The 127,388-nt window shown below is 37.1% G+C and overlaps 1 protein-coding gene across 3 annotated transcripts; it reads right to left on the bottom strand.

The window, feature by feature from the left end:
* Positions 1 to 8,946: 8,946 nt before the first annotated feature.
* Positions 8,947 to 100,497, bottom strand: SCAF8 (SR-related CTD associated factor 8). 3 transcript variants are annotated; one of them, XM_039358229.1, is made up of 21 exons: positions 100,287 to 100,497; positions 85,427 to 85,510; positions 84,921 to 84,965; positions 80,401 to 80,562; positions 76,551 to 76,707; positions 74,329 to 74,459; positions 71,212 to 71,388; positions 68,918 to 69,000; positions 68,156 to 68,270; positions 67,515 to 67,646; positions 67,070 to 67,182; positions 66,757 to 66,950; positions 63,613 to 63,713; positions 63,126 to 63,239; positions 60,455 to 60,611; positions 58,477 to 58,607; positions 57,386 to 57,530; positions 56,871 to 56,924; positions 54,624 to 54,836; positions 52,241 to 53,882; positions 8,947 to 11,237 (listed from the first exon to the last, which is right to left on the bottom strand). In XM_039358229.1, the coding sequence occupies exons 1-20, from the start codon at positions 100,314 to 100,316 to the stop codon at positions 52,255 to 52,257; spliced, it is 3,966 nt and encodes a 1,321-aa protein (XP_039214163.1). In that variant the 5' UTR covers positions 100,317 to 100,497; the 3' UTR covers positions 8,947 to 11,237; positions 52,241 to 52,254. The 3 variants fall into 3 exon arrangements, with proteins under 3 accessions (XP_039214163.1, XP_039214164.1, XP_039214165.1); XM_039358230.1 differs by lacking the exon at positions 8,947 to 11,237 and adding an exon at positions 32,781 to 34,417; XM_039358231.1 differs by lacking the exon at positions 8,947 to 11,237 and having other exon boundaries at positions 51,610 to 53,882; positions 68,918 to 68,997.
* Positions 100,498 to 127,388: the final 26,891 nt, after the last annotated feature.

The raw sequence follows: 127,388 nt of genomic DNA, 5'->3' as shown, positions 1-127,388 counted from the left end.
CACCTGGCAAAATGTATGTGCAAGAATTTTGATGCAAAAGGCAATTAGCCTCTTTAAAAAGTCAAGTGTCCATTGGCTCATTGGAACCTTTATAAAAGCAACTACTGATAGAAATTAATGATACAGCAGTCACTATCAGGGAAGGGAGGGAAATTTGCTGCTACGATAGTACAAACTATACAGAAGTAACATTAGTAGAATTCTCTTAAAAGCATGAAATTATTTATTCCCAAATTCAGCTGCACCCAGGCATTCATATATGGTGGAGAATACTGAAATCCACCAATTTAGGAGTCAGAAACCGGGAAAGGACTTGCTATTTCATGGAAGCTCTTGTCCTTGATTCTAGCTGTCATTTCTAATCCCTGGAGTCCTCTGAATCATGGCAGCTATGGTTTTGTGAGCTGTCCAGGTTAAGGCATATAAATTGGGCATCTATAAAAGTTTTTTAAACTCATTAAATAGATAAATAAATCCTTAATTGACCATACTAACATGAGGACAAGGGATATGAAAACAGAAAAAGGAAATATTGCACCAAATGCAAGGTAAGTGGTTCTATTAATTGGCAAAGTTTTGAGGTCTGGGCAATGTGGTTTCACCCACACTTCTTGTATAATGAGCTGAATGGATTCATTTTAATAGGTGATATTCTGTTTTTGGAGAACTTGTGTATTCTGTTGGCTGGATTTTTGACATGGATTTTTGACCCAAAGTCTTACCATCATGGCATTGCTGGTCTTAGGTTTCCACCTATTTAGTTTAAAGAAGGAAAGATATGGTCCTTTCATTTCCTTGTTTTTCTTCCTTCTGTCTTGAAAAATATAGTTTTTCTGCACAGTTGGAAGGCTGAGAGTTTATCCTAGATAGCAGCAGGTGTTTCTCTCCTAGGGCTTAGAGGAAAAAAAATATCTGCTGCGAATTCTGCATGGCTTCAGGAAGGGCATCTGGCTAGTAAATGCTCAGCTCCATCTACTTTACTCTGAATTAAGGGACTACAGGGTCATAAAAAGGGATTTTATTGATTAATATTATTCATGGTACTATTAGTTAAAGTGTGTGTTTGTGTATCTTTGTGTGTGTGTGTGTGTGTCTTTGAGTCTGTCTTGACTCCTGACGACTGCCTGGACAAGTCCCCACAGTTCTTTTGGCAAGATTTCAGAAGTGGTTTCCTCTTGCCTGCTTCCCAGAGTTGAGAGGCTGGCCAAAGTCACCTAGCTGGTACTCATGGTCTCCCCATTTCCAGTCCAGTGCCTTAAGCATCTCACAAAACTGGCTGTCATTAGTTAAAGTAGCATCTATTAAATTATTTTTATATATCATAATATAGGTTTGGGGGTTGATGAACAATCTGAAACCTCATGAAAGCTTTGATGGGCTTAAGAGTTTCGAGACCCCTGGTCTAGAATGAGATATGTATTCAGGTTACTTTCCTACCCTGGATTCAGTTATCTCTTGACTGACTATTGTCTTGGTAGACTCTTCTTCCTGTCCCTCAGGGTCATCCTCTCTTCCTTTCTTCCCTCTACATCATCTTCCCTATCAGACTCAGTCTCCTCTTCCACGTTTCCAGAGACATTTGAGTCATGGGAATGACTGCACATGTGCTACCCCTTTAATAAACTTAGTCACCTTACAGCAGGGGTGTCAAACTGCTGGCCCCAGGGCTGGATGCATCATAGCAAAACCGCGCCCACCCCATTGCCGGCAATGGCAAAAAAGTCATAGTACGTCATGACATTTCACGTAACGTTGCAACTTTGACACCCCTGCCTTAGAGCAAGCTGTAGGAAACTGCTGGAGTGCCAGCAATAAACAATTCACACTAAGTCACGAAGATCAGGAATTGATCCTGGTTTCTTCCAATTTTTCTGGCAATCTCCCATGACCAGCACCAGCTATGCTATAGGCTATTGCAGTACCTTGGGGTGAGACAAGATTGGAACATTGTTTTCCTAAATCTATACTTTTATACAATCTTGCAATAATGGGCAGATCCATCGCTATCTTTGATATTGCCTGGATACCATACATCCTTTTACATCTGGAAGTAGACTTGCACTACAATATTAATTGTGTGGTTTTTAACCTCACAGTTAAATATTTTATTTGGGGGGGGAAGCAATATCTCAATGGTTATTCATGATAGCAATTACAAGAGATGATCTGAAAGATTTGTGCATATATTGACGTATCCGAGAGAAAAAGGGTTGGCAGCTGTACGGTACGAGTGAGCAGGAAGTAGAAAATGTCAGCTGTTGAATTAATTTGTACAGCCAAGAAGACAATGGTATGAACTGTGCTGTTATGGAATTTATGAAATTCTCTATCTGGATCAGACAGGAGAAAAAAAATAATTTGACTGATGGGGAAGGAGCAGCCATTTCTTTCTTGATGATGATTATTATTTTTCTGGTTTCTGCCATCATGGAGGTATTTGTCATACCCTCTATGTAAAGTTTTGGATCACATTGCCTTTCTCACCTACATCTCCTCGAATTTAGATATACTCTTACAAGGAAAGGGAGGTAAAACAAGCAGGACAGCTGAAAGGGAATCAGCTTTATTTCAAACCATATAATAACACTGGTAATAATTTGTGAGATTCTGAAATTAGACTCAGTGTGGGGGATCACTGACATCTTCCTATCTCAGTGATGGCGAACCTTTTAGAGACCAAGTGCCCAAACCGCAACCCAAAACCCACTTATTTATTGCAAAGTGCCAGGGCTGTATCAGCATTGTGGTTCCCTCAAGGAGGGCGGTGTGTGTGGCCCACTGGGTGGCGTGGCCAGGGTGGTCACAGCAGACTGGGTGGGTGTGGCCAAGTAGGCGTGGCCACCTCGATACTCTAACACAGGGGTAGTCAACCTTGGCTCTTTTATGACTCATGGACTTCAACTCCCAGAATTCCTGAGCCAGAACAGCTGGCTCAGGAATTCTGGGTGTTGAAGTCCATGAATCATAAAAGAGCCAAGGTTGACTACCCCTGCTCTAACATCTCTACTCGAGCTTGCTAGCTGGCCATTTTGCCTGCTTTGTGCTGGATGGGGCTGCTGCTCTGGGCGGTGGCAGCCTAATGGACCTGCGCGAGCTGCTAGTGGCCACGGTGCGCGTGCCCACAGAGAGGGCTCTGAGTGCCGCCTTTGGCACGGGTGCCATAGGTTCGCCACCACTGTCCTATCTTATCAGTCAAGCAGGGTGAAATGGTACTTCACTTTGCTCCATTAGATACAATCCAACAAGGAGAACATATGGCCCCGTATCTTGCTACAACAATCCTGACTTTCTAGCCCTTGATCTATGAAATGTGGGTTTGAATAAATATTGGATATTGTGACGTACTCTGCACAGGTTCTTTCTCTGTGGGTCATATAGCCACAGCCATAGGCACAATGAGATCCAAAGTAGCACATGTGCAGAACGGTATCCTTGTTCAATCACCAATATTTGAATAGAGGGGAAAAAATGGATGTTTAAACTCTTATGGCCATCTTCCCAGAAATAACCAGAGGTGGAGTTCTATGCAAGAAAATAAGCTCAAAGGAGGATAGATAGCCTTATGATGCAGATTGTATCCCTCATGGCACTCAGTATGTTTATGCATGAATAGCTTCCAGCAATACTTTGGAAAAGGAGACTCAACTAATCCATAAAATTCAAAATATGCTCGCCAAACTAAAAAAAAAAAGCCCTGGAACCCCTGTTTTAAACTACCTTTGCATGCAGAGGTAGTTTAAAACAGGGGTTCCAAAGCTTTTTTTTGCATGCAGAGGATTTGGATGTTCAAACAACATTGTGATTATTTGCCATTCTATGTCAATAGGGAATACCTATCTCAGTGATGGCGAACCTTTTAGAGACCGGGTGCCCAAACCGCAACCCAAAACCCACTTATTTATCGCAAAGTGCCAGGGCCGCATCAGCATTGTGGTGCTCTCAGGGGGGGCATGGGGGTGTGGCCCCCTGGGTGGGCATGGCCCACTGGGTAGGCATGGCTGCGGTTGTCACGGCAAACTGGATGGGTGTGGCTGGGGTGGGCATGGCTGCCTCGATGTTGCTCAGGGGGAGGAAGCCTGTGGGGGCTGGGCAGGGTTGGGGGAGATCCAGGGGGTCTCTGGTGGGTGCAGCAGTGGGCAGGAGGCCCAGCATAGATGGGGGGAGGCACTCAATCCTAGCTGGGACTGGGGGGCCATGGCGCCAATGAGATTCGGCTTTCCCTGCTCGGGGTGGCCTTTGGCTTGCTGGGTGTGGGCGTGTTCTACCACCTCTACTCAAGCTTGCTAGCTGGCCGCCTTGCCTCCTTTGTGCCTGGTGGGGCTGCCACTCTGGGCAGCGGTGATGGCCTAATGGACTTGCACAAGCTGCTGGCAGAGTTGGCGTGCGTGCCCACCAAAAGGGCTCTGAGTGCTGCCTCTGGCACGCGTGCCATAGGTTCACCACCACTGACCTAGAAAATCTACTCACTTCTTAGTTAATAAATTTAAACATCAACTTTATGCTAAATTCAAAACTCTTCCAAAGTATAGACAATCCTTCTTTTAGAATCCTCTCTGGAGATTCAAGTGGTTTGATTAGAACTATTACTTGGTTTTGAAAGGTTGGCCAAGTGTTCCTTAAAAGGAAGCTCTCTTCATTCTAGTTTTTCAACAAGCAAATTGAAAACAAAGCTGCCAAGTGAACTGTAATCATTCAAACTTTCACAGTGAAACATCTCCTGAGCTTTAGAATATCAGGAAAGCAGCAGGAATAAGCAATCTATGTGGGTAGTTTTTTTTTTTTAATTTCTTCTATCAGAATTGTTTAAAACAATGTGCTTCATATGCACATAACACATAACCGATGTGTGAAATAGGCAAGATAATATTGTAAGGTTAGAAGAGAGCACCCTCTTATGCTAACATAAAGAATCACAAGCCTATAAATGGATCATCTACTAAATGCAACACAGAGAAAAGTTTAGCCAAATTTATCAGATCAATAGGTGCTAACATGGACCTTTTTACCTTTAAGTCGGGGGTCCCCAACCCCCGGCCTGTGGACCAGCACCCGTCGGCAGCATGCCAGCAAGTGGGCCGCTCAAATAAGCAAAGCTCCATCCTCGGGATGCAGGCAGTATTCAAAACCACAGCCCCTCTGGGACATGATTTACAATTGGGGTGGCACACTTTCTTATGGTATGGGAAAAACAGAGTCCATAAGTATTTTCAAAATCTCTTTATAAGAAATGCCTTGTTAACAGTATGGGGAAAAATTAAAGCTAAAATATATCTAAAAATTCCAGGGGGGTCATCAACGATGAAGGCATTTGTACATCCGATCTTGGTAGACTTTGAAAAAATATGGGCATATAGAGATATTCTAAATACTGATGGGAATTTAAAATCTAAACAAGAACTGGAAAATCAGGGAATCAACTTGTCATAGTGGGCACATTTACAGATACAAAATAAATATGAAAAAGATGTAAAAATGTATGGATTTTATAAGGATCAAACTGTGTTTGATAAAATTTTGTTAACCTCCGATGAGAAATTAATTAAGAAAATGTATAATTTTTTGTTAATTTTGGAAATGGAAAGCGAACAAGTGAAAGAAACGATAAGATGGGCGAAAAATTTTGGCTATAATATAGAACTAGAAAAATGGCAAATGAGAAACTACAAACTAGCAATGTCAACTTCAAAGAAAGAAAACTTGTATAAAATGTTTTATAGATGGCACCTGCCACCAGCAAGATTAGTAAAAATGTTTAAAAATATGTCAGATAGATGTTGGAAATGTAAACATAATATAGGCACATACTACCACATTTGGTGGACATGTGGCAAGGTTAAGGCTTATTGGAGAAAGATACATACGTGGTTAGAAAAAATATTGGGTGAACAAGTTGATTTTAAAACTGAACTTTTTTTACTAGGTATAATGCCTGAAAAGATTAATAAGCAGAGTCTATATTTAATCTTACACATCACCACAGCAGCGAGAATAATTTTCGCACAATACTGGAAGAATGAAGGATTGCCATCAGAAAAAGAAATATTCAGGAAAATATTGGAATGTGCAGAGATGGACAGATTAACTATGAGACTGACACAGACTACTATCAAATTTGGGATTTATTTTATTGTTGGTTAGAGGAAAGAATGAAGGATTAGGAATTGAATGTGTATTAGCATAGCTAATCCCAGATAACTCGTTGATTGGAAAAATTAACATATGTTTATGAAAAAAACCCCAATAAAATCTTTATATATATATATAAAAAAACCCACAGCCCTCTGGTCTGCAGAAAAACCTTTCTCCATGACACTGGTCCCTGGTGCCCAAAAGGTTGGGGACCTCTGCTTTAAGTGACAAAAAGTGGGGTTAAATAGACTAGAAAGGACCCAGCAGGATTTCTAATGCAATTTACTTTACGCTGTAAGTATTACAAAAGCACATCAGAAATCTGGGAGTGCTTTTTTTTTTCCTTCTGAAAGCCCTAGCTGTAATCTGAAGCCTCACTGTGTCTGTGGATATAAAAATGTTAGCTATTCAAATTAACTGGCTGTCTTCATTCAAATCAAGTTGAACTAATGCCAGATTCCTTTTAAAAAAAAAAACCTGCCAAAGAACCCTTCATCCATCAATCATCTTATTTGAATGTGAATGTAATATTGTTCTAATGGTGTAAGTAGGGAATCGGCTTATCTAATTCAGCTGATATTATGTATGAAGCCTTGCATCCGGCTGTCTGAAATCCCTAGAGAGCAATGCATTTGAAGGCTAGTCTTTGAAACTTCAGAAAGAGAAGAAAGGAGGGTAAACCTTGTAAATATTCATATGCTATTCACAAAGATAGAAATGCCGAGAAGTGAAGATTTTTGAATCAAAACCTTCGAACTCATATCCTTATCAGAATACTGTTCTTCAAGCTATGGAGGCTATTTTGCAGCTCCAGCCAAACAGCAGGACCTTAAAGGAACAGGCATGGCAAAAAGTGGCACAAATACTTCAGGCAGCACAGAAATAAACAAACAAACAAATAGACATCAAGTCTATGAATCACACAACGAGTACAATAATGCCATTGAAGTTTCATTCATTAGGCATCCACTTAAAGACTTTTGATGGATCGATGCCATTGGCTGGATGAAATTTTCTGGTGACAGAGCAGTCCAATACTTCCAGATGCTCTGCTATCAAAGGACCAGCGGTACAAAATAGGAAGAATAGTTCCAAATGGAAAGAAATCCCTTATATCGCTCATAATAGGAAGTGTGTTATAACTGAGCTGATCTAAAAGTTTCATGGATTTCAGGTATAGCAGAAGGCTAAGAGAATCTCAGATTTCTTTCTTACTCCAGTCAGGCCTTCAGTTAAGAATGGAGTTTCAGACACTGGTAAATTAGAGACTCTTCCAGCGCCATACCTTTCTTCGGGATTCAGGGATTTGGCCTTAATCCAGACTTGATTGTTACCTATACTGTAATCCTAGTAGCATACTTCCACAATTCTTGGCTTCCCTAGTCTTTTAAATGTGTGAATATGGAATATGGAATTTTACAGGTAACCCTCAATTTAGGACCACAGTTGAGGCTAACATTTCTGTTGCTAAGTGAGACAATTGTTAAGTGAATTTTACACCATTTTACAATCATTTTTGCCACAGGTGATAAGTGAATCAATGCAGTTGTTAGTAATACGGTTGTTAAGTGAATCTGGCTTCCTTACTGACTTTGTGTCAGAGCCCCGCAAATGTATTTGTCTTTAATCCTTCCCTTCTTCCCTGTTTAATCCTTCCCTTCTTCCCTGATTTTGCCTATGTATTATTGGGGCTTGCCATATTGTTAGGAGAGGGTATTTGCATTGGAACTATTATTTGCTTTGCTCTGCTCGGTATGAGATTCTCTCCCTCTGGGAGAGAAGAATGCGACCTGAAAACATCTTCCTTATCTCCAGATAACGGCAGCCTAGGACCGTTGGGAAACAAAACCGAGAGACCTTGAGAAGCTCACTGAATCTCTAGCTTCTCATAACACGGTGGCACCTGTGGATTGGCTGAATTTCAAGCGGACAGTTGGACATTGGAGGGAATGTGCATTGCCTTTTTTATATAATCTTTTACACGCCAAATCTCAGATCTTGCTTTGCTTTCTTGCCGTCATTAACTCTCAATAAAAGTTTTCCTTTTGAGACAATGCCTGTTTCAAGAGTTCTGCTATCTTGGGCGATCTAGTTGAGGTCCTTACACTTTGCTTATCAGAAGATCACAAAAGGTGATCACATGACCCTGGGATACTGCAACTTTTATAAATATGAGTCAGTTGCCAAGTGCCTGATTTTGATCACAAGATCCTGGGGATGCTGCAATAGTCATAAGTGTGAAAAACAATCATGAGTCACTTTTTCAGTGCCATTGTAACTTTGAACAGTCACTAAATGAACTGTTGTAAGTCAAGGACTACCTTTATTCAGTGTTGATGTTCAATTTTACCTCAATCACAGATGGCAAATTGCAGGGCTGTTGGCTAACCAAACTTATAAAACATTTTTATTTCAATTTTTAAAAAACTTTTCACGTAATAGTCAGTGTGAATAGGTTCTATTTGAAGAAAATTTTGTCCATTGCTGATAGTCTTAGAATTTTACTAAAGATGTCAATAACTGCCAAATACTGTTTAAGAAACACTGCTGTACATGACGCAGGTTAGGATTCCACTATTTTAACAGTGAAAGGGTAACAGATGCAGTATTTTCTATGAGGAAATCTGGGGTTCTATCCCATTTTTATGCCATATTACAGGGAACCTATAGTCTCTTTGTGAGTGAGACAATTTTTATGCCACACTTGAATTATTCTATGTGGACAACTTGTCAATGGACAAATAAAGGAAAAAATAATTGAGAATAATTACTAGGAATAGCTTGTTCTTGAAATATCATCAGACTCTTCAGACTGAAGAATGTAAACTTATTTAATTTTCTTTTGTTAATGCTCTATTCAGCCACAAAGAAGTATTCATCAGATGGAGAATATTATAACTGCATAACTATACAAGCATAACTTGGCAAATTCAAATTACACTTAAGAAATGCCTTGTGTTAAATAACATGAACACAATTAGAAATCATATCCTAGAACATAACACCTCCTGGTGTATAAAATCAGGGACACATTTGTAATGATTTCCTCAGCAAAAACATTATTCATGTATTCTCTTCTCCTAAGAATAGAGATTCATTGCTCCAAACATTTCTTCAGGAATGTCTCATAGGAGTCTGTTGAACTCTGTTGATCCTTTTTTTTTCTTTACTAGATCAAAACAGCTTAATTGACCATTTAAGGAAAAATGCAGGCCTCAATATCGTAATACCAATATTAAAATCAATTCAACTGTGACTATTTTTTTAAAAAATGTAGTTGATTCTAATAAAGCCTTTGTCCCATTACAGATCACAGAGACAGTTTGTAGGAGCATACTGTAGTTGTGTTTGAAAGCTCACATTTTTTTTGATCGTGATAAAACTAATTTAGAAGTTAGATAAAGATGCACATGACTCAAGAGCCATAAATAAAGGAAACAGAGCAGTAGAAGTATCAGAGGAACAGCACTATGGGTAGTGGTGGGAGCTAGAACGTGGGCATGTGCAATCCGCTCTTCAAAAGGACATCTTTGATATTGGCAATACAGTTGTGTACTAATTTCTACATTTAAAAAAAATAAAAATTCAATAGAAAGTTGATTTTCACTGTGTTCATTGTTATGTTGTTGCTTATTATTATTGTAATGGCAAGGTACCTAAATGAATAGGTTTTATGCAATGCTCCCCAAGTTGCTGCCTCAAAATCTGCTAGAATTACAATTCCCTGCTAGCATCATGAATATCCACGGAAGCTGGGGATTTTGTGGTTCCCATCCCAACAAATGGAAATAGCATCAGATCAGAGAGGGTTAGTGTTAAGGTATTATCATGGTACAGTGAGGAGGTCAAACTGTATGATTTATACTGTTGCCAGATGAAGAAAATAGGACTCTGCATCTAATTTTTTTTTTATTGTTACACAAGTCCAAAGCTCTGGTCACCATGCAAGTACAGCATAAGGAGAATGGTTTTGCTGAAGTTCTGATTCCACGAGATCATAAGCTACAATATTTTGTATAACTGTCCCATTACTTCTTGGAGTAAACAAACTTAGAGAGACAGCGCGTGGTGCATAAGAATGCTGTTGTTTTTTCCTTTCTACAGCTGATCAGTAAACCAAGTCTAAATGTTTGAACCTGAAATGTACATAAAGCTTTGAGCTTACTGAGGGTCATTGTTTTTAAGTGTGAATAAATACACTCTTGTCCACCGAGTGCCTTTTAAAATGAATTCATTATAACTTTTCATTTCATCATCAATCACTTCTATTTGGACCTTACTTTTTCAATGTTAACAAAAAGCCAAAAAGTTGATTCAGGACAAATATTGGCTTTGTGATTTAAATTTCATTATTCTTCTAAAATCCTGAAGACTGTGGGATTCAAGAACCTAAAAAGGCTCAAGTCTTCTCTGGTTGTCTCCACCCTTCTTCAAGATTTTCTGTGTAACAGATTAAGTGCTTATGGACCAATATACTCAAAGATTGTAGAACATGTTAGTTTGACATTGACCACTTGCTGAATGTCTCGAACCAAAGGCGTATCCTTAATGCAAGATCTATACAGTGACTGCCCATGTAGTGTTACAGCAAATGGAACTTCTTAGGGACACATTTCAAAATGTCTAATCCAAAAGCAAAACCACTAAGTATTTTTCTTGCAACCTGTCCTTTGATTAATAACATTAGAAGATATGGGCTTTAGTTATAATTTACAGTCCAGTGTTATCTTCTGATCCTGCAGAAGAGCCTTTCTCTCTACTGGATGCAAAAACTTTCATTTGAACAAATAATCCTCAAAAACATAGGAAAAAAAGAGTATTGTTTTTTTAAAAAAAACTCATGGAGTTTATTGCTTTCAATTTATAAAATTAAGCCTGCTCCAGACAGGTAATACTGGTAGATATGTTTGCAATCTCTATTTTTTAAAGAATCAGAATATGTGTTTTGACACACACTGCCTCCTCAGTATGTAAGGCCAGGTTCCTTCCTTCTAATACTTCATAACCAAGATGCGATGTGGTGCCCATTAGAACACTGAAGTACTTCTCATTTAAGTCTGCCGAGCCCAGCATACGGTAAGTTGCCACAACCTCCTTCATCATATTGCCTGTTGACAAAAGGAATAATTACTAGTCGACACAGGACATGTGGTTTGACAATTCCCAAATACAGAGACACTAACATTCGAAGAAAATTTTAGAGTACCTTTGAATTCACATTCAACATTCTTTCAGCGTGTTCCTAGAAAACCATGAACTTTAATGACTTATCATAACTTTCCCACGCTAAACTGAATAATTACTCTGCTTTTCTTGACAAAATTACTTTTGATATTAAAATGCTGATTTTCAGCTACTTGCTTCACCTGATACTCAGATATTGTATTCATTCATTACAGGTTGTCCTCGACACCCAATTAAGCCCAACATTTCTGTTGCTAAGGATCGCCGGTGGAGTTACACGTGGCATTCCAATCCTTCGAATCATGATTGTTTAATAACCCGGAGTCTATACCAGATCGCTTTTTTGTCAAACTCCTCGCTGTTCCCGGGGAGACCCTCAATTCATGTAACTCATGTAACTTGTAACTCCACTGGCGATCCTGCAACTAACTTCACTAATGACATTTCCCGATTGAGCTGTTATTGCCTTGGGAATGTAGGAGAACAACGGGGAGATGAGAAGCCTGTTCGCTATAATCTTAGAGCTTCCACACGCTCCTACAGACATTTGAGAGGAACGACTCCCTGTAGGAATGCACAAGGAGATGCAAGTCACGACCGTAAGGATTCCGCCTCTCTCCTTTTAAGGAAGATTGCATACCCTCAAGTAATGAGCGAATACACAAACAACAGTGAAGGGATAGCCCCCTCGGGAGAAGGGGTCAACAATCAATTTGTGGGCGCCATGAATTCTGGAGAGGGTGTCAAAATCACCCCCATTGAAGAGAAAATAGAAAGGGGAGTTAGTAAAGTGATACGAAGGATCGGGAAACAGGATGATATAAACACAATGGAATCTTGGGCTACAGAGACAAACAATGAGGATATAGTTTTGAAAGAGGATCGTAAACAGAGAAACAGGGAGAGGAGAAGAGAAATAGGGAGTACTAAGAAGGAGGATGAGGAGAATAAACAAAATAAACAACATAAACACAGACAGTGCACATCTAATTACGTGGAATTAAGGAGTCCCCCCGACTTACAGTCATGCAAAGAAGGGAGGAAGAGCTGCGGTACCAGCACAAGTAAGGAAAGTGAGGAAATTACAGCTTGCAACACAGAAACTACGATCAAAACGCAGGTGGATTGGCTGGGACCCATGACGAGGTCAAGAAGCCGGGCGCAAAGAACGCCACATTTATAAATAGCTTCTCCCATCGACTGGAGGCTACCCTGATGATGCTGGCAGATGCCAGCGAAAGCTTGGTTTTATTCTGGTTTTATTAAAACTTTTTATAGTTTTATAACTTCCTGGTGTTCGTATATTTTATTGTTTAATATGAGTTTACCCAGGAATCACCGTTTTGCTTTTAATATTCTTAATATATACATAAAATCTGCAGTCTGACCCATTTAAATATCCTTATTTGAGAAAACAGCCCTTAAATATTGATCCAGCACATTAAGGCTCAATGAATCAATAAAAATCTGCTTGTCAGACCAATGCAATCATGGAGAAACTTGTAAATCAGAGTTAGTTATTTCTGATGCACTAAAGCCCTACAGTTGAAATATCAGAAGTTACAGCACGATAAATTTAACATAGCAAACTGGAATATAGGGAAAACCATTTATAACCAAATTTCCTAGATTTCTTTTCAAATTGGCGAGGTGCTCAAATGTCCATTCAAAGAATGAAAAATTAAAGTAAACTTGTTGCAATAATAATAATAATAATAGTAGTAGTAAAGTTGTAAGGGACCTTGGAGGTCATCTAGTCCAACCCCCTGCTCGGGCAGGAAACCCTACACCATTTCGGACAAGTGGCTGTCCAGTCTCTTCTTAAAAACTTCCAGTGTTGGAGCATTTACTGCTTCTGGAGGCAAGCTGTTCCACTGATTAATTGTTCTCACTGTCAGTAAGTTTCTCCTTAGTTCTAGGTTGCTTCTTCTGAGTTTCCGTTGCTTCTTGTCCTGCCTTCAGGTGCTTTGGAAAATAGCTTAATTCCCTCTTCTTTATGGCAGCCCCTGATATATTGGAATACTGCTATCATGTCCCCCCTTGTCCTTCTCTTCGTTAAACTAGACATACCCAATTCTAGCAACCGTTCCTTATATGTTTTATCCTCCAGTCCCCTAATCATCTTTGTTGCTCTTCTCTGTACTCTTTCTAGAGTCTCAACATCTTTTTTACACACTCACTACAAATTATATATATGCAAATGTGATAAATGCTGAATGCATTTATTTGAAGTTGCATGTACAAAACACAAGACAGCTCATGATTACAAGATTTCCCTTAATGCAGAACAACATAAGAATAATTATCTATTTTAAACCTAGAGCACTGCTTCCTAGCCCTCTTCTTTCTACCTCAAATATTTCAAAGTGCATAACAATGTGTAACTTTGAAGATACTAAGGTGGATTTAAACTGCAAGAATAATCCTATACCCATATGTCATTTACTTAGGAAAGTTGTACTTTGATTCTCTGAACAGTCTTTTCATCAAATGCACTGGCAAAAAACATGATGGAATCTGCCTGAGCATTACAATTTGGTGTACACTGGCTATAGAAGTGGCAATACAAATAGAGGAGTCTTATTGCTTGGACTAATCAGAGGAACAGTAGTAACAGCATCACCATCAGAGCAAGGTAGCATGGGATTTATAGTTAGTGTTGAAACAGAGGAGAGGGGGGAAATCTCTGAGCAAAGACAGCTAAGGATGAAATAAGTAGCCCTTCTGTTATCTGTATCTGTTTAAAGGCCTACAGAAGAATGTTTACACATAAATCAAACAATGAAGTCAGTAAGACTGGAGGCATAATGGCTTTATGCAGATAATCAACACAGATGTCATGAAAAGATTATTTTCAACATTTATGCATACATTCCACATTCATTCTCAACATTTCCCCAGCAGATGACAAGTAAAAACCGCTGTAGCACTGTTTTATGTGAAACAGCTCACTGACAATTTCTGGCTATTTCATACTAAATAAATTGATTTTCAGAATGTTGCTCATCACATAAATTGGATCTACAAACTTTTGGGATGGTGGATAGCTTCAATTCTGAGCATGAATGATGGGTGCTATAATTGCTACAAGGGGCTCCTCATTTAAAAATATCTGCTTTGGTGGCACAAAAACAGAACTAATTAACTTATGGAATGTTGAGAGAACCAAGAAGAAGCATCACATGTTTGTCACTGGTTTTGGAATTCCCATAGTAAATCTACTTCTGAAGATGAAATTAAAATTTGTATCTTTCCGAAATTATCAAGCTGCTATTGTTCAGGCAACAAAGCATTCTAACTCAATAAATATTACAGAATCATGAGTATTGTAGGTTTCTTCCTGAAACACATTCACAATTAAGGGGTCCTTGATGCTCTTTCAGCTCGGTTGTTTTCTTGCAGGCGTTTCATTACCCAAACTATGTAACATCATCAATGCATTGATGATGTTACCTAGTTTGGGTAATGAAACCTCTGCAAGAAAACAACCAAACTTAAAGAGCACCAAGGACCCCAGATTTCAACCTTGAGCTATTCTCTTTTATTGGTACATTCACAATTCTCTAAGTCAGTGATTGTCAACCTGTGGGTCGGGACCCCTTTTGGGGTCGAACGACCATTTCACTGGGGTCGCCAAACAATGCAGTCCGCCATTTTTTCCCCTTTTCCTTAGCTGTGCTACTCCCTTTTATTCTATTGGCTTTTGAAAGCCAATAGAATAGACTCTCTTGAATAGAGTCTAATTCTATTGGCTTTCAAAAGCCAATAGGAATTGTCCAGGCTGTCTCTGCCCGCTGAGCCCGCCAACAGTCCCATTCTGCAAACGGTGCTGCACCAATTGAGTAGTCCTCGACTTACGACCGGTTGAGTAGTCCTCGACTTACGACCGGTTGGGGGGTCGCAGCATTAAAAATGTTGAGAACCACTGCTCTAAGTAGCTGTGAACATTAGTTGGCTCAGACATCACCAAGTAATGGATTTCAGGGAAGCATGCTGGTAGTAATAAATAATAAATCTTTACAAAAGGACATTATTTGCATGTTGAAAGTCTACAGTTCTATCTAGGGGACTGTCTGTTAAGAAGGCATTAAAGAGGAGAAATAACCAAAGGATTCCTGTTAGCCAGATGGCTGGGCAAGATGGACCAACTGGCTTGCTTGGTACAAAAGGAACACAGCAAGAAATCAGTCACATTTCTTGTTATCAGAGGGACTCTAAAATGTCACATCTTAAACCACATCATTGTTTAAACCAGACTGTGGATATGTTCCAAGAAGAGGTATTTTTTTTTCAGTCAGTTGCATCCCTAGTTCAACTCTAGGTAATTAAACTATGCTGTCAGCATAAGCAAAAGAGGCTCTGTTAAATTTAATTATACTGATGGGCATAAGCAAAAGAAACCCTATACTGCCAGAAATCAGAGTATCTGGTAGGCAAGAGAAGACCTTCCTCTGTGTGGTTCCTAGGCTATGGAATGGAATGCTCTCTTATTCATTTTCCCCTTGATTTTTTTGTAGAAATTGACTGGGTAGTGTGTTGCCAGCCTCTTCTTGTTTTCATTACATTGTTTCAATATTCATGGGGTTGGGGTTTTTTTTTTGGGCACATTTAGTAAAGTTCAAGTTTTTAACTTGCATCAATGCTTATTCTTGTCTGTTCTTATGTAATGAGCCAATAAATGCTTTTCCTCTTCAAGAGTTTGACTTGAAGTAAACCTTTGCCTCTAATTCTGCAGGGCAGGTATAGTCTATTGATATTACTATGGGGATGTAATGCATAAGGAATAGTCATTAGCTTTCTTGTTCTTTGGTCCAAATTGTTCAGTTCTGTTTGCGTCCAGTTAATAATTCCAGCAGTGTATCATACCACAGGAATGGCCCAGGTATTGATGGCTTTCATGGTGTTTCCAGCATTTAATTTTGTCTTTACCGATTTTCTAACTCTTTGAACATATTCTTTACTAATCACAATTTTTATCTTGTCAATGCTTGATGATATTCAACGGTAGAATATGCACTGGATCATTATTTTCTAAAAGTCATATATTTTTATTGACACCAGCTATTTCCAAACACTTGATGATCCAACTATGTGGCTAATCAAACTTTTTATAATTAATCCAGACCATATATAAATTGTTTTTTCACCTTTTGCAATTTTCCAAAACCATTTTATCAATCAGAAGTTGATCTTTTCCTTTTATTTCCTTTCTGTTCCACTAAAGGATATTATAATCTTCTTAAATTATTTTAGATATTTCTGTGAGCAATTTAAATATGTAACACAAGAAAGTTATTGGCCTATAGTTTCCTGGTGTTATCCCTTTCGCTGGGACATTTTGAATCAAATAGGTTTAGCCAGTGATTAATGATTGCCGATGTCTTCTTTATACAGTATAATACTTCATTAGACTGTTTAGCTATAATTGGATGTAAGTTCTCAGATATTTGAGCCAAAAGTCATGCAAGGGATCATTTCCAGATGTCCAGTATTTAAACCTTTTCACTTCCTTTTTAACCATTTTTGCTATTCTTATTAGTACTTCCAATTGATTTTTATTAAATCCATCCTCAAATTCTTTTATCCAGAATTTTTATCATAGTCTTTCTGAATTTCCAATAAATCTTCCAAAACTAAATTGTTTCCTTTTTGCTCGATTTTCCATTTTTAGAATTTCTATGGCCATTTATACTTTGATAGAATTGTCTCTGATGTGATTGAAATAGCTGGTTTTGTTTAAATTGGAGCATTTATGCCTCATATTGTTCAATTTTTCTCACTATTGCTGCTTTTTGTTACTCTACCATTTTCAAAGCTTCTTCAATTTTTTTGATACTAACTGGGGGGGCATCAGTTCATAGGTTAAACAGAACAAAATAACAAAGTTGAAAGGGACCTTGGAGGTCATCTAGTCCAACCTCCTGATCAAGTTGGAATCCCTATTATCATTTCAGACAAATGGCTGTCCAATCTCTTCTTAAAAACTTCCAATGTTGGAGCACCCACAACCTCTGGAGGCAAGTCGTTCCACTGGTTAATTATTTTCACTGTCCAAAAATTTCTCCTTAGTTCTAAGTTGCCTTTCTTTTTGATTAATATCCATCTATTGTTTCTTGTCCTGCCTTCAGGTAAATAGGTTGCCCCCCTCTTCTTTGTGGCAGCCCCTTAGATATTGGAAGACTGCTAGCATGTCACTTCTAGTCCTTCTTTTCATTAAATTAGATATACCCAATTCCTGCAACCGTTCTTCATATGTTTTAGCTTCCAGTCCCCTTTTCTCTGTACTCTTTCTAGAATTTCAACATCTTTTTTATAGTGTGGTGAACAAAACTGGATGCAATATTCCAAGTGTAGTCTTACTAAGGCATTACCAAGGTTGTTTCAGTGCTGATCTGTAGAGGCTCTATTACTATTGCTTCTTCTAAGTTATCATTTCTATAGCTCATATCAGTTTTTTAATTTATAATATGCAACGTATCTGAGTTTCTTCCTCTGTTCTACTATTGTTTTGGGGCCTTCCATTTTCACAATTTTTCTGATTTTGTTTCCAGTTCTGCAACCTTTTATTTTTATTTCTAGTAATCGATCTCCTTTGGTCTGCCAATCATTTTTCAGTGGTATTTGAGTCTCGTAATTCTTTTCTAATGTTCAAAAGTCATTTTAAGTATTGCTGCTTTGTTGATTTCGATTTATAGCCTTGCCTATGGTTGTTGTTCCTCCATTAATTCCACAGGGCTAAGCCTTGGTTGCCCTTTCATATTTCCTGCATCTCATTGCCTACTTGTTGACAAATGTCCAGGAACTCTAATAGCTGACATGGTCCATGATGATACAGGTGGCAACAAGATTTTTTTTTCTATTTTCTCACCATATTAAATGAGTTGAGGATACACTTAGCCTAGCTCTTCTGCTAAGACCTGAAGGGATAATTTTTATTGTTATTATGATTCATTGCATAGTTTGCTGGATGTTTAGATTGGCTTTGGCATTTTTATCCACTTATCCAGTCCTTCTGAATCTGGGATAGGCAGATGTTGTTTGCTGGCATTAAAGGCATTGTCACAAGATGATGATGATGATAATGATGATTCTGCAACATCATTAGCTCAAAACACTTAAGGAGTTCCAAATGATATGCTAGTTATGATGTTTACTGGAAAAAATATAATTTCCTAGAATTATTGTAGCAATAACAATATTTAATATTGCTATGAATAATTAACAATAATAATATTTGTATGTTTGTCCCCAAAGCTGAATACAAGGTTACATCTTGAACAAAATGGTTCAAAAATAATGGCCAGATATTAACTGGTACCTATAATTTCAGCTATTCTCTCACAATTTTCCAGTACTGAAAATTTATTACTGACTTCTAGATCCAGTTCAATGTGCCCAGACATTTCATTTAGTGATGCTCAGAAGTTAAGCTGATAGTAATGAGGACTGTGTAAACTTTGAAAATTTTTGAATTTTTGGAATATTGTTTGGGAACTTGAAAAACTGCAGTGCTTCTACAGATATGGTCTAAAGCAGGGGTAGGCAACCTTGGCTCTTTTATGAGGCATGGACTTCAACTCCCAGAATTCCTGAGCCAGCATGGCTCAACTTGGAAACTTCTCCCTTTCCCCTCAGCATGGCTGGTTCAGGAATTCTGGGAGTTGAAATCCACCAGTCATAAAAGTGCCAAGGTTGCCTAACCCTGTCCTAAAGCTTCCTGTTTTAAGTGGTGAGCCTCTTAGCTCAGGGGTAGGCAACCTTGCTCTTTTATGAGGCGTGGACTTCAACTCCCAGAATTCCTGAGCCAGCATGGCTCCTCTTGGAAACCTCTCCCTTTCCCCTCAGAATGGCTGGCTCAGGAATTCTGGGAGTTGAAGTCCACGAGTCATAAAAAAGCCAAGGTTGCCTACCCCTGATCTAAAGTATTGTTAGTCCACCCTTCCCCTACCCCCCAAAAAATCTCAATTTGCCATGAAATAAATTAAAACTGACACATCTACAGTAAATGGTATCCACCAAGTTTTGTTCAATAAAGCATAGAGCAGACAATTTGCTTTTGATGTCTGACTTAGTCTTATAAATAATAAAACATATGAAAATGGCATGGACATAATTGCTACTCTTAGAAATTAAAAGACTATATTGGATTGTAGTGATCGCTCAAGCAAGTTATTTATTGTATTTCGTATCATGGGTATCTTTGGTTTCATAATCAGTCAGTCTATTTGAAGGGAGAAAAATACTTAGGCACTTTGTGCCATTGTGTGCAGCACAGTGAACAAGAGAAAGAAAAGTGGAGAGTAACTGCTGGAGAGTAAGCAAAGGAAGAGGTAATAGCCAAGCATGGTAAAGATAAAGGTAACAATCTCCACATAGCTTCATGTTCCTGGTGAAATCAGACAATAAAGGCATTCTGGAGCAAAACTTAATGCCCAGTGTTAGAAAGCTTTACCTTAGTCACAGGTCATAGATCCTCCACTAAGATAATGACCCAAAACATACGTCTAAGAAAACTCAAGAATAGTTCAAAGGTAAACACTGGAATGTTTTGAAGTGGCTTTCTATGAGTCCTGATCTGAATCCAATAGAACTATGGAATCTATGGAAATAGCTGAAAATCATAGTTGACAGAAGGAACCCATCAAACTTAAGAGAACTGGAGCAGTTTGCTCAAGACGACTGTGACAAATTGCCAGTTGAGAAATACAGAAGTCTGAACTTGATTGCAGTTATTACATCAAAAGAGTGTGCTACAAAATATTAGGTTAGGAGTACCAAACATTACGTGCATGCCATTTTCAGTTAGTATTCATAACAATATGCTAAGTCATAGAGGTGGTCCTTGTTTAACAACCACTCGTTCAGCAACTGTTTGACTTTACAAAGGCACTGAACAAGTGGTAGCTATGTCCAATCCTCATACCTATGGCCGTTGCAGCATCCCTGTAGTCACATAATCACAGTCCAGTTGCTCAGTGCCTGGCTGGCAGTTATAATACTGCAGTGTCCTCCAATCATGTGACTGTAATTTGTGACAACATCCTGACAACATCCAAAAAACAAAGTCAATGGGGAAGCTGGCAGGAAGTTGGGATCATGCAAAGTCCTTGCTTAATGGCCCATGTAATCCTCATTTAACAATTGCAACTGAGACATGAATTTTTTAACATACAACTGCACTGTTTAATGACAAAGTTTCCTGTCCCAATTAGCAACATTAAGCAAGGACTATATGGACATCAAAGGGAAAATCATCCTATTCTAAATATGAATTCAAGTAGGATACCATTGGAATTCTATGTTAAAAGACCTTTCAATATATAGCAACTGTTTGTTGGTTCTTAGACAAAGTTTAAGAACAAGATAGTTAGCCTAACTATGGCTCATTGGACAAAGGTTCTTACTTAAAAATAAATTTTAAATGAAGTAAATATGCACAAGTCTACAATCTGTATTTCATAAAAGTGAAATAAATTCCAAATAACTGGGTACTGGGAACAATTTCTGAATGATGTCATCAATATAAAAACCCATAACATACTAATGTCACTGAACTTCTGTATCCTGTGTTGGGAGCAGAATTTTTCAAGAGTAAAGTTGAAATCGTATTCATACATACCGGTAGTAAAAAAAAATATTAACTTTCATTAAGTTCCATTAAGACAACACAATGTTTATATGATTTATTTATTTTATGTATGATCTATCTTACAGTTCTTTTACAGAATTCAATAATACATTTTCAATTAATGAAAACTGAAGTAGATGAGTTATTGATGCAATATCCAATTTTTTAGAATATACACAGACAAAAAAAACTCCGGAGAGGATGCCTTTTAAATTCTACTCTATTGTATCACAAAAGCAATAAATCTCATTTAGACTAATTATAGCTTTTTTTTAACCTCATAACAGGTTTAGGACTAAGTTTCTGCCCCTACTGACTGTATTTGAAAATTAAAATCAGACTAAATGTAATGATATTTCATAGCACATAAATGGAACAAAAATATGCTATTAGGCCAGCCTGGAACTCTAAAGCTGCTAATTTAAATCTTATATGTTAATTGCATAATAATAATTCCTCCTAGAAGACCACCTGGGTAATTTTTTCACCTCTCATTTTATCAATTTTCACCTCTCATTTTATCAATTATTTTGTATTAATCTAAAATAGAATCTAAAGTAATTCTATTTTATAAAATTATAGACTTATAATTAAGGAGAATTCTTCTCTTCTATAGAAGGGAAAAAGATGACAAGTTAAATGTTCAAGTGTTCAAACTACTTTAATATGAAGTTTTAGGTCCTCTTAGCCATTCCTGTAAGCTACACTTAGTAAGATGTTAAGAGAAATCTAATGATTACTGCCCAGTGCTGAGGTGAAATATGAATGAGGAACACCACATTCCCATGTATACACAAGATCAATTAAGAAACATCATGTCTTAGCACCTGATTCATTCTTGCAATGAAAATAGTACATTGCAAATTCTATGGAAAAGAATAATTTGTACTAGATCATGATAAGATCTCAACATGTGAAGGCAACAAAGGTTCGAAAAACTTTCTAACTGTAGGATCATTCTTGGATCAATTGTAGGATCATTTTTAACAGGACCTGTTAAAAATTGGTGCTATATTTATATGTACATTTTGTAGTACAATCCATGCATGACTGCTGAGAAGTCCATAGGCTCACTATTAGAAAAGCTTATATAAGATTAATGATTGAATTTGAAATTGCTTTGGCCAACCATTTGATTTTTGTTCTTCCATCCCCTTTTGTCTCCTCAACTGCAATTCCTTCTGCCACCTGGCATTCTACTACCAGGGTCGGGACAAAGAATTATGTAACTTGTAGGTGCAGTAATGCAAATAATAATACTTTATAATTTATTTCAATTTAGTTGTAGGATTTTAATGGTCAAAAGGAGAAGAACAGCTATATAGCAGTAAGCTAAAATAAGGCGACTGAGGTTTTAAGAGTTTGCTGTGCATTGCCAAATGTAAGCCTTGAGTTTGTAACTCTTTCAACTGTCTGAATTTATTTGGAAGATGGTGTTGTATGGCTACAGTATCTAAACAGAGTATGGTGAAAGCTTTCGTTTACACAGCAGTGTAGCATATTTAAGTGCAATAAATCAAGAAATGCTTAAAATAGCGTATCCCCCTAGTACAGAGCTGCTCCTATTTTCAGATCTGTAAAATGTAATCCAAAAATTGTGAATATAAAATGAAAATGCCTGGAGGCAAATATGCTTCCTGAAATATGGATAAATTTACTACAAGATAATTTGCAACTTAATGCACAACCTACTGTGCAAACTCTACAAATGTGGTTAAAGTTCAAGCAGTGTTATGTACATCCAGGCAATTCAGTCAATTCAGTAAACCATCGTTCAGTTAACTATACATGAATTACCATGAAAACAAAGCTATTATAAATTGCCTAGAAACTGGATAGTACCTAGCCATGGATCTGGCTATATATTCCATTATTTAACATTAGTGAAAAGATTATAACTTTTAATTTTATCCAGAATAAACTGGATCATAAAAAATTTAACTCAGAGTCAAATCAGTATATTTTCAATATAGGAATAAAAATGGTTAATATAGAAGGGCTGATCATTTCTCACTTAGAATGTGAGTTTAAATTAAAACAATCCTTATTATTTCAAATCTGCAGTTGTTTTTCCATCTAATTTTTAAATAATAACATATGTTAGTAGCTAATTGAAGTTTTTATTATTCTGCCAAATTGAACTTCTGCCTACTGTTCTCAGTATCACATAGCAGATGTATGCAATGAGCCCCAAATATCTATGGTCTAGAATACAAAATTGTTTATAAAGTTAAAAAAAAGGCACAGTTCTTAGTACAAATACAATATAAACAGAAAAAGAAGAGAGAAACCTACGAAGATTACCATATTTGATTGGGACCTTCTACACCAGTGGTTCTCAACCTGTGGGTCGGGACCCCATTTGGGGTCAAACGACCATTTTATGGGGGTCACCAAACAACGCAGTCCGTCATTTTTTTCCCCCTTTTCCTTAGCTGTGCTACTCCCTTTTATTCTATTGACTTTTGAAAGCCAATAGAATAGACTCTCTTGAATAGAGTCTAATTCTATTGGCTTTCAAAAGCCAATAGGAATTGTCCAGGCTGTCTCTGCCCTGCTGAGCCCGCCAAAAGTCCCATTCTGCAAACAGTGCTGCACCAGTTGAGTAGTCCTCGACTTACGACCGGTTGGGGGTCGCGGCATTAAAAAGGTTGAGAACCACTGTTCTACACAAAGGACCCACCCAGCTTTGGGTCACACTAATGGTATTCAATCCAATTCAATGCCTGGATTTTGAGGGAGAATTGGGAGAAAAAGACTTCTGTTCCTTAAAAGGTCTAGCATTGAAAAAATATAAATGGGAGTAATACATTTTTTCATGCAACGGATTGAAATGTTTATGTAAACTAGACAATTATAATGGGATTAACTATATCAAACATCATAGAAATCAATGCAAAGGTTTCAAGTTATGTTCTTTTCAATGCTTATTTAATGCAAATGCAAATATTGGGGTAAATGTAAGAATTGATACTCTTGCTGAATAAAGCACAGCTGAGTAAGGTGAAGGCATAAATGATTAAATCAAGGGTCTTGCTTATGATGTAAATCAGTTACTAGCCCAAGCAAAGCTGCAAACACTGTTCATAACATATGGTCACATAGATGAGATAGTGGGCAACCTTAAGTTATGATGAATTGGAAAACTAAAGATGAATCCTTCAATTTCAAGAACACAATGTTTGATTGGAGGGGCCAGTGATGGCCTGATTGCAAGAGTCTCTCTGATTTGCAACAGATAGATTGTTGATAAAATCCAAAACCAAAATATTTTTCGTTTTGGCAATAACATTTTGATGTTATCTTTTGTAAAACAATAGATTTTTTTAGAGAACCAGCATGAGAAAAAGCCTTCTCAAAACAGTATTCAAAATAGTGAATTCATATCTGTTGGCTTCACTGTGGGAAAATGAATGAATGATTATTCTGATGCATAGGTGGTCTGGATTTCAAGAAAATCCAGTGCAGAAGTAAAGTAGGACTATTCCATTAATTTTGCTAACTTCTTTTAATTCCTCTTTTCTCCGAAATTTCTATTTAAACCGATTATTACAGAAAAGCTGAAACTTTCAGAAGTATTGTGTAAGCTGGCCATTTTCTTCTTTTCTCCTTGCATTGCATCTTTCAAATGGCAGGGATAATAGTTGCTATTGTTTTTCAGCTAGGAGTAAGTTAAAATAGCTTTAACCTATGCAATAACAATAAATCACATGCACATTTTATCTTTATGCAATATATGCTCTGTTTTAATTATTCATGAGCTGCAAGTGATCGTATGGAAGCCAGAGGTGATTAAACTGGCATTACCTGTATATATTTTAAAAATTCCGTCAAGGGACCCAAATGCCAGTTTTTATACTATTCCTGATGTCCTGCCTTTGCACAATAGTTTTTATTGTTGTTGTTTTAATTCTTGCTTCTTTTCTTCCATATCTTTTCCAGTCACTTGTTTGGATGTACTTCAGAATCTTGGCAAAAAGCTGGAGAGTATCTCAAATAGTTAAATGAATCTTGCAGTTAGTCATTTGCCACAGGACAGGGAGTAATAATTCCTTTCAGATGAAACACTAACCAGATGCTCTAATCAAGCAACTGTGTATATGTGAGTGTGTACAAACATGTACGCTTGTAACTTTTCCTGTACTTATTTATACAGCATGTGAGGAAATATGTGAGAAATGACATTTAATCATGAAACAGATTTCCTTGTATTAAGCTACTATAATTAATTCTTACAATCTGTTCAATTATCAAACAAAAGTCCACATAGACGACAACTCTTAGATATTCCAAGCCATTGCGTACAACTCTGTTAAAGAGCTGAAAGCTCAGATAGCAATACATTTTCAGTTTATGGATTAAATCTCGAGGAGTTTTAATTTAATGCAAAATTTTGCTACTTATTTTTTAAAATAGCTGTTCGCACCAAAGTGGGTAATGTTACCGTATTGGGAGTGGGCTCCAAATTCTCCGTTTTCAGAGATGAGGTAAGACTGGTGAGCAAAATACAATATGCAAAGCATTAAAAAGGTATGGTCCTGCCATATGTTAGGGCTTGAGGAAAAAAAGAAGCCAGCATTTAAAAAAAAAGACTCAAAAGATTAGGCTTTAGAATTCCCAATTTAGGAAAGCCCACATTTCTACTTTTTAAGATTTTTTTTTTTTTGCCCATATTAGAGCAAATATTTTCATTTTCTGCCGCATCATACCAAAATGCAAAAAAACCCCACCACCTTTGGAGTACAGAGTATAGGAGGATCTTCTTGATATATATCCCTAAAATTGTATTAGTTTATCTATGTATATAGTGTTTTATGATAGAGATTGGCACCGTAGAACTATAAGCAATAATATATAATCAAAGATCTCTTTCACTATATGTCAAGGACCCAATTCTTTCTAATAATGTATTATTTAAAGAATCTCCTAGGATGGCTGGAATCACTTCAAACCAAAACACTCACTTCTAGCTTCACCCTTATTTCTCAAAATATGTCTCAGCCCAAAGCCACTCCAGCTAAAGGTGCTATCAGGCTGCAATATAAAGTCTCCTAGATTATTTATTTGTTAAAGAAAGTAGCTGGGAAGTAAATAACAGGATTATATTTAGACTAGGATAGGTGGGCTGCAAGAAGTATAGTTGTTTGGGGCTAGGGTGGGTGGGGTAGAATACACAGAGAAAAAGATGATTGAGAGATGAGTAAACAGGGAGAAAGTAGGCAGAATACATGGGGAAAGGAGAAAAAATCATGTGTAAATAAAAAAAAATATGTAAATGTAGAAAAAAGGAGTATATTGCCCACATTCCTATACAAAAGTGGGCAGTTAGTTTGGAAGGGTATTCGGGATACTTTTCCACAATTCTTAATTTGCCTATATCCTAGAAAGATTACTAACTTATATATATTAAGTGGAAACTAGGCTATCCTATAGTATACTGTAAGGGAAAGGATGAGGCAAATATTGTTATGTATACTTAGCTTTACAATTTCATGCCTACTAAATACTAGGTAATATTTCTCGATAAACATAGAAAGTCTACGTTTCAATACAAAAACACAAAATACAATTAGTATTTTGCAATAGCTGTGCAAGTTACCAGTAATGACAAATGAATAAAAACACAAATTTAAGGTAAATGAAGATTTAAGTTCTACAAAAGCATTAGTTCTATCAGTCAACTTTTAATTCTATTTATTTGGATTTCTGTCTTGCCATTAACCCAAATACTGGCAAGTAATAAAAGCATAATACAAAATCTTTCAATGATGTAATTTGATTCTTTTTTGCTTCCTATTTTTCGCCATTAAAATGAATGGATGTAAGAAAATGACATTGCCATAAGTGTATACTATAGGCCACCCAACCAAACAGAGGAAATAGATGAACTTTTTGCTAGTCAGTTAACTAAAGTATGTAGGAAGCACATTTCAATAGTAATGGAGGGCTTTAATTACCCTGACATCAACTGGGAGACAAACTCTGCACCAAGTGGAAGATCAAACAGATTCCTAACAAGCCTAGCAGGGAACTTTGTCTCCCCAAAAGTAGGAAACTAGGGAATCAGCCATATTTGACTTAATTCTCACTAACAGAGATGAAATATTAGAAGATGTGGAAGCCACAGGGACCTTGAGGGGGAGTGATCATGCAGTATTGGAATTCAACATTATGCAAGCACAAACAATAGAACATAGTCAAACTAGAGTCTTGGACTTCAAGAGAGCAAATTTCAATAAAGATGTTGAAACTCTAGAAAAAGTATAGAGAAGAGCAACAAAGATGATCAAGGGACTGGAGACTAAAACATATAAAGAACAGTTTCTGCAATTGGGTATGTCTAGTTTAATGAAGAGAAGGACTAGGGGTGACATGATAGCAGTATTCCAATATCTCAGGGGTTGCCATAAAGAAGAAGGAGTCAAGCTATTCTCCAAAGCACCTGACGGCAGGACAAGAAGCAACGGATGGAAACTAATCAAAGAGAGAAGCAACCTAGAACTAAGAAGAAATTTCCTGACAATTAGAACAATTAATCAGTGGAACAATCTGCCTCCAGAAGTTGTGAATGCTCCAACACTGGAATATTATTATTATTATTATTATTATTATTATTATTATTATTATTATTATTATTATTATTATTATTATTATTATCGTTGTTGTTGTTTTTGTTTTCATCACACAATCAGCCAGAGGTTTAGACTGGATTTTGGCATTTTTGTCTATCTATTGAGTTCTTACTAAGGACCTGGGATAGGCAGATGTGGATGTTTGATTTGATGGTATTACAGATATCGTTGCAGGATGGAAGCTGTTCCTAATAAGGCCACCTTTTGCAATTGACTGATAGCGAATTTGTCAATGCCAATGGTGTCCAAGTAGTGCTCCAGTTGTTTTGGGATTGCACCCAAGACACCTATTAGTACTGGTACTATATTATTATTATTATTATTATTATTATTATTATTATTATTATTACTACTACTACTACTAGTAGTGGTGGTAGTAGTAGTAGTAGTAGTAATTGATAGTAATTGATCAGGAGAAATTTATTGTAACTGATCAGGAGAAAATATGAGTTACGATGGACAGCTCAATAAAAATAAAAATCCAGTGTGTATCCATACAAAACAAAAAATATATATAAATTCTGTGCTATTAGGAACGCAATTGGAAATAACAACAGTATAATAGTAACAGTAATAATAATTGAAACTGCATTTGGAGTATTGTATGCATCTGAAAAGAATTTTCAGAGCTGGAAAAATGGCAAGAGCTAAATATATTAGTATAGGAATGGGAGGAATTCCTCTGCAAGGAAATACTATGTCTGGAATTTTTTAGATTGGAGTAAAGGTGGGCAAGGGAAGCTAACAGGTATATAAGCTCATACATAATATAGATTGTATACTATAGAGCTACAATTAGCCACTCAATAAACATAATGAAGGACATTCAGGACCAATAAATGCTTGCACAATATAATTAACTTATTGATTTCTTTGGTGCTGTAATATGGTGCACTTTAAAATAGCTTTAAAAAGGAGTTGGACAAATTTATGGAAGATCAGGTTATCACTGGCTGATTATTTGCTCCAGAAATCACAGAAAGCAAAACTAGTTACTAAAAAAGCAGAACAGAAGGTTATTATCTTCCTGTCCATCTAAGCCTGAACATATCTGGTTTGTTATTGTGGTACACAAAATGCTTAATTACTTGTGCCCTGGAAAGAGTGCAAAAAAGAGCAACAAAGAAGATTAGGGGGCTGAAGGCTAACACATATGAAGAATGGTTGCAGGAATTGAATATGTCTAGTCTAGTGAAAAGGACTAGGGATGATCCAATAGCAGTGTTCCAGTATTTGAGGGGCTGCCATAAAGAAGAGGGGGATCAACCTATTTTCCAAAGCACAGAAGGCAAGACAATAAACAATGGATGGAAACTAATCAAGGAGAGAAGCAACCTAGAACTAAGGAGAAATTTCCTAACAGCGAGAACAATTAACTAGTGGAATGGCTTGCCTTCAAAAATTGTGGGTGCTCCATCACTGGAGGTTTTAAGAAGAGAGTGGACAGCCACTTGTCTGGAATGGTATAAGGTTTCCTAATAGAGCAAAGAGTTGGAGTAGATGACCCCCCAAAGTCCCTTCCAAGTCTGTTATTCTGTTATTATTAAGCCATCAGCCTGATCTAGAATATTTCCTTGTGTGATTTTATGTAAAGAGGGCAGATATTCCTGTATTGCCTGGGAGTTTTTGTTCAAAACATCTTGAGGGTACTACACTGAAAAAGGTAAAGGGCAATAGAGAACTTAGTATGACATGATTGGATTAGTACCTTAAGCAAGCTTCACTATCCTTAATTTGAGGAAGGTTACGGCTATTAGATTTGGATTGCAAAAATCCAGATGACACTTAGATCTGCAGAGGATTTGGATTTTTGCTATCTAGTAACATCTGATAAGATGTTCCAAAGTATGTCATGTCCACATTTAAGATAAAAACAATTAACATATTCTAAATTGTACTTACAAAGGTCTCATATTATTATTAAGTGTCAAGGAAACCTATAAGTCTATAATGTGACATGAGGCAAAAATACTAACTGGTAGGCCTTCTATATGCATATCATAAACTTCATAAACCTTTTAAAACAACACTATACCAGAATGTGTATTTCTCATAAGAATCTGAGAATTTTTTATTATTTATCTTGCTTTTATTCTGCGTTTTTAGTCTTTTTATATATCACCTAGAGCAGTGGGGGCAAACCTATGGCACGTGTGCCAGAGATGGCACTCAGAGCCTTCTCTATAGGCACGTGCGCTGTCGCCCCAGCCCTGCCTCCCCCCACGGCCCTCTCCTCACCAGCAGCCCCCCCAGAGGACAGTTACAGAGCAATGCAGCCAAGGTCATGGTAGCCGGGTAGTGAGGACAAGACTCCACCCTCGCGTTCCGTCATGTGCAGATGATGCCGGGCGCGGGTGGGGGGTGTGGGCACCATGGTGCTGCTGGGCTGCCTGAGGAATCTGTGGTGGGCCATGGAGGTGGTGGGTGGCCCTGCAGGCAGGCGGGACACAGGGTGGCAGGCAGGGTGGGGGTGGGGGCACTCGGTCTCTAAAAGGTTTGCCATCACTGACCTAGAGAGTCTATGGATAGGGACAAAAACCTGAAATAAATGAACAAAGCAAATAAGCAAGCTTACATGTTAATTTTAACTGTCAGAATTCTCAGCAATAACCATGCTGTTTGGAAATTCAGGAAGCTGAAGTCTATGTATTTGCAAGATGCAGTTAGAGTGCAGTACTGCAGGCCACTTTAGCTGACTGTGTTCAGCAGGTCAGCAGTTCAAATCTCACCGGCTCAAGGTTGTCTCAGCCTTCCATCCTTCCAGGGTAGGTAAAATGAGGACCCAGATTGTTGGGGGCAATGTAAATATATATATACATTGCTTACTGGTATACACCGCTTAGAGAGTGCTTGCACTTAAAGCGGTATATAAGTCTCATAAATAAATATTGGCAAAAGCTGCTTTAAATAGAATAATTTTGGAAAGAGCAGGTACATAATGCATCTTCCTTTAGAAAATGGCAAATATTTGATACCTTAAAAATACCACCACTGTGCTGAAAACTTCACCCAACTCAGTGGGAGTTACTTCCAAGGAAATAACTTACAACAAAAATATTGTGACCATGGGCATTTATAACATTCAATATTGTTGAAATGTTGGTGGCAGATCAATTCCAACAGATTCTACATGAGCAGAATTGGGTGTTGATTGGAGACAGAATTGGTCTTTTCACCTCATTCAGGACTTGGATGGGAAAGTGCACCTCCCCTGATCTCTTTAGATACTTCCTCAGCTTTTGATGTCATCTAAAATAGTATCTTGTTAGAATGCCTTCTGGGCTTGGAGATTGGAGGCATTGGTGGGTGGTTTCAGGCAGTTGAGGTAGGGAACAAAGGTTGGCTTGGTGGATCTACTTTGCAGAATTCCAAAGATCAGTCTTCTGTCTCGTTTTTTAATATCTATATGAAGCCATTGAGTGAGGTCATCTGACAGTTTAGGATGAGGTATCATTATTATGCTGATAGTACCTAACTGCACATTGCTACCCTGTAGGACACATGCAGCCAACATCTTGTCCCAGTGTCTGGAGGCTGTCAAGGTCTGTATGGGAAATAGGTTAAAGCTGAACACAAAAAAGACAGCAGTACTGCTTGTTCACTGAGGTTCTCCATTAACATCAATTTTGTCTCTGTGTAGGTATGCACTACCCCTGAAAGAGAGGTTTAGGATCTGGGAATCCTTTTGTGGCTAGTATAACATATGGAAGCTGTTGCTAGCCATTTTAATTGATGCATCTACTATGGCCTTATCTAGTGCTTAGAGGATTTCAATAACTCATGTTGTTTATTAAGAATACAAAGTTCTAGATGTCAAAATGTCTACATTTCAGGGGAAAAGACAGAAGTACCCTATTTTTCTCTTAAGAATTTGTCTTAAAATTGTAGTGATTAATTAGCAGAATCAGAGAGGATGAAATTAGAATTGAGTTAATACTCGTTTTTTCAGGTGAACATTTGTAGTGGCAAAAGTATTACTTAGAATATGGTTAGCATTTCAGCTATTTCAATATCAGTTTGTATTACATACTGAAATGATTGACAGCTGAAGTTAGGAGAAATAACGAATATTTCAGTGTAAAAAGGTATTAAATCCACCTTAGCTAGATTCAGCACAATCATGTAACGCAAAAATATCTTTATCAGGGATTAGCAATGCTGCACCTTACATTATACTTAAAAGATGTGTATCTTTTAAAGAAAAATGGGCAAAATATTGCAAGATAACCAACTCCTTAAAATTGTGTTATATCAGAGTTCATGAGATTTGAGAAACACACTCGCATTTTCAATATTTTGGAATTCTCGAGGAAGATTTCATAGGATTTCACCTATCTAAAAATAAATTTTTCTTTCTATGTTTTGCAATTGTGCAATCGCTGAAGATTGCATAGTAGAACCTACAATGAGTTTGGACATCTACATGGGGAGAATGACATGTTTGATGTCATGCATATGCCACAACTTAGATATTTGCATAAAAGGTTTAGACGCAAGTACATAAGAGTATCATTTATGTGATGTCACTGCCTATGTGTCTTCCTTTTGATAAGCCTGCTGTGTCACTCACCATCAGAAAATGTTGCTGATCCAATATATATGAATGCATTGAATTCATTGCCAACCACAGATCAGGTAATTCTAGATCAAGAATATTGGAATCAGCTGAAATAACAGAGAAGAGCTGTAAAACCAATGAATTATGAGAAACTTCTCAGCTCCTGGCAGATTTTGAAAAAGCTTCTGACTGAAGTTCCTGAAAAGCTCATGCCAATGAGCATAAAGAATACTGGATTCACATATAAGCACAACCGTGGTTTATTGGATAAGTCACGATTGATTGAGTTAATATATCATGGCTACTTCATTTCATATACCAGTGGTGGCGAATCTATGGCACACATGCCAGAGGCGGCACTCAGAGCTCTCTCTGTGGGCACGCGTGACTTTGCCTCAGCCCTGCCTCCCCCCACGGCCCTCTCCTCACCAGCAGCCCCCCCGGAGTCGCCCCTCGGTGCGGCCGCTTAGAGCAGCGCAGCCAAGGACATGGCAGCTGGGTAGTGGGGACAAGAGTCTGCTCTCACGCTCCGTCATGCGCAGATGCTGCATGGTGTGACCCCCATGGTGCTGCTGAGCCGCCTGGGCGATCTGTTGCAGTGGACCGTGGAGGCGGGTGGACTTGCGGGCAAGCGGGGCATGGGGTGGCAGGCAGGGTGGGGGTGGGGTGGTATTTGGGCACTCGGCCTCTTAAAAGGTTCGCCATCACTGTCATATACTAATCCAAAATCGAATAACAGAATGGCTTACTGTAATGTGTTACTGTAATGTGTTAATCCAGCCACTCTAAAGTCATTTCCTATGTTTGTATGCTCTAGATCAGAATCTGAATTGGTCAATATGTATTTTCTTTCTTACAGTGAACTATTGTTGCTATTACAGTATATATATGGCAGGAAAGAATCCCCTATATTTCAGGAATGGCATTTCAGAACCAGGAAACTTCTAATGCATATACAGAATGTTGCTTTCAATCATTGGGCCCTAGCTATGTAGAGGCTTAAAAATACATTAGAAGTATTTTTATTATGTTTATGAACGGAAGAAAAAAAATGCCAATCTTGTGAAGTGATAGTCAGTTTGGTGACTGTATCAGCTAATTTGCATGCAGAGAGGCACAATAAGAAACAACGACTTCAGTTATTTGTAAAGACAGTTTTATTAGAAGTGATTTGACTAGCAATATAGCTAGTGATTGTAAAGGCCAAGGCTATTGGTCAAAATTGACAGGTATAGATCAAAGATTTAAGGGATGAGGAACATCCACGCTCCATGGCTAACGTCATGATCATTGAAGAGATGAAGGACTTCATATCAATCCAGCAAAATAAAGTGTCCAAGTGTCCCAAAAACCTATTTTTTCAGAATCATTTGAAAATATACATAATGTAGGGCAGGGGTCCTCAACCTTGACAACTTTAAGACTTGTGGATTTCAACTCCCAGCTTTGCTGGCTGAGGAATTCTGGGAGTTGAAGTCCACAAGTCTTAAAAGATGCCAAGGTTGAGGACCCCTGATGTAGGGAACAGCAGATAATGGTAACACAGAGGTGCTTTAAGAAAAACTACACTTAAAAAAACATACTTCAAACAATTAGACCATGACCATGTGAAATAAGTTGCCTTCATATATTTTAAGATCTGTACAAAAGGCCCTTCTGAAAGTGCCCCCACTTTCAGAAGTTTGTCTATTGAACAGGTGGGAGACAAAACTTTGCTGTGTTGCTCCCAGGTTATTAACTGTATTCTCTTGGAGATGAATTTGCCTTTAGGAAGTCTGCAAATATGTCTTTCTTTTGCTTGGCCTTTGGTAGTGAAAATTATATTATTCATGTTTTCATTTACATTTTTACATATTTTCTGTAGTCTGCGTTTGTGTGTGCCTGTATTGTTTCAAAATGTAAATGCCTTGAGTGTTTCCCAAAGGTGTTTTTCAAAAGCCAACTGGGCTTTCTTGAACTGGACAAGAAAGTCCAGTTGCCTTTTGAAAAACACCTTTGGGACAACCATGACCAGGATGACTGAGAATCTCCATCAATGCCTTGAATGTTTATTCAAACAGAAAAATCAGCACATAGAATAAGAAAAAATGAAAAAAGAAAAAAACCATACAGAAGAAAAATCCCTTGTATGAGTAGAAAGTGTTCTCATTTGCACAAGGGAAAAAAATCTCCAGTTTTCACCGATCTCCTTTCTCAATTGGTCTTTCTGGGTCTAAGTAACAGCAGCAGGCAAGACGCAGAAAAACCTTGTCATTCAAGTGGAAGCAATTGCAGTTGTGCTTTCATCTATACAGTTTGGAGAGGAAAAATAAAAGCTTTCATTTTTGTTGTTTGTTGCACTGACAGCAACCACAGCCTTTGGTTCTACCAGTGTGTTCTCTGTTTTTAGAAGATTAATTGACCACAACACATACGTAAATAAAAATCCTACCTTATATCTAGATGTGAACTATTAGAAATTTTATAATTTTTATAATGGATTGGGCAATAAAGAATTACTGTAATAAACTTCATCGTGTTTATCAAAGGCTATTTAGCATATGAGACCTGAATAACAATTAACAAGACAACTTCAATATAAACAGCTCAGTCTATAAGATGCTACAAAGTGTAATTTTAAAAACCCGTGATCTATCTGCAATCAGATGTTTATCTACATGAGGTGGTATGAATGTAGGAAAATCACTGCATGATTAAGAACGGAGCAAATAAATACTTATTACAAATTCTGATGCTTTTTTAAAACTAGAAATGTTATCTATTACATAACGTAACAGCACTACATTTTTAGGTCATCAGACTGGTTAATATTAAGAATTGCTTGTGTGAGGTACTACGCAGTACCTCAGTCACTGGGGAAACGGTCAGATGAGAACACCTATTTGAAACTCCTTAAGGCAGTCACATCTGTTTTTGGCTTTGCACAGCTATTGCTGCTTTTTAATCACAGGAAAGATACATTTGGTTTAAGACAATGCATTCATTCCCCATCCTGAAGTACCTAAGAGGATCAAGATCTTCTTGCAAGTGATAAATACTTTAATTATATTTTAATTAAAGTTGTATATATATTTAAATATCTCCCTTGACATATTTTCCTAAAATTATTTTTCCCCTTTAGGTTATAATTTTTTAAAATTTTTCTTTCCTGTCTTCTCATTGATTATGATGAGGTGAAACCTAGTTCAGCAGACAGAGAATATTTAATGTAAACATGAGAGATGCTCATTGGTAAACTTTACAGTCACTATATTTCAAATGCAATTTAGCACTGTGAAATTGCTTCTGAGATCGCTTGAGGCCATTTTAGAAAATATTTCTCCTAATGTGTAAGAGAAGACAGTTTAATGCAAACTTGGATGGATTATAATACAGTGTTTTGTTCAAAACAGTGAAAGAGCAAATAGAAACGAATGTCTTAGCTGTCTAGAAAGTTTTTCTTTAAAGATTTCAAAAAGAAGAACAAAACAGAATTACCCCCCCCCCCCTTTTTAACCAAATGCTGATTGCTTTGCATTCTTTTGGTCAGTTTTTTCTCATAAAAATATTGTTGGGACCTGGTTATAAGGATCAGCTTAGAAACTGGGAAACCATGAGTTCCATTTCCACCTTAGCCATGAAAGCCAGCTGTATGACCTTGGGCCAGTCACTTTCGTCTTGGCCTAACCCACCTCAAAGGGCTGTTGATGTAGGGAAAAATAAGAGGTGGAAGGTGTGTTGGATATATTCGCTGCCTTGAGTTATTTGTAAAAATCATAAAGGCGGGATACAAATAAATATGTTTGTATATTTCTGATTCTGCTTACTGGCACCGAAAATGCTTTTTCAGCGTTGCGGAAAGTATTTGCAAAAAGAGCTGTTCCTTCAGGTCAGCTTCAGTAATGACAATGGTCTAGAACAAGGGTAAGCAACCTTGGCTCTTTTATGACTCGTGGACTTCAACACCCAGAATTCCTGAGCCAGCCATGCTGACTCAGGAATTCTGGGAGTTGAAGTCCACGAGTCATAAAAGAGCCAAGGTTGCCTACCCCGGTCTAGAAGATGGAACAACATTTGGCTAAACATATGGCAGCTTTCTAAGCCTACTTAATGTACAGAAGCAAGCATTCATTGATAGCTTGGAGATGAGTCCAAAGCTGTGCACTGTGAAGGGATGGAGCTTGTACTTTCAATTCAAAGCATAGTAACAATTTTCTAGTGCCATTTCTTTAGGATGTTAATGTTATTTATGTAAACACTCCTCTAAAGTCTGTGGGAAGATTAGTAGATACCTTTTGCTGATAAAAATGAATAAAAATATAAGCCTTAAACAGATATATATTGTTTCCTTCAAAACTGAGATGAATACTTGGGTGGTCAAGTATCTGTCAACTTAAAAACAAAACACCGCTATCAAAAATAAAACAATGCTTTCAGCATTCTTGGATACATACTGTACATACATATGTGAAGTATTAAAAAAAAAGATGGAAATGGGTTTCCAAGACCTACTGAAAGCTGAGAGGTAGAGCTTAAAAACATTCACTGAGGAGTAAGCACTTAGCAGTTCACTATAAAACAAACAAAAGAGTTTGCTGCTATCCTTCATTTGTAGCATAGGGAACTTATACATACACTATCACTGCAACAGTAAAAAAAAACAATCCTGCATATTTTTATTGATTTCTTTGTGTAGTATTTTAGCTAGGTGGGAGAAAAACAATATCTAAAGGAACAAGGTCAGGCAGACAGTGAGGGCAAAGTATTTGGTTGCATGAGTATGCAAAATGTGTACTTGTATTGCTTGAAAATAATGGAGCATTTTATAGGCTATGTAGAAACGTATCAGTTTTCAAATTAAAAGATCATTAAAAATTTAAAAAATGGCCCAGCACGGATTTATACTTCCTTGACTTACCAAAAATGGGTTACTTTTTAAAGAGGAACCAATTGGGGATTGGGAAGATAAATAATTAACTGGCTCAGCTTCTAATATGCTGAGAAAAGGGACTGAAGTGAGGTGCAAATTGTGAAGTTAAAATCCCCCCCCCCAAAATGAGAGGCTTCAGAAAGGAAAAATGGTTATTTCTCTCTCATATTCTTTGCCTGATAGCAAGTCAGAATAATTACAAAGTTGATTACAGTATTCCAGTTTAACTGAAGCTTAGAATGGGATCATTCCATTTACAATGAGCATACAATGAAAATTTAGGCTTTCTTAAAGAAAAATATGCAGAGAAAAACTTGACCATCTGTATGGTATAAATAACCACACCATTTTTATTTAAATTCAGTTAGTCTGACACTTAAATGCTTTAAAGGCAGACCTGACAACCTTTCAAATTAACTTCTGGATATTACGAAAATATGACTTCTGTTAAATGACGAAGAACTGCAGAGGGATTGATAATTTTCTAATTTATTCATTATGAAAAGTTATTTTTAAGGCTTCAAGCAAATGTAGGATGCGTGCAGAAAATTTTTATTTTTAGATCATGCCTTTGGGAAAAAGATAAAAATTTAGGCTTGTGAAGCTTCAACTTATTGAGTGATTGCATAATGCATTTTTATATCTTTAAGCTTCTGTAAACTCTGATGCCACAAAATCCCAAGCAACTGAGTTTACTTTTCAAGAAACTGAAACCAATATCATTGGGTGAGGAAGAAAATCTATTACGATGTGGAAAACAAGGAAATGAAGAATGAAAGAAACAACTATGAACATAAAGTGAAGATAATTCCTTAAGTCAACTCTCAAGGAAGATTTACATGGACTGCAGAGAATAACAATAAAGTAATAAAAAGTCCAGATTTACTATTAGTTCCACATTACTTTTTTAAGGTTCAGTAAACAAAGGTATTTAGACACTTGCATATATATACACCTGGCATTAATTAGTCTCTCATCTGTTTTCCAAATTGCATACTTGTTTTTTTTTTTATCAAAGTGTGTACTTCTCAACATTAATACAGCCTTCCTATCTTTAGTATTCTCTAAATGGCTTCAAAACTTCCCCTTCCTGAGCATTTGTAAGGCTTTTTATACTTCTAAATAGAAATCAGGAACAAATCTACATTTTTACGCACAGACACATTCATGCTTACTAAAATGCACGTTACTGTTTGTCATTTTTCCTCAGTAGAGATACGCCTTGTTTGTATTTGAAGGTGAACATTTGGAAAATCCAGGACTCTAAACTAGATGGAGCAGCTGAAAAAAACTTCCTGAGAAGGTAATGGCTACAACAATGGGTATGTTTATATCAATCATCAGCAATTCAGGTCTTCTTGAAGATAACTGCTTTATATGATTGTAAATCGGTGTTATGTTGTGAGAACCACAGACCAAAAACAAACCAAAATTCTGGGTAGTTTGTTTCGTGGATTTAGTCAAAGAATCCAAGAACAACCTATCATACTGACAGCCTTGTCTCCATCAATCTTCTGTATTATACCTTCAATAGTCACATGGTTTTTTCTCCACAATTTTGACAAGTCAGTTGCCATAACTGACAATGTTTTCCTCATATGGATAAATAGCAATATAACAAAATTGCTCAGTTTTTTAATTATTATTGTTTAACTATTAAAGAAAATGGTTCCTATTTGGTAGAGAGAGCTCCTTGGAACATCTGTTGGGCTACTGGTGGATAAAGTCTCTCTGATTTGCTCCAACCTGGACTCCATAGAGCACTCTGATTCTCGGGACATGGTTTGGGAGGGAGGTAATTCGGAATGAGTTGAGCTGGTGACTCCCAAGGAAGTGAACAGGATTCTCTTGCTGTCAGTTTAGCTACCTCTTTACTGAATCTGGGCCCCTCCTATATCATAAAGCATCCAGGAAAATGATCTGCAGTTAGATCCAGGCTTAGCATCAGCTTCTCTAAAGGAGGGAGTGCTAGTGTCTGCTTTGAAAGAAAAAAACATGTGCTCCCCCAAGAGGCCATCTTTGGATCCAACCATTTTTGACAACTACCAGCAGGTACTCCACATTGTGTTTGGGAAAGGTTGGCGAGAAGATGTTTGGTCTGCAGCTGATAAGAAGTCTGGAGAAAACAGATTATCTAGACATGTTTTGATGGGGTTTCAGGCTAGGATTTTGTACCAACACAGACTTAGTTATAGTTGTTGATAATTTGTAGTGGGATTGAGGATGCCATTCTTGTGCACCTTGATCTCTCAGCACTTTTGATACCATCAACTACAGCATCCTTCTGCCATGGGTTCGGGATTGGGCATACCATTCTTTTCTCTTGGGTTGGTTCTAGTCAGTGTTGATTAGGTGAAAGAGATTTATTTATATAATTGTAAAATTTATTGACTGCCCATCTTACCTCAAGGTAACTCTGGACAGCTTACAATTATAAGAAGACCACAACCTATTTGGTATGTTGCAGTGTACTATTCTCTCCCTGTTTTTCAACAACTATATGAAACCACTGGGTGTAGTCATCACTTATCTGGGATCATCACTTATCTGGGATCAGTGACCTTATGAAACTCAATTGTATCTTTCACCTCTGGGCCAGCCAAGTGAGGTTGTAAAAGTTCTGTTCAGGTTCCTGGAAGCTGTGCAGATTTGGATGAGGAAGAACTACCTCTGACTCAATCCTATCAAGACCAATTGACTGTGAAAATTTGCACTGCCCAGAATTTAGGATATTCCACTTTTGGTCTTGGTTGTGATAGCACAGGGGTCCCTAATCTGCGGCCCACTATTTGCAACCAGGCCGTGAGCCAGCAAACATACACACATGTGCAGTTCCTCATGCGAGCAGTGGGCTGGCGTATGTATGCAGCTTGACTCACACAAACAGCAAGCCAACACGCAAATGGATTCATAAGCAGTTGACCTGTATGTGCATGCATGAGTGCTGCCCTGCTGTTTGCGTGAGCTGTGTTGCATGCAAGTTGGTCCACTGCTCAGGTGGCCCGGTTCCCCTCTCCCCCACCCCCCAGCTAGGCCACCAAACCACAAAGGTTGGGATCTGCTGGGGTAGCACTTCCCTTTCAAGGTTGGTGCGCAATGTGGGGCTGCTATGCTGGCAGATGCAGCCAGGAAGATCTCTGTACAACTGTCAACTTTGAAAATGAGCATGGCTGTGACCATTTTCCCTATTCATTTTCTGTTGACACATAGAAAGGGGGGAGGGGGATTGCCAGGTGCTTCGCTAGTCAAAATAATCTTTTGTCCCGTGGGAACCAAGGTCATCGGCTGTTCCCGAGACTGCTGGCTAGGCGTTTTGTGAAAAGCTCTCCAAGAAGATGTATTGGGGAACGTAGTTTTGATGTGCCAATATTTTGTAATTAATAAACATGTTCTTTGAGGAATTTCCAAGCCTCGGAGTTCTGCTTTATTTGTCTCTGTCTGTCAGAACCAACAACTTTATCTGCTGTATCAGTTGCACCAGCAGTCCCCAACCTTTGTGGCTTGGTGGCCCAGCTGGGAAGCAGGGGAGAAACCAGGCCATGGAAGTGATGGGCCAATATGCATGCATGTGCAGCTCAACTCATGCAAGCGGCAGGCCAGCACTCATGCGCATGCACACAACTCAACTGCAAATTGAGCTGAGCATGCATTCACATGCTCATTGGCCCTCTGCTTGCACAAGCTGCATATGCACCAACCCAATACTCACAGGAGTTGAGCTACATACAAATGTGTGCCAGCCCATGCCGTTGCGAATAAAAGGCTGCGAACCAGCAATTGGGGACCTGAGTTACATCCTTCATCAAATTGGAGTGAGGTCTTCAGTCACTCATACTCAGTCTTGATGCCTGTAGATGGGGCTGCTGTTGAAGACCACTCAGAAAATTCAATTGATATGGGATGCAGCAGCAATGGGTATGCTATGGTATGCACGTTATATTTTTATTGCATGAGTTCCACTGCTTTCCAGTTTGATTCCAGGTGCAATTAAAGGTGCTGGCTGTTATCTATAAAGTCCTATATGGCATAGTGGCTGATTGCTCAAAGGACTATCTGTCTCCTATATTTGCCTGGCCTATTTGATCTTGCAGTGTTAGTGTGCTCCAGATTCCCTTGACTAAACAATATCACTATCAGGACTTTGGAAGTGTGCTTTCTCTGTAATAACTCGTCCCCTCTGGAATGAGCCCCCCCCCATGAGATAGGGAATCTGTTGTTATTTAGAAGGGCTGTGAAGACCTGGCTCCTCATAAAAACCTTTAGCAAGGGAGAGTGAGACCTTTTGCTTCATTCGTTCTGATCTGAAATGCAAGCCATCTTTTATGGGTTATTATAATTACTTTGATTGCTGTAAGATTCTCAGTCATTGGGAATCAGGCAAAATACAAGTTTTAAAAATTATTATCATTATTATGGTTAGTTACACAATGTTTAGACTGGATTTGACATTTTCATCCAGCTTTTGAGTCCTTCCCATGGACCTAGAATAGAGAGAAGTTTTTGTTTAATAATATTAAGGTATTACTATGATTGGATACAGTCAGCCAGATGTTTAGGCTGGATTTGGCAATTTGTAATCTGTCTTAGGCAGATGTTGTTTGATGTTAGAGGTGTCATTACAGGATATAAACTGTTCCAAGTTAAACGGCTTTTTGCAATTGATAGACAGCAATTTTGTCAATGTCAACAGTATTTAAGTGATGCTCCAGATATTGACCACCATCAGCATTTACAAAATCACCACCAGTCATTATAATTATAAGTTATTATTTTAACATTGTGTTGCTAAGACTAGTTGAGCAAATTCTACAAATATGTGGGCATGTGTGGTGGAATCAAGTAAGAAATATCATGACCAACAGGCACTGAATCAGGAAATTTTGTGGAGTCTTCACTGGCATTATCAGCAATAAAAGCCATAGCAGGCATAAATCTAACTGCCTAGGTATTAACTGAAAGTTAATAGAATGATCTAGGGGACAGAAAGAAGTCAAAATATTTCTGCAAGAATGGACTAAGTATTTAAATCTTCTGGATCCAGCTTACTCTCTAGGGTAGGCATGTCAAACTTGCAACATCACATGATGTCGCATGATATATCAGGACTTTCCCCCCATTGCTGGCAATGGGGGGGGCGCAGTTTTGGCATGACGCGTCTGGCCTGTGGGCTGGCAGTTTGACATGCCTGCTCTAGGGTTAAGCAACACAATTTATATTTATTGCCAAAGTTCCTTTCATCTGTGAACCCAAATGACTGGGAAAGAACTGGATCTGTTAGGCTTTGTCTAAGCCAGACATGTCAAACACAAGGCCTGGGGGCCAGATGCGGCCCACAAAATGGCTTCATGGAAACAGTGAGGGAACGGCTCCCTCGGCCTTGGCCCTGGCCGGCAGCCAATGTACAATTTTGTGGTGGCCATCTTGGCACTTGCCCCAGTGGACCATGCCTTGGCACTTGCCCCGGTCCCACCCCCTTCTGCGAGAGACCCTAAGATCTGTCCCCCCTCAGATCTGTCCCCCCCACAGGCACCCTTGATGCGAATGATGTAGAACTGGCCACGCCCACCCAATAGGCCACACCCACTCCATCCACACCCACCCAGTAGGCTGCACCCACTCTGGCCACACCCCCTCCCCAGGGCAACCGCAATGTTGATGCGGCCCTCAGTGAAATTGAGTTTGACACCCCTGGTCTAAGCAAAAGGCAATTCTAAATTCTCATGTCATATTTTATTTTATTTTAGTCTTCCTTATTTATTAACATAAAAGTTAAAAATATGGCCTTCCTAATTCAGACTTGGGAAAGTCCTTGTTGCTACTTACTCTTTCTTAATCATCCCCTTTTCAAATTCGTTGCCCACCTTTCTATAGATCTGTTCTATCAGACTAATTTTCCTCTGAGTTTGTGAATTTTCTTATAGAATGCAGCCCTGAATTTTCTTGAGTAAACTTTGTTGGGAATATTTTCTTTTAAATTTTGGGACAGATTCAGTCTCAGTTGTATTACTCCAAGGTTACTTACGTCTGATGCAGAATAAAAGAGTGTATTCTTCTTTGTATTTGACTCTTAAGTCTATGAACTGTTATATATACCATAATGATATTTGCAATTCATGTCTCTTGTTGAAAGTTATATACGAAATTGTATACCAATGTTTGAAAATTATTCACTTAAAAGGAATGATATATATTTCACACAAGCTGAACTAAATTACAATAAAAATATAGTTCCCAATGTCCATGTAAGCTAGATCAGAAGAAGCAGCTAACAGAAGAAATGTTACAAAACTAAGTGATGTCTATTTGCATAAGAAAAATGATAAATTATTTTATTTGTGTAGTTTTAAAATTACTTTATGTTCCTCTAACAGTAGTGAATATGTAATAAAGAATAAGTAGGCCATTTAAAATGTAATGTGTACATGTGTCATAACTCCAACATCAGTGAATAGATAAGATTTTTAAATTCTTGGCTTTATTTCATCTAAGAACCTGAAAGCAGCAACAACAGAATAAACCTACATGTTTACCCCAAAGAATTTAACAAGATTTGCTCCAAAATAAGTGATATAGAAGTGCAACCTAAATGAACTTCCTCAATATAATTTTAGATGCAATACTGAATACTTTTACATTAATAGTACTGTTGACAGTATTACTGTACATAAGCTGCATTCCAAGCTTTTCATGATGCTGTGGCTGCTCTCTTTTTCAAAAAAGCACCAAAAAGACCTGTTCCCCTATCAAGGGAATAAAATATTGTCAAAAATATTATTATTGTGGACAGCCAGAATTATCTTCATGGTGCAAATTATAAAAAAAATAAAAATATTTATTTTCAGGAAACCCTATTGGTGGCAAATGTGCAGGCAGCTGTCCCAGGTTTACTGTTAAAGCAAGACTCTTAAGCCTTAGTAAGGAATCAAAACAATTCCATTTGCCTTATTTCAAACCATTTAAAGGAATGCTATGGTTTATCCAGTAATAGGAAAAAAAGATTCTTCTCTTGCTTCTTTCTCTTGAAAGTGTACATCTTGATATGTATTACATTATAAATGAGCACTCTGATGGTGCCTTCTTTTTATGGTGATTTGACTTCGAGCATTTATATCAGTGTTTCTCAACTTTGACAATTTTAAGGCATGTGGACTTCAACTCCCAGAATTCCACAGCCAGCAATGAAACACTGATTTATATGGTAATTTAGCATGTGCAATAATACAGTTTCACAATCGAAATTTAGATGCTGTTTGCTACTGTTCCCCCTTTTTGTTTTTGTGGGGTTATTTGAGGGAATGCCTCTCCCCTATTTCATCTATCTATCCCATTAGATTTGGCAGGAGAAGCATGCTTTGGTTCCCTTTTGTTACAGAATGTCATCTGGTTAGATTCAGGAAGAAAGCCTTTTTCTGTTGTGGCACTTGCTCTCTGGAAATCATTTCCCAGAGATCAGAATGGCTATTGAATAAATAGGCTACTGAATGAAAAGCCTACTGGTTTATGGACATGATTTTGCTTGTGCTTGGGGATCTGGGTGTGCGGCAGAGGCCGTGCAGTAGTTATGCTATTATTTATTTATTTTCAAAATTTATTAGCCACCCATCTTACCTCAAGGTAACTCTATTATTGATGAATCTTCAGATACCTCAGATACTGTTTTGTTACATGGATATCTAAATCGTTTCTATTAGGATTCTTGTATTTTTAAATATATAGTTTTAATTGCTGTGAGTCATCCAGAATCATTTGAAATGAGCAACAATATAAAGCTGAAATAATAAATAGAAGATCTTTTACTTGCGGGATAAAAGTAGTGCCTGATCACAAGATGCTTCAGCAAATTCAGTTAGTATAAAGATAAGCAACTTGGTATTTTCCACCAGTTTAGAATTTTAAATTCACATTTAGCTATCATGGATCATAAAGTACAATACCAAAGCATATTGCACTCATGCTCCTATAATCAATCTTGTGCCATATATTTGCCTCTACAGCCAAACTAAAATTACTTCGCTATTCCTGTACTGAATATAGCAACAGAATCATTATACAATGCATTCAAAAAGTATTCAACCCCCCTTCACTTTTGTCAATTTTGTTATGCTGCAGCCTGATTAGTTGTTGAAATTCATTTTTTCTAATTTATTTACACTCAGTACCCCCATAATGCCAAACTGAAAACACATTTACAGACATGTCTGTAAATTTATTGAAAAGAAAAAACTGAAATATCACATTGGCATAAGTATTCAGACCCTTTGCGACAACACTTGAAATTTAGCTCCAGTGCCTCCCATTTTTCTTGATCATTGCTGACATGTTTCTACACCTTGATTGGAGTCCACCTGTGGTAAATTAAATTGATTGGACATAATTTGGAAAGGCAGACATCTCTCTATAGAAGACTTCACATCTGACAACGCATACTATAGCAGAAAAGCCATGAGATCAAAGGAACTGCCTGCAGAGTTCAGAAGCAGGATTATTGCAAGGCCCGGATCTGGAGAAGACTACAATAAAATTGCTGCTGCACTGTAGATTCCTAAGAGCATAGTGGCCGCCATAATTCTCAAATGGAAGGATTTCCATTTTCACAACCAGGATTCTTCCAAGAGCTGGCTGCACAGTCAAACTGAGCAATTGGGGGAGAAGGGCCTTATTAAGAGAGATAACCAAGAACCTGATGGTCATTGACGGAGCTCCAGAGATCCTGTGTGGAGATGGGACAGAGTTCTAGAAGGACAACCAACACTGCAGCCCTCTACCGATTGGGCTTTATGGTGGCTAGATGGAAGCCTCTCCTCAGTGCAAAACACATGAAAGCCCACTTGGAGTTTGCAAAAAAGCACCTGAAGGATTCCCAGACTGTGAGGAACAAGATGCTCTAGTCTGATGAAACCAAGGTCAAACTGTTTCAGCTCAATTCTAAATATTATATCTGGAGGAAAAAGGTACCACTCACCACCTGCCCAATATCATCCCAACAGTGAAGCATGATGGTGGCAGCATCGTGCAGTGGGGGATTGGGAGACTGGTCAGGGTTAAGGGAAATCTGAATGGAACGAAGTACAAGGATAACCTATTCCATAGCACTTAGGACCTCAGACTGGGCCGAAGGTTCACTTTCCAACATCACAGCGATCCCAAGCACACAGACAAGACAATGCAGAAGTGGCTTAGGACAACTCTGTGAATGTCTAGAGTGGCCCAGCCAGAGCCCTGACTTGAACCATATTGAACATTTCTGGAGGGAAATGAAAATGGATGCCCATCAACAGTCACCATCCAATCTGATTGAGGTTGAGAGGATTTGCAAGGAAGAATGACGGAAAATCCCCAATTCAGATGTGCAAAGCTTGTCACATCATATCTACAAAGACTAGAAGCTGTAATTGCTGCCAAAGGTGCTTCAACAAAGTACCGTATATGCCGGCGTATTAGGCGACCTGGCGTATAAGACGACCCCCGTCTTTATAGCCGGGCCGCATTCCTAGAACGTCGTCTTATACGCCGGAAACTACCAGTATTTCCGGCGTATAAGACGACCCCCTTCTTTGGCGCCGATTTCAGCGCTCGCGGAAGTCGTCTTATACGCTGGCATTTACGGTACTAAGTGAAGGGTCTGAATATTGATGCCAATGTGATATTTCAGTTTTTTCTTTTTAATAAATTTACAGACATTTCTAAAATTCTGTTTTCACTTCGTCATGATGGGGTACTGAGTATAGATTAATGAGAAAAAAATAAATGTCAACAACTGCAGAATCAGGCTGCAGCACAAAAAAAATTGTCAAAAGTGACAAAATACTTTCTGAATGCACTATATAGTAGTAATAGTAGTAAAGTTGGAAGGGACCTTGGAGGTCATCTAGTCCAACCCCCTGCTCGGGCAGGAAACCCTACGCTATTTCGGACAAATGGCTGTCCAGTCTCTTCTTAAAAACTTCCAGTGTTGGAGCATTTACTGCTTCTGGAGGCAGGCTGTTCCACTGATTAATTGTTCTCACTGTCAGGAAGTTTCTCCTTAGTTCTAGGTTGCTTCTCTCCTTGATGAGTTTCCACCCGTTGCTTCTTGTCCTGCCTTCAGGTGCTTTGGAAAATAGCTTAATTCCCTCTTCTTTATGGCAGCCCCTGAGATATTGGAATACTGCTATCATGTCCCCCCTTGTCCTTCTCTTCGTTAAACTAGACATACCCAATTCTAGCAACCGTTCCTTATATGTTTTAGCCTCCAGTCCCCTAATCATCTTTGTTGCTCTTCTCTGTACTCTTTCTAGAGTCTCAACATCTTTTTTACATCGTGGTGACCAAAACTGGATGCAGTATTCCAGTGTGGCCTTACCAAGGCATTGAAGAGTGGTATTAATACTTCACGTGATCTTGATTCTATCCCTCTGTTAATGCAGCCTAGCACTGTGTTGGCCTTTTTGGCAGCTGCAGCACACTGCTGGCTCATATTTAAGTGATTGTCTACTAGGACTCCGAGGTCCCTCTCACAGTTACTACTATTGAGCATGGTGCCACCTATGCTGTACTTGTGCATTTGGTTTTTCTTGCCTAAATGTAGAACCTTGCTTTTTTCACCATTGAATTTCATTTTGTTAGTTAGTGCCCAGTGTTCAAGTCTGTCCAGATCCTTCTGTATCTGAAGCCTGTCTTCTGGAGTGTTGGCTATTCCTGCCAGCTTGGTGTCATCTGCAAATTTGATGAGTTCCCCATCTATCCCTTCATCCAAATCGTTGATGAAGATGTTGAAGAGTACTGGGCCCAGAACAGAGCCCTGGGGCACCCCACTACACACTTCCCTCCATATAGATGCAGTTCCATTGAGAACCACTCGCTGAGTACGGCCGGTCAGCCAGCTACGGATCCATCTGGTGGTGGTTCTGTCTACCCCACATTTTTCTATCTTGTCAAGTAGTAGGTTGTGATCTACTTTATTTACTTTATATATACAGACATCCTTGTCACTGTAGTTCTGGAACTATGAGTTATTTATTCAAGCACACTAAAGATTCCATACTCACAACTTTGAGGATTGGAGACTTGTATTGTCCCAAGAAAAAAAAGCATTTGAAAATAGATTCTACATAACGTGTAGTGCTAATATGACAAAATTCATATTGCACTATTGTGATTTTTCAGTTTTTTCTACTGGGATTGTAAAAGTGGATGACAGTTATCCTATTGGAACGGTTAATTAAGAGGAAATCTCAGAATACTAGTGTCAAATGAAATATAGTGCTATTATCTTCTTTGGTATTAAATCTGTTAAATATACATTTTGAAGTAAACTTTGTTTTTGTATATTCTTAGATTTTATAGAAAGAAGATGGTTATTCAAATATCAAAGGAAGGAATCATATCTAATAATATAGAAGGAAAGAAATATTGTCAAAAAGAAACATTCTTTCAAAAATTAGGGAGGGAATGTTAGGAACTGTCAAGCTCATAAGTTCTTCTTCATGTGAGAAACTATGCACATATCGTATAACACTAAAAGTATAATTTCCAGCCTTGTTCATTTTTATAGGTACTGTAATCAGTTTTAAGTATTCGCAAAAACATATCAGGGCATTTCATAAGCAAAATTAATTAAAAACCAAACAAGAAAAACTTCGTGGCTCAATTTACATTGCATTTCAAGGCTGCAATCTTATGCAAATTCAACTCAACTCAATGGAGTAGGTTTGAACAAACATGCATTGGACTACACTATAAGCAAATAGCTATCTTTTCATACTAGTAAACCAACAAAAAATCATCAAGAAAGAAGTGACGCAGACTTATTACTCAGTAACCAGTATAAAGTATTAAAATCACTTATAATTTTAGTATCAATTTGTGGTCACGCTTGTGATTTTTGAAATGTCTTAGAATAAAAAATGTATTTTGGAAATATACATATTTTTAAAATAAAGCAAGGTAACTACTACTGGCATTTAATGTTTTGCATGAACTACAGAATCTATGGGAAATCATTCTTGATAAATTATAATTTCATGAGCACCACTGGAAATAGGAATATGGGAATCAAATACATGAATTATTTGCATTAAAATATGTATATGGGAGCAGTCTTTTTGTAAGAGTTTACATTCTGGGAATGTCAAATTAACTTCCCAAAGATGCTATGCATATTCTGTATGGTGTCAATTATAGTGCAAATTTCTGGTTATACTTTTAATTTTCTTTTGAAGAGATTAATTTAACATGATGCTTAATGAAGCTTTTAGGACTGTCAACTGAATTAGAGTATAATAATTTAAGTTGTTAATTATATTTCTATTTTGGCTACTTCATTTATTTGAGATTTTACTTTATTTTCTATAATAAACTTATCAAAACACATTTAAAAGTTACACGTTAAACCAATATGCCAGTGAAAAATAGAATTGAAATTGTTTATAACAATTAGCTGTTTCCTTATTGAAAAAGGACAATTTTTCTCTATAATACAAATGTTTATTACATATATGGGAACAAGAGGAGAAAAATATAGGGCAAGAGCAATATATTCTCAAATAATTTCTAGACCATGTTTTAGATTGATATTTTAATAATTAATGATTAGGCTATTAATTTCATTCATTATGTTATCAACTTTAGCCTCATAAGGAAAACAGCCATATCAAGCAAAAGACTCACAGCTGATCCTATGTTTTCAATATGTTGGTGGATAGAGGTAAATTACAATTTCTCAGCTGAAAAATGGAACAGCTACAATTCAGTAGTTTTCAGTTCTCAAAATGACACTGACTCATGTAAGTGATATATTTACCACCATAATTTGGAATACCACTAGCAGTACCTTTCTGCCAACAGAACATAACTATCTTGTCTGGAGATCCCTTCTATCTAAGAGGCAGCTTTGTCTCTTCCTACTTTTTCTCAACTAGTAGATCTGAGCTATCCCAAGCCTGTCTTACCGATAGATGCTATGTCCAAAGTATGACATACTTTTATGCTATTTAAAATTTTAAAAGATACAGCTTTTACATAGTTTCAAGGTATCTTTTTATATGATAGTGATATGTAGCTAGTGCTGTTCGAAGATTTAAACTTAAAACTTCATAACACATCCAAATTTTTTGGCCACTTGTAAAAATCAAGAATGCAATCAAATACAGGTATCTTATAAGAACTACTGTCCCAAAGTAAGAAATGCAATTATATTCCACTGTTGCATTATTACCAGTAAGCAAATACAAAACTGGGGCATTGTAGCTAAATTATACTGATTTTAAGCAACAGCATCTTAATTCTTAATGCTGTTATATTTGGCAACAGTAATTCAATGAAAGTGAATCCATCCTGACAGGCAGACTGCCAATATGCAGCAATAATGCATTTTGTAATTTAAGACTTAAGTTCACCAAAAGGAAAAGTGGTAGTGCAACTGTGAATTTCCAAATTGTAAATTTGTAATTCTCAAACTTTATTGCAATAAAAGTGTATTATATTAATGAAATTTCTGTAACTTTCATATATTTCATATTATTATAAAAGCATAATTTTGTGGAACTTGACTAATTCACATTATTGAAAATTCAAACTTTTCTTGAATTAAAAGAATGTCATTTTCTACATAAAATATTAATTTAGCACAATATAAATTCTAAAACTATCATATTCTTAGATTTTGAAGGCTTTTTAAAAGAAAAAAAAAGGATAAAAGGTTACATTCCATCAACTTGTTAGAGAGTAGATCCTAAAAACATATTTTTAGTTTGGGCAGAAATATTTTTATGAGGCCATTTCAAATTATGGACGCTAGCCAGCCCAGAGTTTAAAAAATTCCAAATATCTAAATGCCAGTTTTCAATATTGATATCAATGAAACTTAATACAAGTTAAATGCATATACGATTGCAGCCTAAAGAATCTTCTAACCTAAACCTTATGTGGTCAGTTATTTGAGATAAGCAAGAGTGTTTTGTTCTTAAAGTGGCTCAATATGTTTTAGATAACAACTATGAACTGAATATTCACAGCAAGCAAATCATCAACAAAGTATTTTTATATATCACTTTCTACCCAAAACACCAGAAGCATTACAAAAATGACAATTCAAACATTTGCTTCATTTTTGCACCATATATTGCCACACTTAAAAAGCATCCTTAAATCTTACTCTTCAGCCTTCAGAGCATGCCAGTCCACCTTCTGAAGTCATAAGAATTTAGAAGAGCAAATATTACTTTGTTTAACCTGTCACATCAGCATCTACAATTTTCTTTCTACCTAAAGATTAAATATGAAATTGCATAACCTAATTCATTTCATTTTATTTAACTGTCTACATTATTCTGTGAGTGCGTGCGCATGCACTATCACACACAGAAACAATGGTATCTACATACAGTTTTACACAAATATTTACATACATGTATTATACACAAACTAATGTGATTCCATGATTTTTAGTAGAAAGGCATATGCTTTTGTAGCATATACAATTGTTGCACTAGTTTTACAAGAGCATTATAAACCTTTTGCAACAATTAGTAAAGCACAATTCAACCAGAATGTTATAGATTGTATATAAAAAATACAATACCTAGAATGCTTATCAAACAAATAATGCTTTATTGGCATCTAAAAAAACATTTAAAATGTATGTTATTTTTTAACTCATTGCAGTACGAGGAGGACAGATCATGGACACTTGTAATTGAGAAACAGAGACTATAATGCAGAAATTTCAAAAATACACCATCTCTGAATCATTTATGCTCCTTTTCTGGGCCAAACTGAGGGAACATTTAGTATCACAGCTCTGCCTACGTTTTAAAAATTTCCACCAGCCTAGAAATCTGGATAAGATATACCAGCGCCTGTTTTCAAGTATAACAATTTCTATGGCCAACCTAATAGCATCTAAAAAAATCAAGTTCTTCCATAGGAAGTCTTTTTCTTTGTTTGACAAGCTGTAATTTATCCTTCTGAAGTAAAAGCAAGTGGGGAAAGTTTGTGTTTTGCCAGGAAAAAAGAAAAAAGAAAAGAAAGACAAACTTCACCTACCATGTTCAAATTAAAAACAATATTCTATACAAGTCAGTTGTACAACTATTTAAGTGAAAGATGAACGTGAATATTAGATTAACTTAATTCTGGAAGAAAAAAAATGAACTAAGGTCCAGTCAGCCATTCATCTATTACAGAGAGAGATGACAACTTTACAAAAGGTATCTTTTTACCTACTGAGTGATGATTATGTCCCCTCAGTTTCTGTGCTTTCTACCACTGGTTCAGTTTCTAATTCAGCTTCTGTGTCACTCTTCTCTTTTTTTGTCTCATTTGAAGTCGCCAACTTTTCATAAAGTTCCAATTCATCCTGCACTTGCACAGCAGATGGCTGATTCACTGTCTCTGTGTTTTCACCATTAACTTGGGGAACACTATCAACTTTTTGTTGAGAAGCACCACCTTCAAAATATTCAAACGCTCTTGGATGCGGAGGGGGTATCCAGTTGTTCTGTGTTCTCTCTCTCCCAAATCTGTTTCCGTTAATTTCTCTACCAAAATTAAAATCTCTATCATCCCTGTCCCTTTGCCTTTCCCATGGTCTACGACGGTCATCAAAGTCTCTGTGAGCATCTTGTTCAAGTCCTCTGTTCCAGGTAGGACCACTTCGAATTTCAAATCTGTAGTTTGTTTGCCGGTATCTGTCTCGAGCTTCCTGGAACCCTTTGAGACTACCATATACAGGAAAGGTCTGATGTTCTCTTTCATCATAATCTCCTCTTTGACCCCAGTGTTTTTCTGAGTTGAAAGCAAAATGCTCTCTCCTTAGATTATCAATACCTGGCCTTCCAAAGTTCTCCCGCAAATCTATATGTGGTCTGAGAAGATGTTCTCTTCCATCCATAGGAGGTCGACCTAGACCTTCTCTTGGATCTAGGGGTGGCCTTCCAACAGAATCCCTTATATCTACTGAAGATGTTCGATCTCTACTTTCCATTGGAGGAAAGCGATAGTCTCTATCTCCTTCTTGTTGAATGCTATCTTCCCCAACAGGCAATCTTTTATCTGGGTTAGAAATATCCATATTGTGCCTACCAGAAGTTACAAATGGCCTCTCTGTTTGAGTAAAAATATCTCCTGGAAGGAAAGGAACTCTAGGTGGAGGAAGGGATGGATCAAGTATAGTTGGAGGAGGAACTGTACGTTGTGGTGGCATCCCAGGTTGCAGTAGTGGAAATCTAGCACCAGGTGGTTGTGGTATTAATCCCGATCGGATTTCTACTAGAGAAATTCCAGGCAACCGTTGACTAGCAATAGTTAAATGGGGCAAATTTTGAATTCCAGTGGGTGGTTGTAGTCCTAATAGTCCAGAACCACCTGAAATATTTGGTGGTGGTAATCCTAACAGTCCAGAACTACTTGAAACCATTGGTGGTGGCAATCCTAAAATTGCAGAATTGCTTGATACAATGGGTGGTTGGAGTGCTGTCAAAAGCCCAGAACTATTTGATACAATGGGTGGCTGGATTCCTGACAAACGTCCAGTATTATTTGAGACTATGGGTGGTTGGATACCCATTAAAAGGCTGGAGCTGCTTGAAACATTTATCGTCTGAAGTCCTGACAAAAGCCCAGAGCTACTTGAGACACTTGGAGCCTGAACACCTGTTATAAGACCAGAGCTATTTGAAGCAGTGGGTGGTTGAATTCTTGTCAAAAGTCCAGAGCTGCTTGAGACACTGACTGGCTGCACAAGTCCAGCACTACTTGAGACATGTGGTGGCTGAATTCCCCCTACATGCCCAGAACTGGTTGTGATACCAGATGGCTGTACTCCCTCGGTAAGTCCAGAACTGCTTGAAACATCATCTTGAACTGAAATACAAAAACTCAAATCAGTAAATTAAAACAACCATGCCTAATACTTTTAATAGTTTAATTATAAACTAAATTCAACATCTACAGGTTGGCTTTTGATTATAATCTGCAACAATATCTATTTAAGGAAAAGTAAACAGTATCTCTTACTGAAGAATAGCTTATAAAATAAATGTTTAGAAAAATTGTACGCCTTTAAAGTACTTTATCTAGAAAGTTATAGAAAAGTTTAAAAAATAGTACTAGGATTTAGCATATCATTTTCCTGTCTTCCTGTATATTTGAGTGGATAGAAACTATAAAAATTACGCTAAAAGTTTTAAAATTATTTGTATGGTATTAATATTAATACAATTCAGATTAAATAAACAAAAAAGTATTGTGGCAATATAATGAGTGAACAACAAATCTTATTAAAAACTGACTACTGTTGGAAAAACACAGAAATTATATTGCAATTGGCCTAATAAACAACTCTAGTTATTCTGATCCTATTATCTATCCTTCTAGTATAAATGTATGTAGGCATGTATATATGTCTGTCTTTATTTAGCTCTTAGGAACAAGTAAGCTCATTATTCTCCCAAAAGCTGTATCTGATACACATATGAAGTCTTGAAAGTTATGACATTCCTATTCTAAGCATATATGTGTATGTATGTACACATGCATTTGTCATGGTCATGCAGATGCAAGCACTCATATAGTCCTCCCAAAAGGTTTTATAATGCTACTTACCAGTTCTGTTTTCCGTAGAAGAGGTTGGAAGATCAGCACGAAGAGATCCTTTTTCATCCAATTCTGAACTGTTATTTGAAAGAGAAGAAAAGACACTTCCGGCAGATAATGTTGATGTCGTAAGACTACTAGAAACCGTACCACCTGGTAGAACAAGGCTGCTAAAATCTTTCATTGATTCTTGAGCAATAGTCAGCGACGGCTGTACAAGAGCTGTAAAACAATACACATGCACATTAATGCTTGTGCAAATCTATACAAGTCTTTTTAAAAGAAACCACCAGTATGTTAATCAAAATCTTTCTACTTAATGTATAAACAAGTCACCACGAATAAGAGAGAAACAACTTAGAACTAAGGAGAAATTCCCTGATAGTTAGAACAATTAACCAGTGGAACAACCTGTCTCCAGAAGCTGTGAATGCTCCAACACTGGAAGTTTTTAAGAAGAGACTGGACAGCCATTTGTCTGAAACGGTATAGGGTTTCCTACCTGAGCAGGGGGTTGGACTAGATCAGAGGTCCCCAACCTTTTGGGCATAAGGGACTGGTTCTGTGGAGAAAGATTTTTCCACGGACTGGAAAGTGCGTAGTTTTATATGCTGCCTGCATCCCACAGATGGGGCTTTACTTGTTTGTGCAGACCAGTTGTTAGCTTGCCACGGCCTGGTACTGGTCCACCGACCAGAGGTTGGGGAACCCTGGACTACATGACCTCCAAGATCCCTTCCAAATTTATTATTAAGTTAAAAGTATAATCTTTAAAACATCCAAAGTGAAGAAAGCTATTAGAAAATCCATCAAAATTATACAGTTGGATTATAATTAAAAAAGATTCTAATCGTTACTCATCAATAAATACAATCTATTACCTATTAATTTGGGGCAGTTAATACAAATAGTGCAGCTTTCAAAAAGGATGAGCCTCTTGGGATCAGATAGAAGAGGGTTCAGTTATGTGCCTGTCATTCTGCCTAATATTAACTGTTGTTTTAAGAAAGAATTGAGTTCATAGAATAAGTGGATGGTCTCTGTTTAATTCATTTTATGGGCAGAAATGCCAAAATCTGTCTGTAGGAGGCACTACCATGCTTTAAGCACAAGCACTGTTAAGCTGACATTATTCAAGTGCAAAGACTTGATCTAAGTCCCACTCTGGTAGAGTACAGAAATGAAGTTTAGATCTGCATGATTTAAGCTTCTTTTCTGCACACACCAGAGAAATTCTCTTCCATGCACCAAGGAGAGCTGACATCTGTCCAAGGGGTGCAGAAACAGAGCATAGATCAGTGGTGGCGAACCTATGGCATGTGTACCAGAGGCAGCACTCGGAGCCCTCTCTGTGGGCACACGCACCGTCGCCCCAGCCCCGCCTCCTTCCATGGCCCCCTCCTCACCAGCAGCCCTCCGGAGGAGAGTCGCCCCTGGGCACGGCCCACACAATGCTGTGCAGCCAAGGACATGGTAGCTGGGCAGTGGGGGCAAGACTCAGCTCTTGCACCCCATTGCGCAGATAATGCTGCAGGGTACGGGTGGAGGGCATGGCCACCAGGCGCTGCTGGGCTGCCTGGGTGATCTGTGGTGGGTGGTCCAGCGGGCACGGCGGAGCGGGGACAGGGGTGGGTGGTTTTTGGGCACTTGGTCTCTAAAAGGTTCACCATCACTGGCTTAGATCTTCATGATTTAAGCTGCTTTTTCTGCATCCCATGAAAAGATGTCAGCTCCCCTCAGCCAGCAGCTCTTTCAGTCAGTCCCCAAAGATTGAGAGGGAGTCCTCTCAGCAGCAGTAGCAGACTTCCTGGGCAAGCCAATACAGAAGATTGCAAATGACAATCACATGATCACAGGGCACTAGACAACTGGTTGTAACTACTCACTTAATGACTGCATTGCTTTGTGACAGAAGTTCCAGTCCAAACTGTAGTTGTGAATGACTTCCTACACAAAGAAATGTTATCTACATGCAAAACCCATAATTTCTGGATTCCTATGTTTTCCAGTCTAACCCTAAACCTAATTGGAAGTCGTACACAGAACAGGACTGTTTATATAGTTCTTGATAATGTCTGTACAGGTGCCATCCTACCTAATATAGGTAAACCTGGCCACTTATTCAAGAGTAGCAGGAACTCAGTTCTAAGCTTTATAATGTTATTTATAAAAATAAATCCAATTCCACCAAACTTTTTTTTCTAACTGTGACAGTTTTATTGGAATCCTATGAAAGAAAAATTAAAAACAGCTTACATGTTGGGACTACAGGTGGTGGAACAGGTGGCGGAACAGGTGGAGGCATGAAACCTAGAAGAAACAAAGAATAAATATTAATAAACAAATCTATTAAAGTTTATGAAAAATAACAAGAGCTAAATTCTTAACTGAATTATAAATATGTTCAAGCATTCATTATCTAATTCAAGAAAGTGTTGTAATTAAATGCACACATACAGATATATATATGGAAATAAGATCCACTGAATTAAATAAGGTTTACTGCCACTTCACTGTGCAAATAGATGACTACAGATTAAATTAATATTTTAAAAATAAGTAGTGATAGATTCATAAAGCTGAAGGACTCCTTAAGCCACTGAAGCCAAGTCCTTGTTCACAATTTTGGGCCCTGCTTTGCAAAGAGGGAACCAAAGCTTTTCTGGCTAATTATGCAAAATTCTCAGCAAATGTAAACTTAAGAGAAATAAACAAATAACAATGCCAATGCACTTTGATGTTTATGTTATAGAATGGAAAGATAACTTTACCAGGAGGTGGTTGTGAAGGATTAAAGCTTGCTCTCAAGAATGGAGGCGGAGGAATTCCACTGTAACCAGGTGGAGGGACAGACATTGTAACAGGAAATGCAGGTGGAACTAAATTAACAGTCGGCACAGTTGGCGCTACAGGAATCTGTTATAATGAGAAAAATAGTCCTGGTGATCTTTAATCCATACATATTTATGAAAGAAAATTTTAAAATTGTACCCCTGTAAATTGGCCTTTTTGGCCTATTCTGCTGTTGAATTACAGCTATGGAATGAAGGAGGTACCCTGGGAGTCCCAAATAAGGACATTTAAAGCTTGCAAGTTATCACAGAAAAGCATATAGCAGGCGTCTTCAAACTTGGCCCTTTTATGACTTGTGGACTGCTGAGGAATTCTGGGAGTTGAAGTCCACAAGTCATAAAAGGGCCAAGTCTGAAGACCCCTGGCATATAAAAAGGGCAATATAGTATTACTTCTGTCTTTTCAATGTAGAAACAGTTCTGTCTCTTTAAATTCAAACTCAGTCTTTTAATAGTTGACCAACAAATGAACTTCTAGAAAGTCCAGATGACTACTTTTCATTTTCTTTTCAAATTCTCTCTCTCCTATCAGTAAACTGAACGCTTGCCAGTTAATTCCCAAAATAACTCCAGGCCAATTTAAATATTTTTAATTTTTACTTATTGCATTTTTTTAAACTGTTCATTTTCTTCATAGGGTGATTTACTATAGGGAAGAAAATCATTCCCAGAGTTTTGCTGCCTCTTACTTTTGCTTATTGAGGTAATTTTTTACTACATACTTATTGGGAGCCACCTTAGGAAGCAACCAACATGAGACGTCCCTGAGATGTCTGAGTGGAGTTCTTCGTTCTATGGGTTAAACCAACATGTTTTTTGTTTTGTGCATACTTAACTTCAGAGAGTTTTTCACAATAAAAGGAAAAAAAAATATCTTAAGTTGCAGAAGGTACGAGAAGATATGATATGCATCTGACACAAAAGTAGGTTTATCAATTGAATCAATAATCTGAATTGTCCTTTAAATACTAGAAGAAAAGTGTGGGCAGAAAATGGAATACAATACTAACCTGTAACATAGTGACAGATTGTTTATAAGTTTCTGCCTGTGTTGTGACAACTGTGGTTTTCTCAACAGTTGCACTCTGGGTTATCTGCACACTCTCTTTTACAGTCTCTGAAGTCCTTGTAGTTTCCCATTCTAAAGAAACAACAACTGATCAGTGTTTTGAAAAGCGTATTAGAAGAAAACAAGCATTTGCTTCACTAACTATGATACCTACATTTTCACAATGAGTGGAGATTGAAAAATATATTTTAAAAAACTATCTGAATGGTACATTCCCAGATTGTTTTATGTAGAACAAGGGGTTTTTTTTGGGGGGGGGGAGGGTATTTTGTGGTTCTTGAAATTTACAACCTTGGATTAATGTTTGCTCCGTTTCTAACAGTGTAACAGAAAAACCGATCAATATTACTGTGTTTAGTCAAGCTTTAACGCTGTGTTTAAAAACTATATTATTTTTTTTAATACACACACACACACACACACAGAGAGAGAGAGAGAGAGAGAGAGAGAGAGAGAGAGAGAGAGATAAGGTTTTTCAGACAGACCGGTCTGATTGATTGCACCTTGACATTTTGACTGTTATACTGCAGTTCTACTTTTTTTATAACCTCTTTAACTCTTGTCAGCAAAAAGAAATCTGAATTTGTAATGTACCGCAGTTGCAACTTGAACCTGCTTAATGCCCCTAGTTGGGGGGCTGCAAGACAAAAGAGATTATAAAAAAAAGTAGAACTGCGGTATAGCAGTCAAAATGCCAAGTTGCAATCAGACAGGTCTGAAAAACTTTCTGTATATACTCCCTTGACTCAGATGACAAAGAGGGGAGGAGATCCAGTGGCCTTGATCAGCCCTATGCGCACACAAGAGGCGGCAAGTGCACGGGGGCCGGCAGCAGCCACAGCCCACTTGGCCCAAGGGCAGAAGCACAGGAGGCAGGCAGGCAATCTGGACGTGCTGCGTGACCGCCTGGCTCACGGGAGGCTCAAGTGGTGGCGCTGGCAGCAAGCGGAGACAGAGGCATGCGATCCAACCATGCTGCGTGACCATCTGGCTCGCACAAGGCTCACACGGCAGCACCAGCAGCAGGCGGAGCAGAGGCACCTCTGCCTGTTGCAGCTGTGTGAGCCTTCCGGCTGCGCAGCATGTCTGGATCACCTGCCCCCCCCGGCTTTGCCTCCATGCTTGGACTTACCTGTGCTGTGCGGGCCTTGCTGCACACTGTCAGCCCCTGCATGCTTGCCGCCTCTTGTGCTGGCCAAGCCCACCCCCCTGGGCTTATTTTGGAGGGGTACAGCTTATACTAGGAGCATGCTAAAAAAATCAGGCTAGGGCTTATTTTCTGGGTGGGTCTTATTTTGGGGGAAATGCAACATTATTAGATATGTACAATATTTGAATCTAAAGCACCTCTGGGAGATTTCGATCTGAGTATTTCATAATATATTTTCGTCCTATTTTTCTTTTCTTTGTATGCTTTTCCTATTTCTTTCTGTGTATCAAATTAAACTAAACCAAACCACACATTTTTTTGGCAAAACATTATTTTGTAAGTAGCAATTGATTTTTCCTATTTACAAATTTTCTACAATTTTGGACAAAGGATATATCTACATTAAATCTTAAATATTATATCACATGAGATTTATTTAATTAATAAATACATTTCCTTTGGAAATGAAATAATTAGTACATAAGTTTATTTACTAAATAAGTAAGTAAGTTTATTTAAATAAATAATTTCCAAATTTCCTTTGGAAACTAGCATATATCCTAGTTGAAGACAGAAATTTTCTAGACATGTCACAAACTGGAACTCTGTGATTCAGCTTGACTGCCAACAGTCGGCCTATCTTTTACATAGCCTGAGAGGAACAACATTTGGAGTGCCTTTTTAGATTACTGGAAACACATTTCTCTGGAACAAAATATGAAAAAATGAAACTAAAGTTTTAATACGAAGTATTTTAAATTGTCCTTACCACTATTTACTGTTTCCTGGTCAATCATGCCTCCTTCTGCAAAGCCATCTAAATCATCCACCTTAACTTTTTCCCAGGGTATATATGATACTCCGAGATCCACATCCCAAAACTGTTTGTATTCAGTTTTCACTCCTTTATTTAAAGCCCATGCAATCTGAAAATAAAGCAAATTCAGTGGTGTTGGAAACAAAAATGCAATAATCTCTACAATCACAGCATTCTGTTTATTTTTACAGTTTGATCAACAATTCATTTGTTGAACAAGACATACTTGCAAAACAGAGAAATGCAGTGTTCAAATATGTTGTAATGATATCTTTTGATATTAAAAGATTATTTCCTTATCATGAAATTTCCTTCTTTTTATAGGAAAGGAGATATCAAAGTCATGTAGCACAGAAAAACATAGACGATGTGTTGATCTATCAAGAATCTTCCTTGCTTGTCTTAAATTCTTCCAATATGTCAGCTTTTTCTGATATAAATGCATCAGTATTTTAAAGTTCTCAGTCCCAAAGAATATGGACATTATTCTTCCCAATGTCAGGCTTACTGTTTACCCTAAACTTCTAATTATGTTCTACTATTTTACAGGACAGTTTTTTTCCCTTCTAATAATCAGGCAATAAATATTTTGAACTCATTTTAATTTTTTCCTTTTCTATTTTTGGATAATATTTCCATTTAATAGGAGATTAAAATGTGTTCTTCAGATGAATTCTTTAACACACACGTTAAATTTCGGCTGACCGGGTACATCATAAAAAACATTTACATATACGTACGTACGTACATATATAGGAATCTATATATAGATTATAGAATATAATCTAGAAACTTATTTATTATATTTGTATCCTGCCACAATCCCCTAAGAGAGACAAAAGTAGGAATACTTTGTATTTCTTATTGCTCTGGAATAAGCTTGAACTTGGACAGCTAATTGTGCTTTGTTTGTTTCACTATTCATCTTTAACCTATGCTCCAGGTATCATTCCTGCTGCTTCATCTTCCAGAGGACCACTAAAAACCAAGAGGTTGCCTGGATCAGCCAGTGGAATGAGGCCATTCAGGAGCAAAAGTCTGAGTCATTTCTTGCAAGTGGTAAAGTAGGCAGTTAACTGATGGATTCACCAATCTAGCAGACAAGCCAAATGGACCTGACCCTATGGGTAACATAGGCTGCTGATTTAACTATAACAAAGGGGTAATGGTAATACCTTCCATATCCTTCAGATCATAAGACAATTGCTCTAAAGCAAAAATTAGACCTAATTCATGCCCACCTATGTATGCAGATCTTCATGAAACTCCTAGGCTTTCCCAGCATTCATTGTATGGAGGTTAAAATCCCCAAATACCCATAGGGAGGAAACTCAATCTTCAACCCAACAACCAGGCCCAGGAAACTTGGGAAAGATCCAGATAGACAGCAGAGCCACTGGTATAGCAACAGTACCCCTAGTTTGTCCTTAGGCCCAACTTAACATCCTGCAACATTCAAAATAACGATCCGGGTCACAGATAAGGTCTTATAATATATCAACATCACCCCATCTCCCTGACCCTGATACTCAAGACTGGGGCAGGACCCAAAACCTGATTGGGCAAATTTTTGAAAGAAGGATATTGCTCCTTTCATGCAGTTAGGCATGAGTAACACACATCTGATCTAGTCTGTCGGTCACCAAATCATGAACTGACACCGCTTTATTATAGACAGATCTGCTGTTTACCAGGAACACTATGAGGCTAGATACTCTGAAAATATGACCATGAGGTCCCCAGCATGGAGCTACTGGACTGGAAAAAAAGAGATCACCACAAATCATCTGTCCCCTGAAATAATCAACCCAATGCCTTCCATCATATTTCCCCTAGATGAAAACATTGGTACTTGCCATATGTATTCTGTACTCTTCCCATTCAACCATCCTGTTCATCTAAGGCAGGGGCCTCCAACCCCCGGTCCGTGGACCAGTACCGGGCCGCAGCATGCCAACAACCGGTCCGCACAAAGCCCCATCCATGAAATGCAGGCAGCACTCAAAACCACGCACTCTATGGTCTGTGGAAAAACCTTTCTCCATGGAATCACTCACTGGTGCCCAAAAGGCTGGGGACCTCTGATCTAAGGCAAGCATTGATTTTACCCCAATTCTCACTAACCCTCTTTCTTACCCAACCTATGCTTGGAGTTAACAATCTGGCAAATCACTCAGCCCACCTCTTTGCCAAACCCTACTTACATGACACTCAATACATCCCAATTTCCAATAATGTCCAACACATTCAACTCCCTTCTACATGATTTGTAGATAAGTACAGTGGACGGAGACTTTTCCATTGGTCTGGACATTACTTCTTCACCTCCTGGTGCACATTCTTCTATTACTATTACTTAGGTTTATGTTCCACCATTTTTGCAAACTGATCATCATCCTATTATAACAACCATATGAAATAGGATGAGAAACACAAGAAACACTAGCTCAAATCAACCAGTGAGTTTCTATGGCTCAGCATGGATTTGAATCTTGCTATCCCCAGTTCTAGTCCAAAATCTTAAGCACTAACAGTGGCTTTCCTTCATTATATACAAAAGCACATGATTATGACAATAAACTACAATTCATACTACAGATAAACAGGACCACTGAAACTGTACCTTAATAATTTTAGATCCAATTTTGTAAGATCCAGAGCTTAATTTCTGAAGAGCACGATAAGCATCTTGCCTATGAACCATACAGACATATGCACAACCTCTGGGAGGGATCATCTATAAAATAAAAACAAAACAAAGGAACAAGTAAAATTAAAACAAAAATTAATAACTGAGTTTCAGAAACATTTCTTACAATAATGAATACTAGCAATCCCAATTTATATTTTTTTATATTTTTTTTATGTCATAACCCATGCCATTCTAAATGATTTCCTGAAATTCAGGTGAAATGTTTTAAGAGGCACAAATGGAGTAACAAAAATATCTTATGTGAACGTAATTTATATTTCTCTGAATCCAGCCACACAACCTCTAGGTACTTTTATTTTAAAGTAAATAATGTAAAACTTCCTCTTATGTAAATTAAACAATTTATGAAAACTCAAAATTACCATTCTTTTTAAAAATTACAGATTATTTTACTTACATTTATAGATTCTATTTGTCCAAATTCTTCAAATAAATTGGTTAAATCTTGCTGGGTGGCCTTCTTGTCCACTTGACCAACCCAAAGCGTGGTACTGCAGACTGCCACAACAAATTATAATGACAAAGGTTTATATTTTATTCATATCATTTGACATTTATCATCACTACAATCTTTTACTGTCACAGAATGAAAGATAAGCTGAAACAATTTACAACTTGCCTATATGTAGAAATCAATACAATTATTTAAATTAAATCAGTGAAAGTGGAAAACCATCTTCCAAGAAATGAATAGCAGGATAGCAAAATCCTGAAATACTAACTTTTTATGAAAGCTACATATAAATAAGAATATTTTAATATACATTAAAAAGGAAAGACATGGTAAGAATATAGAAATATTGTGGATTTGGTTATTTCTAATGCAGTGATTAACAAAAGAATCAAAATCAATACTCGAATAGAAGTATGTTTGAAATAGCAGGTAGTAGCTTCCTGCTTCCTCTTAGAAACCAATTTATTATCTTCCAAACTTTTCTTGAAGCTCTTACAACAAATTATGGAGAGAAGAATACAACTCCTGTCCCCACGTTACAGAAAAAAAATAGCAAAAAATATTAATAAGAATATGGGAAGTTAAAGTGAACGTACCACTGAACCAGACATCCTAGAATGTGAAGTGAAATGGGCCTTAGAAAATCTGAGCAACAACAAAGCTAGTGGAGGTGACAGTATTCCAGATGAGCTATTCAAAATCTTAAAAGACGATGCAGTAAAAGTGCTACATTCAATTTGCCAGCAAATTTGGAAAACTCAACAGTGGCCACAGGATTGGAAAAGGTCAGTTTACATTCCAATTCCAAAGAAAGGCAATGCCAAAGAATGTTCAAACTATCGCACCATTGAACTCATTTCACATGCTAGTAAAGTTATGCTTAAAATCCTACAAGCTAGACTTCAGCAGTATGTGGATCGAGAACTACCAGAAGTACAGGCAGGATTTCGAAGAGGCAGAGGAACTAGAGATCAAATTGCCAACATATGCTGGATCATGGAGAAAGCTAGGGAGTTCCAGAAAAACATCTACTTCTGCTTCATTGACTATGCAAAAGCCTTTGATTGTGTGGATCACAACAAAGTGTGGCAAGTTCTCAAAGAGATGGGAGTACCAGACCATCTCATTTGTCTCTTGAGAAACCTATATGCGGGTCAAGAAGCACCAGTGAGAACCGAACACGGAACCACTGATTGGTTCAAAATTGGAAAAGGAGTCCGGCAAGGCTGTATACTGTCGCCCTGCCTATTTAACTTATATGCAGAGCACATCATGAGAAAGGCAGGGCTAGATGAATCCAAAGTTGGAATTAAGATTGCCGGGAGAAATATCAACAACCTAAGATATGCAGATGATACCACTCTGATGGCAGAAAGTGAAGAGGAACTAAAGAGCCTCTTGATGCGGGTGAAGAAGGAGAGTGCAAAAGTTGGCTTGAAATTCAACATTAAGAAAACCAAAATCATGGCATCCGGCCCTCTCAATTCCTGGCAAATAGATGGGGAAGAAATGGAGGTAGTGACAGATTTTATTTTTCTGGGCTCCAAGATCACCTCAGATGGGGACTGCAGCCAAGAAAATAAAAGACGCTTGCTCCTGGGGAGGAAAGCTATGGCAAATCTAGGCAGCATTCTAAAAAGCAGAGACATCACCCTGCCAACAAAAGTGCGTATAGTCCAGGCCATGGTTTTCCCAATTGCAATGTATGGCTGTGAAAGTTGGACCATAAGAAAGGCTGAGCGCAAAAGAATTGAGGCCTTTGAACTATGGTGCTGGAGAAGACTCCTGCGAGTCCCCTGGACTGCAAGGCGCTCAAACTGGTCAGTCCTAGAAGAGATCAACCCCGACTGTTCTTTAGAAGGCCAGATCCTGAAGTTGAAACTCAAGTACTTTGGCCACCTAATGAGAAGGAAGGACTCACTGGAGAAGAGCCGAATGCTGGGAAAGATTGAGGGCAATAGAAGAAGGGGACGACAGAGAATGAGATGGCTGGATGGAGTCACTGAAGCAGTAGGTGTGAATTTAAATGGACTCCAGAAGATGGTAGAGGACAGGAAGACCTGGAGGAACGTTGTCCATGGGATCGCGATGGGTCGAACACGACTTCGCAATTAACAACAACAACCACCACTGAATATTTATGAGCAATTTCTTTAGCTTCTTGCAATATATATATTAAGAAATGTTTTTAAAATGCTTTCATTAACATTAGTTAAATGTATCTTAACAATACACCCAATTTATTGGATTATTACAATAAAAACAACATATGTTTATATCAAATCTTGCATAAATTTTATACCATGGACATATTATTAAAATATTAATTCTGTGCAGACAAATTAACAAAATGGATAAAAATGGACAACTAATCATGGAAAATTTTAAATGTGAGCGGAATATTTCTTCCACGACCCAAGTTCCAGAAATATCAAACAGCTCTTAATTCTGGGTTGACACTTAAACCCAGGAAATCTCACTAAATTTAACCATACTATTTAGCACAGTGCACATCAGCCGGGGTTGCAGGAACCAAAACTATCCTTGATAATCAGTGAAGGAAGGTTTTAAGATCCTGTCTCCAGGAGACTCATGAAGACATGGTTTCTAAAGATATGACTGTCATTTTCTTCTCACAGTTACTGGCAAAGAAATAACAATCCTGATTTAGATATCTATAGTAAGGGAAGATTTGCTAACAATCCCGATTGCAATTGGTGTTTGCAATTTCCTTCTACAGAATTGCATCTCTTTTGTGGGCTGGGAGTAATGAAAGCAAGTTTTATTATGGAGACAGATCCCTTCTATACTCCCTCAAATATTATGGCATTGTCTGCAAATGATCTTTAAAGTAAGTAATAATAGTAATAGTTTTGCTTCTCCAGTTTCTCCCTGATTTATAGATTCTAGAGAGTGTTATACAGAAGTCAAACTATTCTGCCTACTACAAAGGATCATGCTGAAATTTACCCAGTTAAGGAGTGGTAATGCAATTTTAATGAAAGAAAATATAGACACTGAGAATCCTGGACCAAAATGAAAATGTACTACAAACATTTCATAAAATAACCAAACAAACATACATACCACTTAGTGTTTTTGATCGGATAGGAGGTAATCCTTTTTTCTGTCTTTCTTTTTCCCTTTCTCTAGCTCTTCTTTCACTTGAGTATGATCTTGATGACTTCCTCTTTCTTTCTCTTGATCTAGAACGTGAGCGCTTTCTGTGTTTACGCTTTCGAGAACCAGACCGTGATCTTGACCTTCTTTTTCTTGGTGACCTATGAAACAATCAATTAAATTATGTTAATATAAAACATAACATTCATAAGACAATTCAGAAACAAAATATGGATTTTAAGCAGGAAGACAAATATCCTTGTAATAAAGTTACAAAAACCTTGAACGTGATCTTGAGCGTGTTCGTGATCTTGAAAGAACTGCTGGTTTCTTTTCTTCTTGCTCAAAGACTTCTTGTTCTACAATCTCCTGGGCTTCATCTATATCCATGTCCTAAATAGGGAGCAAGTGAGATGCCAACATATTGGAAAATATATTCATTCTTATCTATATTTGTTTATGGAGATTTTTTTTTCATATATTCCTGAATATATCAGTTTATATCTAGGAAAATCTTCTTACTCAATGTATCTCGAGGTGCCCTTATTGTCCTCATGGACAGGAGTATCCTGTTCTCCAACAAATTATATTATGACATCAAAACTAATGTTAATATTTACATTCCCAGTATATAAGCATCCGTGAGATTATAGATAGGATAGTGTTTATTTTACAATTTTGAGATCTACTGAATTCATAATTTAAATAGAAATACTAAATTTTACCTGTTGTTGAACATCCATTGAATTGTCAAGCTTTGTTTCCACTTCTAAAAACTGTTGGTGACTGCTGTCTTGTGAAGGTGATGCTGAATGCTCAGAACCAAAATTTTCTTCTTGAGTTTCCTCAGGGCTGACCTGCAGTGAAGAATGTTTATTTTTTTAGCCTCAAGCTCTGTAATACATGCCTCTGTCTACCTATCTATGTACCTACCTCTCTCTCTCCCTCTCTCTCCCTGGCTTTCAATAACTAATATGTAATTTGTTTTATGGAATACGTTTGGAATTTTGGATAATATCAACAAGCAAGCAAACAAGTGTGCAAAATTCAGTTCTTTATTTCAAACCACAGTCCTGGAACTACAGAGATCCTAAGTTCAAACAGATTGTTAGGATTAGAAGTTAAAGTGCAAATATAAACAAGTGAAGTATAAGCAAGTGTTATACTGAACAAAAAAAGGTGGGAGAAGAAGGAAAAGGAAGCTAGAATGCTGAGGGGAATTCAAGATGGCAAAAAATATATACTTTTTAAAAAAAAATTCTAAGGTAACAACACGTTGTTTCAAAAATTTAGAACTCTAAAGCCATGTGGTTAGTTTAGAAATTTAAAAAATGCAATATTTCCCAAAGTAAGAAAAATAGTATACCTTTGGTGGCTGCTGATCTAGAAGCTGCTGCCGAAGATGTTCTAAGTTTTGTTGCTGTAGTTGTTCAGCTAGCTGATGAAAAAGTGAATTGTTCACGGATTCAGATACAAGGGGCCTAAAATACATAATTTATAGTTACCCTATTGTTTTTACAGTAACTGTATAAATATATTTAGAATCCATTAAAGAATACAACAGAACTTTGTGGAACCAGAATTTGATGTTCTCTTGAAGTATAGTGGGAATAGGAAGAGACAAGACAAAAATTGATCTAATGGGGTTTTAATGGGATTCAAACATTGTAGTAGTAAATCATATTGTACTTTATGTGGTAGAGGGAACCCAACACACTGTGATTTTTAAACAACAGCTTATAGCTTAATATCTTGAATGAACTCAACTGTTGATTTAAGAAATTATGGTTTATCTTCAATCTCTCTTCCTTCTTCTCCCGTTCTCAGTGTAAGACAACAACTTAAGAATATTTTAGTAAGATTAAAATGTACTGGAAATCTCAAATAGGGGAAATCTGACCTGCTGAATTAAAAAAAAAACTAAGCATTTTTTTAAAAAAAGTGATTTCCATAACTTTTCTCCATCATCAGTTAATGTCACAAATACTCCAAAACCATTTTGCATATGTGGAAAGCCCCTGGATTTGGGTAAGCAATTAGAAGTTGGACTTAACTGCAGATTTACTTTGCAAATAAGTTCAAATTAAAATATAAAATAAGGTGTTTCCAATCACAAATTAAGACTTACAACTGAGAAGTTGGAGTTTCCTTTTTGGGCTCTTCATTCAAATCAGTTTCTTCTCCAAAATCTCCAAACCTATCTATCAGCTTCTAGGAGCAAACAAATTATGCATTAAACAAGAAAAGCATTATCTGAAATCAAAGATTCCTATTAGATATATTTTAATGTTATATATAATGTAAAAATTACATTAAAAATTGAAGAATAGCGATTCCTGGGTACATACATTTCAGTAAAAAAGGAAGCGAGTGAGGAAACCTGCTTATAAGCATAGCCACACCTAAACTCTACGCATGGACCTTGTAACAGGTCCAAGCCAACTAATCCTTACTTCACTTACAGCCTTCAGTGATTCTTTCTTTTAGCTGTTACTTACATCCACCTAGCTTTCAATGGCTAGCACCTGCCATCATTGTCAGAATACAAGCTAGCTAGTGAGGAAACCTGCTTATAAGCATAGCCACGCCTAAACTCTACGCATGGACCTTGTAACAGGTCCAGGCTGACTAATCCTTGCTTCACTTACAGCCTTCAGTGATTCTTTCTTATAGCTCTCTTACATCCACACAACCACCCACTTCCCCCCTCCCTTTAGTTCCTGAGTCATATAGGCAACGTGTGTTTCTTAAAATTAAAGGGTCCTCTGCACTATTGAGTTGATTCTTCTTCCTGTGTTCCTCAGGACGTTTCTTTCCTCCACTCCTCGGGCACGCATCGCACTCATTTGCATTCTTCAATTCTGTCACTCCTTCTGTCCCTCCTTTATTTATTAAAACCTTGGTGTTTTATTTCCTGGTGATCGCTTCCTTTTTCACATATATATATACACACACACACATATACACATATATATATATATGTATATGTGTGTGTATATATAGTGTATATATATATATAGTGTAATAAATAAATTATAACACCCGGATACCAAAATATATACAAAATATTCTTTCTAAAACAGTACCTTACGTCTCGCTTATATATCTTACCATAGATGTAAAACAAATGCATAAATATAAAATCTCAAATATTTAATTGGGATCACATTAATTGATATACATTATCTATATGTACTCCAAAGACATGACTTGCGTTACTAAAATTAAAAATTATAAGATAGGTTTTGATAAAAAGACAACCATGAAGCACGTAGAACTGCAAGTTTAGTGCCCAATAGAAAACCAAGAATTGCAAAAAGAGGACAAAAAAAAAAAATATCACGGTAATATTCGTCAACTGAGTATGAAAGAGAAAATTCATATCAGGTACTACATAAATAGAAGTATAATTATTACTACTATTATTGTATTTATTTAGCTATGGTCAAGATAATACAGAAGCATTGACAAATACAACCAAAACAGTATATCAGTCTCTTTAATTTTTGCCCCTTTGAGTCAGTTTTTTTATTTATTTATTTCTGGGAACTGCCTAGGCTAGTCCCTGCAGTTTTCTTGGCAAGATTTTGGAGTGGCTTGCCACTGCCTCCTTCCTAGGGCTGAGCGAGAGAATGCTTGACCTAAGTTCACCCAACTGTCTTTGTGCCTAAGGCGGTACTAGAACTCAGCTTCCTGGTTTCTAGCCTGGTGCTTTAATCACAACACCAAACTGGTCCTTGTATCAGTCATATACAGCAGCGGTCCACAACCTTTGCAGCTTGGTAGCTCGGCTGGGGTGGGAAAGGGGAACTGGGCTATGTGAGTGGCAGGCCGGTGAGAACAGTGTGTGCCCACCAGCCCACTGCTTCTGCAAGTTGAGCTGTGCATGCGCATGCCGGCCAGCTACTTGCACGGCCCAAATCTGAATAGGCCGCAGCCCGGTAGTGGGCTGCAGCCCAGGGTTTAGGGACCCCTGGCTTACAGCACATTAAGGTAAGACTTAAAAAAAAAAAAGATAAAACAAACAAAACATAAAACAGTACAAAATAAAAAATAAAAAAGATAAATAAATAAAATAGAAAATTTCATAACGTTACCACTCCATGATTAGAACATCTTTTATCTTCTTATGGAAACTGCTGTAGATAAGAACTCAGCAACACTACTAGTCAACAAGTTTTCAATCTGAGATTAGAAATGAACCTTTTTCCTTCATAACCAAGTTGATTTTTGTTAGGTATATAGATAAATTACCATAGAAAGGAAAATAGAGTATGACTAAGGGTCTCAGGCTCATTCAGTGAATGAAATCCCACTGTACTTCCCATCTAGTACTCTAGAGAGAAAATCTCTGAAATGAATCAAACAAAAGGTTCTACACTGTGCAGGATTTAGTATAACTGTAATCTTAGGAAAAACTACCTTGTTAAAAGAGACACTCTGTTCTAGTGGATTGAGTGTATTGGTGGCAGCAGCAGCAGCCGTAAGTTGAGCAGTGAGAGCCTGTAGCTGAACGACGAGACCAGCATCCAGTGCTTGAAGCAATGATGGTTGTGGTTTTTGTTGTTGCATCTGCAATGTCTGTATTAATTGCTGAAGCTGAAATGGAGTTGGGAAGAAGATAGTTTTGCTATAAATAAAATCTGAAATTAAGCATAAATTCTAGCACTACTTTGAAAGACAGGACAAAATATCCCAAATCAAAACTTAAATTTCAAGCACATAATTCCTAATTTTAAATTTTTAAACATTTTGTAAAATATAAGCAATCTTCAATGCAGTTACAAAAGAAACTGGCGAGTTCAGGGCAAAAAGCAGGGATATCATTTGTAGTAGAAATCAGAGGCCACATGTTGGATCACGGCTAGCAAATCTCTCCGAGGGGGGGGAGAATATATTATGTTATATATATATGTATGTATGTACTGTATGTACTGTATGTATGTATGTATGTATGTATGTATGTATGTATGTATGTTTTCTGAGGTTTTCATGGGTGTTTGTATGTAGGTCTTTGGTTATTCGGGTTTTCTCCCGCATAAAATTGGAAGCGTCTTGGTGACATTTCGACAAAGTCCCATTCGTCACCTTCAGGCTGGTGTTTTCGGCTTCATTCTCATTGCTCCTAGAAGCACAAAGCCAAAAACACCAGCCTGAAGATGACGAATGGGACTTTGTCGAAACGTCACCAAGACACTTCCAATTTTATGTGGGAGAAAACCTGAATAACCAAAGACCTACACACACACACACACACAAAACCGAGATTTTAGTGGTCAGTTTATGCTAGTAGCTTGGAGTAAAGGGATTCCAGCTAAGTTCACAGTTGAATATATCCTATAATATGGACATAATACTTAGCTGAATTTCATTTCTTAATTGCTCTTGGAATTATTTTTTTTACTGATTTTTAAATATTATTTTTCCCCAGAATGGCCAAATCTTTACTGCATTCACTGGATGAATCTTCTTCTCCATAACAAAATTAGTTTCAAGTACAAGTTTAATGATTAAGAAAAAAAAATACTTTTTGGAATTAACATCAAAAAAGTGTTTAGAGCACTCATTTTGGAAAGTTAAAAACAGACTAAAGGTCCAGATAGATTTGAAATAAGATTTTGTAATTAATTATAAGAATCCTTCCCAAGGGAAATTGTTGTTGTTTGGATTCCTTAGGAAGAAAACATGAAAAAATGGGAGTTTGAAAGCTGAAAACTAGAGAGGAGGCTAGAAGAAACTAAAAATTACAATTAAAGGACAACAAAACCTGAAGTCAACTTGTTAATTCAAAATGGAGCAAAATATTTTAACATTGGATATATAATAATAATAATAATAATAATAATAATAATAATAATAATAATAATAATAATAATAATAATAAATAATAATAATAATAATAAAGTTGGAAGGGATCTTGGAGGTCATCTAGTCCAACCCCCTGCTCAGGCAGGAAACCCTATATCATTTCGGACAGATGGCTATCCAGTCTCTTCTTAAAAACTTCGAGTGTTGGAGCATTCACCTCTTCTGGAGGCAGATTGTTCCACTGGTTAATTATTCTAACTGTCAGGAAGTTTCTCCTTAGTTCTAGGTTGCTTCTCCTTTTGGTTAGTTTCCATCCATTGCTTCTTGTCCTGCCTTCAGACACCTTGGAAAATAGATTGACTCCCTCTTCTTTGTGGCAGCCCCTGAGATATTGGAACACTGCTATCATGTCCCCCCTCGTCCTTCTCTTCATTAAACTAGAAATACCCAATTCCAGCAACCGTTCCTTATATGCTTTGGCCTCCAGTCCCCTAATCGTCTTTGTTGCTTTTCTCTGTACTCTTTCTAAAGTCTCAACATCTTTTTTACATCATGGTGACCAAAACTGGATGCAGTATTCCAAGTGTGGCCTTACCAAGGCATTGTAAAGTGGTATTAACACTTCACCTGATCTTGATTCTATCCCTCTGTTAATGCAGCCCAGCACTGTGTTGGCCTTTTTGGCAGCTGCAGCACACTGCTGTCTCATATTTGTGAACAATGGACTCAGAAGTGAATTTTAAGAATGTCTTGTTATCATAGAAAGATGTTGTATACATTTTACAGAGAGGAACAAGCTCTACTGGCAAGACTGAAATTGATTTGAATGTGGATTTTAAAATGACAAGCTATAAGAATATGGAAAAAAAATGATAAACCATATATAGAAATGAAACCCATTGAAGTATTCATGGGTTTCATGAATTTAAAAAAGATATAAAAATAACAAAGAAGATAATGATTGAAATTAACTTTTCTGCACTAGATTTACAAGAGAGAATTGTTAAGTTTGAAGGAATTTTGGAGAAGGGATGCAGAAAAAATGAAAAGAAATCAAGTTCTAAAACACTATTTGAAGGGATTAAAAATCGTTGTTAAAGTTACAGGGAAGCAATATAAAGTTGGTTTATTTGATTGGGGTTAAAATAGATACATTATTATCTCTACTAATCCTTTAATGGCCTTTTGCTGACTAGGACTGAATAAAGAGGTTTTAACATTTTGTTTACAGTTAAAATATAAGCTGGCATTTGTTGTAATTTAAGAGGTGATAAATTACTAAAATTGTTTATACTTGTGATGATGGGGAAGTTACTTATTTATATATTTCCCTTTCCTTTCTATTTTTCTTTATTTATTTTTTCCTTTTCTGCATTTTCTATTTTTCTCTTTATTCATATGTATGTATGTATGTATGTATGTATGTATGTATGTATGTATATATATGTATGTATATATATGTATGTATATTTGCATTATTTTTTATATTTTCAATGTTATTTCAATAAATTAAAATTCTGGCATAAAAGGCATTGGGACAAGTGTTTATATTCAGTATTTATTACTCATTGATATTCATGTTAGTTGCTTTAAAAACAGAAAATGCAAACATTTTAAAAATGCAAAACAAATTGAAATTAGTTTTTAACTTATAGCAATTTAAATTATATGAAGCAGAGAAGCAGAATTATATATTTCTAGGTGGATAAAGGACCAAAATGGACTTACTACCTGTTGTCCTTGTGGACTTTGAAGGATCTGTGCTACAGCAGCAAGCGTATCTGTATTAGTTATCTGAGATACCCATGGATCAGGTAAACTTTGGATTACATTGGCTGGAGTAGCAGGAGTCACTGGAGTTCCTGAAAAGAAGACAAGATACTGTTGAAAGAAGTAGTAAACAGCAAGAGATTAATCACATTTGTACTTCATCTAATCCATTCTTAGCCATAGAAAATAACTGGGTGACTTTGGAACAATCATTCTGTCTCAACTCAATCTACTTCACAGGATTTTTAGGGAAAAACAGCAGGAGTGCTTTTTAAGCACCTGAAACTCTTGAATAAGTTGTGATATAAATAAAATAAATAAATGTCTCCCATCTATTCTTTATCTGAGTCCAATTCAGCTCCTCCTTTATCAATTATTCAATGCATTAATATGAATACCACTGTAACCCACAAACTCCCCATTAGCAAGACACATTAGAACAGAAAAAAGGGCATAACATTTAGTGCAGTAAAGTACCTTGTATCTGAACTCTTAGGTGACTAGGGTGCTAGTTCAAACTACTTCCCTTCCTAAATACAGTGAGCTTATCAAGTCTAACTTTGGGTGACCAGGCAGTACTTCACAGTAAGTCCACCTACTCTTCTTGATTTGTAAACTGCAGGAGATAATAGTGAACAGAAAAGCAATAAAATATAGCAGTATTCCCAGGGTGGATCAGCACTCTACATGACCCAAAGGAGATCAAAGCCCACTTCTGAAAGGCAACTTTACCTGTTTCATAATATTTTTAAGGTAGATAGCTTTATCCCAAATTCATCTTACAAATGTCTATTACTGGTACTCCTACTATTAAAGATTACCAACATAGTCATTTTTTACACAGAATGCTGTGAAGCATGATTCTGTGTTTGCTGTGAACAACAGGACAAAGCATTATCCAAGTCATGTGTCAATTCTGGAACAGAAAGTTATTTTCTCTGATTCTCTGTTTATAGAAAACAAACTATTTACCTCTTCAGTTTGAGTTTAAAGCAGACCTTCAGAGCCCTGTGTACATCTTGTTTGAGCCATGTGCTGTCAGTTGGCAAGAATATTCTCTCCTGTGCTTGTTGGAATTTTGAATAACTTAAGAGTTCAAAATGTATATCTGCCTAGAAACATCTTGTTTTTATGGAATATGTATAGATCTTCTAACTGAGAGCTCCTATCTTCCAAGCCAAGGCTAAGTTCCATATAACAAAAGTGGGTGGAATTTGTTTAATGAGTCTGAGGAGGGTAATCATCAAGATTTGGTATCTTGTGAGGTGAGACTCGAACTGCCGAGGTGAAATTCAAACTGCCGAATTACTGGCAGTCAGTAAAAGTATCCTGCAATACTGCTTTCTAACCACTAAGTCACCACGGCTCAACAAACATAAAGTGGTTTCCTATGAGTGGAGCCCAATCATTGTTAAAACCTTCAATTTGGTGAGTCTCAACATATTGCATGATAGTATGTGCTCTGATTTCAAAATATGGGTTTGATATCAACAATTTATAACACATTATCATCATACTGTTATAAAATATTTTATATATAAAAAAGCTGTAGTATTATTTAGAGAGCATAAGCCTGTCATTTAAATTTGCGTATTTAATGTTGTAGAATATGCTGACCCCTAATGGCTAATGTGCAAAAATATTATTTTCCTGGAAAAATAAAGTTCTTAACAATGGCACTTTTAACTTGAAAATGATGTTGAATTTAATCATCTTCATTAGACATGTATGTATATGTCTTAACTCTCGACTCTTCTGGCTGATATTGAACTATAGTCTATTTTTCTGCCAATAGAAATTTCACAAGCAAATATTAACCAATTTAATTATTCAGTTCATTCAAATCCTTATAGAAAAAAATATTTTTTTCATTTCCTTCTCATAGTTATGGTACACCTAATATATTTTAAAAGATCAGAAATAAAATATAAAAAGGCTATAAAATATAAAAAATAAAGTAAGTCCCTGTCCAAAGAAACCCAGAAATCTGAATATATGTTTATTATTCACATCAGGAAAGAATACATTTTAAGGAAAAATATATACATATCAGGAAAGAACATAACTGAAAAAAGTAATGCAACAAAAATCAATTATTCTTGCAAATTTAAATCTTAAAAGATGCAACAAAAGGAAAGTTGTCATGGATGTAAAACAAAAGGATAATGTTGGGTTCTTGTTACCTGGTGTATTATTACTCAAAGTAGCAGTTGTCCCTGGCAAAACAGGAGTAACAACTGGAGGAGGAATTCCTGCTGCCATATCCAATAGAGGCTGGATAATTTCACTTTTGAACACATTATTCTTCTGCCACAAATTGAGCACTCTAACAATTTTACTCTAGGAAGGAAAGAGATGACATTTTAGACTTTATAGCATACAAATCCCTATTCCAAGTTAAACAGCCTTTAAAATAAAACTACTGAGGCTATGTTTAATATTCTTTATCATGGTTACAAGGATCAGGAATGTGTTGTGGATTTCAGTTCCCTTTTTATATTAGTACTGGAAATCATGAAGCTTCTCCAGTTTTAAGAGAATAAAAAATAGTCTATGTCAGCGAACCCCAACCTTTACGGCTTGGTGGCCTGGTGGGGGGGAGAGGGGAACTGGCCCCCTCGCACAAGTAGAGCTTAATTTTATATATATTCTATAAAAATATTATTATTGTATTACCTTACTATGAATATATTATGCAATGTTTATTATACAATACCTGTGCAGATTAAAATCAGCAGTACATCACCTGCTACAGCCAGAGTCCATTTATGCTTTTGATTTCATTATGGGGTTCAAAAATATGGCTCACATGCTATATGTTGAAGTTATAATGAGTACCAATAAACAATTACATTCTTTTCCTTCTATAATTCACTACCCAATAAAATTATGTTCCTTTCATTTGTTCTACACATCAAAAATAATACTAAAATATTGGAAAATGTTGATATAATCTTAGTTTTTCCAAAATAAACAGACATATGCCTGTATGAAGTACCAACCTTAAAATTAATTACTGAAAAGCAATGAAGTTGTATTTCTCAAGGGAAACAGAATACTGCAAGTTAATAGTAGACTAATGTGTGTTTCCGTTGAAAAGAGTGAAAATGGAAAAAATTTAAAACATACAAATGACGGTAGAAAGATAGAGAGTAGTATCTGAACTGCTGCAAAAAAAATGATTCTTTCCAAAACAAATAAAAATGTCTGGGTTAAAGAATGTGTTTATGCCAAAAGTACTTTATTATATTGGATTGAGAATTGAATATGTCAAGGAAAACATAAAAGCTGAATGTAATGGGACCGGATTCCTTAGGAAAGGTATGTGGTATAACCATAAAAAGATTATCATTCAATGATAATTCAAAGGTGAATTAATATGGATTGAATACAAAAGGCAGTGACCATTACGAAAATAAACATTGAGATGGTTTGGTCATACAGAAATAATTAATGAAACTGAAACTGCAAAATTAATATATGTTGGATAATGTTATATAGTAAAAGAAAGGTGAAGAAAGTCATGACTATAATAAATGGGGTGTTGTCTTACCTGAACGCCTTTTCTTAGCACGAAGATGGAGAATCCACCAATGGGTTTACACTGTGTTCCTGCCCAATCAGATCAAGTCAGCCAAACTTGCCACGCCTATCCTGGACTAGGGTGTCCCAGTCTCGACGAACTAACCCTAGGCCTCTGAGTCCTGCGAGGGCGGGAGTGGATTCTCCATCTCCGTGCTGAGAAAAGGCGTTCAGGTAAGAAAACGCCCCTTCTCCAGCACTGGAGATGGAGAATCCACTAATGGAACATACCAAAGCCTACTGTCCCTGAGGGAGGGGAGCAGGCCAGTCCGGTGTGGTATCTCAAGGTACGACCTGTTGGAGAACTCTCCGGTCAAAGGAGGCCTCTGCCGAGGCAAACCTATCTATCTTGTAATGACGTATAAAGGGCGATGGTGAAGACCACGTGGCCGCCCTACAGACGTCCTCAATGTGTTCACCTCCCCTGAGATGTGGTCGGCCTTGATGGAGGCAAGGTTGGTCTCTGCCCAGGAGCCCAGCAGAAGGGCCTCGGTCAAGAGTGCACAGGATCGGGTGCCTTCTTGCCGGTTCACATGAGCCTTTGCTACAATGTTGTCCGTGAGGACCAATACATGACGTTTTGCCAGCATGCTGCGGAAGTAACAGAGAGCCAGTTGTACGGCCCTGAGTTCCAGCCAGTTGATATTGTGCTGCAGGTCGGAGCGGAACCATCGGCCTTGGACCCACTGTGAGCGAAGATGCGCTCCCCAGCCGAACAGGCTGGCGTCGGTCGTAAGGGTGAGGCGATTGGGTTCTTTGAAGTAGGATCCCTTGAGCATGGCCGGCGAGAGCCACCACTGGAGGGAACGCGATACTTGAATCGGGACTCTCACCCTTCGTTTGGATGAACTGATGTTCAGTCTCTGGAGGGGGAGGAGGAACCACTGGAGGATCCTGGAATGGAGCCTGGCCCAGGGTACGATTGCTATGGCCGAAATCATCTTCCCTACCAAACGGGAAAGGCTGGCCAACATTACTGTTTGACTTCTACATGTCTGAAGAACTAAGTCCCGTATGCTGTCCTGGCGTTCCTGGGACAGATAGACCCAGCATTCCACCGTGTTTATGATGGCCCCTAGGTGCAGCAGCCTGGTTGTGGGAACCATATGGCTTTTTGAAAATTTTAGTGAGAACCCGTGACTTTGTAGTAGTCCTGTCACCAAGTCAAGGTCCGCCTGAGCGGCCTGGGACGACGATAACTGGATTAGGATGTCGTCCAGCCGCAACTCTCAACAGAAAGAAAAAGCAAGTTAGAGAACAGAGGGCCAAAATGATAAAGGCGGCCCTCTGTAAACGTGCATAGGCTACTAGCAGCCGCCTTGAGCCTGTGCGTGCGTCTGGACGCCGGGGAAGCAGCCACAAGCCCCAGTAAACCAAGAAGCCCCTTGCGATGATGAGCTCCCAAACGCGCATTGGCTCCAAACGGCCGTCTGTGGCCTGCACACGCATTCGGGCACTGGAGCTGCAGCCGCAAGCTCCAGCCAGGAAGAAAGGCTTGGAATGAAGTAACCGGCTTTCCGAATACATGCCAGTTGCGAACAGCCGTTTTTGGCCTTTGTGCGTATCCGGTGGCTTGGCCAGGTGATGGGAGACTGTGTGAGGGCTGAGGGACAGTGCTGATCCCAGTGCTGCCCAAGGGGGGAAGGTGGGCTGTGTTGCAGAGGGGAACAGCCTCAGCCTCAAGACTTTATGGATGGGGGGGGGGGAGGAACAAAAACCTCCGTTCCTACTGAGAGGCAAGTAGTTGAGGTGGGGAATAAACTGATTTTTTAGTCAATTGATAGGGAAAAACAGTGCTGAATACAGCACTGCTCAGAAGACTGAGGAGAATAAAAGAATCCACCAATGAAAACTGTACCTGCCTAAGAGTCAACTTGCTACGTCTGTCCTGGGCAAGATCAAGTTGAGATTGGGACACCCTAGTCCAGGATAGGCATGGCAAGTTTGGTTGACTTGATCTGATTGGGCAGGAACACAGTCTAAACCCATTGGTGGATTCTCCATCTCCAGTGCTGGAGAATGATGTGTTCTTAAGAGAGAAATGAGAACTTTTTAAAAATGAAAAGCAATATATGAAACATGACAAAGTACAGCAGGGCAGAATGATATTGACAAACATAGTGAATGGTTTAGCTACATCTACCTTTCTTTTTGTTTTTAATCTCACAGGGGGTGGTGGTTATTGCTGTTGGGGTTTTTTTTTTTTTTTGGTTTATTATTTCCTGTCCTTTTTCAGTACTCTGCATAACGATGTTTACCCCAAAAGGGAATACAGTGAGAGTATGTGCAGTATTTTCTTCCCAACTCACAAACAGTATTATCTATTACTCAGGAACATTGTCAAGTAAAAGAAACATGCATAAAATTTTTGTAAAAATTATATATTTAACATAAATTGTACATTAATAAATTGTTTATTGGGGAAAGAGTGAAATGTAGAAGAATCCATACCTTATCATCCCCAGGGCAACGATATAAATTCTGGAAAGTGCTAATGATGTTATTGCTAAACCGAGGAGCAAAGACATCCTTTTCTTGTCCAAACTGATGTCGAGACTGCCGTACAATCGAGTCAATGACATATAAGCCAGGCACCTTGTATTCTGGTTTACACTACATAGAAATACAATAATATTTAAAGGTTAAAGGTCTGCTGGAATTAAAAGAAGGACAGAGAGAAATATTGAGTAAGGAAATAACAGCTATGGAATTAAGAAACGCAGTGCAAAAACAAAAAAATAATAAAGCCCCAGGGCCAGATGGTCTACCAGGGGAAGTGTATAAGACTCTCTATGAAGATCTGGAAACAACATTATTAGATGTATACAATGATGTGTTGGAGAAAGCCAAATGACCAGACTCCTGGATAGAAGCAAATATAACTCTTATTCCAAAAGAAGGTACCGACCCCAAACAGATAAAAAATTATAGGCCAATCTCGTTGTTGAATTCAGATTATAAAATTTTTACAACTATAATTGCGGAACGACTAAAATCAATATTAAATCAAATAATACATTCGGATCAAAATGGTTTTTTACCTACAAGACAAATTAGGAACAACACGAGAACGGTGTTAAATGTCCTAGAATACTATGAAGCACACTCAGAAAAACAGGTAGCATTAATATTTTTAGACGCCCAGAAAGCATTTGACAACCTTAATTGGCAGTTTATGTTCCAACAGATAGAAGATATGAAATTTGGAGGGAAGTTTGAGAAAATGATAAGGGCAATATATAAGATACAAAAGGCTAGAATGATAATTAATGGGGATAACAGAGAAATTTGAAATAAATAAAGGAGTAAGACAATGGATGCCCAATGTCACCTCTACTTTATTTTAACGTTAGAAGTGCTACTAACCCAAATTAGAATCAATAAAGAGATAAAAGGATTAAAGTTTAAAACAGAAGAATATAAGACTCAGGCATTTGCAGACGATTTGGTGTTTTTTTATAGAGGAACCACTAGAGAGAGGAAATATCCTAATGAATGAATTAGAAAAATATGGGAAAGTGGCAGGATTAAAAATTAATAAAAAAAGACTAAAATGTTAGTAAAAAATTTAACTGAAAAACAAAAAAGGAAATTAGAAGAAAATTTGGGATTGCAAATTGTAAAAAAGATTAAATAATTAGGAATTTGGCTTACTATAAGATGTTCTTCAATAAAAGAAGATAATTATAAAAAATGATATTACAAATGAAAAAAGATCTAGAGATTTGAGGAAAATTACAATTATCATTGTTAGGAAGGATTTCTGTGATCAAAATGAATATTCTACCAAAAGTATTATATTTATTTCAGACAGCCCCAATAAAATTAGAGAAATTTTTTTTTGAGAATTAAACAAAATGATCAATAAATTTATATGGTTAGGTAAAAAAGCAAGAATAAATGTTAAAGTGTTACAGGATAGTAGAAGTAGAGGTGGTCTTGGGCTTCCAAAATGGGAAACTTATTACCAAGCAGCGGGGTTACTTTGGATTAAGGATTGGATAAATTTAGATAATAAAAGGGTTTTAACAATCGAAGGACATGAATTACAGGCTGGTTGGCATGCCTTTCTATGAGGAAAATACAAGAAGTCACACATATACTTTTACCGGCACCAGATAAGAGATGCCCTGATTTGGACGTGGGAAAAGGTTCAAAAGAAATATTACATGAAAATACCAAATTGGGCCTCAGTGATGGAGGCAATGATCCATCCAAACACACTGGACAAAAAAAAGATGACAAGATACAAAGAATTATTAGATAATCAAGGAAATCTCAGATCGAGGGAGGAATTAAAAGAACAGGGAATAATTATTGATTGGTGGCCATACTTACAGATACAATCAAAATATAGCAAAGGTATGGAAGAATATGGAATAAATCAGGTATCACAGCAATTGGATAAAATATTGACAGGCAAGGAAGATATTTTTTTAACAAAAACCTACAAACATTTACTAGAGGTAGAATTGGAAGAAAAAATAGTAAAAGGTCCAATGATAGCATGGGCACGAAATATAGAATTAGAAGAATGGGAAAGAGTATGGAACAAAATTTGCAAATTAAGACTGTCAACTGCATATAAATAAAATCAATATAAAATGTTCTATAGATGGCATTTAACACCGGTGAGATTGGCTAAGATATACAAAAACATGAATCCGGACTGTTGGAAGTGCAAAAACAAAGAGGGAACATTTTATCACACGTGGTGGCAATGCCCCAAAGCAAAGATTTATTGGGAGCAGATAAGGAGATGGATACAGGAAATAACAAAAGAACGAATTGAACTCAAACCAGAATTATTCTTATTACGTATAATTAATCCAAAGCTGAAAAAACAACTTCAATACATCATTGTACACATAATAACAGCGGCACACACTGCATATGCACGATGTTGGAAATGTGAAAATATACCAACAAATGACATGATTATTCACAAGATACTAGAATGCGCTGAGATGTACAAACTTACTCTAGAGATAAAAGACAAGAAAGCAACAGAATTTTATGAGATATGGGACAAGTGTTACAATTGGTTAGAACTGAGAAATAAAAAAGCATGAGAAGCAATGTACATAATTGTAAATATATGTAAGAGATATAGGACACAACACTGTTAAGGAAAAATGTATTTTGTATTTTGTTTTTATAAAGTGAAAAAGGAAAAATAAAAATTAAAAAAAATACAATAAGAATATAAATTTCCTATAAGATTTATTAGCTAGCAAATCTGTAGAAACTATGAATGCTCTTTTTTACAGTATGGTATTGTTTTATATTAAAATGTGCCATTCATATAGTATGCTATAATCATTTGTAACATTTTCTTGTTGGATAATTTCAATTATTTAAATTTCATTTATATAAAGGTAATAATAGTAGATAATTTTAGGGAAATGTACCTTCATTTTGATGTTAACAGGTGGAATATTCTAAGTTTTTTGAACTATTTAGATAATAACACAGCTAGTACTGGGGAACACTGCAATTTCTCAGAGGCATGACTTTACTAAGATGTACTCTATGCAGCAGTTATGCCACCAGCTGGTATTATGGGGAGGGTAAAATTAAGATAAAACTCAATACCAGAGGGGAGGCTTTTCCCCTGGGAGAGGTGAAACATTGTGATGTTCCCCTTGTCAACTCATTCTTATCAGTTTAAAGCTCAAGCATTAAAAGTGAAAGTCAAGAGTCCACAGCAGAAAGGGGTGGAACCTAGTATGGTAATGTTCACTGTCACTCACAGAGATCTATTGTATGGGAGCATTTCAAATTTGCATATGACCTATGATATGCTAATTGCACCTCTACTCACTAGAAGTAAGTCCCCCTGCAACTGATACTTTAGCTTGGACACTCTGTGTTTTTGGATCAGTGTGCACCATAATTTACCCTCAGACAAATTATCTAATATTATTATTAAAGAAGATACGTCAATATTTGGCAGAAGTAACTTAACCTTAAAGTTAACTTAATCAGACTCTATATCATCTATGAAGGTATGGAAACAAAAAGACAAATTAGAAAATGATTGCTGGATACCAATTTTATATAAGGTCAATTCATAAAAGTCCTTCTGGAACTGAGATCATACCTTTGTGTAATGGGAATAACTGAAACTGTACAATATGTATTGACAAGTAGGGCCAATATCAAAAATCACACCATCATGTGTAGTTTGTTAGTATTAACTGTGTTGCTCACAATTTGCTCACATAGAATGACACTCGGTTGGACAGTACAAGCAACAAGACTATTGTCTCCAGGCATGGACATTGCCACCTATGCTTTTTAAAAAAATGCAGTAAGACTACTAGGCAATCTCCTATGGACAATAAATATCAAGCCAATGCCAGGCTGAGGTTAATCTATTCAGATTCCTCTGAATGTTCTCATTCTATGGAACATCGTTTAGTTATTGTTCAAGTAGGTAGATGGTCTGCAAATGACATGGCAAGATGCTCAAATATGTGTTCTCAACCTCTGGCAGAACTGTTATTTAGTGCTGAGACAGCCATCTGAGGCAATCTGTGCTCTTATTTTGTTACTCTCAAAATATATGGGTAAATACCAAAGGAAGTTGAACTTTTATTAAACTGAATTCAAATAATATCCATACAATAGATAAAACCCTTTATCATAAGCAAACAGTTATGCATTCTAGTTTTGTGATCTAAGGGACTCACTGACTGGAAAGCAATCCATGTAAAGAAAGCAATAGTGGACTGAATCATAATGGACTTTTGTTCTGACTTCCAAACAAGAAATAACTTTTATTTGATCTTTGCCCTTACAAACCGCTCCACAGAGGAAAAATACCTACTGTACTCCATCAGATTGTAAATTGTGATAATATATCCATAATAATATAACATTAATATCTTTAATACATTTATCTATATTTAAATATCTAGATTCATGAGTATATAAATTACTAAAATATGTTTTGTTTAGTGACTTACCTTTTGAATGAATTTCTCAACACTCTGCACAACATGTTTGTAGAACTAAAAATAAATATATATAATTTGTTCAATAGGTTTATTTATTTATTTATTCATTAAACAAATTTATATAGCTTTCCAACTCTGGGAGTTTACTCTGGGCGGCTTGCAACATTTGTATAGGTTCCATTATATACCATCTTCTTGTTTTAGCAATTTTCTGATTAACGTACTTTATTTAAAAGCCCCAAATAATTAGAGCCACAACGAGGCATGCAATTGTTAATATTTAACATGTTTTCAGACAAGTTTATTTTATGCAGAATTAAGAAAATATCCCAATAAATATAAAAAAGTATAAATATTTAGAGGTTCCACATATTAAATGTTAATCAGTATTGAAGTTTTTTTTAAAGGGAAATTGAGATAATGAGCAGGATACCCAGGCATTGCACTGTACTAACAAACTACCTGGACCACATAAAGCTAAGAGGTATTTGTAAACTGTATAATCATTTTCTTACCTTTATGGCCTTGATTGCTGCTTTAGTAATCTGTGTCATTTTAGCCTTTGAAATAGGAGGCTTGTAATCATTCAGTGAGTAAAGCTGAAAGAAAAGAGATGACTGTGAATATAAATGGAAAAAACACTTAAAATTTATGTAAGAACATTAGATCCTCTAGTATTTCATCAGATCAAAACTGAGCTTTAATTTATTGCAATCAATCATGTCTATAATTGATTCCAGGTGTGATCTGGCACTTTCATGAAACCCTGGATGGTCTTGCACTGAGACAACAGTATGGATCTCCAATACAAAAATAGTAGCATTCTCCAGCTTCTGAAGTAGAGCTATAGAATCTGTTAGTTAAGTTTAAAACTGAAAAAAAAGTAGGAGCTTACCCCTTACCTTAACTCTATCCTTTAAAAGAGACTGGTTTGGATAGAAGCAAGGCTAGCAAAATTTTTGTTGAAACCAAACTTAAAAGTCAAATGTGTAACAGTGAATCAAGGAATCCTTTTCATTTTCACCACATTAGGGACCACATTGCAGTAAAGCCTGAAATCACTGTTCATCTAGATACATTACAAGGTGTTAACAATTATTACAGCTCCCCTTTCTTCTTTTTCTTTTATTCCCCTCTGGGTTAGTTGTCTCTGCCATTTTTGCTTTTGTTTTATGTTGCTTTATTTTATTTATTTTTTACCATTTTGAAAACTGTCCAAAGTTAGGCAACATATACATTTAATTTAATTTAATTTAATTTAATACAATACAATACAATAAATTTGCATAACACCACTAAAAAGTGTTGTGGTAAGGCTTGGTGTAAGCAAGGTACAAATTTAGATGAAATTATTATAACCATTATCTCAATCTACAATTCATCATTGATTTACTTACAGCACAACTTAGCATGACATTCATACATCAGGAAAAAGTTTACCATGTATTTTAAAGAAAGGAAAATCAGAAATGATGGTCAGCCACCATAAAGATGATTATGATACTGTCCAAACTGGAGAGTTATCAAATATTATCATGATCAACAGCTGATCATAATTGGATGTGCTACCTGAAGCTTAACAGATGAAGAAGATTTACTGATGCATAGCAAGGAGCCAGTCTCACTCTTTCATTGAAACCAGTATTTGCCAGCCAGTTTGCTTCTTGAGATTTTCACTCTAATGCCCTTTCTATCTGAGTTTCACAGTACCTGGGTGTGAGTATTCCCCTATGAAAAGGTTCTATCTAGTCAAGTGTTTTATTGCCACTATGTATTCTTGAATGGAAAGATGCCACCTCATTGGGGGATGGAATAGGAAAATTCAGAGCACAATCAGAAACTCACAAATTCACATATTTAAGATGTTAAATAACTAGACCAAGTTTTCCCATGTCCAATGAAGTTTAAATAAAAGAAGACCATATGTACTATTCTTAAAAACAGGAAATATTCTAGACAAAACTCCTGAGCACACCAACACAGGTTTCATATATTCTTACACTGTTCAATGTTATCCACTTTTCCTAGTCCATAGATGAGCAATATAACATCTCTGGCACCATAGTACCCAGCATCCCTAAATATCACCAATGAAACAATAATTAAGCCAAATTGCCCAAGCTTTCAGGGCTTTTGCATGAGAGCTTGCATATACACTTGGAGGGGGAAAATCTCAGCTCTTTACAAGCCTCAAGGAGATCTGCTCGTTAAAATGATTGCCAATCCTTATCTTACTTCCTATTCCATTTAAATACAATAGTATTATGTATCTAAATCTAAGTGCTATTTCCCACTCTGAAGATCCAATATTTTTCATGTATTAAAAATACTGAAAAACTATTTCTGATTTATGCAAATCCCAAAGCAAATGGATTATAACAATAGAAATTTATAAAATAATAAACTCAGTGGCTGCAAATACTAATATTAGTCTGGAAAAAATGTTTGTACAATAGTTGAATCACAGCTATAAATTCAATCAACCTGCCTCAAAGAGCAATATTAAAATTAATAATTAGTGGTAATTATAAACTTGTGGATCTAGTGAGAGTTTTTCTCCCATATAAAAGTCATCTCCTCTTACTCCTGCCAACTGACTTCAAATAAAGTGTAATGGGCAAGCATTACAATCATATCCTCAAGGTTGTAAAAAATGAAATAGATTCTATACAACTCTCCTAGATTATATTAAATATTTTAATTAAAATTGAAACAAAATTATGTAGAACAACACATTTCAAAATGTTGTGCACATTTGTTGCAGAAAGCACTTGAGAGTTGCAAGATGTTTTCCAGAGTAGATGACAACAAAAGCTGTACTGGACAAAAACACTGAACATATACTAAGAAAGCAAAAGAACATTTCTTTGCTACACTGACCCTTGTCGGAGTGGATAACTGTGAACCCTTGCTATTTGCTTGATTTTTCTATGCCAGGGATGTCAAACTACCAGCCCCTGGGCCGGATGCATCATAGCGAAACACGCCCACCCCACTGCTAGCAATGGCAAAAAAGTTGAGATATGTCGTGACATGTCACGTGACGTTGCAAGTTTGACATCCCTGTTCTATGCAGAGGAAGCAAACACCTTCACAAAAAGATTACTGCAAACTACCCTAACTCCAGATAAACTTTACTGAGAACTGAATTTGACACTATTCCTATTTGACTCTGCCACATGAAATAGAAAAGTTTGAAGTTTAACAATCTAACTCCAAATCAGCTAAGCTCCACCTTCAACAATATCCATTTTTTCATAAAATTTAGCATAGGGAACCATTGTTAAGGTATGATATACAACTTACTCTATCAAGAAAAGTAACACAAGGCAAGTATCAAAGCCCCACACAGCTTTTGTTATTGAACATTTTGTCAAGTTTACAATGAACTCAATAAACTTCATCCATTGTCATCCTTCCACTTTGACATAAGAGTGAGGCCAAAAGAATCTGATCCTGCTACATATTGCCTATAGTACCCCTCAAAGGTCCAAATGCTAACTAGCCCAGGGAATATTGATTCTTCTAGTTTACTCACAATATAGTGTCTTCATGACAACACACCCCCTTCTTAGTGAAAATAAAAAGCTAATAATATCTTTACTACTGCAAACTGTACTATACATCTGTAAAATAAGCCTGGATTTTAAAGCATTTGTTTGGAAGGATGAGTAAATGCTTCTTTTAGGATTTCCGGAAGTCAGAAAAACAAATCTGCAGCAAATTCATCTTTGAAAAACAATGGCAGGTGGATATTCTCAGCTATACTAGATAACAAGGCCAAATCAAGGAGAAACCCATTGTGAAAAAGTAGGCAAATACTGGCCAAGTGACAAAATATGTTCCAAAACTCTGCTTAGTCAGACATTATTTAATACTCAGAGAAACAAGTATTCAGATACTTGTATTTTTATGGTATTCTGCTATTCAGCCATTAAACAAAAATCAGACCTCTCAATTTAAGTGGATCTTACTACAAATTCCATGTTAGATTCATATAGCTGTTTCCTTCAGTACAGGGTTGTCAAACCTGCCGCATCACATGATGTGTCGCGATGTATAGTGACTTTTTTCACCTTGCCAGAGCTGGGGTGAGTGCGGCTTCCATGTGACACATCCGGCCCGTGGGCCAATAGTTTGACACCCCTGCTTTAATTTATAAAGATTTAGGGTAACAGTAACCATTACATATTGTGTTAAAAGTATTTTGCAATACTGTATAGGAAAAGGAGTATATAGATTTCATTGTACTGGATTATATATATTTTATTGCAGATGATTAATTACAACTAATTTGAAACAAAATAAAAATCTCAAAATAATTTATAAATTATCTTTAGCGGCCATTTACTCTTAATTTTCTTTCAATAACATTTATCTACATGCTGTCTACTCACTCTTTTTAATTTTCTAGCTTCTCTACCTTCATTTTTGTTCTAAAGTGAATGGCTAAGCAATGAAATTGTGTTGCTTTCAGTACTGACTGTAGGAGATGAGGGTGCTTATCATTTTCTTTTATAGCAAAATCTGCTCTATTTGCTAATTTTGCATAAAATAACTTAAAAATATGAAAGGATTTTTCTTCTTTTACCTCTGTAGCCGTCTTCCCAATTCCTAATATACAATGAAGAATCAAGAGACACCAATTCATTAAAAAATCCCCACTATCATTAATATTAAAATCTACAGAAACAGCAGCAAAATATTCAAACCAAAGATACTGCTTTTCAAAAAGCCTGATTTTTTTTTTATACTGCTGAAATTTGACCAATCCAATTTTAAAGTTATGGTTTGTAGATTTGGCATAATTATTACACAATATCTTATCTTCTCTCAAACCAGAAAAAAGATGAGTCATGGTTTCCCAGATCAATGTACTGACAATGAAAAATATTATGTTCTCATTCATATATCTAAAAGAATATTAAAACATGATTTTGAAAATCAAACTGCAAAAGCAATTCCCCTAAACAAAATATATGAATTCAAAATTATAGTTTCCAAGCAGAAATTATTCTTTAAACTTTATTTTGAAGGCTAATTTTATTTTAAGAATATGTATGTATTGAGAGAAAAGAAAAGGATTATAGTAGATACTTTAGACAAAGGAAGAGAGATATTAAACTACAAATTGCATTTAAAGGGAATTCTCTTCATTTAGATTAAACATCCATTTAATCCAGTATACTGTTCCAAAAGTAAACACATTAATAGTTCACCTTGTGGTTCTTTCCGCATTATGTTTCATCTGATATAGGTCTATTCTATAAAAATGTAAGCCTGCCTGCGTTATGTTTTTTGAATTACAGAAATATTTTATTTTGTAATAATATATCTGGTATGGTGGGAAAAAGCAAGTTACTTGATTCCTGTATGGGATATTCTTAGAGACATGATCTATCAATTTATGTAATTATATAAATTGCCATTTAATAGCAATGAACACCTGAAAATATATCATCAAATCATAATGTGCTGTTATTCTTTGCATGTTCTGTCTTTGTTCTAAATACTTTACAAGTAGCAGACTTCCAATAGACTGATACACAAATTCTGTCACAACAGTATACAAAAAAATTATAGAGAATATTTAAAACAATTAATGATAAAAAACAAAGGCTACAATTATATATTAAAAATTAGTTATTTTCTTTCACTTACTGAACAATTTAAACAAGCAATGTCTGCACATGCAACCTGTATTACAGATTTATTGCTCCACACATGCAAGCAGATAAGCAACTAAGCAGCCTCAACATGATATCAAATTTGAGATTATCTTTTATGTATTCAAAGTGGCTAAGATTTTACACATGAACCAGAAACTCTAACTTAAAGTGATTTAAAAATGTTAACTTGTTTGGGCATAACAAAGCATAATTCTTGGATTGGATTTCACACACTGTTTCTTTATGTACACAAATGTAACAATCTGTGCATGCTGTTTGTTCAAATTGCAATTAAAGAAATCAGGACCCCTGACTTATTTTTATCAATGAACAGGAACAACAACAAAAGAATCAATCAATCAGATGCAATAAAATTACTATGAATTTATATTACTATTATATTATTTTATAATAAAATAGATGGCAACACTTTCTAAAGTAGGTGGATGAATTAGTAAATAAAAGTACAGAATAATAAATATAAGTATGAATGGTCAAAAAACGATAATCTAAAATAATAGCATTGTTTCACAATTAAACTATTACAGAGAACAAAATGAATTAAACAAAAAATCCTACCGCTATGTTAGTGAAGTTCAAAAAGGGGGAAATATTCTCACTATTCTTATTATTACTGTGGTAAGTTGAAGATAAGCAGTGGGAAATTTACTTCCACCTGTCAACATTCTGATAAGTTAAAAATGTCAAGTAACCAAATTCAGTTTAGTTTCTGCTAAGTTGCAGGTTTAGCAACTTAATCTGATATAAAAACTGTTGGTATTTTCTATACTTCAATTTCTTTTCTTTTAATTTTATCCAATATTGTTTGTATCTTCTCTTGAGATTTCTTTTTCACAAGGCAACTGTGCTGAATAAGATAACCCTACTTAACAGGCTTACTAACATCCCAATCATTAAATCTGTACCTTTTCCCAAACTATTGTCAAAAAATTTATTCAGATTCTTTTTACAATTCTCTATAATCTTTTCATTCAGATTTCATTCAGTTTTCATCTCAGAGTTAAAGTTTTTCTTTTGAGTATTAAAAGCCAAGGAGATGACTGGTATATAAACTAAGAAGAGAAAGGGAAAAGAAACTCAGAGAAAATTCAAGAGAGTGAGTGAGACTGTATTAACAGATAATGAATCTATTCAGAGGTTCTTTTATAACTTTTTCCCCAACTTATATAAAAAACAGGAAATGGATTTGGAATAGATGAGTTATCTACAAAAACAACAACTAGCAAAACTTTCACAAGCCCAGAAAAAAATCAATGCGCCTATAAGAACTTTTGAAATATGAGATGTCATTAAAAAGATGAAAATGGGTAAAGCACCAGGTTTATATGGACTATGGAGTCAATATAGGTAGACCTCAACTTACAACTACAATTGAGTCCCAAAACTATGTTGTTAAGTGAAATGGTTAACTGAATTTTCCACCAATTTACAACCTTGTCACAGTTGTTAAGTGAATCACTACAACTGTTAAGTTAGTAACACGGTTGTTAACTGAATCTGAATTCCCCATTGACTTTGCTTGTCAGGTCATAAGAGGTGATCACATGACCTCAGGACACTGTAACCATCATAAATATGAGTCAGTTGCCAAGCGTCTGAATTTTGATCACATGACCATGAGGATCCTGCAACGGTCATAAGTGTGAAAAACAGTCATAAGTAACTTTTTTCAGTACCGTTGTAACTTTGAACGGTTACTAAATGAACTATTGTAAATTGAGGACTACCTGTACAACAAATATTTTGAAGATCAACTCTTACAGCCACTTAAAAATGTAATGAATTCTATTTTGCAAGATTCTATAATGCTCAGAACTGGAAAGAAGCCAATGCTGCTTTATTGCCAAAAGCTCAGGATATTTTTAATGGAAAAATTACAGACCAATATCACTGCTAAATAATGATTACAAACTTTTTATTGCAATATGTGCTGAAAGACTGAAGTTTTACATACTTTTATCCACAAAGATTTTTGCCAAAAAACAGCTAAGAGACAACTGAAAACTCTCTTAGTGTTACTGAGTATTTACAATACCACAATCAGAAAAAGCAGCATTAATATTTTTGAACCTGGAGAAAAGTTTTGACAATTTAAATTGGGTCTTTGTTTAAAGTGTTGGAAAACATGGGACTTTGAGAAGGAAATATTCATAGGATTAAATTGATATATATATCCCAGCAAGCTCATGTTATTGAGGTTTGATTAAGCCATGTCAGGTTGAAAAGGCTACAAGACAAGGATGTCCTTTATGTCCTATACTTTTCGTTGAGGTTTTAGAAGTTCTGTTAGAGAGATTAGACAAGGAAGGAAAATATTAGTTTTGAAGATAAAAAAAAAGAAATGTATAAACAGAGAACTTTTGCTGATGATTTAGTTTTGATTCTACAAATGCAACTAGTAGAATGGAATATTTAATGAAGAAGCTGAATATCTTTGGGACTCCAGCTACTCCTTCAACATAAAAAAAGGCTTTTTTGGTTAATAATATGATTACAGGATAAGGAAATTTTGACGAGAACATCAGGTTTTAAAGTGGAGAAAAAGACTAAGTGTTTGGGGTTACATTGACTAATACAAACATTAAGTTACTTCCGAATAATTACATGACTATTTGAAATGATATTAAAATGATTTAACACCGGCGAGATTGGCTAAAATGTACAAAAATATGAATTCGAAGTGCTGGAAATGTAAAAATAAGGAGGGAACATTCTATCCTATCTGGTGGCTGTGCCCTAAAGCAAAGGTCTATTGGGAATGGATAAGGAACTGGATACAGGAAATAACAAAGGTGCAAATTGAACTCAAACCTGAACTATTTCTTTTGGGTATAATAAATTTAAAGATGGAAAAACTTCAATACATCATTGTACATATATTAACGTACATATATTAACAGCAGCCCGCATAGTATATGCCCAGTGTTGGAAAAGTGAAAACATACCTACAAATGATATGATTATATATAAAATACTAGAATGCGCAGAAATGAACAAACTTACGCTAGAACTAAAAGACAAGGAGGCAACAGAATTCTATGAGATATGGAACAAATGTTATGATTGGCTAGAACAGAGAAACAAAAAGACATGATTACTAATGTAAATAATTGTAAATAATATATATGAGATGTATAACACAGTACTGTTAAGGAAAAAATGTATTTTTCCTTTTATTATTATTGTATAGTGAAAAAGGAATAAATAAAAATAAAAAATAAATAAAGATATTTAAAAATACAAAAAATAAAAAATAAAATGGATTTATAAAGATGGGGAAAAAATTTAATTACCCTTGTTGGGTAGAATTTCTGTAATTAAGACAAATGTTTTACCTAAGATATCTTTTTCCAAATGTTAGCGATGTTGATTACTGATGTTTTATTTAAGCAAAGGGAAAATGGTATTTTTAAATTCATATGGTAAAAGGAAAAAAACCAAAAATTAAATGTAAACTGTTGCAAAGTGTGAAAAAGAGGAAGGCTATCAAATTTTAAATTAGACATTGAATCTTGCTGTTCAGTTTGTATAAAGAATTGGGTGAACTGAGACTACCAGTCTTGTAGGGCAACAAATTGAGATTTGTTGTACTACAAGGGTGAATGCAAATTTTAAAAATCATTTTATTAAACCTGTCAACCTAATAGTTTGGAACAAATATAAAAAAAGAGCTCTCACCTAGGATACCTGTTGGCTATCACCCCCCAAAATCTTTTTTTACAGGAGCAATGAAAACAAGACTAATCTGGTGGAACTGTGATAAATAATATGTTTTACTCAAGATAAAGCTAATTTTGAGGAAATAAGAATTGAAGATAGAAGGGTATCTTTGTCATTAGTTCACATATAAATCACAAAAAGGTTGAATTTAGATAAGAAAAGCATGGTTTTGAATTTGCAAGTGAATTTGAAAATGCATTGTGTAATGATGAACATGTTATTGCTAAGATTTATAAAATATTGTTGAAACTGAATTTGGAAAATGAGTATGTTAAAGATTGTATGATTTATGGATAAATTTTATACAATATAAGTATGATATAAGAAAATATTATTTAGCTTTTGAATAATTTATATTTAAAGTTTAAGATATTATCTAGAAGTGTAATTATTATTATTTTTTAATTTTTAATTTTGTTTATTTTTTATCTTCTTTTTTTTCTCCTCTTTTTGTTTTTTATATATAATGGAGTTAAAGTATTTTACAACTTGTTTATTGAGTGTAATTATATTTGCTTAAGGTTTATTTGGGTTTAAAACTTTTTTTCTTTTAAGTTCTAGTTAAGCCTGTACTCAGCTCTGGGAAGAATGGGGGAGGGTTTTGGGGTGGGTTGGGAGGGATTGGGGAAGGGGCTTTTATTGTAAAATTTTAAAAAAATTTAATAAAAAAAAAAGATTGTATGATTTGGTTATAATGACTGATCAATGGGAAAATATGTAGATGAATGAAGATCACACTGAATTATAATTTGAAATATTTTTTTGTAAAATGCCTAAAAAACTGTCAAAATGTATAAAGATGTTTCAAATTTATGCTAGAAATGCAATTGTAAAGATGATACTTTTTATCATCTCTGGTGGACTTGTGATAAAGCAAAAAAATATTGAGACTAGATTTTTTTTCTTAATTCAGAAGATTTTTAAAAAATATACAAAACTGAAACCAGACCTTTTTCTTTTAGGTTTGATGGATCTGGATTTTATACTCGAAACTAAAAATAAAAAATAAAAAATGAAATTTTGATTGGAGGTTGTGATGATTAGAATGACTTTGTTGTTATAGAAATGGCTTGAAACTTTTAGAAATGTAAAGCAAAAGGTTGGGTTTATCCTTTTTTTCTGGATTCTACTGCAGCAAAAAAAGTCAGTCACTAATTTTTTCCCCTTTATTTCTGCATTTCTCTCTTCTTTCACTTTCTTAATTTTTATTTCTACTTGTATTTTATCTTACAATAATTTTGAATTTTTTTTTTTAAAAAAAAAACAGGTAACCAAAGCACCTCTATCAATCAAAAAGCTAAAGGTAAAAGACTCCCTGTGGATTTTATTCTGCTAGTCATTGCCAACTATAGGGGGCAGTGCTCGTTTCCCTTTCAAGGCCATTGAGCCAGCACTGTCTGAAGACATTTCCACCTCATGTGGCCAGCATGACAGAGCATCACAAGCATTCTTCGACAAGCACTTCACTACAAAATAAAGATTATTTTTAACAAAAACATTAAAATGTAGGGGTAGGGTTTTGCAAAATATTGCAAACTCAAAACTTGTTTTGAACTGGATAGTCTTACAAATCTGGATGTGTTCTCATTCTGAAATAATTCCTCTCCGACTTCAAAATATATCTATTTCAAGATTAGAATATTTCTGAAATGGCTAGAATAACCCACTACAAGCCTGAAACAACCACACAGCCCTATAAGCAGTTTTTTGGGTTCACAGGATATAAACATTAATATCTATTAATGCCTCAACTAGAGAAACTAATATCTGGCTGGTAATCAATAATATGTCTGTTTTTTATTGTTTATACATAGGATTTTTTTTTCTGTATCCCTATAAAAGAACATTGAATATAAAATCTATTTTTTTTTAAAAAAAAGTTTTTAGCTATTCAACGTTATTTTATAGGAAAATAGTATAGAAAACAAGTTTACATGCTGATTAATAGAAATCTTTATGAACTAATATTTTAGCCAAAGCTATCTATTTTTTAAAAAAAATGATACTAGTTCCTTGTATTTGGGAAAATAAATTAAAACCTAATGAGTATTATAAATATTATAAATTATAATGAATAAAAGTAACTTAAACGGTATTGAAAACTTACATGTTACATTATTCAATGCCAGTAACATGTCTCTATGTGCAGTTGGTAGACTTGAAGTATTTTAGCAGAAGGTGAAACAAAGACAGATGCTTTCTATACTTTACTTAAATCTTAAGGATGGCTTTTGTTGTTTACATATTCTAAGAAAGCAGTTGTGTTTCAAAGTTATCTAATTGACTTCTGCCCCATCTCTATTGGTTCACTTTGCATATGAGAATGTAAAATCAACAGGGACAGAAAACAGTCCTTGATGCTGCTGAACATGGTGCTGAAACAGAGTGAATAGAACTGATTGAAATATATTTTCTGCTAATATAGAAAATTAGCAGAAAAACAATCCAAATTCTCTTCACAAATCATATTGGGCTTCCCCTTGTTAAAATTCCTAATGAATGTCAATCTTAATGTATACTACCATACTTGCAGATAGCATTGTACAGGAAATTTATAAGTAGATGATAATTGTGCCTAGATTTTTTTATTCATTTGAAATTATTTCAACATATAGAATAAACAATTATACATTTAACAAGAGTAAACACAAGTTCAAATGGTCACAAGCTCTATTAAAAGACACACCACTGTATTTTCTAAATCAACAACTGCTTATTTTGAAAATTATTATGAAGATGTTCTTTGGAATGTACAGGAGCCCCACAAGGCCTCTTTAAAGAAGAAGCATCTTCCTTATAAGCTTGAGAAAGTCACAGCTGCTTTAATGGGTTGTATGAAAAACTCACTGTACTGGTACTTCTGTACCTTCCAAAGCAATTTTTCCAAATCATTTTCAAAACATGATCTGTATGTTTTGGACTATAACTCTGACAAGACATGGTTAGCACTGTCAATAGACAGCTATTTTAAAGGTGGTTTTACAAAACACTAACCACACAAATCCTTGCTAACAGTTTGAGAATATTCTGCTATAGAAGAAAAGAGTTTACTTCCAAGATATTGCAGATAGGGTATGCTGCCTATTCCAATCCATTATCCCCCACATGGTGTTTTATGTTTCTTTTGTTTTTAAACAGCATTAGGTTTTGTTTCTTAATTTTACGGAAACAGATTTAATTAGCCTGAGTAAAATCAGAAGCAGCTCATGATTCTACAATATTGTTGAAGTCAAACATGTCTAGGAAATATTTGTATGGAAAAACACCAAGGAATCTTAGTTAAGCTGCCTTAAATTCAAAGAAAAGATATATAAATGAAATCAGTTTCTTATTTCAAAGGGAAATAAAAGGCAAAAATAAAGATTTGTTTCAAATGTAAGTATAAACAATAGCAGCTACAGATGTGACGACCTGTAAAAAAATACAGGAAAAAAGATGAAAAACTGAAATGAAAATTTTGCAGTACAGTGGGGGAAAATCTTATTATTCAATATTTTCTATTTTAGAATGACTAAATGCTTAAAAAATTGTTCACAGTCCACAGGATGAACATTTGTATATACAAACCAATCTGCAATATTTGTTAATATTTTCACCTAAATACAGGTATCAATGTTTTCCATGGCATATAAAGTATGCACTTTTTTCATACTGGCCATATATAAAATGGTTCCTGTCTAAAATATTTATCTTATTTATTATGAATTTGGGGTTTTATTAAGGAACCTTCTTTTCTTGCCAAGCTTAAAAATTAATTAAATCAAATGATCTGTAGACAAAATGATTTTTTTTTCCAAAATCTGTAAATGTTTTTCTACTAGATCTAGCCACATTATATACCATTAAAACAAAGTGATCACATAAATCAGATTATAATCCTTAAAAAAAATCCAGCCAATTGATTAAGTATCACACCTACTATAGTACAACTTGAAGGGCTGGCATTGAGAAATTCTGAATAGCTTAAGGCAAACAGTTCAAACTTGGATTGTTAATATTCCTTGTTAATATTCCTTGACTCACAATAAGTTCATTATTATTTTTTGTTTCACATAAGTTTTTTTTATCAAACTAACAATTACAGTTTGTAAATCATAATGTACTTATGAATCTAGGGTTAAGGCAGATGGGGTAGCTGAATTATTCAATCCTATAAATGTACACTTGAATGTAAACTCACAAAGGTTGAATCTCATTAATCTCATTAAATGCAATTTTAGGCATGTTTAGCCAAAAGTAAAACCCATTAAATCTAATAGTGCTTATTCCATAGTGGCAGAACCTAAATGCAGGCAAAAACAGAATTATAGTACAACCCTATAGCTGTCTATTCAAAAGTAAACTTGATTTAAGTAAAATTTAATGAAGTTTCTTCAGATTACAACACTCTACTTGTGTATGTTGTGGTAAGCTAATTTACATATTTTAGGACAATATTAACCGCAAATGATATTTATAGAAGCTCTCTGTACACTTGAAAGCACCTAAAACATACATGAAGTCTTTTGTTTTCAAAAATAAAAATTAAATGTTTATAATATTTCATTTCTACTTGATGTGTGTTTTTTGTTTATGGCCTAATCCAATTAATATTCTCTGAGAAGCAATTTCCATGGCTTTCAATGTGACTTACTCTGAAGTAAGTATTTGTAATTATCACCCTTTTAGCTTTTGTGTTTACTTAAAAGTAAATCCACCAGGTTCAATACAACATAACCAGTAATTCAATATTATGTCTGCATTTGTACAACACACCCATAGTTAAATGAACCATGGTTTAAATTTTCTAAATTCAAGATAAACTGAACTATGAATTAATCACAGAAGCTGGGTTCATATAACAAACCAATTAATCATAGAAGCTGGGTTCATATAACAAACCAAGCTAAAAGTCTGTGATTTAACATATCATCTAAACAGCCTACATATAATCTCATGACTGTAAAAATCTTCTTGCAAACTGATCTTAAAAATGGTAGCACACAAATCATAAAACAAATGTGTGTTATTTTCTCTTTTTACAACTCTCCCAAAAGTTAATTTTTCAGTTATCAAATCCATTTGCTTAATAAAATAGTATAATATTTGCACAATGGAAGCAAAGTAAACAATATTTATGTTCAGGAAATAGATAACCCTCCTTTTCTTAGCAACCTGTTTCCTATTATCTCCATATTATTATTTTTTTCAAATTAACCAAAATAAATTAAATAGCCTGTGTTATTAATTCAGCAGTTTTGATTGGTTGAAATTAAGTCACTCCCCCCCATTTAGCAGACTACTCCGCATATATAGCAGAACTCCTAAGCTATCCTTTTCTCAGGAGTTGTGCGTGTGCTGCTTTCCCCAAGGCTAGGGGAGATGCAGAGTTTTTTTTTTTTTTAGGCCTCTTCCATCATCCGGAGTGTTGCTGTCTCCTTAGCCCAAACACAACCTAAGTAAGCCAAGACTAACACACTGGATCTTAAGGGTTGGGTGCAGCAGACCCCAACCTTCATCTGCGGTGTACACACGCTCTATAATGTAAGCTAGCACAACTGTATTTGTGGGGAGAGTGTTGGGGGAAAATATACCCCTGGAAGGGGGAGGTATTTAAAAGGGGTAGAAAATGGGGTGGAGAAGAAATTGGGGGGGAAGGGGAAAAAGCTAGCTAAGCGGGTGGTAAAAACCCAGAAAAACAAGGCAAGCTTGCCGTTTCGTTTTTCCCTCCTTAATTCCGGCCCTGCTTCGTGCTATACCATCATCAGAACAGTGACTCTCCAGTGGAAGTAGGAAGACGGCCCCCCCACCCGCTCCACTTTTCTTCCTCCCTCGAACAGCCTCCCGTTTCCCCCAACGGCATCTAGGCCTCTCTTCCACCCTAGTAGTATTGCCGAAGAACGGCAGCAACCGCGGCACCCCTCCCTGATCTCGGGCGACAAAAGCCTCTTCCCCCGCATCCCCTCCTCGGAGTCCCAAGACAGACCTCGCTATTAAAAGCTTTCACGGCCTCCATGTTGTGTGGCGGAGGAAAAGGCTTAGAACCGCGCCGAAAGGGGGTTGTTCTCCGCTGGGGTGACGGCGGTCGGCTTCTTTCACGGGCCACCGGGCCTCGTCGCCATGACGGGGTAGCGGAGGGTTAGGGGGGCGGACGGGTCGGGGAAAGGGGGGCTCCTCCCAACTCCGCTGGGCCGCCCCAGGGCAGGCTCGGCTGGCGCTGCAGGGACAAACACGCAATAGCTGCGGCGCGGGCACCAATATGGCGGGCGGGAGGGCTCTTCGCTCGGCAGCGGCGTAGTTCCCTCCGAGAGCAGCCGAGACGCGGGCCAGAGCGGCTCCTAGCAGGCGAGCCCGAGCCGTGGAGAGGCGCGGCGGCCACCAGCGAGCTAGCGGGCAAGAGTGTCTTTTAGGGTTGTCTCCTGGTACCCTAGCGAGGGCTCCGCGAGAGAACGAACTCCCCTCGCAGGAGAAGGGGCGGTCCTGCGGCGGGGTGAGGGATGGCAATACCGGGGTGCGGCGGCCGCCCCCCCTCCTCTCCGACCCGGAGAACGGGTAAAATCGGGAAAGCGAATGGAGTCCTATGCTTTATTTAGCGGTTGAGCCTACTCGAAGATAAAATTGCTGCTTTCTTGTGGATATGCAGGGGAATCTTACTGAAAAGTTGTATGCATAGGAAACAAAGCCTTTCTTACTGAAATATCTTAAACGGCGTTTCGGAAATGGATACTTGCCCTTGCTTGAGGGAACTGGGTTAGCATCGATTATGTATCTCCTACCCCTTTGGTAAAATATTTTACTTGCTTTTGCTTAATCTATCAAAAATCCAAAGTCTGTAAATTTGTTCTCATCCTCTGCCTCGTTTCCTTCTGCAAACCTGTGTAGCCTTAATTTGGGGAAGGGTTGTTAATACAGTTCTAAAATTTAATAAAACCAAACAAAACGCAGCAATCAGTTAACTTACTTAAAAAAAATTTTGAAACTGGCCAACAGCCCTAGACCTCCTGGGTATTTAGGTGCTCACCAGGATGGGTTCTATTCAGCTTGCCATTTGTTGAACTCTACCTAAGTCAGCTCTACATATGTACCCAGTAAATTGTTCATCAGAAACTAGGCATAGCTTTAAGCTAGTATAATTGATTGATAATGGTGCTTAAGAAATGGCCAAAAACATAAGATACTACTGAAGCATAGAAGTGAGGAACCTGTGGCCTTCCTGCCACAGTTGAAATCTAATTTTAAACCTTTTTCTCAACTACTCATAGATAATAATAATAATAATAATAATAATAATAATAATAATAATAAAGTTGGAAGGGACCTTGGAGATCATCTAGCCCAACCCCCTGCTCAGGCAGGAATCCCTATACCATTTCAGACAAATGGCTGTCCAGTTTCTTCTTAAAGACTTCCAGTGTTGGAGCATTCACCTCTTCTGGAGGCAGGTTGTTTCACTGGTTAATTGTTCTAACTGTCAGGAAGTTTCTCCTTAGTTCTAGGTTGCTTTCCCCCTTGATTAGTTTCCATCTGTTGCTTCTTGTCCTGCCTTCAGGCTCCTTGGAAAATAGCTTGACTCCCTCTTTGTGGCAGCCCCTGAGATATTGGAACACTGCTATCATGTCCCCCCTCATCCTTCTCTTCATTAAACTAGACATACCCAATTCCAGCAGCCGCTGCTTATATGCTTTAGCCTCCAGTCCCCTAATCATCTTTGTTGCTCTTCTCTGTACTCTTTCTAGAGTCTCAACATCTTTTTTACATCGTGGTGACCAAAACTGGATGCAGTATTCCAAGTGTGGCCTTATCAAGGCATTGTAAAGTGGTATTAAGAGTTCACATGATCTTGATTCTATCCCTCTGTTAATGCAGCCTAGCACTGTGTTGGCCTTTTTGGCAGCTGCAGCAAACTGCTGGCTGATATTTAAGTGATTGTCCACTAGGACTCCAAGGTCCCTCTCACAGTTACTACTATTAAGCAAGGTACCCCTTATACTATACCTGTACATTTGGTTTTTCTTGCCTAAATGTAGAATCTTGCATTTTTCACCATTGAATTTCATTTTGTTAGATAGTGACCAATGTTCAAGTCTGTCCAGATCCTTCTGTATCTGAAGCCTGTCTTCTGGAGTGTTGGCTATTCCTGCCAGCTTGGTGTTGTCTGCAAACTTGATGAGTTCCCTATCTATCCCCTCATCCAAATCGTTGATGAAGATGCTAAAGAGCACTGGGCCCAGAACAGAGCCCTGGAGCACCCCACTACACACTTCATGTAGATGCAGTTCCATTGAGGACCACACGGCTGATCAGCCAGCTACGGATCCATCTGGTGATGATGCTGTCTACTCCACATTTTTCTATCTTGTCAAGTAGTAGGTTGTGATCTACTTTATCAAATGCCTTACTGAAGTCCAAGTAAATTATATCCATAGCATTCCTCTGATCCACTAATTTTGTCATTTGGTCAAAGAATGCAATAAGATTTGTCTGACATGATCTGTTTTTGACAAACCATGTTGGCTTTTAGTAATGACTTTGTTTGCCTCTAGGTGTTTGCTGATTCGTTGTTTGATTATCTTTTCCAGGATCTTCCCAGGTAAGATCAGGCTGATAGGTCTGTAATTTCCTGGGTCCATTTTGTTTCCTTTTTTGAAGTTTTTTGAAGTTTTGATGTTAAGACTAAAAGACATTCCGCAAAAAACCATCTAGAATCTAGAATGATCACTTGCTTGTCCCACTTGATGCATCAGATGCACTTCAAGCTACTCTATTGTTATTAAGAAAAAAGTCATTTGATACTACTAGTAACAGAAGATTCAGTTATCAGCCCAACTGGTTTCTGTACATAAATGGAGTAAAGAGTCCTATCTTACATCTGCTTGGACCAGCAAATTATCTTTGGCCAGCCAAAATAGTATATTCTATGCCATAATAGCTAAATAGTGTAACAATCAGACCCAAGCTAAGAACTGGATTCAAGATCATCCAGTTGATAAATGCTTTACTATCATATGAGTAATTTACCTACTCTCATTTCCTACTTGAATTAAGGATTCAGCAGGATTGTAAACATGTTTATTAGAGAATACACTCTGTTGCATACATCTGTGTTTTTTTTTCCTAAATAAAGATTACACCAACAATTTTACAGGCAAACCTCTCACAATCTGCAGCAGGGGAATAATGTAAGGCCATCTTTCATGGTTGTTGAGTAGATTATTGACAATGTATGGAAAAAATCCTTAATCATTGATTTACTCTTTATTTGCTGAGCATCATGGTGGCCTAGAGGTGAAGACATTCACCTCACATTCTGGAGGTTGCAAGTTCAATCCTAGGCAGTGATAGATTTTTCTCTATCAGGAAGAGCATCCAGCCAGTAAAAGATCAGTTCCGTTCAGTCATCCTGATTCCAACCCAATAAAAAGGATTATAGGGTCGTAAAAAGAAAAAATAACTACTGTTTATTTGCTAGATTTATGTCCTGTTTTTCTTATATAACACTGCCTCTAATTCCCCCCTCCCCCCACAACTCTGAGGTAGGTTGGGCTAAGAATGATTGTTGTAGCTTACATCTTCCTGAATCTGGATCTCAGCAGTTCTAGTTTTATCATCTTAATCATTAATATCATACTAGGGTATAAAATACAATATTTTATGTTATTTTAGATCTAGATAATACTGTAGGGACATTGATGAAGATAATACAGAATATTTTAAATATTTCATCTGGAGAACAACAGCACCATCTAGTGAATATCTCTGTGGACAGCAATAAAATGTTTATTATACTGAATTTATTATACTATTATTGCATTACAAATTTGATGCCTTTCAAGTTTCAGTATAGTCTATATTGGAACTAAAGGTTTTCAGAAACAATAGCAAAAGAATGAATATACAGCACTTTTCTAGTTTACCTCTTTGTTAAGGAGAAATTATGAAAATTGTTGATTTATCTACATAAAAAATGGAAGGTAAGAAGGCATTATAATTCCATAATTCAGAGCAAGAATGACAAGGAGGAATCCTTTTCCTAATTCAGTTTTGGACTTTAGTCACTTGAAAGTGCACAGAAGACAGTGGTTCATAAAATGGTATTACAGATTGTAAACTAGAATATTTTCTGATTGGAACAGTATATAAACCTTAGTAAATAAATAAACAAAAGTTTGCTGCCATTTCATTTCAAGCAATGATGGGAAGGAAACAATTTTTCTGGCATTTTCAATTAAAGTTATTGCTCTAAGGAATACAAAAACATTTAATATGAGATATTTACTCTTCAACATCTTCATCAACGATTTGGACGAGGGGATAGATAGGGAAATCATCAAATTTGCAGACGACACCAAGCTGGCAGGAATAGCCAACACTCCAGAAGACAAGCTTAAGATACAGGAGGATCTGGACAGACCTGAACACTGGGCACTATCTAACAAAATGAAATTCAATGGTGAAAAAAGCAAGGTTCTACATTTAGGCAAGAAAAACCAAATGCACAGGTATAGTATAGGGGGTACCTTGCTCAATAGTAGTAACTGTGAGAGGGACCTCGGAGTCCGAGTGGACAATCACCTAAATATGAACCAGCAGTGTGCTGCAGCTGCCAAAAAGGCCAACACAGTGTAGGTTGCATTAACAGAGGGATATAATCAAGATCATGTGAACTGTTAATACCATTTTACAATGCCTTGGTAAGGCCACACTTGGAATACTGCATGCAGTTTTGGTCACCACGATGTAAAAAAGATGTTGAGACTCTAGAAATTAGAGTACAGAGAAGAGCAACAAAAATGATTAGGGGACTGGAGGCTAAAACATATAAGGAAAGACTGCTGGAATTGGGTCTAGTTTAATGAAGAGAAGGATGAGGGGGGGACATGATAGCAGTATTCCAATATCTCAGGGGCTGCCACAAAGAAGAGGGAGTCAAGCTATTTTCCAAGGCGCCTGAAGGCAGGACAAGAAGCAGTGGATGGAAACTAATCAAGGAGAGAAGCAACCTAGAACTAAGGAGAAACTTCCTGACAGTTAGAACAATTAACCAGTGAAACAACCTGCCTCCAGAAGCAGTGACTGCTCCAACACGGGAAATTTTTAAGAAGAAACTGGACAGCCATTTGTCTGAAATGGTATAGGGTTTCCTGCCTGAGCAGGGAGTTGGACTAGATGACCTCCAAGGTTCCTTCCAACTTTATTATTATTATAATTATAATTTTTAACTTGTAAATTATATGTAAGAAATTTAATTTCCCATATATTAAATAGTCCCTCTCCTAGACCTTGAAGTTCCAACAAAATTTTCCCATGATAGCTGAGCAAATACACATTAATTCTACTTCTCTACTAGCTGCATCTTTTCTTGCACAGAAGGAAAACAGAATAACCACCTATCCTGTTTTGCAGAAAACTGTCCTGAGAAAGAATAAATGAGACCTGTACCAATCAAAAATGATACATTTAAATAACTATTAAATGGGATGGCAGATCTTTAACATTTTCCATCAGATATAACCTAAATAACAGCAGACTGAGATGTATAATATTTTAGTTTAAATTAGACCCATTGCTTCTACATTTGCACCTGTACATACACATTAGCCTATTCATGAAATTATGTATCCCAATAAAGGTGAATATTTGTAGCTCATGGTTGAAATGAGCGGTCCTTGGTGTTCTCTGACTTTGGTTGTTTTCTTGCAGACGTTTCATTACCCAAGCTAGGTAACGTCATCAGTGCTAGTGAGGAGTGGAGTTGGCTCTCAGTACAAAGAAAACATCCAAGCTCAGAGAGCACCAAGGACCCTTCAATTATGTACATTTTTGGAGTACCATATATTCCGGCGTATAAGGCGACCTGGCGTATAAGACAACCCCCGTCTTCGGCGCCGAGTCACATGCCTAGAAAGTTGTCTTATACGCCAGAAACTACTGTTATTTCCGGTGTATAAGACAACTCGGCGTATAAGACGACCCCCGACTTTGGCGCCAATTTTAATGCTTGCGAAAGTCATCTTATACGCCGGAAAGTACGGTATTAAGCACGTTTCACTTTTTCCAAAAATAGCACTTCTTGATTATTTACTGACCAAGTGCACAAAACAAACAAGCGTTGCCACCATTGTTTATAACAGTTTTAAGGATAGAAGAGATACACGTTCCAATATAGCTTGTCAGCCCAAGTTTCCAGGAGGCCAAAGTTGTCAGTCATTTAATCTGAGAATTCAATGCATCTTGTGGCTTATCTAGAAAATTAAAACTTTCTAATCAATAGCTGGAGTGAAAAAAAAAAGTTCCCCAAATCACCGAATGTTCCTAACTCCGTCTGTTCTCAAATTATCTTGCAGATGATATCCAATGTTGTTATAAGTAAAATCTCCTTCAGTAAAGCCTGACTTCTGGTGAATTTATAGATTCATCCGTACAAGTTTTCTTGACAAAAACTTGAAAATAGTTTGCCATTTCCTTCCTCTGTTACCTTTCCTGTTTAGCTTACAGTCCTAATAGTTCATAGTGGTAACCCATCCAAGTAATAGTCAGCTCTTATCCTGCTTAGCTTTTTGAGACCCACTGAGCTCAGCTATTGTCAACTAGTTGGGCATCATTATTATGCATAATTATGGCAGATGATGTTTTATGCCAGTGCTGCTAGGTAGTCATATATTGTTATTGGAGATGAGATAGAATGAAGTAGGTCAGCCTGGCAGAGCAATCCAACATTCTTGTCCTGTGTGCACCTGTGTACATTTAAGGAAGCATTGTGAGGATTAAAGTAAAAATTGATTGATCAGCAATTTTGTAATATATATCCAGAATTAAGCAGGGCTGCAATTTTATCTTCCCTCTTGGTGGAGTAAGTATGGTAAGACGCTACCTTATAAATTACTATTTTTTCCTTCATTGAAATTGCAAGGAACTCTGTTGTGAATTACCTTTGTGTATTACCTAGAGGGCACAGTCTAGGACAGTGATGGCGAGCCTTTTAGAGAACGAGTGCCCAAAAACTGCCCCCCACCCCGTCCCTGCTCTGCCCTGCCCACTGGGCCACCCACTGCCTCCACGGCTCGCCACAGATCACCCAGGCAGCCCAGCAGCGCCATAGCGGCCATGCCGCCCCTGCTCCACAGCATCATCTGCGCGCAACGGGGCGCAAGGGCAGAGTCTTGTCCCCGCTGCCCAGCTACCATGTCCTTGGCTCTGCTGCTTCATGTGGGCCGCGCTCAGGGGCAACTCTCCGGGTGGGCTGCTTGTGAGGGTCTGTGGGAAGAGGCAGGGCTGGGGAGACAGTGCGTGTGCCCACAGAAGGGCTCCGAATGCCACCTCTGGCACCTGTACCATAGGTTCGCCACCACTGGTCTAGGAATATGAAATGGATAATCTTTTCCTCTACAATGGTGCTCTTTTTTTCTGTCACCCAGTCTTCACAAAAACAACCCTTGAGTTGCAAACATCTAATTATTAAGGGAAGACACTAGTGTGGATTTTTTTTTATCTTCTAGACCAGTTGATGCAGAGTGTGGGAGTGTTTCTGATTAATTATAGTTTTATTTGCTCATATCTGGTCCATTACCCATCCCAGGCATTAAATGACTAACTTTTTGATTCTCTAGAATCAAATGAAAAAGGAGAAGCATAATACAGGTAGTCCTCGACGTACAACAGTTCATTTAGTGACCGTTCAATGTTACAATGGCACTGGGGAAAATGACTTATGACCATTTTTCACACTTACGACCGCTGCCGCATCCCCTTGGTCACATAATAAAAATTCAGATACTTTGCACCTGGTTCATATTTATGATGGCTGCAATGTCCTGGAGTCATGTGATCAGTTTTTGTGACCGTCTGATAAGCAAAGTCAATGGGGAAGCCAGATTCACTTAACAACCATGTTACTAACTTAACAACTACAGTGATTCACTTAACCACAGTGGCAATAAACGTCGTAAAATGGGGGAAACTCACTTAACAAATGTTTCACTTAGCAACAGAGATGTTGGGCTCAATTGTGGTCATAAGTCGAGGACTACCTGTACTGCCAAGTCCCTTCTGTGGCAACTCCTCAGCGCAGAGAGAAGCTATGCTCCTTTCTGCTGGGTTCAGTTTCTGCTGAAGATCTGGACTTGAAGTCTTCATCCACCTTGCAAGAAAACAGCAAGGTGTAGAGCTGCTGGGCAGTTACTCTTTCTCCATCGCCCTTCACTGCCTTGGCAGCTTGAAAACTGAACAGAAAAATGGCTAATGCTTATTTTAAAAAGAAGAATGTGTTGACACAGGTGATACAAAGTTAAGTTGCTGTAGTAATGATTTCTTAGACCATTGCTATGGAGATACACTTGCACGAAGACTTTCCCCATCCATTTGCTATTCTTTGTGAACCATTTGATGTTATTCAGTGAATAGTTTTTTTTAAAATGAGACAATTCACTAATGGATTTCAGGAACTGAAAAGAGCAAAGATAAAGATAACAACCTGAAATAAAGAAACAACCCCCATCACCACCACCAACAACAAAAAAAACCCTTTTAGCATGCAGAAACCAACTCTATTTGAATGTAAACATGCATCTTTAATTATAGATGTATTTTCCATGTAGATGTGGTATTATGTAGATAATACTTTCCAGGGGATTACCATTTTGACTTGGTGGAAGGACTTAGAATTTCCACTAAGTCTGAAAAACACTAGTACAAGGAGGAGGGACCGTTGGCAAGGTCAAAGGGGCTGGGGGCAGAGGGAGACTGTGAGTAATTCACATGGGTCAGGTAGGGCTACAAAGGCATGGAGGAAGCCAGAGAGATGGAGATATAATAGCATTCAAAAAGGATATTGCTAAGTAAATGTTTACCTCAATAACTGACAAGTTCACATCTATTAGAATTAGTGGTAGATTAGTATATTACTACTAGTGGTAAATTAATAGTAAATTTCACTGTTACAAATTTACAACAGAGGCAATGCAAATTACAAAGAAGCTAAATGCATTTTCAAGCAGAATGTAACGCACTACCCAGGTAAAAATTGTAAAAATGGAGGAACGTGGTACTGTAGGATGATTTTGATGAGATAATCACTGTAATGCAAGATATAGTTTTGGGAAAATATTTGTCAATATCTGCTGTTTACACCAAGCAGCATAGAACAGATTCTGCCCTTGGATATAATCAGACGAACATCAGAATATGACTAGTGACACAATAGGAACTTTAAGAGTGAAGGCAATCCAACCTGAGAGAATAGCTGTATGATCCCAAGGAAAGCTGCAGCTGCTTTTTTAAAAAAATGCAGACAATGTTCTATTCATATTCCTATGTTCCTTGATGCATATTTTTGGATCTAAATCTCCATAGCCTGAGTACTTAAAAAACTTTTTATTTCTATGACTCTTTAGAACTTATGAGTGTTATATTTGGTTACTGGTGAGAAAATATGCCTTGTCCTGCTCTTTGCTCAAGCCAGAGTTTTCCCCTCTCAGAGTCCTGTTCTTGGAACTTTTACTAGAACACATTCCCCTCACTATGGTAGCTTTTGCACTAGCATGCAATCATGGTTGGAGTTACCGAGAAGAACATCTGCCAGTAAAATGGCTAATGGAATCTTACAAGGGTCTTTAAATGCAAGGGAAAAACAGTGGCGAGGTCAACATCTGTTTTGTTTACTTTTACTTGTTCCTCATTCCCCCTTTTGATGCAGAACAGTGTTTCCCAAACTTGACAATTTTAAGGCATGAGGACTTCAACTCCCAGAATTCCACAGCCAGCAACGCTGGCTGTGGAATTCTGGGAGTTGAAGTCCACATGCCTTAAAATTGTCAAGTTTGGGAAACACTGATGTAGAAGGTCAAAAGAATCCAAACTGCTGGATTAAATGGGGATTGGATCCAGTCTACTATGACTCATCTTACGTTGCTAAAGCACACCATATTGGAAGGCTTGAAAACTGAAAATAGTGGTTAGCGTGAACCTGATACCTTCTGTTTTACGGTTTATGCAAAATACTATACCATACAATTCTTCCTGGTTACAGCAGTTCTGCAACTCTGCCTCTTAGATATTCTCACATTAGCTGTGGCTAACAGTTACCTAAAATCATTTCAGTGTATATAGCAAGACTGCCCTCGATTCTGATCACTTTTCTGTTGTCCATCATACAAGACAAGAGTTTGCTCTGTAACTTCTCTTAAGGATCTCATATGAATAACCAGAGTGTGGTTCTTGTGTTTTGGCTCTGAGATAGTAGTGTCTGAGTTGATGTATACACTGCAGATTTGAATATTTGTCCTTGAATTCTTATTGCAATGTAAAACCAATATTAGGTCTACATTATACTGTAGCTTCCTGGGCAATAAATACGAATCAGGTGTTTTTATGATACTAACTTCTTCTAATATCCACACTACTATCAGCTACATCCCCAGCGAAACAGAAACTGACTTTTAAAAGACCCTTTCTGCTTGTGCCATTGACTTGTCGGCAGGAAATGCTGTTGACATGACTAAAGAATGAATGGTTGGCAGGCACAGAAAAGTTCTTTTGGTTCCCTTTTTGCCCTATCCATTTGTAATCAGCTTCACATTTACAAAATTCTAGCAGAATGTTGTTTATACAGCTTTGAATGTCAGGTAGTTCTTATTTAAGGGTGAGAACAATGCATCTTTAACAGTGAGGCTAAAGGCCATGACGATTTAAAAAAGCAACCCCATAACACTGGGAACAACTGATGTGTTATTCATTTCCCGGCAACTTTAAAAGAATGTCATTACATGGTTAAAGACTGATTCTCATGGGAGAACTCGCCACTCTGGCCATTCTGAGTTATAGGTCTGAAATGGTAGGAAGGAAAACACCACGAAGTTATACAAAGCTACTCAAATGATAACAAGAAGATATTAATGGCATAAGAATATTAATAGGAGGCTACCTCTAATAGCATCAGAACAGGCGGAAGCACTTAGCCAGTTGTTGATTTATTGATTCCAATTCATCAGTTAGAAAACTCTGCTAGATTCAAAAGTTAAAAAGATCATGCAAGGAAGCAATGGCGAAGTGTTTCCATTTCAGTGCTAAGAACAATGCATGACTTTGTTTATGGAATCACCAGAAGTCTATTTTTATTTGATGCTGTATTTAATTCTGCCAGGAAAGGTGGTTGCTAGCATTTCCTTTTGCCATCTTGGGTGTTAAATTGTTGATAAGACTATGGTGCTTCTCTCTTGGCTCTCCAGGGATGGAGAATGAATACTGATTGATTCATAATCTGTGAATATTACATTACATAGAAATGACATTGCTTAAGGTTTTTTGACACCAACAGAAATTTGCAAAGAGTAAAGACCATCATCTCCAAGCTACTGTGTAAGGGAAGTAGAAACACTGGTGGTATGAGCTATCCTCAAGTGAATTTTCATATGTTTTTCTAGCTGAGACCGCTTTGTTAAAAAAATAAATGTATGGTAAATATAATGAATAATACATGTAATAATAAAAAATAGGAAAGAGTATTAGATATATTTCTCTAGAAACAATGTTAGGTATGTTTGTCATCTTAATAAAAGTGTGTGGGGGGGAATCTAAAACAAAATCTCAAGGAATAGTTGTTCACATGATGGGTTCACCTAATTCACATATAAGAGAAGCATATCTATTTGATTCACTAGGTGGCACTGCTTGTTTTAAAATACAGCAATAATCTATTGTGTACAAAGATGAAAAGGGATCAGAAATGTACAGGGAGGAAAAAGGATGAAAAGAAAAAAAATATCTGTATTGGTTCAAAAAAGGATCAAGGACAAACGACTTTCTAATCTTATTTAGAAAAATTGGGACATGACTCTGATACATTTTGAATAGCAAGATTCAGTCTGAATTTGACAATTTGAATCCTTTTATTCAGTTTGATATAATGAGTCTTCCCAAAATATGATTTGGTTCTGAAACTGATGAATCTTCAGACTGAAGTTTTGCATAGCTCTAATAGTCAAAGTACTTCAATATAATTTCTGTTTGGTAAAATGAAATTGTCTCTCATTCTCTTTGGAAAGAATTGATCCACACTGTAAACTAAGAAGAATACATAGTTTTCACTTGGATTATCCAATATCCGTCAGTCTTGCTCAATCATCTATTATTTCCACCCACTTAAAAGCAGGATACCTCATAAAATATGAAAGCCATTACCTGCCCTGTGAATTCTCAAGGAAGTATAAATAAAAGGGATAAAATGTCACAATGCATTTATAAAAAGCAGAATGACCATGAATAATAAGCTACCTCTTCACAGAAAGGAATTGCAGAGGATAACACAATAGGTAAGGGTGTGTGGGTTCTGCCAGCTTATCAATCTAACAAGTTATACTTTAATGCAAAAGAAAACTATCAGTGTCGAGCCAAAGAAAATTCAGCAACATTTTCCAAGTGGGTGACATATTTAGATGATAATATGCAATACTGAAATTTTTGTATACTTTACTTATTTTAAAACCAGACTTTTCCCAAAAGTCCTATCCAAATGCACAATATGCGATCAGAGTCTTTCTGGATTAGAAAAGCATATAATCCCAAATACGTAAATAAATCTGCAAACTCTTCTGGTACAAATGACAGCACCAGAATACCGTAAGGCATCTTTGACTCAATTAAATACTTAAGCTTAAAACCATTAAGGGATTAAAAAATTTACAGCAGGACTAGAAATTAAGTTCAAAGGATATTTGATTTCCAACGCAGGAGAATCAAAACTAGTCAATTCTCTTTAATCTATACTTGGCACGAGGCAACTCACTGCATTCTGGACTAGCTGCAGTTTTTGCATTGTTTTTACGAATGTATATCCTTTTAGAGTACTTTAAGCAAAGCCACATTCGCTTCTGCGAAACCACAGCAACTTCCATCTGGATCCAGCAAACGGTTCCAACATTCCAGGGGAAGATATATTTTTTTCCCCTTTTCTGAAATAATGCTGAGATTTAACTTGAGAACTTTCAGTGTTTCAAGGCCATGTCCAAGTCTCCTGCCTTTTTTCTTCACTAGTGTTTGTAAAGGCCCTTTATCAAAACAATCTAATCTCAATGAGCCTTTGACAGGGCATACCCAATTGGTTGATGGCCTATGCAGTCTTCACAAATAATTGGGAAGACAAATTTTTTTTAATTGACGGATCACAAAACTCCTTTGTGAAATCTGTACCTTCCTAATTTTGCATTTTTTTAAAAAAAAATCACTGCTTTGTATGCCAAGTGGTCTAAATTCAATTTCTGGCATTGAGAGAGAGATAGTCTCAGTGTGACAGGATTCTTTTTGAATTGGAGGTATATTTTGGTTTGAAAGGATGGCAATTGACACAAGAAGTAAGACAGTCAAGGCTTCTATACTTTTTACTATTTACAGCAAGTATTTACAATAGGTATTTACAACATAATCCGGGTATTCATGTGGTATCCGGTTTCCTTCTGAGTAGCTCTCTCAAAGAATATTCCCTAACTCACCTGCCTTTTCTGGACGTATCAGGAGAGAATGAAAAGAAAGGAACTTCTGGATTCACTATAGTGTGCTCAGCACAACTTGACTTTCTCCTGGATCTGCTCAGCCGAATACCCACTACTTCTTTATTGAGGGAAGAACTTCTCAGAGTCTTCGGGCCAGTCTTTCCCTTCTTCTTGTTTTGGTCCTCGAAAGGTGAAGATGCTGTCTGCAGCCAGCTGGATCCCTCCTATCTGTCTTGGATGAAGATGCCCTTTTTCTGGATCTTCACTTTTGTTCTTTCAGGGAAGCTACCCATGGACCTTTTTTCCCTTTCTCTGCACACTAACCTAACTTCACTCTCCAACTTTTCTCTTTAGTCTTTTGGTTTCATACAGTATTTCTCTCTCCAGCATGTTGTCAGCAACTGAAGTTGGGGGTATCCCTAGTAAGCTCTTAGTACTCAACATTCAAATGATACCAGACTGTATCAATGGGACGTCTGTTTCTACGCCTCTACAGCCAAGTCAACTCATCAGCCCTCGGGACAGCACAGCCGTCCTTCAAGGCCTCAACTGAGCTGCTTTTCCTCTCCTTCCCCAAACATTTGCTGACTGCCTCCAGGTCAGGCCACTAAAAACTACTATGTTTCCCTGAAAATAAGACCTGGTCTTATTGTTTTTTTTTCCTCAAAAGAGGCACCAGGTCTTATTTTTTTGGGGGGGTTGTCTTTTCCATGATCTCACCTCACGGCAGTGGCACCAACAGTCCCAGCCAGCCAGCCCACTTCTTCTGCACCCCAAAACTAGGGCTTATTTTTGTGATAGCGCTTATATTAGGCCCACCCCCAAAATCAAGTTAGGGCTTAATTTCAGGGTAGGTCTTACTTTCTGGGAAACACGGTATATGCCACAGAGATAGAGGTAAATAAATAAGAAGGTGTCAGACTGCAAGAGATGGGAAATCTTTTTATCTGAGTTCTTAAACTGCTGTTACTCATCAAAGTATTAAAAGGCCAAACAGAAAAAAATAGAGGATTCTGCAAAAAAAAACCCCAAAAAACAACACTTTACTCCCAGCCTCTCAATAGATTTTCCAATGGAGAGAACAGACAAGGCATTGTAGAACTGTGGATGCTGTTTCCAGGACTACTTGGCTTGTAATGCTTTCCTATAAAAAAAAAAAAAATTCTGAGCAAAGGACTGAAAAGGGAGATTGCCTATATTGTGGTTACTTATCCACCACCAAAAGCAGTGGTCCAGAAAGGATACTTCTTACTCAGGCCTGGAAATCTCTGCAAATAGATACCTATATGTGAAACTCCACAGAAAAGGTCATTTTCTCTGGCTTATAACCTGGTAACTCTGGTTTTCAGAAACCTATCCCCCCCACTCAAGTCTTCATCTGCTGTAGGATGGGAGTGATCCTGGGAGGAATGGGCAAAGAATTCCAGGAGTGTAGACCAAAAATGTATTCTCCCAGCAAGGTCAATCAAGGTATAAAAGTCATCCCAGCTGCCCAGCATAACAAGCTGGCTCCTATATCAGGCAACTGTGACACAGGAAGATTCTGGAGATGGATGGTTATTTTAGTGACAGTAGCAAAGGCATCATTTCAAACATGTGGAAGAAGGCAAAAGTAGACCACTCTTGTATTTTAGCAATAACAACAGCACTCTGACTTATATACTGCTTCATAATGCTTTATAGCGGTTTATAGAGTCAGCATATTGTTCCCAATAATTTGGATGGAAGGCTGAGTCAACCTTGAGCGGATCAGAATCGAACTTCTGGCAATGGGCAGAGTTAGCCTCCACTACTGCATTCTAACCACTGCGCTACCATGGCTCTTTTAACAAGAAAACTACATGGATAGACAAAGTGATTGACAATGGAAGATGGGGCAAGCAAATCTATGACTTTCAACATGCTGTTGAGGAACAGCTGAGGATATTTGGGACTACTAATTGTGTTTATAAAGCAGTTAAATTAAAGCCTTTGGGGTATCTAGTTACTGCTGTTGCTATGCAAGAAAAAATATTAGAAACTGCAAAGACAGAATTACAGTGTGAACATGAAATTTAAGAAGCATTAATATGGAGAAGCTCAGTGCAGTGACAAATGAAATGTATTGATTACACATTGACATCTTAGACATCCAAACTGAAATGGATTGGAACTGGACATTCTCAGTTAGAAAAATCACATTGTTTACTATTCAGGACATGACAAACACAGAAGGAACAGCTTTGCCTTTGTAGTCAGGAAAAATACGACAGAGACAGTACTGAATAATGACTGAATAATATCCATTCGACTTTGTGGACAGCTGTTTAATATGATGGCTATCCAAGTTTTTAATATGGCTATCGAAGTTTATCCTCCAACCACTGATGCAGAAGAAGAAGAGGAAACTGACATGTTCAATCTGAAATTGACAAAACATGCAAGCAAGATGTGATTCTAGGCTGGAATGCTCAAGATAGAAATAGTAAGGAAGAAAACATAGCTAGACTTTATGGCCCAGGATACAGAAATGAAACAGGAGAGTGGTTGCTCAGTTTCTGCCAATCTGATCATTTCCTCACTTGCTAACACTTGTCTCCAAATAAACAAATGACATCTACATAGATTGACATTGCCAGAGGGAGCACATAGAGATCAAATTGAGTTTGTGATTTGTACAGTGAAACAGAAGAGATTGGATACAACAGTAAATATATGGCCCAGGGATAACTATGGAACAAGATCATGAATTCATCACGAGCATGTTCTAAGTCAAGCTAAGACTTGGAAGAAGAAAACCAACCAGTTTCTATGGTGTGATTTTGAGCATATCCCCCCCCCAATTTTCAAAAAGAGCATCAGAGATCACTTTGAAGATCTGAAACTCAGAGGAATTATGGAATGAAATTAAAGAAGTTGTTAAGGATGAATGCGAAGAGTGATTGTTATAGATCAAGAAACAAACAAACAAAAAAATCAATCCAAATTGGATGTCAGAACAGGTGGTGAAAAGAAAAGTCCAAACCGAACAAAAGAAAGATCTAAAAACAAATTAACAAAGAATTTCTCAGAGTTTTTAGAAAAGGCTGAAGAATAAGGGACATTATTGCTGCTACAGAATTACATAATTCGTTAAGCCAAAGTAGTGTCTTAGTGTATCCTCTACTTATCTAACCCCATCCCCTTTGCCCTTTTAGCAGAACAGCCTTTAAACTTAGCCAGCCCTGAGCCTGCAGGCATTTACAGTCAGAACCTGTATCTTGTTGTCAAGTGGCTGGTGTTCTCCCTTCACTATAGGTGCACCATTGCAAGACCTGAGAAGTTAGAAATAGACAGTCATGGAGAAAAACTATGTGGTCCCAAAAATACTAACCTAATGGAACATAATCAATCCCCCACATAGTAGATTTCTGTTGCCCTCTTGAAATAGGATGAGAGCTGCTGCTAATCTTTCATTTAAAAATGAAAGACCTCTATGGAATATATAAACAAATAAAGGATATGATTCTTATCTCGTGTTCAACATCACCTTCTCTATTCTTTAAGCTCTGTTTTATATATCTTGTTCATATTATCCCACAATGTCTCTCTATAGCAGTGGTTCTCAACCTGTGGGTCGGGACCCCATTTGGGGTCGAACGACCCTTTCACAGGGGTCACCAAACAAAGCAGTCTGCCATTTTTCCCCCTTTTCCTTAGCTGTACTACTCCCTTTTATTCTATTGGCTTTTGAAAGCCAATAGAATAGACTTTCTTGAATAGAGTCTAATTCTATTGGCTTTCAAAAGCCAATAGGAATTGTCCAGGCTGTCTCTGCCCTGCTGAGCCTGCCAAAGGTCCCATTCTGCAAACGGTGCTGCACCAGTTGAGTAGTCCTCGACTTAACGACCAGTTGAGTAGTCCTCGACTTACGACCAGTTGGGGGTCACGGCATTAAAAAGGTTGAGAACCACTGCTCTATAGAAAGTCATATGTCTGCATCACTCCATCACGGAATATCTACCATGGAATAGTTTTTAAATGATATCACCACAATCACAATTAAATTCCCCCACTCCCCAAAATAGAAGTAGAAAGAGAGGGTTTTTCTTTGAAACAGGATTTTTTTCCCCTTCTCCATCAAAGATCAAATAATATTCACAGTAGTTATTTTAGGTTTTGCACTTTAGATTCCATTAGCCACAAAAATGCAATTCAGGCATAACACTGGAGGATTCTCTTGGTCCACTAGCTAGATACACAAGGAAAGTACTAATGTTTGATCATCCTTATAGGCAGGGTAATATAGAATTTTAATACAAAAGGTTCATGTTTTCACTGCCTATGATCTTATTTTTTGCAGAATTGCTTGGAGTGCAATTAACGGTTGGAAATCTCAGTGTAAAAGAAAGATTTCTAAACACCCTCCTTTCCTTTTAGGTTGCAATCACTTTCCTAACTGTTCAGCTCTGAGAAATATGCATACAGTACAGGTAATCCTCAACTTACAACCGTTTGCTTAGTGACCGTTCAAAGTTACCGAGGCATTGAAAAAAGTGACTTAGGACTGTTTCTCATTCTTATGACGATTGCAGCATTCCCATAGTCATGTGATCAAAATTCAGATGCTTGGCAACTGGTTCATATTTAGGATGGTTTGCAGTGTCCCGGGATCGTGTGATCACTTTTTGCAAACTTCTGGCGAACAAAGTCAATAGGGAAGCCAGATTCCCTTAATAACCATGTTATTAACGCAACTGCCGTGATTCAGTTAACAACTGCGGCAAGAAATGTAAAATGGGGCAAAACTCATTGAACAACTGTCTCGCTTAGCAACATAAATTTTGGGCTCAATTGTGCACGGGCTCAATTATCTGTGGGTCTTTTCCCTGCTGCTGAGTTGAAGTGCTTTCCCCAGTGCCAATTCCTATTCTGTTTCTTTTGCCTCTGTTTCAGGTTACTGCACTCTACAAGAGAATGGGTGACAACGCTAAGCAAATTTTTCATTCCGTAGGTTGCCCTTGGAAAGTGTCTCAGATGTTGTTTTACCACCCACATAGTTAAGCTCAACTTACTCATTGGCTGGAAGGATGAGCTGAAAGCAATATAATAATGAAGAGGCAGCAGTGTGTGTGGGGGGAGAAACGCAGTCAGGGCATGTTTGTGCCATGGTTAAGTGCAAGTGGAGACAGGCAGATACATGACAGCTCCCTAATTCTGAGTTATTCATGAGTGCCTCATCCTGCATGGGATGAAGCTGGGTGTCCCTTCAGTGGAATGCTGTGTGCATAATGAAGCGAAGCAAAGTAAAAATCATCACATACCATTCATACTATGGGACCAATAGGGTCAGATCAGGGTCGTGATGAGTTCAGGGATTTGTTGGTCAGGAAAGCATCCCTCTCTTTAAAGTCTGCTGATTGATTTAAAAATGAAAGACATTGGTAGAGTTTATAAATAAATAATCGGCTTTGTGCAAAGGTCCCTTTACATACTGTTTGTCTTAGTAGAAATTATAATGCTTTCCTGTAGGCCAAAAGTTAGTATCCTAGTCATGACAGAAAATTTAAAGGAAACCAGTGTAGACATACCTATTGCCAGAGACAGAGGTGTGATGGAGAGGGCAGCAGAATGAAATCCACACATATTGTCAGATTTGGATCCAGATATATTGCTGTCTACAATAGACTGGCAAATGTTCTTAATTTCTCACTGGAAAACTTTGTGTCTCATCTTTACCATTAGAATATTGGCAAAAATAATACAAGTACCTTTGTTTCTACTTGGAGACCATTTCTGGACTTTGTACTTGAGGTGGAAAAAAAAAATGAAACTTTGATTTTGGGTTTCACTGATTAGATTGATTTGTTGTTACAAAAATGGCTAATTACTATTGTGGAAAAGTAAAAAATTGAGGCTTGACATTAATGCTTTATTCTACTACAACAGGGGAAGTCGGAAGTCAATCTCTGTTTTTTCTTTTTCCTCCCTTTCCCTCCCTTTTTTCTTCCTTTTCTCTCTCCATTGTGGTCCTACTATTTGCTTTATAGTTTGTATTACTTCACCACTTAATAAAGTGCTATTAAAAAAACAAACAATATCGGCAAAAATAAAAATGGGAAGAAGTTTAGCTCCTAGAAGAGAGGGAAGATATAAAAAATAATAACAGTGAGAGAAGAAACATGAATAGAGCTGTGCAATGCTTTGAAAGTAATTTGTAATTTAGAAAAGGTGAAAGATATAGCATAAACTACAACTCTTTAAAGCAGTCATGTCTATTCTTGAGATTGCCTAGCCTAGGGAAAAGATGCAGCTTCTTTAACAAACTGCAAACAGATGCTCATGTTGCCTTCCCTCATTGCAACAATGTTTAATTGCCTTAAAATATTATAAGTTGTTGAAAATATACCAACAGCAACAAGTCAAAATGAAGTGACAGCAGTGCAATTAAAGGCCTACTCCTTTATACATGTCCAGTCAAAAGAGTAGGACTTCAGTTGACCTCCCGAAGCTGCCATCTTGATCCGTCTCTCTATTTGGTCAAAGAGGGAGAGTAAACAATTGCCCACAGATGAGTATTTCATCTTTTGTAGTTAGTCTAGAATTGTATTTTAAAATGTCCATATCTCTTATGACCCAGAAACTCATCAGATATAGTAAAAGGGAGAAGTATTCATACAATAAAAATCTGGTGCTTATTTGCGCCTACTCCACAAACTTACAAATCCCCGCCATTTCCATTCTACAAGCAACATATGCAAAAATAGATCACTTAAGTGCTACAGTGAACTGTTTTCAATGGACTGAAAAGAAGATAACAGAAATCGGAGAAAGAACAACACTCTTGACTTAGTCAAACCAGTTGTCACAAAATGACCGTAGGAATGTTGAGCCCAGGAGATATCATTTCTATTGAGGAAGTAATGGCAAAGTTCAAACTTTCTTCTGACACAAAATGCAGGAAATGTAACATTAGAAAGGAATCCCTTTAAACTGCCACATAGCTTCTGAACAGTTGGGAATATCACACAACTACGGTACTAACCTGTATAAGATACACCATAACAGTAGGGTTATCAACCTTTTTTATTGTCTCATAAGTGATGCAAAAACCCGGATATATGACTAGTTTCATTTTGGAGGAGAAAGGAACTGAAGATTACTGACATTTTATATTTATGAGTGATTTCTTTATGGAGTTCAACAGCAAAAGAGTAGAGCTGAGCTGTGTTTCATAAGCTTTAGCTAGCCTCTGTCCATACTATTTTTCAGCTTTAAACATGTAGAGATGGTTTTCTGGGAACTGCATAAATACAGAAGCAATTGGAAAATGAAGCAGGATATTCTAAATTGAGGAGATTTGCTCATGTTCCAGTAGGTCTGAATGAAGGGACAAGAAGAAACAAACTGGGCAGGTGCTGTTTTCCACAACTGCAGACTCATTCTTGTTTCTCTGATCATGTAAGTACAATAGCTCCAATGATTTGTTTGAAGAAAAGGAGGAAAACTACCTGTCAATTACATCTATCTGAATTTTTTTTCTCCAAGCACTGTTCTTCTTAAGAAGAAAGGAGAATAAATATTTCCAAGCCTTCATTCCATATATGCCAAAAAACCACATTAGACATGGGAGTTTAGAGCAGGGGTCTTCAAACTTGGCCCTTTTATGACTTGTGGACTTCAACTCCCAGAATTTCTCAGCCAGGCACGCCTGCATGCCTGGCTGAGGAATTCTGGGAGTTGAAGCCCACATGTCATAAAAGGGTCAAGTTTGAAGACCTCTGCTTTAGAGAGTCAGTTTGGTGTAGTGATTAAGATGCTGGCCCAGAAATCAGAAGACTGAGTTCTAGTTCCACCTTAGGCATGAAAGCTGGCTTTGGGCCACTTATTTTCTCTCGGTTGTTGTGAGAAAATTTTATTTATTTATTTAGAACAGTTATACAGCTGCCCATCTTAAAACAAACTCTGGATGGCTCCCCAAAATAGGAGGAGAAAAGAATATTATGTATGTTCGCCACCTTGAATTACTAAGAAATGTAAATAAAGGTGAAACTTAAAAAAATCTAATAAAAATAAAACACTAGGGCAGTGGTGGCGAACCTACGGAACGCATGCCAGAGGCGGCACTCAGAGCCCTCTCTGTGGGCACATGCACCTACCCCAGCCCTGCCTCCCCCCCACCGCCCCCTCCTCACCAGCAGCCCCCCTGGTGGAAAGTCGCCCCGGGCGTGGCCCATGCAGAGCAGCCCAGCCAAGGACATGGCAGCCGGGCAGTGGGGACAAGACTCTGCCCTTGTGTTTCATTGTGCACAGTTGGTGCAGTGGGGTGTGGGCGGAGGGCATGGCCGCCATGGTGCTTCTGGGCCGCCTGTGCAATATGTTGCGGCAGGCCATGGAGGCGGTGGGTGGCCCTGTGGGCGTGGCAGAGTGCAGAGTGGGGATGGAGTGGGGTGTGTGGTGTGGATGGGGGTGTGGGGCAGGTTTTGGGCACTTGGTCTCTAAAAGGTTCACCATCACTGCACTAGGGCAAAGTCTGTCTTTATTTTTCTTAAAAAAAGAACTCGCAAGTGGCTGTTTGAGAAGGATTCAGGAGACATTTTTACAATTTGGGAGCATCTAGTATACTACAGCAGGAAGATAACACAGAAAAGAGTCAATCTGTGGTTTAAATAGCAAAGGCCGAACTAATCTAAAATTTTCTATACAGAGAAAATTAATATGTAATATCTTTAAAAACAGATATACAAGGAAGAGTGCAAGAGCAGCAGGAAGAATGATCAAGAACAATCGTATCCTTACCTAGTTTGATGATTTTGCTCACACGACTTCTCTAAAATGGAAAACCTATTTAACAAAGCAGACCAATAGGTGGCAGTTTGTAGAGGTAGCAGGTGGTTAGAGAATGACAGAAATCATGGGCTGCTTTGTTGCAAATCTTTTTAGCAGTATTAGGTGACAGGGATATTAGGTTTATAGGCAGTGGTGGGATTCAGCTGGTTCACGCTACTTCAGCAGAACCGGTAGCTAATTTTTTGTTGCCCAGGCCCAGAATGGACTTCCAGAAGTGGCATCCACCCAGAGAACCGGTTGTTCACATATTTGAATCCCACCATTGTTTATAGGTTTAGAATTTCATAGCTCTGTGTTATTTCTGCTTTGATTGTTAATACATCTTGATGAATTTGATCTTATTGCTTAGGTGTAATTGTAACTGTTGTTTCATTTTGATGTATTAATTTTGATTATATTGGACCAAACTTTGATGTGTGTGTTATAAATAACTTTGTATGTTTGTTATTTGTACTGCAAGGGAGGTCTCCACCGATGATAATGCAAGCAATTCCAGGAGAGAGATTTTCCTGTGCATCTGCAGGCAGGATAGAGTTAATCCCTTCTGCTTCCTTCTTCCCAAGTTGCTTTGCTGCTCTTGGCAGTGGCAGTTTCAGTCTACTAAATTATTAAGTAGATGCGTTTCTGTTTTCTGTGGCTCTGCTGCTATCACATTCAGAGACCAAAATGCTAATCATAGACTTCTTCCATTGCATTACAGACAGTTAATCATGGATTAAACATGGCAGTGGATGCAGCACTTTAGAGGCCCCTCATTATCATTTCAGCTCTGATAACTGCAGTTGTATTGCGGCTGCACAGTGCTGCCAGTTGCAATGGGAATCAAGGAAGACTTGTCTATACTTCAAGGAATTATGCTTACAAAGAATGCCTACAAAACTGCTTCCATCCCTTGAGCTCTGGGAATGCTTCCTTATCATCATATTTAAGGAGGCAAACAAGGCAATACTTAACATGTTAAGATGCCTTTGATCTAATAAAATCTCTGTCGATACACATGCAATTAGAAGCAAATCTGTGGCACTTACTCCAGTTTGTACTGCTCTTTCTAAACTTTGCCATGCTTTGTCCGTTTTAGTCTCCACAACTTTTCCTTTGGGTAGGGTGGCTGCCAACCAAAGCTGCTACCTTCTCTTTGTAATCCGGGTCATGAACATCTGGAGGGAACAAGAGATGCCCATCTGTAAATTAGTTACTAGACCATCAAATGGTCTCAACATCACAACCTATTTGGCCTGATTTTGCAGCTGACTTGTTATTGGTCAAAGTCACAAGGTTTAAATTTTGCTTTTTTTAAAAAAAAATGCAGTAATCCTTTCCGACTATAATTCTGGCCTTGGCTGCATAATGTAAAACCTTACTGAAAGCTGTAATGTATACTTTTTCAGCAAAACAGTTTAGACAGAAGGGCAAAGAAGTGCCAAGTGACCTGGCATCACTACAAAAGATAAAAGCATTTCATTGTCTTCTTTGCGAAGATCGGTTACGGGATCTCAACCACTGCCATCCCTATTCTCAGTTCAGGCTGTTTTATTAAGTATGAATATTTGGGGGTGAAGGTGAGGGTGGTGAAACCAAATCAGTTAAAAGGAAAAGGGACGGATTGTGACATGTTACCAAGTGAGCTGTGATGGGGTCTGCAAGCTAAACAGTTCTACATGTGTTGCGATGCTTAGAACGCTTAGGATTCTAGAGAGAACAGATTCCTAGCCCTGCGTGCTGAGGGTATTGCTATGCAGGTTCTGAGGTTTTGCTTGATAAAAAATACAGGAAACCAGAAGTTACCTTCAAGCTTTATGTTTTTATTCAGCGAACAAAGACAGGCTTCTCTAAAAGAGAGAAAAAGCACCAAATATCAGAAAAGCCTTATTTTTATAACTTCTTTGATTACATAAGCAATTCACCCAGCGAAGCGGACACACATAAGATAAAGACTTTGCCTTTTAAGGCTGGCACACTATAGATAAGAAGAAATAAACAGAAGTAGCTAAAAATGTGCCCTTTTGGGTGTTCCCCCAAGACACCATATGGTCCCTTTTGGGTGGTTTAGGTGTTTTCCTAAGACACCATATGCTCCCAGGTGGTTTAGGGTATTGGGTGTTTCCTTTGTTGTCCTTTTATGACCTTGCATTCATGGTTCTGCAAGTGGCCAGAGATAGTGGGGTCATCTGCACGTATTCACAATTAATACTGTCCTCTAAGTCTGGGTCAACAGTATATTCACTGTCCAATATGGGTGTGCATTGCAGCCTTCAGATATGAATCACAGGAAGGTACACTCCTGTGTTCAGTGGTCACAGAATGCTTAGGGAAGAAAAACATGGACAAGGAAGCAGGAGGGCAGGACAGAAATGGACCCTACTATAGGAATACAGTTCACTAAAATATTTTGTTGATGCAGGAAAAGGAGCATCTGTGATTGTAATCCATGGGAGAAAAGCAGAATCTCCATCTTGATGAAAACGATCCAATTTTATGTTCCCTTAAATACTTTTTTCACTTTTTTTCACTTTGCCCTTTTGCTTTGCCTCTGCTTTAATCTTAGTTTATAGATGATAGCAGCAGCATGCAACTCAAATAATACCGAGATAATCAAACACTGGATCCCATAACTGCACTCAGTGAAGGCTCTAGTCTACTCTTGCCATTCTATGCATTCTGATTTATTTATTTGGAGATAAGTACACTTACCATAGTGTTAAAGATAGGATTTCTCTTGACTTTGATAGCAAGTATTAATTACAGCCTCTTATTTTGTAACAATTAGATGGTCTGTTTAATTTTACAGAAGCTGCACCAGCAGAGGGTGCTGTTGGAATTGACGCTGGAATTGCCTTGTATTAATATGCATGGGCCTCATCTCACGCTCCCATAACTTTTCTATGAGAAGTAGAAAGCTGTGAATAAATAAAGAAAAAGTGTTAGGTTTGGGTGCCACTACAATCCTGTATTTCAGCCTTTGGTTCTCACTGTTATGACGTTAGAATGGGTGGCATTTAATTGCTTCCTCCGTCTCTCAGTCATTCTCTATTTTCATATATGCCACTAGATTTCCACTTAGCTCAGCATAGGATATTACCTTCCACTAAGGCAGAATTCCCACAAGTGATTAAAACCATCATCTGGACTCATCCAATTATCATTATGTTGATATAGTCACAATATGAACAGCGTATATCATATCTCAATGATGGCTGGATGACTCTACAAGTCACCACTGGAAAAATGGCCTAAGTGCATGTAGAAGTTAAGCCGTGCACCCAATGCAAAGTACATTGTATCACTTCCATAGAATACTTTACATTTTTAAAGTTGCTGGCAACATGCATTGGCAGACATCTGTTCAAAAATAGGTTTCCCTATTTGAGTAGAGCTTATACTTTTAGGTTTTTCAGTAAGCTCATCAAAAATTACCAAGCTCCATTGTTAATTCTACAGTTCAGTCTATCCACTCTAAAAAGTCTTTAAAGAATTGTCCAAGGCTCCAAAGATACAGAATGAACTCACATTCAAGGACCTTGCTTCCCACTGCAGCTCTAATTATGAATTTTGACCTTCTAAAGAATTCCCATTACATACAACAGCTGTCACTGCCATGCTTTTTCTTTCACTAGACCACCCAAATTTATTCCATGGCTTTTGAAAGAAGCAAAATTGACAATAAGCTACCTTCCAAATTATGGTCAGCCTGCAAGTTTGACTTCCTAAATTAGTCTTGTATTAATTTTTGTACTTCACTGCCATTTCTAGAGAGAATATCTAGGGGAAACCAGTATTGCAGCAATGGGAAACTTAAAATGAGATATTGTTGAACTGTTTTTCCAGGACCCCTGACTAGAGGTAAATAATAAGAATAAAGAATGAGAAGTACTGGAAGAAGTAGTTTGGCAATATTAAGTGCGATACAGGGGCTTTTTTTCTTCTCCACTCCACAATACAGTACTCTGTTGAGTTATTGAAATGCTGTTAATGGTCCTCTCCATGCCTTTAACATCTAGAACAGGGGTCCCCAACCCCCAGTCCATGGACCAGTACTGGGCCAGCAACCAGTCTGGACAAACAAGCAAAGCCCCATCCTCAGGATGCAGGCAGCACACAAAACCACGCACTCTCCAGTCCACGGAAAAACCTTTCTCCATGGAACCAGTCCCTGGTGCCCAAAAGGTTGGGGACCTCTGACCTAGAAGACTGATAGACAAACCTTTAGGTGTATCTGAAGATAGTTTCCACCAGTGATCTTTGTTATGTGAATAGACTGTGAACAGTGCCTAGTGATTAATGACCTCCTTTTCATTTAAGAAATCTCAGGTTAAGCCCTGATATTTTCAGTCAAAATGATCAAGTAGCCAATGATGGCTTCTAAAATTATTTTTAAAATGCTTGCATTTCAGATTACACTGACCGTAGTACTTTTTACTTAAAGTGTGCTATATTTTATTTTTTTATTTTTGTATCTTCCTCTTGTGCTCCATAATATCTTGGACTGTTACAGCAGGAATCAAACAAACCTTGGAGTTCTTCTCTAGGGGGCATTTTTATAGAGCATTATTATGTCTAACCAAAATCGTGGCGTTTTTGCTTCAGATCATGAGGTTATGAGGACAGTAGGTAAAGGCAGAATTAGAGACGCACTAATAATGCAACTGTTGCTTTTCCTATATTTCCTCAATGCAGGTAGAAGCTGGGGAAAATACAGAAGCATAAACTACAGCCATTGAGACCATAGAGACCTGCTCAATTTCTATGGAAAGATTGACAGTACTCATCTGCTAATTCCCACCAAAGCAGAAAAATATTTA

Source organism: Crotalus tigris, unplaced genomic scaffold, assembly GCF_016545835.1.
Source record: "Crotalus tigris isolate CLP2741 ecotype Arizona unplaced genomic scaffold, ASM1654583v1 scf7180000019007.31208882:3723066, whole genome shotgun sequence".
In the NCBI taxonomy this organism is placed as follows: Eukaryota; Metazoa; Chordata; class Lepidosauria; order Squamata; family Viperidae; genus Crotalus; species Crotalus tigris.
The sequence above is the reverse complement of the archived record's forward strand: the minus strand, read 5'-3'. Positions and strand labels throughout refer to the sequence as shown.

What these genes read in the sequence shown, in the direction of transcription:
- SCAF8 (XM_039358229.1), bottom strand. Translation starts at nt 100,316, where the DNA reads ATGGAGGCCGTGAAAGCTTTTAATAGCGAG. An exon ending in TTTGAGTAATAATACACCAG is followed by an intron (nt 74,460 to 76,550) that starts GTAACAAGAACC and finishes TCTTCTTTTCAG; the next exon opens with GAACTCCAGTGACTCCTGCT. An exon ending in AATCTGTCACTATGTTACAG is followed by an intron (nt 57,531 to 58,476) that starts GTTAGTATTGTA and finishes TCATTATAACAG; the next exon opens with ATTCCTGTAGCGCCAACTGT.